Genomic DNA, 144179 nt, shown 5'->3' with positions numbered 1-144179 from the left:
TTGCTGGGTCATATGGTAGTGCTATTTTTAGTTTTTTAAGGAACCTCCAAACTGTTCTCCATAGTGGCTGTATCAATTTACATTCCCACCAACAGTACAAGGGGGTTCCCTTTTCTCCACACCCTCTCCAGCATTTATTGTTTGTAGATTTTTTGATGATGGCCATTCTGACCATATATTATAAATATATAATTTTTTATCCATTCATCTGTTGATGGGCACTTGGCAATTGTAAACAGTGCTGCTATGAACACTAGGGTGCATGTATCTTTTTGAGTTAGTGTTTTTGTTTTTTCCAGATATATATCCAGGAGGGGAATTCCTGGATCATATGGTAGCTCTATTTTTAGTTTTTTGAGGAACCTCTATACTGTTTTCCATAATGGCTGCACCAATTTACATTCCCACCAGCAATGGACAAGGATTCCCTTTTATCTAGATCCTCTCCAACATTTGTCATTTGTAGACTTCTTGATGATAGCCATTCTGACGGGTATGAGGTGATATCTCATTGTTGTCTTAATTTGCATTTCTCTAATAATTAGTGATGATGAACATCTTTTCATTAAAATTGTTTCTGATTTTATTTTGTAAAGTAGCTTTAACTTTTAACTATTTGTTTGTTGAAATCTGGTAGTATTTTCTTAAAACAGTTTTATTCTCAATAGTTTAAAAAGTGGTTTTCAAGATAAAATAATTTGAAATTACTATTAATAATAATTTTGCGAAAGAAATAATGTTTTTACGTTACCATTATCTTACATTCTGAACATCGACTTTTACTGAAAATCATAGAATAAGAAAGCTGACTTCACAAATGGATTTCAAAATGTCCTCAAAATTCAAAAATCAGAGAATATAACTGAAAATAGAATACATTTTAGATTGTGGCAACTTAATACTGGAATCGATAACATAGGCATGTTATCCAAATCCATACTAATTTATCTTTCTTTCTGGTAAAAATAAATGGCAGGATCTAATCCCAAATATCAAATATTAGTTATATGACATTGGGTTGTTCAAGTCATGCTTACCTTCATCCATTCTGGGAAAATAAAGTTTAAAAGTATTATTGAAGAGTTTTTCTGGAATTTAAAAAATATAATTAACATACTGGTAAAGAGAATATGCATTTTATTGTTCAATATACATTTGTACAGTGAAAGACTTTTCACTTTTAATCAAAATTCCAATATTCCACTTCTTGAGTTATTAAATTTCAATTGTGAACTTAATTTTTTTGAGAAACTATAGATCTTTATAATTAGCAGAAACCTTGAGGATTTGCTCTTCTATTTGTCCACATAATTAAGAGAGGAAGATGTGCCTGCAAATATATTTATGAGGTCACCACCTGTTCTTTGCATGGAAATTGTCCAAATTTATTTTTCATATAATACAAATATACTGAAACCTGTTCATTCAAATATTTTAAATCAATTTAGAGTAACATCATATTGTAGAGGGAAAAATATAGTGCTAAAATAAAAGTTGCAACATTAGCTCTGCCATTTACTAACCAAAAATATTGGTATTTATATTTCTGAATCTCAATTTTCTCCATTTCTTTCTTATCCTTAAAATATCAGAGTGAAGATGTGGGAAAGATAAAATTGTCTTCATCACATGAAATAACACAGGTTAGGGATGTAGAAGTCTGCCTAGAAATCAGTCAGTGTTAGCTACTCTTGTTTCTTTTGCCATCCCCCTTACATCAATTTTTATGATGCCTTTGTAGCCCAGGGTAATTCTATAACTTTCACATATACTATCTTGTGCACAGAGAGAATATAGGACCTTAAATAATATAATTAACAGCAGCACTCTAAATGATGAAAGAAAGAAATATAACCATGTTAAGCTACTCTAAAATATTTATGGAAAGGTCATTTCTTTTTGTATCAGTAAACATAATTCAAAAATATTTCACCAGCTATTTCTTTGAAAGAGTGGAGAGTCAACTACAAATTTATCATTTTGGGGGCAGGGATTTTTTACCTGTTAGTTAATGATGATAAAGCTATAACTATTTTTAATTTCCATGCAAGTTTTCTATCAATTGAATAAGTTTACTTCTTTGGAAATCTAATGTGACATAAGATTAAATAATGCTAGAAACATACATTCCTTTGAAAACAAAAGGAATAATTGATTATTCCCTGTACACCTTTTATCAAAAAACCCTGCTATAAAATTAGATAGGGAGTTGATGGGGCACCTGGGAGGCTTTATCAGTGCTATTTAAGTAGCTAATTACTAGGAGAAGGAAGAAGAATGTGCTTTAGACTACAGACTTCCTGAAAATGTGAGGGAGTTTAGAGTTCATTCCATAAAAGGGCTATTTTCCTGTCAATCATATTTTACAACTAGAATCTATAAGGTCCCATAAACATCAGCAAATTTGCTCAATGAAAAATAGGTCCGTAAATGTTCTTATCTTTACAGATTAAAACACCTCAAAGTCATTGTGAGTTCTAAGAGAAAAGAATTCTTCTAAGGTGCTCTATTGACACAGTAAGCTTATTGGATATTTCTCCAGGATACTTAATATAATGACTATAAGTACAAGCTGTTATGCTAATTACAGTATTGTATCTGCACCTCAATGGGAGGATCATAAAATTGGTAAGATCCTTAGACTGATGATATTGCATATTTGGGAGAGAGTTATGAGCAAATTAATGCAGCAATGGTGGCACCGAATAAAGGTTGTTGTACAAACTGCTATGACTTTTTGATTAACTCAACCTTCAATGGCCATTGCTTTCACACATGCCGATCATATTTTAAACAGCTGACTTAAATAACCAGTTACTGTTATTTAATTACTGAATGAACAATTAGATTAGACGTCCCCAAACTTTTTCTATAAGGACCAGATACTGAGTATTTTTAGGTTTGTGGGTCATAAGGTCTCTGTCCCAAATAGTTGACTCTGCCGTTGTAGCATGAAAACAGTCAGAGACAATATGTAAATTAATGGGAGTGGCTGTGTTCAGTAAAACTTATTTACCAAAAAAACAGTTAGCAGGTAGGATTTGGAATGTGAGCTATAGTTTACCTATCCTTGAATTAGACCAATCACAGCGTTTTAGCTTAAGCGTTTAAGTTAAGTGTCATGCAAACAGAGACCACATCTGTCCTGCTTACCCTCTGATCTGCGGAGTTTTGCATAGCACCTGGAAGATAGGAGGAGTTAATAAAATTTGTTAAATTAAAAATTAAATGTGTATACACTATAAAATAATTTCTAATAATTCTCCAAATTGTTGCTTCATACTAAGCTTGATTTGTATCAACAGCTATACTTTAGAACATACTAATAAATTTTGGTGAGTTTTATTATAGTTCTCAGGATACATATACTAACATTTGACATAATTTCTAGGCTATTATATACCTTAGATAATCCCATCTTTCTTATCAACATTTTTAAAGAGTAGTTCCAGGATAGAAAACCACAACAATCCTTTTCAGTTATGTACTACTCACCAAAGATCTTTAATAGACAAGAGCTCCCTCCTTAGTACATAAGCCACAGAGAATGTTCATGTACATTCTGCTCATCTATTGTCTTAAAACACAATGTACATAATAAAGACAGTCCCAAATGACAAATTGAAAAATATGGCCATATATGCAGATGATCAGAGTCACACAGAGATAATTTCAAAGGGAAATGAGAACACAGGTGACAATTACACAGGAAAGAAACAACAATATGGAAAAATAAAAACCAAGATTATAAAGGGTAGAAATAAAGCATAAGGAAATAAAAATTTTTTAAATTATGAATAATTCTTTGATTAGGATAAAGCATACATTGAGATGCTAAACAAATCAAATGCATATGTGAGGTATTATACTAAATTAATAGAATAAGAAAGGGATGGATAACAAAGCATAGGAAATTCGCAGCCATCTGTTCCTTGAGGAAACAGATATAGTATTTGACAAACATGTAAATAAAATAGTAATTCCCTAATGAAGTTCTTTGATAAAATAATTAGAAATTCTAACATGAATATTGAATGAAAGAAAAATATGACAAATAATATAAGAGCAACTAACAGAATGAAGACAGACACTCTAGAGAGATAAAAAAGCTATTACCTTAGTGAAAGCATAAAAAATTGTGTGTATATGCTTAGATTTTAAGTTTTCTAAAGAATCTATCAATACCTAATATGTTGCTTGTACACAGAACATGAACTACTTCTGCTTGAAAAATATGACAACAAATATACCAGTTAGGTTTGCTTAGGCTGCAAACATCAGAAATAGAAAATATAGAAACCACTTGTAAGTGTAATTTTCATAGAAGAAGTCCAGACTGTAGGCAGTCCAGGACTGGAGAGCCGTCCAAGAGGAGACACTGAGATAGAGACTCCACCTCACTCCCTGCTCATGGGTGCAAGGTGGCTGCTTTATCTCCAAACATCGATTCCACACCCCAGATGGAAAGTGGATTGCAAAGGAGACATTTCCTAGCTATATCTGTCACTTTTTAATATAAAAAATAATTTGCTTTCAAAACAATCCATTTGGCTGACTTCAACTTAAATCTTGTGGCTCAGAATCATGTCATACAGCTATCCTTAGGAACAAGGAGGCTTTGGGAACTAAGAATTTTAATAGGACACATCGCAAACCTGAATAAAGTCATGTGTCTCATTAAAGAAAAAAGAGAGAATAGATATTTAATAGAAACCTAGCGGGGAAAAGGCAAAACAACACAGGTATCTATATCGTCTATATCTGTATCTGTATCTATATCTATATCTATATGTATCTATATGTAAAGCTTGGCTAAGGCAGGGCCAAATCCTGTTCATCTTTGAATTCTCTAACTCATGATAATGCTGTGTAAATAAAGATATTTGTTGAATTAATGATATCCAGCATGCTAGATTTGGAAAAGACTTTAGAGACCGTATTTTCCTCTTCCTTATTTTACATATAAGTCATGTAAGATTCATGTAAGGAAATTGACTTGCTTACAGCATGCAGCAAATAAGGCTCCTGATTTCCTGTTCCTCCAACCACATACTCTTTCTTTTTTTAAATTAATTAATTAATTTATTTATTTATTTATTTTTGGTTACATTGGGTCTTCGTTGCTGTGCACGGGCTTTCCCTAGTTGCAGTGAGTGGGGGCTACTCTTCGTTGCAGTGCACGGGCTTCTCATTGCAGTGGCTTCTCTTGTTGTGGAGCATGGGCTCTATGTGCGCAGGCTTCAGTAGTTGTGGCATGTGGGCTCAGTAGTTGTGGCTTGTGGGCTCTAGAGCACGGGCGCAGTAGTTGTGGAGCATGGGCTTAGTTGCTCCGTGGCATGTGGGATCTTCTGGGAACAGGGATCGAACCCGTGTCCCCTGCATTGGCAGGTGGATTCTTAACCACTGTACCACCAGGGAAGTCCCTCTTTCATTTTATTTTATTTGAAATATCACTCTTCCGTTAAAGCAAGGGACACAGCACAGCAGAGTTTGGGAATCTAGATTCAGCGTTTCTGAATATTTCTTATTCTGGATATTTTTAGCATTCCTGTATTTGATAGGTAGATGGCTGGAAAAAAGGCCACATAGAGAGTTAAAAAATGCTTATTTTGCTTCAACAGAAATCTTTCTTGGTAGAGGTGGAAGTACACAGGTACAATCTAACATTGAAATGTAACTATTATCAGACATGCCTAGAATGGGGGTGGGGGGTGGAAGCACAAGAAATGCATGTAAGTAATGTCCATAAACATGTGGAAATGGTAATGATGGTGCTTGGAAATCTCTGTGTAACAGCAGAAGGACAGAAAATGAAGTAGATCTCTTCTCCTAAGGGCCCAGGACACACACTGAACAAAAACAAAACAATGTTTATGTAGAAATCTTTTTCAGTAATGCTTTCATTTAAATTAATGCCTATTTTAAAGTTTTAAAAGTTTGATATTTTAAACTATATTTATTATTTTTTAGTATGTTTAATCTGTCTTACAGCAATAAGTCTTTTGTACAACAAACACACTACACATACTGTTGGACATGAGTAATCCCTAAAACGAACCTAATTCTTGAACAGTTATTGATAAGAACTCCTATTGTAATACCAAAGAGTGCAGTAAATACTTTTTCTCCCTTTTTGTTGTTTGTCATTATAACTTTCCACCTTTGTATGAGGCTAGGATGATTTTCTCATATAACTGTTCCTCTTTTAAACTGTTAACTAATGCTCAAAGAATGGTATTTAAAGAGATGCAATTAAAATAATAATAAAAATGCTTTCTAAACAATGTTCCTGCTTTGTATTCAGGGCTCTCTCTATATGTGGTTTCTTAACTTAGTTCAGATCAGTTTGCAGAAAAGATGCTTACTTATAGGTTTCGTGCTGTAATGTCCAGTCTCAATTTTATTAATATTGTAAATAGGAATTTTGACTGAGTTTCTCAGCAAACAAATGTGTATTAGTTTCAATCTTGTAATTCCTCTATCAGTTGTCTGCTTCAACATAGTCATTCTGAGGAGAAAAAAATTGTAGCTACCATACTTAACTCCACTCCTAGGAATTCCCAGATGTTATCAAGAAGTATCAGCAGACAGGAGTCTGGCATGACTTACCGAAACCTTATAGCCCACCTGGGTCATGGTTACTTTTGTAGCACTTAAACTTGAATCCTCTCCAGCACTACAATGCATGATCTGGCAATAATCTGGAATCAGTCACTTCTGTTTTTTTGTGGTGAGATTGTTTCTCAACCATATTGATGCCTAGCAGCTGTGAATATCAAATTTTGCATGAGCTTCTGAAAACAAAAGAAATAATTGTAGCACACGCTTCTAAAACCATATAGCCAGTCAGCAGGGGTTCCTGTCATATAGTTACAGAGACTTTTAGGTCAAATTGATAAGGTCTGTTTGCTAAATTATCAACAGCTAAATTCCATCCTTAAAAGAATAGAAGTTGCACTCCTCCAGCTATCCCTTTGGTGGTGACTGTGTGTGAAACTGTGGACTAGATAGAAAAGTAGAATGAATGAAGTAGTTAGTTTGGATCATTCTTAAAGATGGCACTTGTTAAACTACTCTACAAATATTAGAAAAATTGCTTAAGTCAAACTAATTAAACAAAGATGTTTATTAGCTACCTTCCATGATACAAAAAAAATTACTATGCCAAATAGCAAAGAAAGTAACAACACAGCTCAAGCGTGGACTTTTAGGAGGGGCTTGACTGCTTTCTCCATCTCCTCCTTAAAGTTCATCAGTGAGGCATTGAATAGCATGCTGGTGTGTGTGAGCACAATTCCTTAAGCTCGAATGCCCTGCTACCTCCCAAAGCCAGACCCTCAGTTTTGTAAATGTGGACAATGGTGCATTATTTGTTCAAGACCCTGACATGTGACCCTCGGAGATGGAGCCAGTGGAGGGGAGCAGCTGTTGCTTGCTCAGCCATTCTGTCTGAAACCCCTTCCCTCCAGACCTCGGTGCAGCGCTGAGTGACCCCATTCAGTCATAGAAAAATGGATCTCTGAGTTTTCGGTAAAAGGAGATGGAAAGGAAATGTTCCACATAACCTGCAAATACACTGCCAAAGCAACACTAGGGATTATTTTTAGTATCTAATTAACAGCCAGTTTATGAGATTCTGTATTTTCATAAATAATATCTAATACTTTAAATAAGTGAAGGCTTATTTTTTTTGCATTTATATATTATAGTTTCATGAAATGTGCTACACAATAAATTATTTTGCTTGGAAAAATTCCACATATCAATACAATAAAATGTCCAGGGAAACATTGTAACACCCAAGAGTATGGTCTAACTTCATTTTAACTCCTAAAATGTTCACTTTTTATGAAATCAAAACTAGAATCCTATTTTTAAAAGATCTGTTTGATTCCTAAAAACAATAAAAGTACTGTTTCTCTGTGAGTAATGTGCATTAGCATTTTTTCAGTATAGCACTGAGCTATGTTGATAAGTAGGCTGCTTAAGCATGAAAAGATACTTTAACTGAATTTGAACAATGCAAGGAGGAAGAAAGGATATGAATCTAAAGCAGGCACCACCTGAACAGAATGTCCTTGAACAGAGGAAGAAATAGGATTTCTCATAATGATTCAACCAGAAAACAAAATACAAAAACATACCGCAACAAAACAAAACAAGAGCCTTTAGGAATGTGTCTTCCTTAGCCTTTTGCAGTAACTTTCATTGCATCTCCAACTAAAATTTCCTGCCAATTTATATGGTTGGTATGGGATTACGCTTGTTCTAAGACTCCACAATAAAAGGGAGGAGGCTAGGGGTCTACGTCCCTTTCCCTTCGATGATTCCCAACTAATTAGCTGCTTGTCACCTTGAGTATTTTGCTAAATCTTTCAGACCTTCACAAGTTCTAGCTAGTTGATCTTTTGTGGTCCTTTTCAACTTTAGGGTCAATAATTTTATGCTGATTACCCATAATTTTATAAAACATGCTCTAAGTAAGTCATTTTTTTGTAGTGTGAACTCAGTGGTACACAAAAAGTCACTGCTTCCCTTCACAATATAGTGGTTCCTATGTGTACACAAATGTGGTAGGTTTAAAATTAATTCACTACTCACTTTATATAGCAATGCTATATAAGTCAATCATTTGAAAAACATGAATAATATTTTTTGTAATATTCCTTAATCACCACTTTTAACTTTTATTCATGTAAATTTGGATTTTTATCCATGAGGTCAACAGAAAATGAGTTATTCTGGCATATGCCTTAAGGTAGGATGGCGCTCTTAAATCAAATCCTTATGTTTTGGACTCAGTTACAAAAAGTAAAAAACGATTAACTGGGTGACATGGGTTACAGGTACTGCTTTGGCAGTTTAGTTACAATTATACAGGACCATCTCCCATCACTTCTCCGACCACCCCATTTGTAATGGCACACCCTTCATTGCCCTGGTTTAACATATGACTTCGTGGCGTTTTATGTTATACATATTTATCTGCCTATTGCTTATGCAAATGCCACAGGACAGGAACTTTGTCTTATTCTCCACTGCGTGCTTGCTCCCTAAGCACTAGAAGAACTAGAAAGACATCTTTAGAAGGATGTAGTAGTTGCTCCAAAAATAACCTGGGAAGCATGGCTTGTAGTCCAAAGGCAACTTGGAGAAGTCAAACAAGCTACTTAACTTCTCTATGGCTAGTGAGTAAAAAGCGGAGATAATAACACCCAAAGATTTACACCAACTAATATCGTATTGAAGGCTTACTCTGTGCCGGGCCCTGTTCTAATCACTGGGGCTCCAAAAGCAAAAAATGCAGATGAGGACCCTGCCCTTAAGGACTTGCCAGTGAAGCAGAAACGACAAATTATTCAGAAGAAATTCCTGCGTTATCGAGGTAGCACGGTGCCTAAATCAGTAAACAGTCACTTGCTGCTATCATTAATGTTCTCATTCCACAGATTGGGAGGTTTATCAGGAGTCCATAGGGGTTTATTAGGCTGAAACTGGGAGTCCTAAACCAAGACAGCCAACGATGCTGGCATTAGAGCTGTGAGTCAAAGAGACTTGGGAGAAAGATGAAACCAACATGCCAACAGATGTGTCAAGGAGAAAAGCATGTGGAAAACTGATTAAAGACAAACACATTGGGATTAGAGTTCAGATTTGGGGGAAGGAGGAGTGAGTTAAGCAAGCTGGGATGAAATCAGTTGAGAGAGTAAAAAGAATTTCTGAGAGACGTTACAGGGCAGCCTGAGCACAATATTTAGGAGGGATAGTCAGGCTTCAAGGGCCAAGAGGAGGAGCAGATAGGAATTCCCAGGGGCTTAGCATATATTTTGTCATTACTTATAAAAAATAATTTGATACATTCACACAGTATAGTCGTTTTTTAAAAACATGTTTGTGAATCGGAAGATGTAGATTTTAGTTTATTTAGTTTTTTATCTTTTATAAATCACATAGCTTATTTAGATCTTAGGTCCCTTATTTGAAAATGAAGGCTTATAATGTTATATGGAAGCCTATATTTTATTCTAGAAGTCATCCCTTTATCTTATAATGACCATAGGCTATTCATTTTGAAAAGAAATGATTTCCCGTAATTTAAAATATATTTTGAGTAAAATCTTGCATTTATAAAATCATATAATACACTTAATAAATTTTGTAGCTGACATATTTTTTGCACATGACAGCAGAGGCACTCAATAAACTAAATCGGACTGTTTATCTAGGAAAAAATGAAATAGAGAAAGATGTCCTTAGTGAATTAATTTTATGGATTTTATAGAGTCTGCAGATTTTTCTGGCATGAGAGTGTGATCACACAGGATGTTTAATTTTTAAGGTAAAGTTATTTTAACTCATCTCAGCGAAAGCTATCCATTCCAGCTCTTTCTATGTCAATGGTATAATATCAAACATTAACTTTCACACAGCAACAGATGTCAGTCTATTTACAGTGAAATCAGTCTCTGTATCCTGCTTTCATCCATTCTTCATCCCCGCCTGCTCTTTATTTGGAAATGTTAGGAACCAAGTCTTAGTGCTTTCAGGTACCTCATATTTTGTGTCTGAGTCTCCCTTTGTATACCTTTGACAATTTTATAAATCTTAGTCAAGATGACTCAGAGGAAGAACTTTATTTCCTTCAAAAATAAAATGTTCAATTTGGGTTAAGTGGAATCATCCATCAACCTCCACTCTTTAATTAAAATCTCCTTTGTCTATCCTGCAAAGAAAATCAGTATATTTCTACCTGAAATCAAATCCTGTTTCTCAGTGGTTGGTAATGGACAGAGAATTTGCATGTCAGGAGGGTAATTTGAAGCTTGTAGATCCAGTGCTTGATTTCCAGAGCCCAGCTTTCATGTGGCTTTCTCTACTTATTTCTGCCATCACTCACATTACTCCAGGGACGTAAATGACACAAGCCTAATAATTGGAAATAAAATGGCTATTACCAAAGAATAGTAGGGCTAACTACCAAAAAGATGAACATAGAACAAACATATAACTAGATTATTAGCTTAAATATAAAGCTCTATAATCTTAAACTTGATTTCTCCTATAGGATGCTAGCCTCCCTTGTATGATAAAGGTTTTATGAGACATTTAAAACCTGGCCACTTCTTCAAAATCTAGAGCCAAGAGAAAGAGTCTCAGAAAGAGAAATAGGTTCCCTTCAGCACACGTATATAAGACCTGAATTGTATGTTTCAATTTCCCGTCTCAACACTTGACATTGGTTGATTGACAGTAAGATTAATCCCTTTCTTCAAAGTAGACTAATTTATCACTAAGGGATATAGCCCTACTCATGATGTCAAAAGGATAATTCTCTCAAAATAATTTAAAATAAATATAACATCTGTTTAAGAAAGACATATGGAATAAGATGGGGGTAATATCTTTTTTCATATCCTTAATAAGATTTCATTCTTGAAAAAGCAATATTACAAAAGTTAGGCCAATGAAGGCAATTCTGAAAGCCAGAGCTGGTATTCAAAACTATTTTAAGAAATGAAACTATAATGGATGCCTAATTACAATTACCATTTTATAGAACCTTAATTTGATTCCCACTTGAATGATTCTTTTGAAGGAAAACTCTCCTGTCTTCTTGTTTTAATTCTGTATTTTTTGTCTAAGATAATACCGTTTAACATTATCCTGCTAAACTACGAAAATAATGCCCTTGTCTTCAACTTTGTACTGATGATGATATTTTTTGTTGTTGTTGTGAGTAGTTTTCCGGTGCTATATGCTTATATCTAACTTTAATCTACTTTCAGCTTCTACTCATTCAAAAGTGTTTAATATCCATTGGATTGTTTAGTTTCTTCTCATTCAATGTAATAATATAATAATGATGTAATAATTCATGTCTATCACCTGGCAATTTGTTTTCACTTTGTTACTTGTTTCTTTATTTCACCTTTCTTGACTTACTTTGGGTTAAGCAAGTATTTTTATTCTATTTTTCTCCTTGAACTAGCCTTTTAGTAATCTATTCTTGGATCACTCTTAATGATTTCTCTATACTTTAATGTATTCCTCTGGCATAGTACAATCTACCTTAAATGTTTCTTATGGCTTTCTGCAAGAAACTTAACATGATTTAATTCATGCATTGTCTCTTGCCCTTTTTGCTGTTCTTAGTGTAGGGGAGGAAAACTTTTCCCTTCTTCCCTTTTAGGTTCTTTGCTGGTCTAATAATTAAATGGCCATGAGACACATTAACAGGAGAACAACAAATTTAATTTTGTACATATGGAGCTTATAAAAATATGAAACTCAAGGAAGTGACCAAAGCAGGAAGCTTTTATACCTTTTAGACAAACAAATATTTGTGAAGAGTTGACAAAGGGGTTTGGGTTTGTGGTAGCAAATCAATAAAGAAGTAACAAAGTTGTTTATACAGCCTTTTCAGCCTTGAATTCACTATCTCTGGTGATAAGGATGCCTTCTACCCTCCTGGTATAGGAAGGGCACCTTCACATGGGGGATTTATTTCCTGCTTTCAGAAAGACAAAGGAGGGTCAGAGTGTCCTTCTTATACTAGCTGTTTCTTAAGTAAATTTAATTCAAAATAATCAACATGCTAAAGTGACATATTTTTGGGGGTGGGTGGCAAATTTCACTCCCCTTCATTGCTATTTATTTCATCACAGTGTAGGTTATAATTCCATAGGCCATTGTATTTTTATTGAAGGATAAAATACAAAAAGGTGCATAAAGTGCTGTGATCTTAGGTTTTCACCTTGATTTTATACACACACACACAAACATGCACACCCACACATACATATTTATACATATATATAAAGAGAGAGATGTTATTGTGTACATGAATAGTTCATTCTTTGTAATTGCTATGTAGTGTTCCACTTTATGGGTATACTTCAACTTTTATCCATTCTTCTGTTGATGAGCTTTCAGGTTTTGGCTATTGTAAATGACTGATAATATGCATGTTTTTTTGTGGATATATTTACTCATTTTTCTTTGACATATGCTCAGAAATGAAATTACTAAGTTATAACTTGGGTATACTTTAGCTTTAGGAGAAAAATGCCAAACTTCTCAATAGTACATGTGCCATCTTTATACTGGCACCAGCAATGGGACAGTTTTAGTCATACCATGTTCTTGCCAAAACATAGTTTTAGCAGTTCTGGTGGGTGTGTAATAGTATTTTATTGTATTTTCAATTTGCCTTTCTGTATTGGTTTTCTACTGTTGCTCTAACAAATTACTATACAATTAATAGTTTTAAAAAGCAGTCTGATATGATCTCACTGGGCTTAAATCAAGGCATCAGCTGTATTCCTTTCAGGAGTATCTGTTTCTGTGTCTTTGCCTTTTCCAAGTTCTAGAGGCTGCCCAGATTCTTGACTCATGACCCCTTCCTTCCTCTTCAAGGCAAGCAACTTTGCAACTTCAACCAGACTTCTGTAGCACATCCCTTGTTCACCTGCTCACCATAACCATCTTGAAGTTTTGTGTTTCCTTCTGGGTTTATTTACCCTCAGCCTGAATTAACTTCCCTTAATATTTCTTCTGCTGCAGATCTTGGTGATGAATTGCCTAAGTCTTTGTTTGCATACAAACACATTTATTTTACTTTACTTTTTGAACAATATTTTTGCTGGCTATAGAATTTGAGGTTAGTAATTTATGTTTCTTTCTTTTAGCATTTTAACACTAATATTCCACGTTTTTAGCCTTTCATTAAAAATCAATTGTCACTCATTATTATTCTTTGAGGTTAATGTTTCTTTTTTCTCTAGCTGAATTGGTTTTTTCATGTTCAATTGGCTATAGCAACATGACTACAACATACTTAGGGTTTGCTTTCTTTGTAATTATCCTGTTTGAGGTTTGCAGAACTTCTGGATTCATGGATTGACAAATGCCTTGCATCGATTTTGAAAAATTCTCCACATATAGTTCTTCAAATATTGTTTCTGTCCCATTTTCATTATTTTTGTCTTCTGGAACTCCAATTAAATATACATTAGACCATTTGACTGATCATCATATCTCTCAGGCTTGGTTCTTTCCAGCTTTTTCTCTTGTCTCAGTTGAAATATATTCTTATAATCTGTCATATGTTTACTAATTTAATCTTTGTTTTATTTATTCTCCTTTTAAACCCCTCCATTGAGTTCTTAATTTTAGATTCTGGATTTTTCAGTTCTGGGATGTCCATTTGTTTTTGTTTTCTATGTACATTTTGATTCTTTGTTGAAATTCTATTTTCGTCTATTTTGTATCTTTTTTTCTGTATTTTAAAAAATATGTTAGTTATAATTATTTTAAAGCCTTTGACTTTTAAATCCATTCTCTAGATTATCCATGGAGCTGCTTGTATTTTATATTTTTCTCTTAATTAACAGTCACATTTTCCTGTCTCTTCCCCTTTCCACAAATTTTAATGAAAAATACAAAAACTATAGAACTTCAGATAACATGCAATTTATTTCCTAGAATAGTTCCCTTTGCCATCAAATCCCCTCTCTCTGTGTTTTTCCTATGTATGGAAATGATGGGCTACAGATGATAAAATATTCACTGAGTTAAATGAAAAAATTCAAAATTACAAGGTATAAAATCCATATCTCTGTCATTGCTAGAGTCATATTGCCATCTGAAAGCTTTTGAAGAAAATCAGGGCCAGAAGAACTTCAAAATTCTAATCAATGAGGATAGGAATAAAATTAGGATACTTAGAATAATAAAATAGTAGACACCTAGGAAGGAACTTATGATAAGAGCCATTATATATCTGGGAACATCATTAGTGAGTTACCTTAGTTAACTACAAAAATGTAATTAACATCTGTGTAGAAGAATCAAAAATTTCAACCTACTAGTTTCCATAGTTCTCATAATTCCCATTCATAAAGGCTGCAGGGATGCAATAATCATGTAAGATTTCTCTGTTTGGGGTTTTCTTTTTCACTAATCAATTTTTTTTTTAGTTAAGGAATACTTGAACATTTTTAACACTTTTCTTGTTTTGCAAACTTGTTTTCTTAGTCACTGATCTTTAATATGTCTTAGTTATCTGTAAAATGAGAGAAAGGAAACTATAAATGTTTTAAATCTTTGGTTTGGAGAATATGTTATTTCTAATGGTGTGTCAAAATAGATATTTGATACAACTCAGTTTTGAATCTAAAATCACCCACAGCTTACTCCACTTGATAACCTTCATTAGGATACTATTTTTGATGATTAAGTTGGTGTCCAGAGGCAGTGGTCTGGAGTTCTACAGGTAAATTCCCTTTTTTAAAAAAAAATTTTATTTATTTATTTATTTATTTATGGCTGTGTTGGGTCTTCGTTTCTGTGCGAGGGCTTTCTCTAGTTGTGGCAAGCGGGGGCCACTCTTCATCGCGGTGCGCGGGCCTCTCACTATCGCGGCCTCTCTTGTTGCGGAGCACAGGCTCCAGACGCACAGGCTCAGTAATTGTGGCTCACGGGCCCAGTTGCTCCGCAGCATGTGGGATCCTCCCAGACCAGGGCTGGAACCCGTGTCCCCTGCATTGGCAGGCGGATTCTCAACCACTGCGCCACCAGGGAAGCCCGGTAAATCCCATTTTTATAGCAGTGGATCATATTCCAAGTAAGTGTGGCTTTTCATTGCTCTGAGAGTTTCAGTATTCTAGAACACACACACCTAACACCAAAAGCTGAATGCCAGGATGCTTTTAGTCTTTGAATATATCTCAAATACTGGCTTTCTAACTTTTGAGTTGATGAACCCCCTCTAAATATGCTTGCTTAGTTTTAGGCTATACTTTGCTTGCCACACTGCTGTTTTGTTTTTTCTTAAATAATTTATGCCATCACTCAGCCTTAAGACCATCAACTAACTGTGCAAGAGTTCTTGTAATAAGCTATAATTTGCACTCCATTAAAATGAGTTATAAGGAAAGATCACGTGTCTCTCCTCTCCCCTTGAATTTGGCAACGAATTGGCTCTTTGAAGCAAGTTTGACACTGATGCTTCTTGCAGGCTGGGTCACCCTAGAGTAGCAAATCTCTATGATTGTCATGTGACAATCACAAAATTTATTAACTTCTACACATTTACAGGTGTTCCTCCCCTGTAATGGTATGAATTTTGTCTTTGTGCCTCTGCCTCTTCATTCTACTACTCTCCCATTGTCCTCTGAGAAAAGGTCTGTTCTTGTCAGCCTATGTCCCAAGCTTTTGGTGGCCTTAAGTAAAAACATGTTATCAGGGTAAGATAAGATCAAAGAAAGAGTTGGAAAGACTATAATAGTATTATTTGTTGCAATATTGCCCAGGCCTTCCTTTATTGCAGAAAATGGGAATAGAAAACAAAGAACAGGAAAAAGTAAAGTTTTGTTCTTTCAAAACATAAAGTCAACCAAACAAAAACAACAACCACACACACAAAAAAATCAACAAAAATTCAGAGATTTTTAACTTTATCTATTAAAGTAAAAAAAGAACTGAGACGGAGAGTGAGAAAATGAGCAGCCGATGTGAGGATGTGAGAAAGTTCAGGTGTGTGAGAGAGTGAAAATGGAGAGAAAAATGGGGTTTTAAGAACTTTCATTTTAGGTTATACATTGGATCTCCTTTAATATTCTTATATAAATGTGCTTCAAGATTTTTAATTATTGTTGGCAACTTGACAGTGTCTTTAACTGGGTCACTAAAATTAGCCTGAGCCAAACGGGAGTCCATCTGGGGGCCTCTATGACTTGCACCCATCATCACTGGTTTGCCTGTTGTCAAATTCAGTGGGTATATTTCTCTTTCTGTCCTCCTGTCTCTTGATCTCCTGACAGAATTTGGCGGGATATACCACTCCCTCCTTCTGGAACACCGTCCTCTTTCAGATCCTATAACACCATTTTCTTCCAGTTTTTCTTCCACTTCTCTGGTTATTCTTTACCTTTGAGCTCATCCCCTCTCCCTAATACAGCAAGCAGTCCCTCAGGACTCAGTACTAGGTCTCTTCTCCTCTGTATATCCTCTCCTGTGCTGAGCTGCCCTAATCCTGTGGGTTTAGAGATGGTCTGTAGTTTGATGATCCCCAAATTTATATCTGCAGTCCAGACCCAGGTAATTATATATTTGAAAATTTCCTTGGATGTCAGACTAGGGTCTCAAAATTAAAATTCTAAAACCGACTTTCTGCTTTTACTCTTAAAGTCTCATCTATTGTATTTTAGCAAATAGAACTACCATCTCTTTAGTTCCAAAATCAATATACCTGGGAATTGTTCTTCTTTTTACTTTTATCCCCATGTCCAATCTATCAAGTCCTGTCATTTCTTCCTCTAAACTATATCTCACATCTGTACATTTTCCCATCATTCCCAGCATGGCCCTAGTCACCTCTTCATGTCTCTGCACTCTACCTCTATTACTTTTATTTAACTCATTCTTCAAACAATTGTGGAATAATATTTTTTTAAAAAACACAAATTGGACCATATGATATCCTAGTAAAATTTACCAATGGCTTTTTTATTTTCCTTCAGAGAAAATCTGAATTTCTAATATTGGCATTCAGGAACCTGAATGCTCCTCTGGTTCATCTTAACTTATCCAATCTCGTATTATTTTCCCTTTTTCCACATTCCTTCTACATAAACATTGCTTACTTCTTAAAATGTGCTAGCTATTTCTCTTGTTAGAGCCTTTGAAAATACAGTTTTTGCTTTGATAAAAGCTTTTATTTCAATTAACTATTGTTAGGCAACTGTCAGATCACTGAATAAGGTGAAATATCACTTTCTAAGGAAACTTCCTTGATGGCTTTTAGTAAATAGTAATTAAAAAAAAAACCCTCCTTCTATTACTCTCTCAGGACAATCTGCGTCCTTTATAGCATTTGGGCATTTACAGCTGATTTTTTGTTTACTCATTGTTTTCAGCTCCAAAAGGGAAGGGAATTTGTTTTACTTACCAAGTGCACTGCTTGACACAAAGAGGTCATTCAACAAATACTAGACAAATGAATAACATTTTTAAAACGAATTTATTTCCTTTGGTCTACAACTGATGGGTATTTCACAGGTCTTCAACATACAGCTTTCTAAAATAGATATTTCTTTAAGAGCACAGTCTTTTTTTAGAAGAACGAATTAATTAATCCTATAACTGCTACAACCAGTTATTTAGTATAAACTATCTTCTAGTCATTGCATGAAGCTCCTCTACGTGCTCTATGTCATTAACTGCAGTATTATTTCTAGCTCCATTTAATCAAAAAATAAATTAAAAGTTGGAAAGGTTAAGTTTATAACCTTCTTGAGTTGAATTAGGAAAACAGAGTTTCATAATACCATAAAGTTTCACAGTATTCAGCCTTCTCATCTCGGAGGCAAGCCACTAGCCATGCAATTATCCTGGGATCATGGTGACTGAAGTCTTTTATTTTTCTTGGTGGACTCTCATGGTTTTCAACTGTAGAGCTCGTCACTCTCTCCCATGAAAATCTACATCCAAGGATCAAGAAGATGTAGAAACAGTTTCCAAAATTTTCCACCCTTCATAACATGTACATGAACTGAGGCTCACTTGTTTATCATTCAAGTCTCTTTAATTACCTCTGATTTCCTGGAGGAGAAACAATTTTTTGAAAAGGACTACTTCTGCCACTTACTCTGGTTGTTAAAAGTGTAAGTTAATATTCTTACTTCACAATGATTAATGTGTTTAGTGAGCTGTTCAACATTTATTATTCAACACATTTCTGTTATGTAAAAACATTACTTTTTCATTTTAGAAAATGGAATGGCCAACTTGAAGAGTTTAGTTTCACTGTTTGGCACTCTGGCATTTTTCTCTCATCTGATGACCAGAACACAGAATTGAACCTGAAGTGAGTTTAGTTTATCCTGAGCAGGCGGTGGTTAGTCCAGAGCCCTGGGAGAGAGTGAGAATCTCTGTTAACATTTCCATCTTTTCCTGTGCTAAGTAGCATCTGATTGAATCTAGCAGCTGCCCACTCTCATAATAAGATAAACTTCATGGTCAGTAATCCTGAGGAATCCCTGTAAAATAGAAAAAGGTGCACGTAGCCACATGAATACATAAATTAAATTCAAAATATTAACAAACTCTTTTTTAAATTAAAAAAAAAATTAAAGTACACCATACTTTTTTTTTTTTTTTTAATGAATTCAACTAAATCCTTAATGTAGGAGTTGGAAACTGGGTTCTACCTTGATTTCAGTAGATCACTTCATCTTCTTGGCTACAATTTGTCACTGATAAAATAGGGAGAGGTAATGTCTTTTTTCTTTTAATGAGTCAAATTGGATATTATGAAAGTAATTAAGCTATTTTGAGTTTCTTAATGGCTTTTAAGGAGCCGATTTTAATTTTATCATATCCTGTGTAGTAGCTCTTCTCCACCGACGAATCTTACCTTCTGGTACTCATCTGTGTGCTCTCCTCTACTGCCTTAAGTCTGGGCTGACTTTGTAACTTTTTTTTTTACCAATACAATATGGAGAAAATGATACTGAGTGATTTCCAAGGCAAGGACAGAAGAAGCCTTGAATCTTCTGCATTAAGTCTCTTAGAAAGCTAGCTTTGGGAGAATTTAGCTGATGACATGTAATAATTCTCACCACCCTGAAACTGTCATGCTGTGAGGAAGGCCAAGCTAGCCATCTGGAAAGGCCACTTAGAGATATGACTGGCCAGCCCCTGACTCTTCCAGCTATCTCAGTTCTGATCCAGACATTTGAGCGAAGCAGACAACTTGAATCTTTAATGCAGTGCACCTTCAAATAACTCCAGCCCTACCCTCCACCTGCATATAACTCCATGAGAGACCACTAGTGAGAACCATCCAGCTGAGCCCAGTCAACCCTCCAAACTAGGAAAGATAATAATACATTGTTGTGTAAGCTTCTATGTTTGAGATGGTTTATTATACAAAAATAGAGAACTGGAACACCTTCATATTATGAAGGTGATAATAGCTTTTTAGAAACCACTTGTTGCAAGTAGACATAAGTATACAAATAGAGACTGGAAATGTATCTCATCTTATCTCTAAAATTAAACACTTTTTGGTTTCTTGGTATTGAGGTACAGATGGAACATACACACACAGTCTGGGAAAGAAGAAAGACATAAAATTAAATATTATTGCATTAATAATTCAAGAAAAATCAATAAAAATACTAAGATTCAGGAGTTAGAAACGCTATTGAATTTTTCACTCTTCAAGGCTACCAGAGAAAGAAAAATTTTTCTCATGCCTTTCCTTTTCTACTTAAAAGTTTGTGAGAGGCTATGTGATTTACGCTGGGAGATATACTTAAATAAATGAACTTGAATATCAAGAATGAGCAGGTGGCCTTTAGCATTCCCTCTTTCTAAGACCTGCAGGTGACTTTGGTAGCACAGTAGTAGGTTACACATTCCTCTTTGGATGCATTGCACACATAGTCTTAAAAGAATAATTCTCTTCTGTTCACGAGAAATTTTCTTATACAAATTTTCAAGCTTTAGGAGGGATTTCAAGACCCATAATAATAATGTTACATTTCTCCTTCTGCATAATAAATCTGCATGAAGATTTCAGCATAAATAAAAAATTAAGTATGTGATGGGATAAGTTTTAAGAGACATTTTATTGAATTCGATTTAAAAAATATTTAAAGAAAGCTAATCCATCTTTATACTTAAAACAAACTTACCTGTGTCCCAAAGATATATAATTTCTATGTTATTAAAATTATTTCAAAATCTCTCAGTGTCTGTATTACTAGATTTATAGCAGCTGTTAACACATTAATATTGAAAGTGGTGGGTTGGCTTCAAACTGAAGACATATTCCAAATTCCAATGAGTATTTCAATATGTGACAAATATTTTCTTAGAATTTTTACTGATGGGTTGAGAAAATTCTGATTCTGAAATCAAGTATAATTTGTTGATTTTCAACGGTTGTTTCTTCTACTCAACTTGGCTTTCTGCTTCTAACACAGGAACAGATGATGTGAATATAAAATGATTTTTTTTCAAAATGAAAGTTTCACAAATTTATTTTTAAAGGTATGTTCAGAATCTTTAACCTTAAGATACTCACAAAATAGCACTCTCGAAAAGACTAACAATGTTTCTTTATAGATACTATTTGGAATTAACTTCCGAACAAGATCGATTTTGAAGAAAACAATGCTTTGTTGTTACAACTAATACTCTGAAATAAACCACACTTAAAACTCTATAACTTATAAAACAACCGGTAAACCAAACAACAAAGTAACCATGATAAAAAATCAAAAAGAGCTCTAGTTGTGAATCCCTGTACTGTAAACAAGTATTTCTGCTTAGCTAAGCAAACTCTTTAAACATTTACAAAGCCATTTCTTTGTTATAAGTAATAGATATAGAAATCAAGTACCTACATTTTCAGAATTTGCCCCAGAGTTATCAGAGAAGAAATAGTTCTTTTGTAACACTGCAGCATGCATAATCAAAAGCCATTACTAGTGTACTCAGATATATTTCTAAGGGTTTTATATGTATCCAATCATCCTGAAAATCCCTCCCTTACTTAATGACTGACTCAAGTTTACTCTGGTCTTCTATTACAAAGGTTTTGTGTCCCCAGTTATAACTGCAAGAATCCATCTTTATGCAACTCATTATTCTAGTAAAACTACTCCGGCAATAACAATGAAACAAGATAATATGAGGTGGAACCATGGCCTTAATGAATCTTTTTCAATCTTCTAGATGTTCTTGACTCAGTGTAAAAGGGGGTCATATATAACATTGTGATGTGAACACCAAAAAATCGATCTCTCTTTCTGGTTTGGAAGGGGAAGAAGCCTGTGCTGTCTTGCGGACAGTTTGCTTCATGGAGACCTTCACAGTTTCCATAGTTCTTACAGAGGAGTCGGATATCACTGCAAAAGTTTGGATAAGATTCATATTCACAAATTTCTCAAGCTCAGTTGAGGGCAGATAAAGATTCCTTGTAAGACATTGCACTATATTACAAATAACCACTACCGAGCCATGTCTTTTACAGCTTGTATTAGATGTTCTTTGAGTCACATTGAAAAGTTATTATCAAGAAAACCCTCCACTTTGAATATTCTCCTCTGAAGTGATGGATCAACATAGTTTCGAAACTCCAGAAGTGCCAAAAGAGATGGTACAAAACAGATAGTCTTGGGTATGTTTTCAGATATGGTCCAATGAATCAGAATTCCTTACTACCTTTCAAGTTTGTGTGTGGACATGTTTTCTGCTTAAGACTTTGGTATATCTGGAAACAGTTATGTTATTTAGCTTAGAAAAAACCTTACAAAAAAAAGTAAGTTTAGGGATGACTATAGAGATTGCTAAGAAACTAATCAACCCTCATGAAAATATCAAGGAATTTTGCTTGTATATATTTCAGTTTTCTATGTGATGCTTTTATGAGGTAAACCATTAGCACCTTGACAGCTTCTAGCATCTGGTGGCTAATCAGAGCCTTCTATAACAATTTAAATGGAAGCAATGGTGGAAACAGCCATTAGATCTTCTTACCATGCCCTCTTACAGTGACTACTATGGTACAGGATACTTTGCCCTTCAGGGAAACTAAACACAGTCTTCTAGTCAGTGTGAAGGACAGTCTCATTCTCTCCTGAAACAAACAAGACTCAAACCCCAAAGAGAAATGTGGAACAACTTATGACAAATTACAAAACTCACAAATGTGCCACAATAAAACCTCTCAAAGCCCCATTTTATTAGGACAGAAAAATAATCTAATCATATTGTAGGTCTTTTGAAGGTGCATTTATACCAATATATTTAGTCTTCTAATTATAAATTTACAAGTATAATGAGAAAACATTAATTCTATTACAGAGTTATACCATCTGTTTAAACATTACAATTTTTAGAATTATATAGATAATTAGGTCTTTGATGAGAATGTATTGTTCTAAAAACTGTATTAGGTTAAATCCATTCAAACTCCCTGTACTAGCACTGAACAGCACAGTACATGAGGGCACAGGCTTTGGCAAAGACAACCATGTTTCAGTCTCAGTTCTACCATTTTCTAGCTGTGTAATCTTGGGAAACTGCTTCTTAAGTCTCAGTTTCTTCCTTTGTAAAACAAGAATAATAAAATCCTAACTAATTGGCATATAGTGAGAGTGCAACAAGTAATAGCTAATACTACTATACACTCAAAGCAAAACACTAATAATGAATGACACTTATCAGCACTAATGTTTTCCTTAACATTAAATCATTTAAAAATTAATGATATTTTGCTACAGTTATTAAAAGTAACATTGTTAAGTATATGTCCTACCACCAAATCAGCCATATTCAAAGAGTTTATTCAATTGAAAGAGCTCATAAATTGATCAATTTTAATCATGTGTTTTCTTTTTAAATTGTGCAAACATCTCACATATATGTTTATTTTTATGCAAAATTTAACTCTCAACCTACATAGTAAATTAGGTAAGTATAGTATCATATGTATAGTATATATGTTATACTAGCATGTATAATATATATATTGTGTATAGTATAATATAGCATAGTAAATTTAGACCTTTCTCAATATGAAATGGTGAATAAACCTGGATGTTAAAACAATCAATGTTCTTTTTTAAAGTCATAGTTATATTTGATTATATTATATGAACTGAAGCAATAATTAATCCAGCCAGGCCATATATATTCTAACCTCAGGCTACTTTTATATCCACACAAAGTGTATGACCAAGTGTGCCACCCAAAGCTTGGCCTATTGGGGGATTTTCCTTTGCTGTGATCTTTCAAGACCAGGCTGTAGTGTAGTTGCTGTTCATTTTTGGCTTGTACTCACATGCCAAGGTGATCCATCTATAACACAAGCTTGGCCTTTTTCTCCTCTCCCAGCTGCTCGTATATGGTCCATTATACAGCCACAGGCATGAGCTGAGGGAGAGCCATTGAGTTCAGCAATGGTGGTGTGTGTCATGGGGCCCCATCTTCCTCCTCAGACACCTTGCCTGTGTGCTGTAGTCCTATTTGTCCTCAATACTTGATGTTCCACTTCCATCTTCCATTGGATTGTTGCTGGGTCTTCTTGATTATGTTTTGGTGGGTCTGAGAGAGCCCAATATATGGAGAGCAGTTCTGGATTCATGGTCACTTGGTGTCCCTTGGTCAGACATTCCATCGCTATCAGGGCCAAGTAATATGCCAGCAGCTATTGTTCAAAAAATATATAATTTGCTGATCCTTGTGAATTGTGATTCAAGAATTGTGATTCTTGGTATAGAATCACAATGGTCAATCTAATTCTCTCACCTGGGTTTGCCATAAATTCCCCATGGGCACCTTTTCCCAACAACGTAGGGTCTTATGTATCTTATGGCCCAAACCACAGATTGCTTGTACTGTAGCCTAGACTTGCTATAGAGACACTTCCTCCTGGGTCCCACTCAAAGCTATCAGCTTTCATGTCTTCCAATATAGAGGCTGTAGTAACACCCATAGTCTGAATTCTTGGACCATTTCTGGTACCAACTGGTACAAGTTGGGTTCTCCAGAAGTAGATGTTAAGATGGAGTTTGATGTGCAATGTATGGTATGCCCTGCGAAGGAGATGGACTTTGGGAGGGGTGGCTCATTGAAGTTGAGGTAGACTCTGAAGGCATTGATGGTTGGAATAGTCCAACAGGTGGGCAGCTCCTCAAAAGAACATCACTCTGATTGATTGTCACACCTGTCTTAGGCCATTTGATCAATGTATTCCCTAAGCATGGAAGGCTGTTTCCCTGAATTATTGTAGGAATATTTCCTGTTCATACTTCAGGTATTATCTCAAATTTCACTGTTTTAGATAGGCCATTCTAGACCAAACAATTTAAAGGAGATTAACATTCTTTCCCTTTAATCTTTATAATAACACTCCTTTTTTTTTTCATGATACTCACTGTAATTTTTAATTACAGGTTTATTTGTTTACTTCTTTGTTGTCTTTCTCAGGTAGGCTGGAACTTCCTGAGGTCAGAGCTCAGGCAGAACACAGGACCAGATAGGCCCAGTTACATAATTTGCTAGGCCTAGTACAAAATGAAAATGTGAAGCTCCATGTTCAGAAGTCACTAAGAATTTCAAGACAGAAGCAGCATTAAATCATGTGTGAGGTGCTTCTGAGAATGGAGCCCTGTGTGACTGGAAGGGTTGTACACCCTCCAAGCCAGCCCTGGAGCTGGCAGACAGCAGACACTCACCATGTATGTGTTGATACGTTATTAAAGGGATCCATGACCCCAAAAGATTAAGAATCACTGCTTTGTAAATGACTACTTATTCTGTCAGAGCCCTATCAATGATTTTTTAAACACTTTTCTTGATGAATCCATTTTCTGAAAGAAATTTAAATGACACAAACATTTTTCATCTTGAGCCTCACAGATAATTTCAAAACACACTAAAATCATAAGAATTTAAATAACTGAGTGATTATTAAAAATCATTATACTCAGATCCTAAAAGATGAACTTGCTTATAATTTTCATTAGTGTTTAATTACATTAATCAAAAATGGTATTTTCCTATGAAAAAATTAATACTTGTGTTGATATATTAAAAGATCAAGATTTCCATCATTTGTAAAGTGCCTAAGATCAAATGTGTTTGAAATCATTGTGCTTTTGGTATATCTTGAGTCCTCTGACTGACAGAAATTTCATTAAAAATAATTTCTTAAATTTTGTTTGAAATCTCAAGTTGTTAAAGTGATAGAAGTCTCTGAGAAAAGGTTCAGTCATAATGGCATAACTTGTCTGTGAAAAAAACATACATTTTAAAGGAGAGCAATGCAACTAACTCTACTTGAACCATAAAAAGAGGTGTCGTGTAGGATAATTGCCTCTTGAAACATAGTGAGAATTTCTTCTACATTCAGGTAAGTTAATATTATAAACTCAGAAGAGTTTTCAACTTTAATCAAAGGTTTAATAGTCCATGTAAATTAAACTATATTTCAATCCTATAATAGGATTTTGAAGATAAACCCGCTTTCCTTTAGCTGTTTTACAATGCATTATAAGACAGTAGTGTTTGTTTCCATACACTTGAGAGTTCTTTAACATGTCTTAACTATTCCAGAAAATTAGCTACAAGACTTTTGATTATAATATCATGCTTATACAATATTTGATTCAGGATGATATTCTTCCAGCCAAGAAAGTGTTCAAATACTGATTCATCACTATATCATGAAAGGAAGATTATTCATAGTAAATAAAATGTACACTTGAATGAAAGGTTAGAGAAACCAGAAGTTTACAATGTGATAATAAACATCTTACAGAGCATATTGTAGGGGAGTATATCTTTGGAAGTAAATTGGTAAACATTTAATTCTAAAAGACTGTTTTTATAAGCAAGTTTCATAACCAAATTGGTAATTGGTAATAAAAGATTTTGCTGCCCCCCAAAAACAGATACTACAGAGAAAAAAACATGGGATAAAGCAAAATGGGATACACAGAAACCAAACCCATACTAGCCTAATATTATTCTGATGTTTATTTTGATTAGATTATGATCATTTCCTCAGTGAGGAAGTGTTGGAGCAGGGAATCAGAATCTAACCTATATCTTTCATATGTTTTGTATGCAAGATATCTGCTAGTAAATGGTAGGTTTTTGACATAAATGCCTGTCTATGTAAACATATTAAATCCAAGCCTACATTTGCAAGTGAATAACCTTAGAAAATGTTATTTTAACACTCTAAGGTTTAGATTATTTTTTGTAAAATGAGAACAGTACCTACATCATAGCTTTAGAGGATTGTATAAAATAACTCAGGTGCTTTGCATGGTACTTGAAATGTAGTGCACATTTAATCAATCACTAAAACAATGTCTTTGGATGCCAAGAAAATTAGAAATTCCATACACAAGAATTCAAGATATAAAACAAAGAAAGGAAAGGGGGAAGAGTGACAATCATGTTTATTGAGTGTTTACTGTGTGCTTGGTACACAAAACACTCATTTAATCTATGTATATAAGTTTAAGTTTTTCAGGAAATCCTTCATATAGATATCATTATTACCCCTCTTGTGAAGTTGAGGCTCATTAAGCAAATCGACCACCTAGGCAGCTGTCATTGGATCCCCATTCTCTTTAATTAAATAAATGTTCTTACTTTTTAATTCTTTTAATTCTACCTCTTAGTTTCACATACAAGTCACGCTAGTTCTTGAAATTTTAAAACTCTATAAACGATAATGATTTTAACTTCTGTACCCATTTACAGAGAAAATATTGCCTTAGTTTCACTATACAACATCTGAGAACATGTCAATGTTCAGTGATGAAAAACTTCCATCCTTTACTTCAAAAAGTTGGAAAGACAGTAGGGCTCAATGATTAAACGCTTGGACTCTGAAGTATGAGTGTGACAGACTGAGACCCAAATCCTGTATCTTCACCTGCTACTTCACAAAAGTGTCCACTTCCTCATCTGTGAAATGGGCTCTGAGTTGTACTTTTCTCAGATGAAACAAGGCAAGTGTAGAACTGCTAGCATAGTGCTCAATAGACATTTTTTAATTTTATAAAAATTTTAAGTTAGTGTAAAGAGCATCTCACATATGTCTGTGTTCTTTTGTACTCAAGTGGAGACTCATTTGAAATAGCTTAAGCAACAAAAACAAAACCTCAGAGTAAATCTGAAAGAGTTTAGGGTATCTCACCTAAGACCATGAAAAGCCATAAAATATTATAAGCTCAGGAGAACACTGCCGTCAGAAAACTTTCTTAGTTCATTTATTTAGCTATGTCTATGACAACCCTGCAACATTATCTTTAAATCTTATGAACAGCAAGCAACAGTCTGCAGAAACCATGTTAAAAATGCTATGGAAATAAGATGAAATTATTAGGTTCTACCTGTTTGCTCTATTGAGAAGAGAGGAAAAAAAAAGAGCTCCTGTGTTATCCAGGTATGTGTGCTAAATATTGATTTTGGAGTCTGTATAATAGTTAATAAATTTTTTAGTTTATTAAAATTTTATGGAGTTCTAAGAAGATTAGTCGTACTCAGTAGGAAGCCTATAGCCTTTTTTTTTTTTTGGTAAAGTCTTTTTTTGTCACTAGAAGAAAATACAGACTTTTTTTGTAAGAGTCAATGTTTTGTGTAATATTTTATGGTCACTTAAAAAACTGGATACACCTAGGCAGAATAGGAACAACATGGTTAATATCGCTGACTCTCAAGCCCCACTCTCTGGGTTTGTACCAGACTTTACCCAATAAGTGTGTGAAGTTGTTTAGCCTCTGGGTAACTTGATTTCCTCATCTCTTAAAGTTTTAAAAAGATTTTATATTTCAATGTGTGTAAAGGACTGAGGACAGTGTAGTAAATGCTCGATAAATATTAATTAACAGTAATATTAAAATACCAAAAATGCACTCTAGTCTCATAAAAAGAACTATGAAATTAATATCCCAGGAGCAAAGTATTGTCATAAAACTTTCTTAACTCATTCTATGATGCTATTCTGACCATTTGTTTCATTACCTACTCTTTAGTAAGCTAAATATCTGGCCTACTTGGACTTTTAAGATGAGAAATGAAAGCAAAAAATTTCAACAGAAGCCTAGGATTCCTTTCCATGAATGATGTAACTGGAGGCTACGATTTACCTGTTCATGCAGTCATTCAACAAATACTTTTTTGAACATCTGTGGGCTAGCTCTAAGTGCCCTTTCAAATCATATTGGAAAATAAGGCAAAAGGAAAAATATATATTCTTATATCAGTGTTTACATGCATTTTCATGATTAATTTTTTTCAGAACATTATAGCAATTCAAAAATGTTGAAAAAGCCTCAAGCTTATTAAAACTAACAACATTAAGTTTAAATATTTTATTTATGCCCCCAAATGAATTTATTATAATTTTACTTTTCTTTTAATGGAAGTAAATTCATAATAATATTTTCAAAATTTATTTCTTTGAGAGAGCATGTTGGCTAAGTCACAGGATTGAAACATGTAAAGGCCAGTTATATTGTTCTCTATCAAAGGCAAGTTAGCGACCACAGATAGTTTTTTACAAATAACTCACTAATGATGAAGATAATTCATAATACAATTTTTATTATATGGGCTCTCATATTAAATTCTGTCTCAGACATATACATACATACTTAGGGGAATATATGTGTCTGTGTGTATACACGTGCAGAAAAATCTATATAAATTACTGCAAATCACAGGTATTCAAACATTTCTTTTAGGCTTAGTAGAAATATATTTATACTTTAGAATTATGTCATTTTAATTTACAACTGAAAAATAGTAGTAGACCCTACATTTAACATTGTTGTGAATTCTTCTCTGAATACTGTTTAACAGCCACTTTATTGAACATAATGTGGTCTGTTGCTCTCTAGTCTCTTACTTTTCTTCATGCCCCTTAACCTCATCTATTATATTGTTATCTGAGTACTTGCTTACTGTCCATCCTCTTACACAAATGAAAGTGTCTGGAGAACCCGGGCTTTCTCGTTCTAGTCACTGCTTTGTTCCCAGTGCCAAGACTTGTGTCTTGCTCATCACAGACATACAATAAATGTTAATTAAATAAATGAGTGAATGAACAGCAATTCTCTCCTTCCTACCAACCATCTTTCTTTCCTCTTGTAATAGGACTCCAAATTTCTTTGGGAACACTATTTTCTAACTCTGAGTCTGTGACTTACCCTGTTTGCAGGGACTTCTGTGCCATACGTAGGGTATCTCCAGTTACAGTGATCACTGTGTGGGCACGAGGGCCAAGACAGGCCAATAAAAGCCAGTGAGAAATATGGAGTTTTTGTTGGAAAGAGGCCATTTCTACTGGACGTATGGTCAGAGCTAAACACCTAGAAAGCTAATGTAGTACTGATGACATTGTTTAAGTCTGCATGTCTAGACAGGCTAAAGGCCATCCGACCAGGCATGCCAAGGAATAAATTGGTTATTTTTTCTTGTTCATATATATATATATATATATATATACACACACATATATATATATATATATATTTTGCTTAAGTAGTTTTGAGTTTGTTGCTCTCCCTTGCTATTATTTTGACTGTTGTTTTATGTATATATAATATGATCAGGGAACCTTTCATACCAATTACAATGCTTTTGCGTAATTACTAAGGTTAAATCCATATTAACTTAATATTTCTCAAGGTGAAAACTGAAGCAAATTTATATATGGAAGTTACATTAAAGTACTGTTATATATATTTTTTAAAACTCTCAGTCCCCAGATTTTATTTTATTTTATTTTTAAAATTTTTATTGGAGTATAGTTGATTTACAATACTGTGTTCGTTTCAGGTGTACAGCAAAGTGAATCAGTTACACATATACATATATCCAATCTTTTTTAGTTCCCTGTGTTATACAGTAGGTCCATATTAGTTATATATTTCATATATAGTAGTGTGTATATGTCAATCCCAATCTCCCAATTTATCCCCCCTCTTACCCCCTGGTAACCATAAGTTTGTTTTTTACATTGGTAACTCTATTTCTCTTTTGTAGCTAAGTTCATTTGTACCCTTTTTTTTAGATTCCACATATAAGCGATATCATATGATATTTGTCTTTCTCTGTCTGACTTACTTCACTCAGTATGACAAATGTCTGGGTTCATCCATGTTGCTGCAAATGGTATTATTTTGTTCTTTTTTAATGGCTCAGTAATATTCCATTGTATATATGTACCACATCTTCTGAATCCATTCCTCTGTTGATGGACATTTAGGTTGCTTCCATGCATAATTACTAAGGTTAAACCCATATTAACTTAAAATTTCTCAAGGTAAAAACTGGAGCAAATTTATACATGGAAATTACCTTAAGGTACTGTTATATTTTCTTTCATATGAACCTTGAGAGTATTTTGGGATTTTAAGAGAAATATTGTATTTGAGAACCAGAAAATTATCCTTTGTATGCTTATTGAACAACATGTGTGATGGTATTCAGAATCCAAATTACAGCTGGTGGTACTGCTGCTACCTTGTCCTGGGGCTGTGAAGGCAGTGAAACTTCAAGGCACATCATTTAGTGTCATTATTCGTAAAGACAATAAAAACACTGAGACCTCTCTTAGTCACTTTTACGTGGATAATATGGTCTTTCTAATAAGGACACACACATCTTTAACCATTTTTCAGCCTCTAATTAGAACAATACACTAGGTACTTGTTTCACTAACTATCTAAGAAATTATGTGAGAATGTTCATACCTATGTCACATGCATAAGCAGGAAAGTACACAATTTAATACGTAACAGTAAAAAAAAAATCTGTTTAACGTGGTCCATGTTTAAGTCTGTGCTTGAAAACTATTTATTTCTTTGTGGAGGGTTGAATTAAGACATCTGCAACCCCCATCATTCTATTAGGGGAACTATCTTGGAATTTAAAAGAGCTTCTTCTTTTAGTCCAGGGAAGGGTAATCATTCCTAATGAAAGTAAGATACTAGATAGAAGAGGTGTGGAAGGGCTAGGAAGAGAGTAGAGGAGGAAGGAAGTGGAGACAATAGTGGAAAGAGAATGTTTGGGAGAGGAAACTTCCCTATGGGACACTCTCCCAGTTATCAATACTAACAAAGCCCGTTATACTGCCTGCCCCACGCAGTTTAAGGAAACGAGGGATATAAAGTGTCTTCCTCTGCTTCATCTCTACCGGGAGCTTTGCAGAGATCAGCTTAACCGTTCAAAGAACCATGCCTACCAGTGTATTTGGGCTATTTCAGAGCAGATTTCTCCTGTCATCAGAAGCCACCAGTAGTGATGATAGAATTTCCCAGGCATCGCCAGAGGTGAGTAAGGCTCATCCTTCTAAACAGAAAGTTCTAACTTGGGTTGGACTTGGAAATTATGTTTCATGAACTTGTTGGATGGACAGTGTGCTGGAAAGGACACAGACAGGTGGTCAGGAGACACCAGATGTGGCTCTAACTCTTCCGATAGCTAAGTAGTTGAGTGGCCTACAGAACCAGCCTCCTCCTCTTATGACTTCAGTTTTTAAAAAAATACCTGCAAATCCAGCACTAACTCATCACAGAGAAGCTGAATGGGGATGAGGGTACATTTTCATACTTAGCAAAAGCACTTTCCAAGACACAAAGGAAGTCTTAAAATAGCTCGAAACAGATTATTGGTTTGTGTAAAAGGAACCTGAATTTACCTGAAATGTGAACAAAGAAAAGCTACAAAAATGAAGTAGCTTTGTGGCTGTAATTATTGAATTCTCTGAAATACAGTACTGTCCCTCATTCACACTCTTCCCAATAAGATTACAACGCAATGTATTCACATTGTGATTATTTTCTTCTGTGTGAAGTTCTGTATTTCTAAATTTTTTACAATGGAAATATATTAATTTGGCTTTCAGAGACTTTTTCAAAACAGTTTTTTCAAATAACTTTAAAAAGCCTCTTACTTTATCTTCCACCATCTGCACAGATTTCCAAACTTTTCGTATATATTATGTATATGTGAGATCACAAATTTATATCCACTATCATTTAGGTGAGAAAAGAAAGTTAGCTCCAATCATTCCTACAACTTATTTAGCATTTCTCATGATTCCTACATCATTGAGTGGTGATTGAGGCGGGAAAGAGACTTTTAAAATGTGTCAGTATTTTAGCGTCTTTCACTTCACATGTTTCTTTTAGTTACAATCTCCTTTATGGAATGTCTTGGACTTGAGTGAAATTGTCAGGATAAAAAATGATCCAAATATATACATGAAAATATATATTAAATTTTTTGTCATATTTTATTTCATTTGAACCTTCAGAGCATTGTGTTAAACATAAAAGTAAAGATTGACAGTCTCAGCTTCCCCGTGTTCTTCTGTAAGATGGTGTACAGGTAGATGGAGTTTTCATAGTTTTATGGAGGAAAGAGACCCACATGCAATCTGATTTTCAATATGATGTTTTTCTATCTAAGATCCTCTTTGACTCTGGGGCCCCCTTTGGACATACCCTGCTGCACTGCATAATCCTACAAGCATATTGGCTTTGGGGAAGTCCTTGTCCCTTATATTGTCTTTGTGGAAACCCGAGGCCTTCATGGTTACATCGATCCTCCAGTGGTCCACTGATCATTTCAGCATTTCCTTATTTCCCCACCAAAGAAGTAGGAACCTCAACCACCAATAATCCTCACCCCACTACAGACTATGGGAACCAAGAACATGGCTTCCGATTCATCTGTCCACCTCCACCTGGGCTTGTTGGACTTCTTCAAGGAGTCTGTAACACAAAGTGTGTTTGAGAAACAGGCCTGTCGCTTTGATGTCCACAGATGTCTCATAATTTTTATCGAGGTGTTTCCTAGCTCCATACATGCTACCCAAGGTTGATTCACAAGACCGCGAGAAAAGACTGCAGCATCTTATCTCCTAGCTCTGCTTCTGTCTTCCTCTCCTTTCCGAAGTCCACTTGAAGTGGACCGGTACACTTTCCATTGCTTCCCACTGGAAGGAAGTGACCTTTCAGCCTGTCTTTCTCTGTTCCAATATGTTAGCCCTGTCCCTGTCTGGGAGCCATAATGGGCAAAGGGAGTAAAAACAAAAGAAACAGGCTAACTATAGATTAGTTATGGATAGATATTATGATAGATATATTATGGATAAATATTTCAGAATCAGCTTTGATAGACATAAGTAGATGGCTGCATATTGATAGATACAAACTAATAAAGATACGGCTATGGATAGATAAATGACATTCTTTTATAACTGAATGTCTCAATAATTAGGAGGTATGCCCCTCATCTTTGGAAGAATCAAGCTCAATCAATCTTAATAACCTAGAAGTAGTTTTTGAGGACTCATGAATATGAATTAAATTCTCAGTGGTCAAAAGAACATTTTTTGATTTCCTCTTCTAGGAAACAGCATTCATAGGGAATGGTATTTAAATGACAAGTCACAAGATTGTGACAGTCAGAATACCACATTGTTTTTCATAGCTAACCCAGCAGAGGGAGGGAAATGTATATATAATGCATTTATAATCCCATCTTTCTAGTCTCTGACTTAGTTCAACAACAATGGGAAATTGGCCCTCTTATGTGGAAAAATTATTTTGTAACAACAGCAACACAAGGGCCAAAGAAATAACAAAGATTTAGTTATAAGAAAACAATCACTGATAGTTTTGTGAATATTGTCCAAAGATAATTTAACAGGGGATTTTCCCACAAAGTTAATTGCTACAAAAAATAAGGCTGAATTCAAACAGCTAATTGCTATAAACCAAAAATGAGATTCCAAGAATTTCTTGCTTAATGAGCTTTCTGCAACCTTATAATAAAGTCTCAGCATTGCTTAGAAAAAGCAATTTTCCAGCAACCATAGGAGAACATGTAAACCTCTAAGTCTAATTTATTTAACCTAGTTTATTTCACTTCTTCTTATTTTTGATTTTTATAAAACCTTCAAAGAGCAATTTGTTATGAATCAAACATAGAGTTTTCTTTCCAGCCCAGCCCACCCCCTCTCCATCTTTCTTGGCATTCCACCAGGGCAGAAGAGCCTGACTAATACCTTCCCTTCTCCTATCTCCTCCCTCATCTAAATTGGTGAATACTGGCCAATATACAGCTCAAAGCAAATTTCCCATTATTCTCAAGAAGTAAGCATGGGAGTGTCTAACCTGAAATGCAAACAAGTATATAAAAATAATTAGGAAATTGATAGGCAAAATTCCCTTACTTTTACTTGACTTACAGTTTATTCAATTCTCATAAAAAGAATAAGAAAAAAGAATAAGAAGAATAAAAGGATAATAGTGCAAATATAGAAATCACCTTCAAAAAATGGTTAGTTATTTATGGAAGCACATTCCTCTATGTGTGTAAGTTTGAGATAAGAAAAAACAATTGCTTTTTTTTTTTAACATCTTTATTGGAGTATAATTGCTTTACATTGTGTTAGTTGCTGCTGTATAACAAAGTGAATCAGCTATACGTATACATATATCCCCATATCTCCTCCCTCTTGCGTCTCCCTCCCACCCTCCTTATCCCACCCTTCTAGGTGGTCACAAAGCACCGAGCTGATCTCCCTGTGCTATGCGGCTGCTTCCCACTAGCTATCTATTTTACATTTGGTAGTATATATATATGTCAATGCCACTCTCTCACTTCGTCCCAGCTTACCCTTCCCCCTCCCCGTATCCTCAAGTCCATTCTCTAGTAGGTCTGCATCTTTATTCCCATCTTGCCCCTAGGTTCTTCAGAACCTTTTTTTTTTTTTTGATTCTATATATATGTGTTAGCATATGGTATTTGTTTTTCTCTTTCTGACTAACTTCACTCTGTATGACAGACTCTAGGTCCATCCACCTCACTACAAATAACTCAATTTCGTTTCTTTTCATGGTTGAGTAATATTCCATTGTATATATGTGCCACATCTTCTTTATCCATTCATACGTTGATGGACACTTAGGTTGCTTCCGTGTCCTGCCTATTGTAAATAGTGCTGCAGTGAACATTGTGGTACATGACCCTTTTTGAATTATGGTTTTCTCAAGGTATATGCCCAGTAGTGGGATTGCTGGGTCATATGGTAGTTCCATTTTTAGTTTTTTAAGGAACCTCCATACTGTTCTCCATAGTGGCTGTATCAATTTACATTCCCACCAACAGTGCAAGAGGGTTCACTTTTCTCCACACACTCTCCAGCATTTATTAAAACAATTGCTTTTTAAAATAGAAATAAAGATTAGTATTCCTTCTCTGTATGCTCTTTTAGTCTCAGAATCTATTCCCTTCAAAGAGGTGGGAGATTTTCTTCAAGTTTCCATTGTTTTAGAATAATGCTCTTGACAAAGTAATGAAACTGTTATATGAAACATGTCAAGTGTTCATTACGGATGGTACTTCCAGGGATTATCTCTTTCTCTGTTTCTTAAACACACTAGACATAAATGACAGAAACAGATACCCAACTCCATATGTTGTCAAGGAGAGGAGGGACGTCACCTTTGCAAAGTAAGTTTTGTGAACATATTGTGTTTTAATAGTTGAAAATTCTTGGCTACTTTCGATTTACAATATTTTGAATGAAAGAAAACGACAAAAGTGAAGGTTAGTGTTAAACATCTAATAAGAGTATTAAATAATGGTATGAACCCCCTAAGTTTATGTATATATAAATATACTAAATCTATATACTAAATTTATGTAAATACACAAAATGTATAATATATAAATATATATAACTATACTAAACACCTAAATTTATATATTAAAATACTACTTTACATGTATACATGACATATGTATATATCTACTTATATATCTATGTAAAGTGTGTGTATGATGTCAATACCAGAATTTTTGATATATATGCATATATGTAGATAACATTGATATATATCTACATATATATCAAAAATTCTGGCAGACTGTGTGTGTATATCAAATTGTGTGATCACTAAATTTTGTTTTTATGGGTTTTACAGTAACTACTTTTCATTCCCCAAGAAGGACACATTGATGTCCTTTGAATTAGAAAAGTATGATAATTCAAATTGAATTAAATTTCAATCAATTTTTGTCCCAAATTCTTGAGCTTTTTAATGATTAGTGTATAAGATGAAATCTTGAACAATGAGACAATGAAAGTAATAATTTCAGAACATAAAAATGAACATATTGAGACACATATTCCAATTTTAGTCGGGTTTAAAAAGAATCTCTATTACATATTATTTAAAAAATAAAATATGCAAATGACCACTAACTAGAAAGACTGAATTTTCTAGTGTTTAGAAAAGTTACCAAAAATTTGGAAATAAGACAACAGAGTATGTACCATACTGAGGCATTTTTTTGAAAGGAAGATTGGAAGATTATTTAATTGTCTAGGTGAATACACCCGTGTTCTAATACTCAGAGCCCACACACTGAGAAGTTACATGTCAACGTGTACACTTCTGTCCAGTTGGAAAGAGAATTCCAAAGGCTATAGTTTTATTGTTCTGTATGGCATTGATTTGTTTTATTTTTAACTTAACAATCTTATTCTAATCTTTTTATTTAAAAATAATACTTGTAAATGCTCAGTTCCTCAAGATGCTGAAATTCTCCAAGTGGATTTACCTGATGGAGACAGTTAAAGTGCATTGACTGAGTGCACCTCATGGGCAATTGATGCTCAGGTTTGTTTTCTTGGCTTTCAGTGTGATTCCCAAGTAGGACTAGCACTTTACTTTTTTTGACATTCCATTTCTTTAGTTGTTGTTGTTGTTACTAATATTCTAATGTTTTCTTTTTGTTTTTGTTTCTGGTTAAGTCTATTATTCCTTCCCTCTCTTGTCTAAGTCAAGGTAATTGCTGTGTCTCTTTCTACAACAGAGACTTAGTGACTCTGTCTTGTCTCAGAACACTGAGTTGGTCTCAACTATATACAGAGAAAGCTTTCTCTGTATATATCTGATCTGTGCAAGACGAGGAAGTTATTCCCCATGAGTGGCAACAAGGTTTGAAAATCTGGATTTATCATCTGACAATTTGGTGATTTCTATAAGGAAAATAGATGCCTATTTTCTGTTGGATGAGGGACAAGAGAGAATATCATTTGTTAATCTATTTTTGGTTATTTTGTCTATTTTCCGTATTTGTAAGCTCAAATTGATTAAGAAAATATTTCGTGTCACCTGGAAATGAGAACAGAGTTTTGCACCCTGATCCAGTTAGTTTTGCATTTAGTGTTTACTTTTGACCCATGTTGGAGGTTGGACAAATGGAACTCTAAGAATTCTTTGTCTATATAAGTCAGAAAAGGCTTGACTTCTTTTGTGTGTTTCTGTGAAATATTTTTCCACTTCCATACCTATTATTAGACATTGTTATTATTACTAAAAAAAAAAGCTATGTTCTTACTAGTATAGAGAGTTTGTTACCTACCTACATAAATCTAATAATCCGATATAAAGCTTCAAGATGGCGGAAGAGTAAGACGCGGAGATCACCTTCCTCCCCACAGATACATCAGAAATACATCTACATGTGGAACAACTCCTACTGAACGCTGGCAGAAGACCTCAGACCTCCCAAAAGGCAAGAAACTCCCCACGTACCTGGGTAGGGCAAAAGAAAAAAGAAAAAACAGAGACAAAAGAATAGGGACGGGACCTGCACCAGTGGGAGTGAGCTGTGAAGGAGGAAAGCTTTCCACACACTAGGAAGTCCTTTCGCGGGCAGAGACTGCGGGTGGCGGAGGGGGGAAGCTTCGGAGCCATGGAGGAGAGCGCAGCCACAGGGTTGCGGAGGGCAAAGTGGAGAGACTCCCGCACAGAGGATCGGCGCCGAGCAGCACTCACCAGCCCCAGAGGCGTGTCTGCTCACCCGCCGGGGCGGGCGGGGCTGGGAGCTGAGGCTCGGGCTTCGGTCGGATGGCAGGGAGAGGACTGGTGTTGGCGGCGTGAACACAGCCTGAAGGGGGCTAGTGCACTACGGCTAGCCGGGAGGGAGTCTGGGAAAAGGTCTGGAGCTGCCGAAGAGGCAAGAGACTTTTTCTCGCCTCTTTGTTTCCTGGTGCACAAGGAGAGGGGATTAAGATCGCTGCTTAAAGGAGCTCCAGAGACGGGCGCGAGCCGCGGCTATCAGCGCGGACCCCAGGGACAGGCAGGAGATGCTAAGGCTGCTGCTGCTGCCACCAAGAAGCCTGTGTGCGAGCACAGGTCACTCTCCACACCGCCCCTCCCGGGAGCCTGTGTAGCCCGCCACTGCCAGGCTCCCGTGATCCGGGGACAACTTCCCCGGGAGAACGCACGGTGTGCCTCAGGCTGGTGCAACGTCACGCTGGCCTCTGCCGCCGCAGGCTCGCCCCGCATCCATACCCCTCCCTCCCCCGCAGGCCTGTGTGAGCCAGAGGCCCTGAATCAGCTGCTCCTTTAACCCCGTCCTGTCTGGGTAGGAACTGATGCCCTCAGGCGACCTACATGCAGAGGTGGGTCCAAATCCAAAGCTGAACCCCAGCAGCCGTGGGAACAAAGAAGAGAAAGGGAAATCTCTCCCAGCAGCCTCAGGAGCAGCGGATTAAACCTCCACAATCAACTTGATGTGCCTGCATCTCTAGAACACCTGAATAGACAACGAATCATCCCAAATTGAGGAGATGGACTTTGGGAGCAAAGACATATATATATTTTTTCCCTTTTTCTCTTTTTGTGACTGTGTATGTATATGCATCTGTGTGTGATTTTGTCTGTATAACTTTGCTTTTACCATTTGTCCTAGGGTTCTGTCTGTCCATTTTTGGTTTTCTTTTTCTTTTTCCTTTTTTTTTTTTTATACTTTTAAAAGCTTGTTATCATTGGTGAATTTTTTTGGTTTGATTGCTCTCTTCTTTCTTTCCTTCTTTTTTTTTTATTACTTCAAAAAATTTTTTTAAATAATTATTTTTTATTTTAATAACTTTATTTTATTTTATTTTGTCTTCTTTCTTTCTATTTTTTCTCCCTTTTATTCTGAGCCGTGTGGATGAAAGGCTCTTGGTGCTCCAGCCAGGAGTCAGTGCTGTGCCTCTGAGGTGGGAGAGCCAAGTTCAGGACATTGGTCAACCAGAGACCTCTCAGCTCCATGTAATATCAAGCGGTGAAAATCTCCCAGAGATCTCCATCTCAATGCCAAGACCCAGTTCCACTCAATGACCAGCGAGCTCCAGTGCGGGACACCATATGCCAAACAACTAGCAAGACAGGAACACAACCCCACCCATTAGCAGAGAGGCTGCCTAAAATCATAATAAGGCCACAGACACCCCAAAACACACCACCAGACGTGGGCCTGCCCACCAGAAAGACAAAACCCAGCTTCATCCACCGGAACATAGGCACTAGTCCCTTCCACCAGGAAGCCTACACAACCCAGCGCACCAACCTTAGCCACTGTGGGCAGACACCTAAAACAACTGGAACTGCGAACCTGCAGCCTGTGAAAAGGAGACCCCAAACACAGTAAGTTAAGCAAAATTAGAAGACAGAGAAACACACAGCAGATGAAGGAGTAAGGTAAAAACCCACCAGACCTAACAAATGAAGAGGAAATATGCAGTCTACCTGAAAAAGAATTCAGAATAATGATAGTAAAGATGATCCAAAATCTTGGAAATAGAATGGAGAAAATACAAGAAACGTTTAACAGGACCTAAAAGAACTAAAGAGCAAACAGTGATGAACAACACAATAAATGAAATTTAAAATTCTCTAGAAAGGATCAATAGCAGAATAACTGAGGCAGAAGAATGGAGAAGTGACCTGGAAGATAAAACAGTGGAAATAACTGCCGCAGAGCAGAATAAAGAAAAAAGAATGACAAGAATTGAGGACAGTCTCAGAGACTTCTGGGACAACATTAAATGCACCAACATTCGAATTATAGGGGTGCCAGAAGAAGAAGAGAAAAAGAAAGGGACTGAGAAAATATTTGAAGAGGTTATAGTTGAAAACTTCCATAATATGGGAAAGGAAATAGTTAATCACGTCCAGGAAGCACAGAGAGACAGGATAAATCCAAGGAGAAACACAAGACACATATTAATCAAACTATCAAAAATTAAATCCAAAAAAAAATATTAAAAGCAACAAGGGAAGAGCAACAAATAACATACAAGGGAATCCCCATAAGGTTAACAGCTGATCTTTCAACAGAAACTCTGCAAGCCAGAAGGGAGGGGCAGGACATATTTAAAGTGATGAAGGGGAAAAACCTACAACCAAGATTACTCTACCCAGCAAGGATCTCATTCAGATATGGCAGAGAAATTAAAACCTTTACAGACAAGCAAAAACTAAGAGAATTAAACACCACCAAACCAGCTTTACAAGAAATGCTAAAGGAACTTCTCTAGGCAGGAAACACAAGAGAAGGAAAAGACCTACAATAACAAACCCAAAACAATTAAGAAAATGGGAATAAGAACATACATATCGATAATTACCTTAAATGTGAATGGATTAAATGCTCCAACCAAAAGACATAGACTGGCTGAATGGGTACAAAAACAAGACCCGTATATATACTGTCTACAAGAGACCCACTTGAGACCTAGGGACACATACAGACTGAAAGTGAGGGGATGGAAAAAGATACTCCATGCGAATGGAAATCAAAAGAAAGCTGGAGTAGCAATTCTCATATCAGACAAAATAGACTTTAAAACAAAGACTTTTAGAAGAGACAAAGAAGGACACTGCATAATGATCAAGGGATCAATCCAAGAAGAAGACGTAACAATTGTAAACAATTATGCACCCAACATAGGAGCACCTCAATACATAAGGAAAATACTAACAGCCATAAAAGGGGAAATCGGCAGTAACACACTCATAGTAGGGAACTTTAACACCCCACTTTCACCAATGGACAGATCATCCAAAATGAAAATAAATAAGGAAACACAAGCATTAAATGATACATTAAACAAGATGGACTTAATTGATATTTATAGGACATTCCATCCAAAAACAACAGAATACACTTTCTTCTCAAGTGCTCATGGAACATTCTCCAGGATAGATCATATCTTGGGTCACAAATCAAGCCTTCGTAAATTTAAGAAAATTGAAATCATATCAAGTATCTTTTCCGACCACAATGCTATGAGACTAGATATCAATTACAGGAAAAGATCTGTAAAAAATACAAACACAAGGAGGCTAAACAATACACTACTTAATAACCAAGAGATCACTGACGAAATCAAAGAGGAAATCAAAAAGTACCTAGAAATAAATGACAGTGAAAACATGACGACCCAAAACCTATGGGATGCAGCAAAAGCAGTTCTAAGAGGGAAGTTTATAGCAATACAATCCTACCTCAAAAAAAAGAAACATCTCAAATAAACAACCTAACCTTACACCTAAAGCAATTAGAGAAAGAAGAACAAAAAAAAACCCAAACTTAGCAGAAGGAAAGAAATCATAAAGGTCAGATCAGAAATAAATGAAAAAGAAATGAAGGAAAATATAGCAAAGATCAATAAAACTAAAAGATTGTTCTTTGAGTTGATAAACCATTAGCCAGACTCATCAAGAAAAAAAGGGAGAAGACTCAAATCAATAGAATTAGAAATGAAAAAGGAGAAGTAACAACTGACACTGCAGAAATACAAAGGATCATGAGAGATTACTAAAAGCAACTATATGCCAATAAATTGGACAACCTGGAAGAAATGGACAAATTCTTAGAAATGCGCAACCTTCTGAGACTGAACCAGGAAGAAGTAGAAAATATGAACAGACCAGTCACAAGCACTGAAATTGAAACTGTGATTAAAAACATTCCAACAAACAGAAGCCCAGGACCAGATGGCTTCACAGGCAAATTCTATCAAACATTTAGAGAAGAGCTAACACGTATCCTTCTAAAGCTCTTCCAAAATATAGCAGAGGGAGGAACACACCCAAACTCATTCTATGAGGCCACCATCACCCTGATACCAAAACCAGACAAAGATGTCACAAAGAAAGAAAACTACAGGCCAATATCACTGATGAACATAGATGCAAAAATCCTCAACAAAATACTAGCAAACAGAATCCAACAGCACATTAAAAGGATCATACACCATGATCAAGTGGGGTTCATCCCAGGAATGCAAGGATTCTTCAATATATGCAAATCAATCAATGTGATACACCATATTAATAAATTGAAGGAGACAAACCATATGATCATCTCAATAGATGCAGAGAAAGCTTTCGACAAAATTCAACACCCATGTATGATAAAAACCCTCCAGAACGTAGGCATAGAGGGAACTTACCTCAACATAATAAGGCCATATATGACAAACCCACAGCCAACATTGTCCTCAATGGAGAAAAACTGAAACCATTTCCACTAAGATCAGGAACAAGACAAGGTTGCCCACTCTCACCACTATTATTCAACATAGTTTTGGAAGTTTTAGCCACAGCAATCAGAGAAGAAAAAGAAATAAAAGGAATCCAAATCAGAAAAGATGTAAAGCTGTCACTGTTTGCAGATGACATGATACTATACATAGAGAATCCTAAAGATGCTACCAGAATACTACTAGAGCTAATCAATGAATTCGGTAAAGTAGCAGGATCCAAAATTAATGCACAGAAATCTCTTGCATTCCTATACACTAATGATGAAAAATCTGAAAGTGAAATTAAGAAAACACTCCCATTTACCACTGCAACAAAAAGAATAAAATATCTAGGAATAAACCTACCTAAGGAGACAAAAGACCTGTATGCAGAAAATTATAAGACACTGATGAAAGAAATTAAAGATGATACAAATAGATGGAAAGATATACCATGTTCTTGGATTGCAAGAATCAACATTGTGAAAATGATTATACTACCCAAAGGAATCTACAGATTCAATGCAATCCCTAGCAAACTACCACTGACATTTTTCACAGAACTAGAACAAAAAATTTCACAATTTGTATGGAAACACAAAAGACCCTGAATAGCCAAAGCAATCTTGAGAAAGAAAAACGGAGCTGGAGGAATCAGGCTCCCTGACTTCAGATATAGTACAAAGCTCGAGTAATCAAGACAGTATGGTACTGGCACAAAAACAGAAATATAGATCAATGGAACAGGATAGAAAGCCCAGAGATAAACCCATGCACCTATGGTCAACTAATCTATGACAAAGTAGGCAAGGACATACAATGGAGAAAAGAGAGCCTCTTCAATAAGTGGTGCTGGGAAAACTGGACAGCTGCCTGTAAAAGAATGAAATGAGAACACTCCCTAACACCATACACAAAAAATAAACTCAAAATGGATTAGAGACCTAAATGTAAGCCTGGACACTATAAAACTCTTGGAGGAAAACATAGGAAGAACACTCTTTGACATAAATCACAGCAAGATCTTTTTTGATCCACCTCCTAGAGTAATGGAAATAAAAACAAAAATAAACAAATGGGACCTAATGAAACTTAAAAGCTTTTGCAAAGCAAAGGAAACTACAAACAAGATGAAAAGACAACCCTCAGAATGGGAGAAAATGTTTGCAAATGAATCAACGCACAAAGGATTAACCTCCAAAATATATAAACAGCTCATGCAGCTCAATATTAAAAAAACAAACAACCCAATCCAAAAATGGGCAGAAGACCTAAATAGACATTTCTCCATAGAAGATATACAGATGGCCAACAGACACATGAAAGAATGCTCAACATCATTAATCATTAGAGAAATGCAAATCAAAACTACAATGAGATATCATCTCACACTGGTCAGATGGCCGTCATTAAAAAATCTACAAGCAATAAATGCTAGAGAGGGTCTGGAGATAAGGGAACACTCTTGCACTGTTGGTGGGAATGTAAATTGATACAGCCACTATGGAGAACAGTATGGAGGTTCCTTAGAAAACTAAAAATAGAACTGCCATACGAGCCAGCAATCCCACTACTGGGCATATACCCTGAGAAAACCATAATTCAAAAAGAGTCATGTACCACAATGTTCATTGCAGCTCTATTTACAATAGCCAGGACACGGAAGCAACCTAAGTGTCCATCGACAGATGAATGGATAAAGAAGATGTGGCACATATATACAATGGAATTTTACTCAGCCATAAGAAGAAACGAAATTTAGTTATTTGTAGTGAGGTGGATGGACCTAGAGTCTGTCATACAGAGTGAAGTAAGTCAGAAAGAAAAAAAAACAAATACCGTATTCTAACACATATATAAGGAATCTAAAAAAAAAAAAAAGTCATGAAGAACCTAGGGGCAAGATGGGAATAAAGACGCAGACCTACTAGAGAATGGACTTGAGGATACGGGGAGGGGGAAGGGTAAGCTGGCACAAAGTGAGAGAGTGGCATGGACATATATACACTACCAAACGTAAAATAGATAGCTAGTGGGAAGCAGCCGCATAGCACATGGAGATCAGCTGGGTGCTTTGTGACCACCTAGAGAGGTGGGATAGGGAGGGTGGGAGAGAGAGAGATGCAAGAGGGAAGAGATATGGGAATATATGTATATGTATAACTGATTCACTTTGTTGTAAAGCAGAAACTAACACACCATTGTAAAGCAATTATACTCCAATAAAGATGTTAAAAAATCAATTAGCACTAACAAGAATGAAAGACATTAAAAATGTAAAATGAAATATTAAAAAAATAATAATAAATAAATAAATCTAACATTCCCAACAAATACCTAGAAAATCAACTTCTAATTCTTTAAATGTGGTAGTCTTTTAAAAAGAGCTTATTTTTTATAGAATCTGCTAGCTCAGAAGTTTTATGTAAGAATCCAAATACATGTAAGAAAGGCTAAAAGTTTGAACAATTCAGACTGATTTAATGTTTTTTTCTTTCAAGAGAATAACTATGTTTTTTCTTTGATTTTCTGTGTATACAATACAGAATTTTTTGCAAATAAGATTTGTATTTTCACTAAGAGACTAGTTAACCTGCTGAGTCATTACATTTAGTATATTGGTTTATTATCAGTTAATGTAAGACAATTTCTACACAATGCTTATGATTTTGAAAAGTGTTACATTTTTGAAGTAAATTTATTTGTAATTACAAAAACATTTTATATGAAAGGTGGTTCAGAAGCATATGGACTTAAATGTAATTTCCAAGACCCTTAATTTAAGATCCCAAACTAATATTAAATGAAGGTAATTCTTGGGCGTTGTTTTGATAACCAGATACTTTCCAAGTTAGATAGAATACTGAAGCTTTGGTCACCAAGTAATTAGTTGATCATGTTCCATGTGTGTGTGTTTGTGTGTGTGTGTGTGTGTGTATTTGCTTTTTATCAATACTTTGTGATGTTACAGAGTGCTTATTCTTATGGTTCATGTTAATGGGTATGTTCATGTTTTACCACTTAAAAATATGTAGGAGGAACGTGAGTGGACTTAGGTCAACATATTGTGCATGCTTATGAGTCCTACTGGTTTGCTAAGATGCTTTGTATGACAATTACTGAACACCTACCTCCCAGTTTTCTCTGTAAAGTAGATGTAGTTCTTTGTAATACAAATTATAGTTAATATGGGTGATTAAGATTCTACTGGAAGTATAGTAGCAGAAATGTTTGAATGTGGATGCAAGACAATAGTACATACTTTATTTATTAAATACGACTGAGTCTAGTAAATTAGTAAATGGTCTGGCTGCATGAGAGGGAAAATAGTTAAAATCAAAACTTTAATATATATACAAAGTTGCAAGTAGCAGAAAGTAACTTTTATTTGTCTAAATTTATTATATTTGTAATGAACCTGAAAAGAAACAATGAAATTTATTAAATTTTGATTAAATTTGTTCAATTTTAATAGATGCATCAATTTATCAATAAGAGAATTTTAAAAAGGAACTTGCAGATATTTTACTGACAAATATTATGTTAGGACAAGCTTCGGTATATTTAAGATCAGGTTCTGTTTCTCACTGCAAGCATTTGTCTTTCTCCAGACTGCAGATTAACTGGTTCCCTGAAATTTCATTTCTCTAATAGGTGCAAGAAAAATTCTTAACATTTGCAGGTTTTTTTCAGGTTTTTTCTTTATGCAAGTGTAGAAGTGATGTTCTTTCAAGCTCTATATCACTGCCCTGAAACTGGAATTCTCAAGTCTGAGTCTTTTAAGTACTGAATTTATACATATTTTATAAGCATAGCTGAGAAAAAGGAATTATATCGCCTATGAATGATCAGATATGTCATAGGTCATCCTTGAGTTTTCATCCACAGACAAAAAACCTAAGCCCACTAAAAAAATCAAATGAACAGTTGGAGACAAAAAAAAAAGGTGCTTTATTGTTGCATCCCTCAAGTTGCTCTTATTTATTGAATAGGTATATTTGTTAATCCATGCCATAATTTAATAAATTTCATTTATTCACTCAGTACTTTGAAGGTGAGGGAAGAATCTGATAAGATTCCGGTTCACTAATATATTTACCCAGGGAGTGTTCATTAAAGTGTAAAATTGGTGTATTAACAATGGTTCAATAGAAAATATTCAAAGAATTAAATTGAAAAAAAAAAAAAAGCCCAGTCAGAAAATGGAGCTATTGGAATCTCTGCTTTGATTAGCTTCTTGGAGGGAGTGAAGCTGAGTCGGAGTCAAAGTAGTGCCATGGCAACAGAAGGTGACACTGGTGGTAACAATGGACTTGCAAGGCTACTGTTTGGCTCACATCTGATTCCACATCCCTCCTCCGAGGCAGCTTTGCCTATAGATAGACTACGAGGGGCTGCTAATGTCTATGAGAACTTTCCCTTCTGTATACATGAGGGGGATTTGTGTCTGTCTCCTTCCGGTTTTTTCTTTTATTTGTCTTTCTTGTTTCCATGTGCTTGCTTTTGGTCCAGCTCTGTATGTTAGAGGATTTCTTCCTTAAGAAATAAAGCCTGTTTCTTCTTTTACTGCAGTGTCAGGAACAAACTGACAAGTGGCCTCCAGTGCAGATATGATGACTCTTCCTGCACTAATTACACAAAACTTTTCCCATATTTTCTCTATTACCTGTGTGGCCAGCTCAGATCCAGCTCAGAAAAGCTGTCATCACCACGATTATCCATTTCTCCCAAGAGAATATGGTATGGGAAAGATCTTCTAAAGGGAACTTTGCTGAAGGGAACTTTAGCAATTCTGAAGGAATTGCTAAACTGTTCTCCAGATGGTTGAATTGGCTTTTTTTTTTTTTTTTTTTTTTTTTGATGTGTGATGTGAGGGGTGTGTATGATTCTCCCAGCTTCACTAAGATGCTGGCTGATTATTCTCTCCAAGTTTCCATTGTGTTCTTGGATATCCTGGACACTTGAGATACAAAAACTTTGGACAAATTTTATGGCTTACCTCAGGTCTGGAAGACTTAAGGTGACTCCTCAGATATGCTGCTATAATGTAGTAGAGAAATCATGGGCTTTAGATTCAGAAACACCTATGTAAAATCCCAGCTCTTTTACCTACTGTGTCCATTATCTGGAGAAGTTACATCTCCTTCACGAACCTCTTTCTCCTCATGGATAAAGCTGGAGTAATAATAACTATTTAAAAAAAAAACATTAGAAACCTGATATAAAAATGCTTATATAATGCCTATTACAAAGCTTGGTATACTGAATGCATGCAATATGCTAAGTATTATTATTAATCGCACGGATATTACATTACTATTTTTTATTCAGGAATTATTTTCAGGCCTATCCTCAGTGTGCAAGTTGTGACATTTTAGTTCTACCACAAAACATTTATGTGTAGGATGTGCCTCTATCCCAGCCCCTTAAGTAAGTTGAATTCTATATACACACATGTGTGTACACACCCCTTGTCAGAAAGGTCGTTTAAATGCTCAGGGGAATTTTCTTCCTGTCTCTAAAAATTTTTCACAATATTTTAATCTGGACATCTTCATATCCTCTTGATGATCCCACCAACGATAAAAAAAAAAAAAAAATCAAGACAAAGTGGTAAATGTCAAATGTTGTGCGTCATTGCTAAGATGTCATTAAGCCAAAACCATTGCATGCATGAGTAGACTATGAAAATTAGCTCTGGATGAGAGAGAAAATTAACAGAATTATATAGGTTTTATCCCAATGTTTTTCTCTCTCTGGTTAAATTTTCCTTGGTTCTTAGCTACATCTTCAGACCTGTATTTGACATTTTTCTCCACTCAGTTTCTAGGCTCTCCCTCCAAATCTTTAATATTCCTCTTGACTCTGCCTCATGATTTGCCTTTGGCTTGGAGTGGAACCTGACACCCACCTAGCGCACATCCAACCTGCATGTTCCTTGCTGGGATCTAAGCGTTTCTAAGTAGGTCAGTCTTCTGTGTAATCTCACCTCTACGGGTACTGTAGAGGAATTCTCTGGAAAACTGGGACACATTTTTGTCTGTCTTTGTGTGGAAGAGCTCAGTGTCTGACTGATGAAGCCCTTATGCTGCCAGCCTCCCCTCTATTGGTCACCCCAGGCTCACGGAAGGGTGTCCTGTGTAATTTACTTCAGGTTTGACAATGTCCTTTCATCTCCTGCAGGTACCATGGCTTTTAAACTATTCAATATGTGCTTCCTCATCTTCTCCCAAAGGCAGCTTTTGTTCCCTCCTTCCAGCTAGATCTTCAAATGTAATCTTTGTTTTTCTGGGGTCTACACTCTTGGTTTTTTTGATGTAGTTTCTGGAGGAAGGGATCCAAAGTATTAGCTAGGAGATACACATTTTCTGCATACTTTACCTCTGGAAAGAAAGATGGAAGAATGAGTGGACCTGGCAGGAACACTTGCTCCTGGCTTTTCATTTCATTTTATTTGTAAATAAAACAGTCATTATTCTATCTGGAAATGAAAGACAGATTAATATCTTTGCAATGAGAAGCAAGAAGTGAGCATATTTCAGATTTATCTGCATATTTATGCAGATAAGTTAGAATTAAAAATCATCCCTCTATTACTTCTTTGACATTTTTCTTGACCAAAATATACTAGGAATAATCATTACCAGCTTCCCCTGGCCGTCTGTGCGTTGGCCTCTGCCCATGAAAGTCTGCACAACTAATTCTCCAGGCTTGTGACCTTAACTGCCTCTGGCTAACACTGACAGAGGAAGTCACATAGTGAAAAATCTCCAGTACTTTATGCTTTTTTGCCTTTAAGCCTTTTAGTCACAGCTACAAGCCCTGTAAGGTATATACCTGGGAGCGGCATCAATAACCTCTGGTCTACTTCTCGTTGTTCTCTGAACCATGACTATAGATCTATAGAAATTTATTTTTCACCTATTTTTGAGTAGGTTGTTGTATGTATTGAACAATTTGAAAAGGCACGCAGAGTTACTAAGGAAATTAACATTCACTAAATGCCACGATGTGGGCACCAGTGTGCTACCTGCATTACATGATGCTCTGTTCTCTGGTTTCAAGTCAACTGGGGGCTTCTGCCAGCATCCAGGAAACTACTGTGGAATGAGTATTGAAAACCCACATCCTTACTTTCCCCCAACACCGGGCATGAATCATTCCCTTCTTTTGCAATAAGATCCAGGGGAAAGAAATGAAAATAAGATGCATCAGCCTTCCTCATGACATGAACAAATATTACCAAATCAAGTTCTAACAGGAGTTAATAGAAAATGTCAACTGGTATATAAGAAGGCATTATGAGATACAGAGAAAGAAAAGTAAAATGGTAATGACTCAGAGGAAAATCCTTCCCTGAAATGAATTCATGACACAAAAGGAAATGCAGAACACATTTGTTCCTTATTCTTAGTAATATAAAAGAAAGCTTTAGTTCTGTTAAACAAGGACAGGTCCGGATAAGAAAAGTACAAAATTCAATGAGAAATAATTGCCCAATAGAACATTCGCTGGAAGCCTAAAAAGCAGATTTACACTGAAGAAATTCAAATTAACAATAATAAAGTAGACTTTTAAAGCATTTCCAGAATCTAAAAAAGAAAAAAATAGAAATGAAAATTTTGAGTGAAGTGAGTGTACATAGAAAATTAACCATAGCAATTTAAGATATGATTGAAGAACAAGAAAATTTAAATATAAGTTATCAGAACTAATAATCAAAGATATAAGTGAAGAAGCCTTTTATGATCAGATTGGAACTTGGGCCAGCTCTCACGGCCTGAAAACTATACACTGTACAACTCTGAAGAGTGCCATTAACATCGAGTTTGAGGTGGACAGCCATTACTTGGAACTGTGAAAGGCATGGGAACATGCAAGAAAACAAATCAGTTGTCAAAAATGAGTAAGAGAGATAATAATAAATACTTTAAAAGTTTTTTAGAAATGATTGCCTACAGATCACTAAAATCAAGTTAGATTCAGATCTTTCCTTGGGTAAAATAAATTTTTGAAGAAAAACATATAAAATCCATAAAATTTTCACTGAAAGAGTTGAGTAATGATCATTTCAAATACTGCCAAGCATTTGAAAATACAGGTGTTCAGGAATGAAAGCCTCTGGTGAATGTTCAGTGACACACTTGAGATCACTGTAAGAGAAATCAGAAAATATAGTTCTCTCTGAGATAGCTGGTGTTAAAATAGGATGAAAAGATACAGAAATATACAACAAACTTTTTATGTAACTAATAATTATAAGAATTAAAGGTCAGTGGTGGTAAACCTTCACGTTTTTAAACCATAGAAACAGAAATAGTTTAAAGTATAAAGCAGTCAGGGAAAAGATTCTGAAACTGAAAAGACCACACAGATGGGTTTGCAAGTGAAGGTTTTATTTAATTTTTATTTTTATTTGATTGAGGGGGCCCTAAGTCAAACTCAGAGATGCTACTCTTGCTCTGGTAGGAATCCACTGAGGACGACTCACCTGCACACATTTTTGAGAAACACAAATACTTATTTGGGGTTGTTTATTCCCATCTTTATTCGCAGGGTTTGATTTCCAATGATCTCCCCTGGCTTAGGTTTATGTCTACCTAAGACATTGGGTGTCCACAACTGAAGGAAGAATATATTGTTATTAAAAATAACATGAAAAAGAGAGAAATTTTAAAAAATTGGATTTATGACCTTAGATGATTGTAAAACAATTTGCAAAGTTGAAAGAGTTGAGGATGGAAAGAGCAAAAGCAGAAATACAATGTCTTTTGTCAGAAGGATTAAAAATTATTGTTGTCTTTTACATTGAGATGATTAAATGAATACAAACTTAGGAATGTTTGTGAAAACTTTGATTATTAAATTAAAAGCACATTATCTAATTTCCAGATTGTTATAACATACATGTAGTCATGTGTGACAGGCTGTTTGCTCATTATTTCTTAATCTCTTCCTCTTTTGTCCTCAGTAACTGCACTCAAAATTATAGCTGGGAATATGACTGCCAAGTGAAAAGCTGCACCCCACCCCCGTCCTCTTTACATCTAAGTGAGAGAAAATAACCAAATTTTGGACAATGGGGTATAGATGAAAGAAGTGACTGAAATTTAGGGGAAGTATTCTAAAAAGAAGGACCATGCTTCTTTCCTTCCTGTTTCTCTTTTTTGGCTGACGGGAATAAATAAAGTACATAAGTGACATAATGACTACTGCTAGGGAAAAAATAATTATAAGTGAAAAGAAACCATATGCACGTATGTGTGCATGAACACACACACACACTCCCCTATGCACACACACACTTACTGGCCTTACACATGCCCCAAACCAGAAAAAAATCTATGTGGCAAAAGATATAAGACAAAGCATTAAAGGCAGAAAAAATAATACAGTGACAAAAGTGAGGTCAAATATCATCACTATTAATTTATAAACTAATTATAAAATAAAAGGATTAGAAAATATATAAAATTGAACTATTGTAAAACTACTTAATAAATATTTATTTAGGAAAATACTATAAACTATTTTATTTTTCACCCACCATTATTAAGTATAGCCCAATCTGTTTATTTAACTTCAGCCATTTACCCTGTCCCCTACTACTGCTTGGTTTTTACTGGTTTTGTTCTTATTGTAGACTCTTCTGCAGATTTTCCTATTGACTCTTCACATCAACCCTCATCCCTTTAGATTCCTATTTATATTATTTTTTAATGATTTTATATCATTGAGCTTCTGTAACCATTGCCTCTCCTGAAAAAAATTACCTATTTTTAAGGGATTAAACCTCACATTAAGAACATACCATAATCCAAACATGCACATGGGAAACTGACCTTATTTTCTACATTTTCAGTCTTTTATATTAAGAACCTCTGAAATGTAGTGGCAATGGCAACTGCAGCACGAAAATGAGTCTAGGCAGGTGTACAGGGAGGTTGGAAAGAGTTGAGAGCATGAATTCAGAAAAGGAAATGAGCTTAGTTTGGAAGAGTGATCATTAAATGATGAGAAAAGTAAAGGCTGAGCTCTAAGAAAGAAACAGAAAATCAGTGTATCATATTTTTTCATGGTAGCAATATATAGGACCAATTCTACATTTGGGATATGGAGAGAATATGATAATAAATAATTTATCAATACCAGATATTGCATACAAGAAATCCAAAGGAAAAAATAACATCATAGCATAATGAAAAATTTAAACCTTCCAAGTGCGCGATGAATTTTCAAAACACACACACCCACACACACACACACAACACACACCCATATCACACCCACACACAGACTGTCATATCATAAAATTTCATGTACCAAACAAGGTTTTTTAAACATCCACCAAAGAGAATAAAATATTAAAACAGATTTTATTTATTTTTATTTAATATCATTTTCTAATTTTGTCTATATTTAGCTTTAATATAGTAATTATGCTACTTTATCTTTTGATCCTTACTTTCTGTAGCTGTTTATGTATAATAAATAACTTTATTCTAAGTGATGAGTTTTGTCATTTATAAAATTAAGGATCTTGCTAATAAAAATCGTTCAATAATTATATTTAAAATTATTTGACTACTGCCTAAGATTGAGAGATATAACTAATGAAAGTTTAATATTAGCATTTCTTAATAGTAAGCTGTACTACTGGCTTATAAATGAAAATAGAGTTTTAAATTTATTATAAGATATCTATATCATAATTTTAAAATACACTTATTACTAAAGAGAGATTTCTTCACAGAGTAAAAGCTTCAAATAGTATCTTAAACAATATGTTGTATTTCATTAACAATTAAGTTGTTTGTAAAATAAAATAAAATTTTAATTACTCTTAGGGAAGTCTAAATCATTTTCTCAAAATTACCACATGAAATTTTTTTGATGTGAGAAAACTGACCTTGGCATATTAAAACACTCTCAATGTATCGCAATTTTATCGTACCTAAAAAAATAGAAAAGCTACATAGTTTGAAGCATTCGTGAATTTCAAAACACCTCCTGTAAACCCCTTTTCTCCCATGTGAGAGCGGCATTTTTCTGTGGCCTTTCCCATAAGACCTACTTACCATCGCTCTCCAAGGCTCCAACAGGAAGCACTGAGCTAGTTATCTAAGTACAGAAAACTAGTCTGACATTTTATCAGATAACTATGATATGTTCACCTGATTCTTTTGGTCTGCACTTTGAGCATGAAACATAAATACAGAAACCCAGGTGGGCCATGCAGCCAATTCAGTTCACAGCAGAAGAGCTAGGTGAAAGCTGTGTCCTGAGAGATCTTAGATGTTGCCTCCACCATTTTCTCTGTGATGAATCAGTTAATGCAATATTATTATTCCTCTCCTAACTCATGCACTAGTTTCTTCCACATTCACACCAGCCTCTTCTGCACAGTGAGTTTCGGGGTTACAGTTCCATTCTAGGTAATTTCTGGATAGCAGGCCTAAGGGTAAGAGTGACTGAACTCCAACATGATTGTACTTTCCTTATATATCAGAGGAAGAATGGGGATGACTTTGATATAGAAAGGAAAGGACTTGGCATCCTTCCTTAATCATAAGGGCCAGAAATGTAGACCCTAAGTAACCCTAATTCTGAAAGATGTACTTTATACTGGATTAACAATAGGTTTTATTTTCCATGCCAATCCTGATTATGTGATATTGGTTTTTTGAGGCTATTTCTGACATTAGTAGGGTAGAATAGATTTAATAATTCAATTTCCACAAAGGGGGAGGAATCTTCATCCAGACCTTAGTAACTGGAATCTCTGATATAAAAACAGTTCTATGTTCATTGTATTATAGCATAATTTTTAATAATGATGTTGCTAATAAAATGTTAAGTGAATCTATATGATTAATAACATGACAATATAAGCCATGTTTACAAAGTATCATAATGTCTCTTTCGGCTCTTTATTTTAGCCATTTAAATAATAAATTTGGGTCTATATATCCCTAAGTCTCATAAACTTTATGTGTTGGGTTTTACATTTAATGTTATCATTTTAAAAATAATGAAACATTTTAGTATTTAATGATATTTTTAAATGTAGAGGTAAATCTAAATTGTCCTTTCTGGTGATTAGTGTCCTGAAATATGGGATGCCCTTCCTCTAAAACACATTCTGATTTTCTTAATTTTTTCCATGATTTCAAACTATAGATGTAGTTTGGAAAGGTGATTTTTATATGATAACTTAGGAACATGTGCCCCTCACTCTGGTTTATTTGCCAGAATTACTGGCAAATGATTACAGAAAATTACAGAATGATTAAAAATAATTACAGAAAAATATTTGCCTGGCTGCATATAAATACTTTGAATGATAAATAAATAATTTTTTTAAGAGTATGAAGTAACCTAAATAAAGAGTACATATTTTGAAAAGAGAACATCCTGCTTTGGCACTGACAGAATAAAGAATATGATACACTTTCAAGTATATCTCATAGCTTTCAATAGAATGTAATGAAAAAAGTATTAGATATTTGGTTATTTCCTATGTATTAAAAACAAAATAAAACAAAACTAGGCTTTGAGCAAGGTTTCAAGAGTGAAATAATTACAAAGATTTCAAAGGAAAAACAGCTAAAGGTAGTAATTGAGAATGGTATATTCTTTAGTGGTAATACATGAATATATCTTGCGGATGGTTTTTTCAGTGTGCTGAAAATGGTTAGATGATATAATAATAATGGATAATAATGGATGTGATGATAAATGGTTAGATTTGAGAGCTGAACTCTATTTTTGTCATGTTGCTTGCTTTTTCCTGCTTTCTCTCATGAAAGCACTCTCATGTATACCTGTAAGCATCAGTGGAATTTTTTTCATTGGCATACAATGCCAATGACTTCTCAAGGGCATCAGTTTACCAAGTCATCAATGCTTTTGTTACTAGTTCTTTAAGCAGAGCCTGGGGGACACACTGCAGTCAATGAATGTTTGTTAAATAAATGGTTTAGTGCAGAGGTAGCTTAAGTAGAGCTTATATCTTCTGGAATGGTGTATATTTTGGTACTCATACATTGCTGACCAGAGAATTTTTTAAATTCTAATTTACTTCATTAATATGACATGGAAAGACCTCTATACTGTGGCAGAAGCATCCTGATTCTATCCTTTTGATAATGTATTTTTGGAAAACGCCATATTTGGAGTTCTATACTTTATAAGCTATAATTAAGCACAAGTAACATGTATGTTAAGGAGGCTGGCCATCTTAATAGAAGTATAATTTCTCATAGTCAGATAGAGAAATGAACACAATGAAAATAAGACAGACAATTTTGCAACTATTCAGTAACATCAGCTTTCATCATCTAAATAACTATTGTTATTACAACATGAAAGTAATATATTTTGTGTGTCAAAAATTCTTTGTAACTGTTTTGGTAAACATTTAAGTAAGATTAGTGTTTTAACATTAAAAAAGTTTTCTGTTCTTATTGTGACTAAGTCTGTTGTTTTTATTCAGATCGGTTATTACCAGGGAAAACAAAAAAGAAAATCAAACAAAATATTGCAGAAGCAACCACCAACAACTGATTTGACATTGCCAAATTTGTGTTATGTTTATGATTCCAAGTTTTGCTTTCTCTTATGTGTAGCAAGAACTATAGACATCTGTATAGAAATCTAAACTGAGACTCCTTGGAGATTTTTATAATTTTCCTGCCAATATTTTATGGTTGTCTCACCCATGCCTATTTCATCTGCAATTTATTTTCAAGAAAATTTCTATTAGTTATTATTTTCTTAGTTTAAATTTAATTTTTGTGAAAGTAATTCTCTTCTGACAATCATATATCACAGTTTTATTGAATTACATTGCATAATTGCAATATTAAGCAACTCTGGCACACACAGTTTGGAGAATAAACCCATGTTTAGCAAACTCTAGTAAGCAAACATTTCCAGTGGCTTGGGGCCTACTAACCTTGAGTGTTCAGCACTTTATAGAGGCAGTGGAGACTTGGTTATTGTGATATTATGATTTATAAGAAAAACATTTATTTATTAAAAAATAAAAAATTTATTTTTATTAAAATTTATTTTATGTCCACAGTTCCTGAATCACAGTCCAAAACTGGAAGCAGTGGCAGCATTTCTGTCATAATATTTGGTCTCTTGTCTTCAGTTTCTGAAAAGCTTCAGAGTCATAAAGGTAAAATGTTGTCTTGTTATTCAAAACAAACCCCTTTCTACCACAACTGGGTTTATGATAATGAGGGACTTTTGGCCAGCACTAAGGATGGGGGCTGGTTGTTAGGGAAAACCACCAAGAACAGAGGCTTGGAATTTTCAATCCCACCTCCTGATTTCTAGGGAGGGGAGAGGGGCTGGAGGTTGAATTAATTCAACCAATGATTTAACCAATTGTGCCTGTGTAGTGAAGCCTCCATAAAACCCCCAAAGCACTGAGTTTGGAGAGCTTCTGGGTTGGTGATCATGTGGGAACCTGGGGATAGTGATGTGCCTGAAGATGACGTGGAGGCTCTGAGATCTTTCCCACAGACCTTATCCTATATACTCCTTGATCTGGCTCTTCCTGAGCTACATCCTTTCATAATAAACCAGCAATCTAGTAAGTAAATTATTTCTCTGAGTTCTTTGACCTGCTCTGGCAAATTAATTGAACCCAAGGAGGGGGTCTTGGGAACCTCTGGTTTATAGCCAGTTGGTCAGAAGCATAGGTAACAACCTGGGCTTGCGATAGGCGTCTGAAGGGGCAGGAGACAGTCTTGTAGGACTGAACCCTTAACCTGTGGAATCTGATGCTGTCTCTTGGTGTAGGAGAGTTGCTTGGTGGTGTGGGGAGCCCTCTCCCCACTCACATTGGGAGATTGGTCTCAGAACACGAAAAGTTATACTTGGTAATCAGTTAAGCAAAAGTCAGTAAGAGTTTGTGTAATGTTTTTCAAATTCTTCACAACTAATATGTGTCATTTTGGTAATAAGAAACTGGCAGAAGAACTTGCCTGTCATTAATGATGAATAATATTTCCTTTAATAACTGTTAGAATGAAACATATAAGAGTCACAGATTAAATGTTTGATGAACATCAAATAACCTGTATCCATACTATTTGAGGCATGTGTTAAATTTATGAGATATCCATGTTAAAAATGATGATAAAAATAACATTCACACAAGCATATAATAAACTAGACTTCTTATGAGTATTTTATATACAATCAGTGCAAATTACTATTTTCAGCAACTCTGTGATATTTATAAAAATGAGAATTATCTTACATCACATGATATACTGAAATATGAGTTAAGAAGAAAGTTAACAATAAGATATACATGTAAATATATCAATGACAGAATGAAGTTATTAGACTGAATCAGTGTTTTGTGCTCCAACCATTTTTCAGCATTTGAGTAAGTTTATAAAAGTGGCAAATACACTTTAATAATTTGCCTCATCTATTCAAGGTTGTCAAAACTGGCTCAGTATTCATTACTGTGAAATATTCTCAGAGTCCTTTTTAAGGAGTTATAAAAATTCTAACAAACTATTAAGTGCTAGAATGCAAGATAAAAGTCTGGGAGGAAAACAGTCTAAGGTCGGTAAAAAGGATCTGACAAGGTGGTCCGACTCTGCAAAAATGAGGGCAGGATCAAATAAAACCATTCTACAGTTCTGTTCACATAGCTAACCAATAGATGCATTTGATTTTTGTTTAATTTTTTTGGATAGGATTTAGGCGATCTTTACAAAAGAATTTTAAATGTTTATGTTGTTCTCTTCTAAAACTGGCTTGGTGCACCTAATATTAATTCTACACACATTATTAAGATTATCGCTAGATTTTATCTTTTATGAGAAACACCCATGAGAAGAAATAGATAATAAAGAAATGTCCCCTTGAAATGCAGCAGGACCCTGTGGTCCTTGCCCCCCATGTCCTCAGCCTACTTTTTGTCTGTCGAAAAACTTCAGCTAAAGAAAAAGTTTAATGAGAGGAGTGAAAAAAAAAAAAGCAAAAACAAAGGAAAACAGTCCAACAAGACTAAATAATAACAGTTTAGTCATTAAACATAGTCAAGGACCTTTAGTTCCTCTTCAAGGGCTATAGATAATATTCCGAGACATATCCTGTGAGCTGTCTTATAGATACTGAAAGCCCCACCAGGTGGAAGAAGTTAACTACATGATGACCAGACCGTAGCCATGACATAAGCTGCCACAGTTCCAAGAACTGGCCTAAAGAAATGGGAACAAACTGACCCTGGAACTAAAGGCTAACTGTACTTAAAACAATCAAGGTGACACTGATCAGACAACTGCATGACCCGTTTCAAGAAGACTGTCAGAGCTGACCGTGTTGTTCCTGAAGGTAGAGCCCCCTCCCTCCATCTATAAAAGCTCTTGCCCACTGATTGTCAGTGGGGAGAGTCAGCAGTTGGACAGGAATCCCATGGTTGCCAGCCTCCAAAACAAAACAAACTTTCCTTTCCACCAACCTTGCCTCTTTATTGGCTTCAGAGTAGCAAGCAGCCGGGCTCCACTTTCGGTAACAGTTTTTTGCCACCCAACGTGGGGCTGCTGCGCTCTCATGACGTCTGGCTCCCCGGGGTTTCCCGAGTAGAGCTGCAGCCATGACAACTCGCCCTAAAGGCTGCGAGGGTCCCGCTGCTGGGGGCTAGCTGGCCCCGAGAGGGAAATTTGGGGGGGGGGGTGTTCCTAGCAGCTGCCAAAACCATTTGTTTCGGGGATCCTCCCTCTTACTCCCCTTCTTGCCACTGTCTGCCAACTTAACACTTTTCCTTGGTGGAACGGAAACATGCATCTGGATAAGCTGATGAGCTCCAAGACCGAGTAAGTCCCCCAGTTGTGCACCTGGACAAACTTCTTTTTTGAGCACGAAGTGCTAATTTTTCCAATTAGTTCTGGCATAAGTCTGACTTTTTGGGGAAGTATTTGTTTGGGACTCTGTATTGGTCATTGGTCATCCTATCAGAGGTTATGTGACAGTTCTGTCTTCTGGTGCATGAGTGTGTATTCCATTTGTATGACTTGTTGCCTTTTGTAAAATGGGAAATTCAGGTTCAATTCATTAGAAAATTTAAGCTATGAAACTATGACTAAAAAAACAGAAAGATGATTTTTTTTTTATCACTGTGTTGCCAACAGTATTCTTCAGACTCCAGAGAAAATTGGTTAAGATGAAATTCTTTTGAAATTCCAAAACTGCTTCTTTTTGCATATGCAGTTAGAGAAAGCTAGCTTGATAAATACTGTTTTTGGAATTCTGACCCTGAGAGAACAAAAATATGCCTATGAGAAAGCTTGAAGTTAACTCTTATCCTGTCCTTGAAATACAAACAGCCCACTTTGCCTGAGACTTCAGTCTTCGGTTAACTAGTAGAACTTCAAGCCAAGGTTAAAAAAAAAGGGGGGTGGGAGAAGCCTTTTAAAATCAAGTGAATAAATTGAACTTATTCCAACTGTTATTTATAAGCTGATAAGTTCTGTATTGAAATATCTGGTTTGAGATCTCTGTCTGAATATCATATGTCTATATGTGATATTGTCATAAATGGATCAAAAGCTTTTGGATAAACTCTTTGAAAATAATTATGCTTCAGGGATGTCTATCTAAAAATAGTTATTCCAGATTTTTGGTAACTTGAAACTTTAGAGTTTTGCTAAATTAAGTTAAATGAAGAAAATTAATTGAATGTCTAAATCATTTTTAAGATAAAATACTGGAACATTGCTGAACAAATCTAAGTTTACATACTTTTGCCTTCTTTTGAGAGAAAAAACACTAAAGATGTTTTGGTTTATTAACGCATCTTGTACCACTTTGAAGAGAAATTATGCTATGAGAAAAATGTATGTTTTTAGAGGTTATGGAATATATTCTTAAGTTTGCCAATCAGTAAATGCTGGTATAACAGTTCAATTACTTGTTTCTTGGTTTTGTTAAGGTTTTTAAGGATTAAAAACTGTAATATGTAATTAAAGCTACTAAAAATGATAAGGGAAGCATTTCAGTGTGTAAAGCAAGTAGGATATGTGTTGTTGGTGACAGAGGTATAAAAAATGAAGATATTTTTGTTGAGGAAAATGATGATAATAATTTTGTCCTAGAGCTGTTTTTTTCTGGATGGGGAAAAATATGGGACAAATCATATGGATACAAAAAGTAATAAAAGGTTTGTGAGAAAAGGGAACTTTGAAAAAAGAATTTTGTATGTTGTTAGGAGTGATTAAGATCAGATTGGATTTAATTAGGTAAATGAATTTTGTTATTAATAGTAAGCTGGTACAAGACTGGAATTTGGTTTTCTTTCTCCCTGTTAAGAGAAAAAAAATTTTCCTGGAATATTGAACTGCTTTTGATAACAGATTGTAAGTTTCTTTCTCTAGCTAACTTGATTATTCCAAAGGGCCCCTAGGCATCTCAGAAGAAATATTGAAGTAACTAGGATTATTTGGTATGTTAAATTATATGGAAAACATTTGATAACTTTCAGATCATACTGCTGAACAGGGTAAGAAATTTAAAGAATTCTAATGGAAAGCTACTGTTTTGCTTCAAACCATATTTTGACCCCAATATTTAGGATGGAAAAAGTTGTCTAGTGAAGTTATCACAGAGTATAATTACTTATGGTGTGTAGCACTACCTCTTGAGAGGGAATTCCTCACTAGGTCAGATGACTGTTGCCTGCATGTTGCTTAACTAATGCATATTCACATTTCAATTACTGTCTATGCTGAATTATTTTAAAATAAATGACAGGCATTGTAATATATATATATATATATATATATATATATATATATATATATATATATATATATATATATATATATATATATATATATTTTGCTTTGGTGGTTGGGGGGTGAAATTTCCGAATTTTCCAAATTGAATTCAATCTCCATTGCATTTGTTTCAATAATGGAGGGGGGGGTGTGTGTGGTGTCATTAAAAACCCACACCGTGACTAGAATTTTAGCTTCACCAACTGTCTCAACTTCTTTCAGACAGAACTTCATTATCTTTTGCATAGTTTTCCACCACTGAATCTTATTTAGTTTCTAGCCTATAGTCTTTCCTTCTTCCAGCCCATTAATTATTAATATTTACCAGAATAATTTGTTTTTAAATGTCAATTCCTGGAAGACCAATACCCTTTTAAAATATCTTTCAGACTTCCCTGGTGGTGCAATTGTTAAGAATCCTCCTGCCAATGCAGGGGACATGGATTTGAACCCTGGTGTGGGAAAGATCCCACATGCCACAGAGCAACTAAGCCCATGCACCACAACTACTGAGCCTGCACTCTAGAGCCCACAAGCCACAACTACTGAGCCCATGTGCCACAACTACTGAAGCCTGTGTGCCTAAAGCCCATGCTCTGCAACAAGAGAAGCCACTGCAATGAGAAGCCTACGCACTGCAATGAAGAGTAGCCCCCACTCGCTGCAACTAGAGAAAGCCCAGGCACAGCAACAAAGACCCAATGCAGCCATAAATAAATAAATAAATACATACATACATACATACATACATACATTTATTAAAAAAATCTTTCCACAACTTCTCATTGCTTCCTCATAACAACTAAGTCCTAAACATATTCAATGCTAATCAAAATCTAACCTCCACTTCTCTCTTGATTCTCGCTGCTTGACGTTCTCTGCCTGTTTTTTCCTATATTCCATCTCTGCCAAATTGCCTATGTTTCACCAACAACATACTGTGTTGTTTTAAAATGACCACATTTTTACATGCCTGCTCTTTCTGCCTGGATTCACTTATCTTTCTTCTTCACCCAGTTAATATCAGTTCCTCTTTTAAATTCGAATATTCCTTTCCCCAAATATTTTTTTTTTCTGCTGGCTGGGTCACAGTGGGTCTGATGCCCCACACATAAACCTCTGAAACATCATTGGTTCTTTAAAATAGAAAGCTTAACCACTTTTGTTATAATTATCTTTTTTTTCTCTTCTCTTTTCCAATTGGCCATGAGCTCTCCAAGGTCATGAATTGATCATATCTGAGAACTTTGAATCCTCAAACCTTAGAACGCTGCTTAGCAAAATGGAAACACGATAATTGTATTTAAATTTACTTCAACTAAATGTGTACACATGTGATCTTGGACTTTTTTTCACATTTCCGTTAGCTTGGCTTCTTCATCTATATAGTGATAACTGCATATACTTAGTGAGTTGTATTGAGTATTAAAAGAGACTATCCATGTAGTGCTTGGTGAATATTAAGTGCTGACAAATGTTAGTTCACATTATGCTTCCACCGAATGGTATAGTGGAAACTTATTGGGTGGTTTCGCCTTAACACTTCTGTGGGATTTTCTGTTTATGTGAGTGGAGCTGCCTCCAGCATTTATTACATGGCTCCCCTGGCCATGTAATGGCCATGTTATGGGTCCAGGGTGACTTCTGATATAAGGGCATCAAGGGCTTCCTTCCCTAGTACCTGGGCCTGAGAACCAAAAAGATTGCTGGTTGTGATGACATGTAAATGGATACCCAGGCAGAAGCAGAAATGAAAGATACAGAAGGACCTAGAAGACATTTAATTCTCTGCTTTCAGATATTTCTTACAATCCAGATGCATTCCTGTTTTCAGGCCCTATCTTTCTTTTTTATATAAGTTCCTGTTCTGCTTGTCACTAGGTTTCTGTTTTACAAACAAAACATTCTAACCAAAACAAATGAGATTATGGTCTCTTTAGAAGACAGTGTAATTATGGTCTTTGTAACAATACACCTTAATCAAATAATCAATTGCTGATGGCTTTGGCCGTTACACTGTGTTTATATTAAAAATATGAGCTGGCAGTATGTGACCCAAAATAATGAGTCATGGTTTTCATGGTGTTCAACTTTCAACTTCTACAAAGAGAATTACAGAGGCAATCTATAAATATGTATTCCATAAGCAGGTGAAGAACATAATAATCATCCATTTAGTAGCTATCATACAAATATTTTATCATTTCACTGATCAGACACTTCAGAAATTGTAAAATATGTCCTTGCAGTCCTGGACGTGGGTATCAAGGAACATTTCTTTAATGAGTAGCAGCTCTCTTTACCTTCACCAGGTGTCTTGTCTTATCCATTAATTCTCTCCATCAAGATCAATGCACCAAACAAATCTGTTTATTTACTTTATAATGCAATATAAAATATTAATGCTTTGAAATGTTAAAGCCCAAAGGATTATTTCATTTGCGATAAGAAAAAAGGACACAAATCCCTGGCTGCCTTTCAAAAAGTACTGCTATTTCTGAAAGTGTGGCAGTAAGATTAGTCTCATAGAAAATGGGCTTGGGAGAAAACAATGCTAAACATATTTTAAAATAGCAAATAAAAGTTGTAGATTACATTTCTTCCGAACAACTAAGATTCATTGTCTTTAAAATCTACTTCTGATGTGAAACTCTTCAGAACTCCACTGCTCAGAGAACATTAATGCTGAGCTTTGATGTCTTGAGAGATTTCCGCACAAGCTTTCAACTGTGCAGACCATGCCTCCCTTACATTTTCAGCGCCCTCTCACCTAGATTGAATTGTTGTTCCCTTGCACTTGTGTTCTCTCTTATTGATTTTTTTGCCTGTCTCATCTGAGTGCTTGCATATCATGTTTTCATATCTGCCTGCCTTTCACACACACAACAAAATGATGGTACATAAATGCTGGCTTTGGGGGGCCTAATCATCAATTTATATATAGAGAGATCTCCTTTCTTCATATCAGCTTATAGACTTCCTACATGACTTATAAAGGGAGTATACTGTCTTGTAAGTTGAGGGGAATACCCTGACCCATCAAACCAGATCATAGATACAGATATAGACACAAAATATGCACACACATATATACGGTAATCGATTTAACCTTTATAATACATATTACTAAATATTATATATTATATAATTATACATGAGTAATATATTTATATTACATATGAAAGGTATATAGAATATACCCTTTTTTTCTGATTTAGGAAATTACAGGGTTTCTTCAGGGCAGACTATGATTCTAAATCCTCCAATTATATATAATATGTGGTCTGAGGTCATAAGATACTTAAACATAATCAATGACAGGGAAAACAGAAACGTGAATACTTCAGACACTGGACTTCTTTTAATTTCTCAAAGAAGTCATTTTTTTCCCCACTTAATGGCCTTTGAACATGATAATTTCTCCACCTGAAAGTCTCTTACATTTGCTCTTCCTCCGGTTTCAGCTGAACTGTTAATTCTCAGGGGGGTCGTCTCTGACCTTTCAGTCTAAATTACATCTCTCTTTTACCTCCTCTCTTAGTTCTGTAAGTTTTCTTTATATAAAGTACATCAACGTATCTGATCATGGTGGTGTACCCAGTGTCTCGCACAGCATTATAGCTCATCATAAATATCCTCTATCTCTCCATCTATCTATTGCCTAGAGTGAATATGTGAATCAATTAATGAATGAAAAAGATAAAGAAAGAAAAACTGAAGAATGGTGGGAATTCCTGAAGTACAGCCATATAGTGGTTTTCAACTTTTCCTTGAGACCAGCTCATATACAGCCTGAAATGCTGAGATCATTTGGGGGCAGAATGATGGGATAAGTAAGGGCAGACAACCATGCACACAACTCCCATAGCTGCAATCCTTCCTCTCCGAACAAAGGTGCTTCCATTCCTGTGGAATCACTCATTCTTTTCTTTTTTTTTTTTTTTTTGAATTTTATTTTATTTTTTCATACAGCAGGTTCTTATTAGTTATCCATTTTATACATATTAGTGTATATATGTCAATCCCAATCTCCCAATTCATCCCACCACCACCCCACCCCCCTGCCACTTTCCCACCTGGGTGTCCATATGTTTGTTCTCTAATCTGTGTCTCTATTTCTGCACTGCAAACTGGTTCATCTGTACCATTTTTCTAGGTTCCACATATATGCATTAATATATGATATTTGTTCTTCTCTTTCTGACTTACTTCATTCTGTATGACAGTCTCTAGATCCATCCACATCTCTACAAATGACCCAATTTCATTCCTTTTTATGGCCGAGTAATATTCCATTGTGTATATGTGCCGCTTCTGGAAGCACTCATTCTTGTCTGAGGTTCCTGCCCTGGGACTTTAGCAGTCCCTACTTTTCCCTGTTGTCACTCATCCACCTGAAATCAGTACCCCTCATTCACTGAAGCCTTTGAGAACCGGCAGTGTCTTCCATTTTGCATTCTGACATCTTATCACAAAGTTGAGAGATTTCGAAGTCCACAGGGAAAATTCATCTAACAAGCTAGTATTAAAGTGTGCAACGCTATTTAGTGTGATGACTTTACCTCCATTAATTTTGGCAAACAACCTCCAGGGCCAAACCTGAGATCTGGTCATCATCTGGACTAGATCTACCTTATATACCTTAAACTCGAATAATTCACTCTGTTGACAGCATGCTTTTTTCCTTGTTCTCTCACAACCTCTCTCCCTCTCTAACTTCTCTTTAACCTCATGGATAGTCCTTTGAGCTCCCCATTTGCTCCTCCCCTCACTTCTTTGCCATCCTAGCCAGCTGGAATTACCTATGCAGCTGACACTTGCCTTTTTGTTTCATTTTGTTTCTCTTTGGCTGCTAAGACCCTTGGACATGTTCTTATGGCCACTTGCCTAGAAGCTAGACACTTGCTTTCCCAGACACTATTGTATAGATAGGGTTGTTTCCTAGCCTGGTTTAGAAATTTCTAATTTCCAAATTGGAAATTAGTGATTTAAAAATTGATGAGAAAAACTGGCACCACATAGAAACTATGCTGGCAAAGGTAGCCTGAACTGCATCCAGTTTCAATGGAGCCTGTGAGTGATAGAAACTGATAGAGCCTGATAGAAACTGATATCCAGTGTTGGTTATCACTGTGATGTCATCTGTGTAGTTCTGTGTTATCACAGATGTTACCCGTGATTGTGATTTTATCTGTGTGTTATCTGTGCTGGAGTGTTTGTACCCTGGAAAGTTGTGTACCTTCCTCTGCCACTTCGCAGGGTGGCTCTGGTTGCTTTTCTGTTTTGCACAGCTTCTAAGTCCTGCATTCTGGCCCTTTTTTTTTTTTTTAAAGTACTTGTTTTTATTTATTTATTTATGGCTGTGTTGGGTCCTTGTTTCTGCACGAGGGCCCTCTCCAGCCGTGGCAAGCGGGGGCCACTCCTCATCGCGGTGTGCGGGCCTCTCACCATCGCGGCCTGTCTTGTTGCGGAGCACAGGCTCCAGAAGCGCAGGCTCAGTAATTGTGGCTCACGGGCCCAGCTGCTCCGCGGCACGTGGGATCTTCCCAGACCAGGGTTCGAACCCGTGTCCTCTGCATTGGCAGGCAGATTCTCAACCACTGCGCCACCAGGGAAGCCCCCATTCTTAACAAATTCTGTTTCTGACTAAACTAGCCAAAATTTATTGCAACTAATTATACCCACTATGAAGGCATTCATCTGCTGGTTTTTAAGAGTACAGAGTCTAGATTGGGACTCTTTGGTTCAAATCCTGGCTGTAGTACTTAGTAGCCATTTGACCTTGGACAAGTTATTTCCCTTCCTTGTGCCTTGGCTTCCTCACTTGATACGTGAGGATAAGAGCTAGTAGCTACCTGTAGAGGATACTGTGAGGACTGCTGGGCACACTGTAGACGCTATGTGAATATATGCTATTATTACAATTAGTAATAGCATTTGGTTGAGCATATAACCTACTTTCTCGTCAGGAACTTTAACTTTATTATGTCTTCATTTTAATACTTTATTTATTGTGTTTCTTTACTATATGTTTCTAATATAGTCACCCAGGAAAACCCAACTGTAAATCTACATTACAAAATACCTTCTCTAGTCCAGTACCCCATTTAACTTCGATAAGAAAGTTTCGTGAAGGCCAAGCTCATGAAGGTCTAATGAAGACTTGTTACTGTATCAGATGAGAACTCATTTGAATCTTTATTACCAGATTTCACTGGTCCTTGGTCGAAACCCTGTTCTGTTCCCTGAAATGACTATTTCAGAGTATTATCTGCATGCTTATTCTAGTATTTTGAAATAATTTAGGCCATTTGATATCATTTGCTTCATAATCTCGCCACTCAAATTTCTTAAATGTGTGATCTGCACACTTTGTCTTCACTTCCTTAACTCACCACTGTAACATGTCCTGTAACTTCACTCTACTAAGATCATTCTTATCAGAGTCACCAAAAATCTCCCAGTGCCACATTCCAAGGATAATTTGAGTCCTTATCACGCTGTAAACTCACTGTTCCTTCGGACAACACTGCCCACTTCATCTTCCTTAAAACTCCGTATTCCTTTAGTTTCCATTATCACAAAATTTCCAAGTTATTTTCACATCTTTGCATCTCTTGTGAACACCTGTTCCGTTGTTTATGCTTGCATTTTTGGTGTGCCTTGTGATTCACCAAAAAAACACACGCTCCTTCGCCATTCTCCTAGTTTTAATTACCAACACACTGATGTTTCCCAAATTGACATCTTGAGTCCGGACCTTTGCCTGAGCTTCGTCATATATTCTAGACATAGTACACATGTACTTGCTTGAAAGCTTTTGTATGTATGGTTATTTTGGGGTACCTGAGATAGGTCCAGGTTTTATACTCAGAGACACAGAGTTGAGAGTCTAAAGGTGATGTGCACAATGATTGAAGAAATGCTGTGAATGTCTTCAGTAGAAGAGGGTCAGGAAGTTGAGAAATATGAAAAGAGAAATGTCTGGTAATGGGCAATCTAACTTCTTTGTAAATGACTCTCCTGCTTTAATGTCTTACCGTGAAATAAGTATGTACCTTTGATGGTCGGGATTTGTCAGCATAAGAAAACTGATAGTTAGGATAAAATGATAAAACAGAAAGATCTCCGGAAGCCAGAAGGACATTTTTTAATGATATTGAACATAAAGTGTTGAATTATATTATTTCTGTCCAGTGAAGGATCTGATTTTTAACTCAGACCCCAGTAGGAAGTTACTTCCTCTACCATAAAAAATGAAATACAGTAACATTCTCTATCACTGCAGTGTGACAAAGAATGTAAAAGGCACCAATTATATTAGAACATCAAAAGTCTGAAAGAGACCAAAAGACAACCATCAGAATGGGAGAAAATATTTGCAAATGAAGCAACTGACAAAGGATTAATCTCCAAGATTTACAAGCAGCTCATGCAGCTCAATAACAAAAAAACCAACAACCCAATCCAAAAATGGGCAGAAGACCTAAATAGACATTTCTCCAAAGAAGATATACAGATGGCCTACAGACACATGAAAGAATGCTCAACATCATTAATCATTAGAGAAATGCAAATCAAAACTACAATGAGATATCATCTCACACCGGTCAGAATGGCCATCATCAAAAAATCTAGAAACAATAAATGCTGGAGAGGGTGTGGAGGAAAGGGAACACTCTTGCACTGTTGGTGGGAATGTAAATTGATACAGCCACTATGGAGAACAGTATGGAGGTTCCTGAAAAAACTACAGATAGAACTACCATACGACCCAGCAATCCCAATACTGGGCATATACCCTGAGAAAACCATAGGTCAAAAAGAGTCATGTACCAAAATGTTCATTGCAGCTCTATTTACAATAGCCAGGACATGGAAGCAACCTAAATGTCCATCGACAGATGAATGGATAAAGAAGATGTGGCACATATATACAATGGAATATTACTCAGCCATAAAAAGAAATGAAATGGAGGTATTTGTAATGAGGTGGATGGAGTTAGAGTCTGTCATACAGAGTGAAGTAAGTCAGAAAGAGAAAAACAAATACAGTATGCTAACACATATATACGGAATCTAAGGAAAAAAAAAAAAAAAAAGGCCATGAAGAACCTAGTGGCAAGACGGGAATAAAGACACAGACCTACTAGAGAATGGACTTGAGGATATGGGGAGGGGGTGGGGTGAGATGTGACAGGGTAAGAGAGTGTCATGGACATATATACACTACCAAATGTAAAATAGATAACTAGTGGGAAGCAGCCGCATAGCACAGGGAGATCAGCTCGGTGCTTTGTGACCACCTAGAGGGGTGGGATGGGGAGGGTGGGAGGGAGGGAGATGCAAGAGGGAAGAGAAATGGGAACATATTGTATATGTATAACTGATTCACTTTGTTATAAAGCAGAAGCTAACACACCATTGTAAGGCAATTATACTTCAATAAAGATGTTTAAAAAAAAAAAAAAAAGTCTGAAAGAAACATCATTTCCTGGTACCTGAAATTAAGGATAGGCATTTTTCACAGCATATTGGAGAGATGCAGTTTTTTGAACAATACAATTGTTACTCTTTTATTTAAAATCTGACAGCAGAGTAAGTGAAGTAGTATAGCTTGAGCAATCACTGTCCTGATACAAGAAAGTGACACCCAGGGCAGACCAAACTGAAATGAGAACATTATTGTGTCATCAAAAACGGAGGAGCAGAACTTGTATAAAGAGAGAAGAGGAGGAATTTGGACTTCAACAGACAGAGATATTACATCAGCCTCTGATTATAAGCTTTACCGGATGTTCAGTTAAGAAAAAAATACTGTATATAGTTTTCAATTGTTGTGACTAAGATTCTATAGAGTATATATTTTCTACTTCAGAATTTGGGTCAAATATTAAAAGAGAATCTTTTATTGGTTTCATAAAAGATGAATTAAATGATCACTTCAAGGACTGAGATACGTTCTATGTAAGACATTTTCTTAGTAATGCAATAAAGTTTCACATACACAGAGCAGACAAAGTTAGGCCAGGCAAGCAACAAAATCCACAGGCTGCTGTGTTAATCGGTTGACTTTTATCTGGAAGTTCTCTTCTGTGTGCTTGAGGACACCAGTAAGAATATTCATTGAATTCAATACTGCCTCCCATAATGCTATTTTATCATAATTTATATGTTTAAAATTTTATGAATATATTTTATACTAAATTTAAAAGAATGATTCACAACTACACAATTTATATATAAAATTTTATTTTTGATGTTAATAAAAATGTATTGAAATCCTACTAATTGTATAACCTATTTTTGGTGATGTGGATATATTAATAATTAAAAGAGATGAAGATTTTGCTTTCTTGGAGTTTTTCTTCTAGTTGAGAGGAGAGTAAATTAATACATCAGTCAAAATCAAAATCAATATATGTTGTAAAGCCAATAGTCAAAGAAGTAGGTAGCAGTAGTCAGGCAAGTCTTTTCCGAGCAGGTGAGATCTGAGCAGAGACCTAAATGAAGTGAGGGAGTGAGTTATGAGAACATTGAGGAGAAAGTGCTAGAGATAGGAAGGAGAGTGCCTTACAAATGCCCTTTGGTAAGAAAACACTGAACTCAGGGGACAGCAAGAAGGCTGTGTGGGAGGAATGGTGGGAAATACCGCTGGGGTCAAGAACGTCTGTAAGACGTTTGACTTGAACTATTGGATAAATGAAGGTTTTATTACAGAGCCTAAGAAAACATGTAGAGAGTAAAGCTCTGGGTTAAATTAGTCAGAGTTCAGCCAAAAAAAAACCAGAAATCATTTTACAACTCATAAGAAAGCATCAGGTTGGGATTTAATACAGAGAATTAGAAGATAAGACTGCTGGAAGGGCCCAGGGAACAAAGATCACAGAAAGGTGCTACCAGCTTCAAGATACGAGAGAGTGCAGAAATCAGACGAAATTGCTACCAATGATCTCAATTTCCTGGAGCACAAAAATGAGTGATTCAGAGGAAGCTATTCATACACTGTCTCCAAGAAAATCTCACTTCTGTTGCCTGCTGAAGTCCATGATCTTTATTTCTCTGCCTGAACAACATTGACTTTGGATCAAGTGTCACATATCAGGGTAAAAGCATTCTGTGGGTTGCTTCAGTAAAGGAACCACATCTGGTACAACAGCTGATATTGGGGTCATCAATTAATTGTATTTATGATAATCCCCATCATTCTTCATCATATTTAAACATACGAAATAGATGACTTAAAAGAAGACCTACCACGAATCAATGTTCATTCACCTTTCAAGTCTTTCATGGTGGCACTAAATTCTGTCATTCCTCCAGGGATGTATTACTGGTTTCTGTTTTTCAATTTACTAAAATACAAATTAATGGTAGAGGGGAGACCAGTTCCAGGAACTTACACTTGGTTCTTTCTAATATTATAAATGTTGATTCAAGGGACAACTAGCCAAAGGAAGAATTCTGTGAGTTTCCAAATAAGGAGAAAAACTTGTGGATAAATCCACAAACACACTGAGCTCATTTTAACATACACTCCATCCAAAACGCCATTTATCACCAGACTGCCACAATACCCTCTCTGATTTATGGCCCAGAGAGTGATTTTTTTTTTTGATCTTTAAAGATTATTTTCACTTCAAACCCAGTGTTTATTAATTCTTCAAAATCTTGGAAATTTTCTTTTTCTCAGACCACAACCACCCTCTTAAATAGCCACAGGGATATTTTAGGAGAAATAGAAGGAAGATTTAGAGTACGTGTGCATGGCAGTGTCTCCGCTCCTTCTTTAAGCAGACCCATCATCCTCTTCTTTCAAGGCACATGGGACCATAATTTGTCTCAAGTCTGGAACTGGGTGAAAATTCATGATCGTCCCTTATAGTGACTCAGTGAGTTATATTCACCAACCAAGATTTTTTTTTTCTATTACCGAATTAAGGAAGAATTTAATAGAGTGTCCATCTATTTCATTTCCACGAACCTCATGATCAATTAGCCATGGCCAAATTGCAGCTTGCCCAATTTACTGATTATACCTCAGGCCCCGCTTTCCATTACAGCTATCATGCTTATTGTGTCATTTGCAATTAAGCTCTGGCACAGGGCCTCTGCCACTTTAGAATCTTAACTTTAACATAAATATCAGTAAGGCTATATCCATGGTGACAGTTCTCACCTTTGTTCCTGCTTGCTGAGTTCATTCTCAGAAGTTTTAAAGGATGTTCTATCACCAATGTTCTTAATGCTATATTACAGTTCTTCAGGCCCTCCCAGGGAAATAATTGGGTAAGCAATTCACCGTCATTAATGCACATTAACACACCTATCTCTCTAGTCTTTGTATTCCTTGCTTTAAATAATACCAAAGGATTTCTGGCATCTCACCTTTTTCTAATGTAGGTGACTATGGTGTCCAGGTTTTAGCTAACAACTGAGTGAGCTATTACTGCCACTCCTAGATGCTTGAATTAATATGAAATTCTGACTTTATGGTGAGTGTTGTTCCTATGTTGCTAAGCGTGGCTTGATCTGATGTTATATTCCTTCCTCCCTGATCTTAAACCTTTAGAATCCATTCATATTTATATTTTCTAGATTTCTACTGTTATACATTTGTAAAATTTTGCAACTTTTTTCATGTATAATCTACCTTGACCTAGGGAGGATCTCATTCACTCTACTGGTTTCTAAGTCTGGGAGTAAAAAGAGGTCATATATGTGGGACTTAAAAAGGAACAATAACACTAGAATTTATGACCACCTGGTGAATCTTAGGCAAATCTTCACTTATCTAGGAAAAATTTTGAAGATGATGAACAACATATTTTCAACAAAAAGTCTCCCAGGTCTGTGAAAACATACAAAGAGATGAACAAAGCATCATAAATGTAGAGCAAAAAGCCGGTGAGTGAAGAAAACTGAAAATTATGGATAATGATACCAATAAAAGATTCCAATGACATTCTGAATATTTACAAATAACTTCATTGTGTGAAACTTATTTAAAAAGCAAAATGTCTGCATTCTTAACTCATTTAGAAAAGGAGACGTAAGCAGTTGCTGTTTTTTTTTTTTTTTTTTTTTTTTTTTTTTTTTTTTTAAATGTTTTTTTTTTTAATATAGACCATTGAGAGGGAGGTCTTCTAAAAGGTCAATAGGCTTAGCAGTCTGAAATGTCAAATTAAAAACTTATTTTATAATTAGCCATACTGTGAAAACTGTTGATCTGCTAGCTAAAGAACTAAAATTTTTAGATAAGGTGATATCGCTAACTTTTAGTAGATTTTCTTTGATTCTCAAAAATAATTACACAAAATTTCAGATATGTGTTATTTCAAATAAGAAATATAAGATTATAAAATGATGACCTGATTTCTATCATCTCAGAAATTTTAAATAGCTCGCATTGAATATTGGTCCTTAAATTTTGGCATGAAGTCAAAAGGTGTTTTATTTCTAGTTATTCAGCTAAAATCAAGATTATTTTGCTCAGAATGTATTAATTATTTTAAATACAAGGGTATTTAGGTAAAAAGAAAAGACTTGACAAATTTAAAGTCAGTATTTAATTTGCTTATACAAGTTTTCTATGTCTCACTTCTCTCTCTCACCTTATCTTGAATCTTATATCTGTTTTTAAATTTATATATTAAATGTTTAGTTCAAAACAGAATGGCAATAAATATAGATCAAAAAGCTAACATCATAAAACCTGTTTGTAATTTAAAAACTTTAATACTATATTTTATGCATGTGTCAATGGTTCTTTTATAAAATAACAAATAAAAATCTATGAAAAAGTATTTTAGTTTTAAACCACATGTCTCCAATAAAACACTTGCATAATTAGAAACACAGCAACAATTCAGTGGAGTTAAAACTAAACATAACCAGGAACAGAACTATTAAATTATAATAAAGAATATGGGGCCCATCTGTGTTATAATATAGATGATAGAAGTACATTCGAAATATTGATGATGGATTTTACATAAGATGGGAAAATATTGGCTTCCCTGTATTCATTTTCCTATACATTCACCAAATTTGTTATTACAAATCCTCCAGCTTTGCTTGTTATGTTTTTCCAATCGTCAGCGTTAAAAGTTAAGGCACCATACTGAGACTGGGTTTAAAACAGTCATCACAAAGGATGATTCAGAACTCTTCTAAGTAAATATTTACAGCAAGTCTTTTAGCAGAACTCATAGGAGTTTAGTCACACTACTTGAATTGTATGGTCTAAGCCATGGAAAAGGGAAATAAAAGCAATCCTCCGAATATGTTAAGAATTAGCATCAAATTATTTAAACGATCCAGAATATTTAAAGAACTAGAGAGAAGCAAATTCTGACTGGTAACCTCCTCACTAAGGCAAGTATAAAATATGAGTGCATTTATGGCCAGACTTGGAGGATTTTTTTTTCCTTTTATGGTTTCATTATATTTCTTTCTGTATGTGAACTGCCACATAACATAAAACCAGAAGACACATTAAGAACATTTGGGGAGACATAGCATCCTTCACATGTAAATCTTTGCACCTCTTTGTCTTCACAGCTAGTATATGTATTTTGGTGGTAACGGTAATTTGTATTAAACTTACCCCTTCATCTTAATTCCTCTCAGAGTCCATAATCCACTGAAGCAGTAAGTGCTGCAGAGCATTATAATTGCATCTAGTTCTAGAGACACTGATCACTTGGCATGATTAGATGTGAGCAAATTTCAATTATGAAGTTGCTCTGCATCTCTTAAAGAACCCTTCCTTATCACAAGCAAACAAAGGAAACAGTGAAAGTATTTTGAAAAAATTATAGGGCCAGAGGAAGAAAAAAGAGCATATAGTAAAGGACATATTGTTACCATGATTATTTTAAACTGTTTATCAAAAAACTCTTCATTATTGTTGACCTAGTATTAAGCAAAATTACCTATATTTCCACATATAATATGGACTATCAATATGATATGTAATATCAATATAATTTTCACATGTATAATATGTTATATTAATATAATAAACTCCAAGCCTGGCAGGTAAAAAGATATTTCAGAGGAATGATGCCTAACTAAGAAGAGGGATTATTTCTAAACCAGGGTACCTCATTTGAGAATTCATGGCAACCTCTAGACCTAATTCTTTTTAACTCAAATCAGAAAGGATGTGGAAATTTGACCTCTGCTTGACAGTATTTCAGAAGGAATACTTTTTTGGAAAAATTAATAAGTTGTAAACTGTATCTCTGCAGTTTTTTCCCACTAGCAAATACAAAATTAATTGTAAAAAAAAAAGTCTGTTTCTCACAGATTAGTTTTATTTTTCTTTTAATTTTCCTGAACACTGGGTTTTGACATAACAGTGAAAATAAACTTATCAGCCATCATTATTTGGTACTAAAGAGCACTTCACACTGCATTAGTAGCAATTTCCTAGTGATTTTATAAGATAATCCATCTTTTAAAATGGCAATCTGTATTTTATAAGAAGTATGTATCAACTGGAATTATCTGCTATGGTTATGATTATTTCAATATGTAGCTCCCCTTAACAGGCTAAGATAGCGTTTAAAAGTAAATATGTCCCTTCTACTCAGATATGTTCTGACATCTAGTCATTCCCTCAAATTTGCATAGATTTCCTATACAAACAGTACCATTGAATATAAATTTCTTAATTTCCCTTGAGCAGATATAATGTTAAAATACTTTTCCCTCTGGAAAACAGACACCAGCTAGAGTCAGAGTGAGTTTCAATCCTGACTCAGCCACTTAAATTGTTATGTTATTAAACTCTCCAGCCTCAGTTTTCTATAAAATGAAGATGTGTATAATAGTCTACCGAATAAGGTTATCATATGGTTGGAGACGGTTTATGTTCTTAACACACACAGTGTCTACTACTTAGTCATCACCCATTAAATGGCAACAATATTATTTTCAAATATTTTCCAAAGAAGAGGAAAAAAGTATTTGAAGATTGCCATCTATCTATTCATTTAATGCCGAAAAACACGGCAGTTGAGTACAGTGTCTTTGGTGTCAGTTTCCTCTATTTTCCTATTCTTACTTTGCCTTCTCCTCACTCATTATAATTCATTCAAACATTGGCTTTTTCTTGGCTCCAACCCCATGCAAAGCCTTGCATTTATCTAAGTGCTTGTAGAGTCTTGGGACATCAGAAATCACAGACAGAAGCGACAGCAGTGAGGGGTCCCTGGTGTCTCACCATCCCACAGAGAGGCACGCTTGGCAGGACCCGAAGGGGTTCCCTTGGGCTCTCTCTAGGAGAGGGATTCCAGTTTTCTGTGGATTTCCCTTTTATGCACAAGCACAAGAATGGATGTGTAAAGGAGATGGTAAATGTTCGGGGGAGAAGAACCAAGTAGACTGAATTTTGGTGCCAACACTCCAGGAGAATGCTGGGAAATAAATGCCAGCTGCCTAGCACCTGGGGAACGTGTGGTGCTCCAGCCTCATGAGGTGTTGAGTTTAGGTGCAGCCCCTCCTGCCAGGGGTGCTTAGACAACCCATAGACAGTCTCCAGGGTGATCCGCCAGACAGAGCTACTAGTCTCCACAATAGAGTGGGTGGCAATATTGTCCTCTTGAGGTCTCTGTCTTAGTTTCCTTGTTCACTACTACTAGTCATTTAGTTTAGTGAGAAGAAATCCTACCATCCTTGAATGTGTATAAGAATGCCCTGTGAAACATACATCCTCCAACAACCTTGGTGGGATAAAAATTATAAAAACCACTGGCCACAAGCCAGCGGTATGAAACTAGTGGTATGCCGTAGTGTCTGTATTAAGGTGAAATTCCCATGCGATCCACATATTATGACAAATAAGATTGGACTGTTGAAATCATGAGCAGTTAACATTACTAGAAGCTGCTCTATTTTCTTGGTAAAGAGCTGTCACAACACAAAAGCTGCAAGACTTTATGCTAGGCTTGGGCTTGGTAAGGACCCTGTAGATAACATTTAAATGTCACAGGTGTCATTGAGATTATATATGAGAAATACATTTTTGAAAGTGCTTTGTGAACTCTAAAGGGCTATAAAATATTCATCCATCTTAATAGTACTTCTGCAGATTTTGAAATAGAGACATTAACCCCAGTGTTTGAGTTAATGTTTTCAAGGTCTTGAAAAAGACAAATGCGATTAAAAACAAATAAAAATAATTGCAGGAAATTTAGATTTGTCTCTGTCATAAGTTTTGCTTTAAGCTTTTCCAACAACATAAGTAATAAATATTATTTTGTTTGCTCTGTTAGATTGTTTCTGTAATGTTGAGTAACATGCACATAAGTTAAGTAAAAAACAGAACAAAATTCTCACAACCAAAAATACTAACAGTGGCTTTCTCTGGTAGGAGTTGTTACAGAGATTTTATTTACTCCTTTTACATTAAAAAAAATTTTTTTTTAATTTATTTTATTTATTTTTGGCTGCGTTGGGTCTCCGTTGCTGCCTGCAGGCTTTCTCTAGTTGCAGCGAGCAGGGGCTACTCTTTGTTGCGGTGCGTGGGCTTCTCATTTCAGTGGCTTGTCTTCTTGCAGAGCACGGGCTCTAGGCACGTGGGCTTCAGTAATTGTGGCATGCGGGCTCAGTAGTTGTGGCTCGCGGGCTCTAGAGCGCAGGCTCAGTAGTTGTGGCGCACGGGCTTAGTTGCTCCACGGCATGTGAGATCTTCCCAGACCAGGGATCAAACCCGTGTCCCCTGCATTGGCAGGTGGATTCTTAACCACTACACCACCAGGGAAGTCCCCCTTTTACATTTTTAATATTTATCAATTTTCTTTAAGTTCTACTTGTTATTTTTATAAGACATCTTTCTAAAATATAATTTTTCCCATAGTAATACTTTTATATTCTCAGATATTCAGACATTAAATGTTGTGATTTTAGGTTGTACAGCCTTTCTTAGACCAAAACACCCTGTATTATAACTTTATGTCTCCATTTCATCCTATTTAAAATGAGTATTTAGTAGTACTTAAATTCTATTTATTGATGCAAAAATTGTAATATTATGAAATTCACATAAGTAAATGTCAAATGTTTACAAAAGACTTCAGCATTACTGTAGCATTGGGTAATAGCATGTCATGATACTTGCGTGTTTACTCTTACATTGTTTAATGATTTTTTCTTTTTCCTTTTCAAGATATTAGGCTATAAAGAACTGAAAAGCAATGGAACACAAATAATAGGAAACGAGACACCAACTTTAGAATTTTAAAAGCTTTAACTCATAATTTATCCTTTTAATTCTCTGGCCTTCACTGGATGGCTCAATGACTTTGCTCTCCTAAGTCTGAAATGATAGCTTCTTTGTAAACTTAGAACTTCCTATCACTCATATTTTTTTCTAAGATGCCTTTATATAATAGTATCATTTCTTATAATGGAAACCTGCAACTATGTTGCAAGGCAACATTGTAATAGAGACTTACAGCTATCACTTGATCCCATTTCAGTGTTCCCAGCTGAAAGCCTTCAATCACTGACGCTCTGATTCAAAACTAATTTCATCCAAGTGGGTATTAGGACTGAAGATGGTAAGATCATCAAAAGAAGTTTCACTCCAAGTGAAGACCGAGCCTGTAACAAAGTCCATCAGCATATTCTAGGTAAGGAAAATCTGGTCATCCTACTTAAGTATTGTGCTAATTAGGAATTCTCTAATTGCAAAACATAGGGAAAAAGCTTTGAAATTAGAGAAGTAATTTCTATATTCAATTCATATTTTTTGTCCCTGTTTTAATTAGTAGTGAGTGGACTGAGGCAATAAAATTAAGTAATTTAATTTGGCTGTAGTAGTCAGTAATATATGGGCCACTTGAAGGTGGGATTCTCCCTTCTGTGGGAGAGGCTGAATAAGGCCCCACTCTTCCGCCTCAAAGCTAGCCATATCCTAATTTCTGGAACCTGTGGTTGTTACCCTACGTAGGAGAGGGGTGTTGCAGGTGTGATTAAATTAAGGCTCCTGCATGAGTAGCCTGGATTATCCATGTGAGCCCAATGTAATCACGAGTCCTTATAAGAGGGAGGCAAGACAGTCAAAGGAAGGAGGTAATAGTGATGCGATAACAAAAGCTGGAGGGGAAGATGTGATGTGATCCTGGGCCACAAACTAAGGGATGTAGGCAGCCTCTAGGAGCTGAAAAAGGTAAGGAAATGGATTCTCCTCTACAGCCTTCAAAATGAACTAGCCCTTCTGATGCCAACACCATGACTTTAGCCCCATGACACACATTTCAGGAACTATAAGAGAATAAATTTGAATTGTTTCGAGACACATAGTTTGTGGTAATTCGTTACAGCAGCAGTAGAAAACCAATACATATTTCTTTGGTACCTACTACTTCTAAACCCTAGAAATTAGGGTTCAGTGGCCATGTGTTCATACCTCCTTCCTCACAAGTGGTCTTTCCACCTCTGAGGCTCTGAGAAGACAGAGTCTTTTCTTCTTCCATATTTATAATAAACCCAGCTCAGTGGTGGGCAGAAGATAGATAATCTATCATATATTATCTATATTCATATTGTAATTAGTAACTGGATAAGCATTAATATTACTGCACTTTAGGTTTTAACCGGTCACAATTTCATTGCATTTAAACATACAAAAATGCTTAGAAATTATCTCATTTTTTTTCTGAATACTCTCGTTTGTGTAGCACAAAATTTCAAAGTGTTTAGAAGTACAGGGTCTCATTTGCTCCTCACAATAACTTTTTAGTAGGCTACCCAGGCACTGGTATTCCCACTTAACAGATAAAGAAGCTATGAAATAAAATGTCAGTTAACCACCTTATACTGCAAACAAGAACCCAAATCCACAGCCTCTAATTAAAAGCTACTCCTCTCTGCATAATCTGATTAAAAATCCACTTCCTTTATCTCACTCTGATATATTTGACTTATATCTTCCTGTTTATTCTCACAATTTACAGCACATAGGAAACGTTTATCAAAAGAATTAACCTCCCTTGATCACACAGCTAATTATGATTTAACAAAACTGAGTTAAGACTGAACAGCCACCACGTAAGATAAATCTTATATTCTGGTCTTGGGTTATTTTCAAAGACAAGATATCCCTCAGCAAGAGTCTTCAATAAGGTAAAATGTCACATTGCAGGTAGTGCAAACAATGCATAGCAGTGGCACAAGGTTTCTGAGGTGATGAAATAGTATTTTTCATCCATAAATCCAGGAAGAGAGGGAGCATCTTAATGAGTAAGCCAAGAAATATTATGTAGTCTTAAAAGTGCATATTGTAAGCTCTAGTCCTGCTGTGATGCACAAAATTAATGGATGAGTAGTTTCAGTACCATTGAAGGGTCTATTCACACTCATGTGCACATCCTTATAATAACCTTATCTGTATAACACACTAATTCAAGCTATAGGACTTGGTTAAATATTCATGGGGGAGATGAAGTATCAACATTGTAAGCAAAGAGAAAGGTCAGGACAGCCAATCATTGAAGGAAAATTTCAGGGTCATTTCAGAAAATGGGCAATTCAACTTAATTTATATGAAAGATGAGAGAAAGGGAGCAGTTGAAAACAAGATGGTAAAATTAGGTTGGGAGAGGCCCTAAATGCCAGGCTAAGAACTATATACATATTTGGGGACAGTAGACATTTTTAGTGTGTAGGTCTGACATGAACAAGACCATGATTTAGAAAGATTTTTCTGAATGGAATGTATGTAGGATGACTTAGAAAGGAAAAGATTGGAGAGGGGGAGATACTATAGTAGTTCTGGCAAGATAACATAAGGGTATGATGTTATTTCCATTTCTTATGGTATAAGAAGTAATAATAGCTAACATGAATATAGCACTGATGATCTGCCAAGCACTTTTCTAAGCACTTACATGAGATAATTCATTTAATTCTCACAATTAATGAGTAGCTATTATTTTTGTCGCCATTTTACAGGTAAGGAAATTAAGGCATATAGAAGTTAATAGGTTTGCCCAATGTCACAACTAGTATTTGGTAAGGCTACCAGTTTTGAACAGTGGTAGTCTGACTTTAGAAATCATAACTCCACCTATAACTCTAGGTAATAAACTACAATTTTGTAAACACAAACGTAGGCCCTTTTGATAACTATTTAGCAAATCATCCCATTCTATATATGCATGTGTATTATATACTATATTTATGTTCATTAATGCCCTGAAAGAATGCATCTAGGCTCATTTAGAAATAAGTAAAATACTTTAGAAACAGTGTTTATGAACCACTGGTCATTGTGATCACTCTTTTACTTCTCCTCACTATTTCAGTGGTATTTATTGAGCACTTACTATGGCACTGTGCCCTTCACTGAGAGACACAGTTCTTGCTCTCCTGGAGCACGAGCCGTTTTTAGGGTTTAGATTCTCTGTCCCATTACTGTTGGTGGCTTGCCATATTCTTGTAGAACAATTGTTAACTCCATGTGTCTGAATGTTCAAACTGGTATCCTTTTTTTCCATTATATTTAAAACATTAACATACTGTACTATAGACAAGACATGGTCAAGGATAGAAGATGCCAGGTCTCAGCCATCTCAATGTGTCAGTGACATTCTGAAGCCAGCTGGAACTCTGCCACCTCTTGCTTCTGTCCACCTCACATTTAGAGTGCCCTGACGCTAATGCAGCAGATTCTGTGAAGTACATATAAAGATCACAGATTGTATTCAACTGAAAATTATTTTTCTAACATTATTTATCGTTATTAATATTATTTAATCCTACATACTGAAAAAACTCTAATTCTTAGCAACATAAGGTAAGGGTTTTTGTGTTAAATGTTTTATGATTTTGAAATTGAACTACGTAAACTTGTTTTGTTTTTATATTATTCTTTGGCTACTGTGTACTTTGTACTTTCATTTGATGGGTAATTGTTTCCTTAGAGTTGTTTTTGCTTAAAACTAACATACATTTAGGGACATTGAATGTAGATGACTTACTGAGCATTGTTTGCTTTGAGCATTTTTGCATGCATCAAAAACTGTATGTTCACTCCATACACTCTCCTCACTTTTAAACTTTTTTGTAATTGAATATCTTTCTTATATCTGTAAAGATATTTATACTTATATATTCTTCATGTTCATTCTTTCAACTTAGCACACACAGGAAGTATTTTAGGAAAAAGATTTCAAAAAATTGAAATGACAAATGCTTCAGAAAATGTTTTGAAGAAACATATAAACATCTGAAGCTCGATTATGCACAGATCCAAATCCTGAAGACTTCATTTTTTCATAAATATTTAATACATCACATTGCTACACCATGCGAATTCAGTAATAGAAGTCTTATAGTTCAAAAGTAGAAAAGAACATTATTCTTGTCAGAGCTAGACAGTCCCTGAGCCTTAATATACAAATAACTTTTCCCAGTGACTTTATAGGTTCCTGGAACTACTCAATTATGAGAGAAACCATGATTATTTTTGTCTTCCAGAATCGCTTCTTCTGGAATAGAAAGTAAGGCATAAATAATTTTACCTCATTATCTCTCTTTACAGAGTCTTGATTTGCATTTGGCTAGTGCACTATTTAACAATCTTAATTGGATCATTCTTTTATTAACCTAAAAATAGCTATTGAAACATTATGCACAATCATGTTGTACCAGACCAGGCAAGTCGTTTGCAAAAGAACAAATCCTTCTATAAGCAATGTCATGTAGTCCAGCATATACTAGGAAAAAAATGACTAGTTTTGAATCACAGGTCTCTGGAGAAAACTATACTTTTTTCTTTTTATAAGTCTAGAAAGGAGAGAAAAAAGAATTTTAGGTATCTGGTACATTAATCTTCAAGAAAATACTGAAATATATATTTTTTTGCTTTAAGGATAATTTTTACCCTTTGAATATTTCACATCACTTTTTTATATAAGAGGAAAAGAAATTACTTTCATTCAACTCATTACTGCTGACAGCATATTATATGAGAAGACATTATATCGTGAAACAACGAAATGTTTCCCATCTCAAAGCAGTTTCAAAGACAGAAAGAAATTACATTTTTTTCAGTTTATATCCTCATTTCTAATCACTAATTTCTGCAATCAGGTATAGGGTGATGGACTGCGGAATTGGGAAATTTCATTTTCCAGCAACCTGCTCATAAAAAGCACACAAAAGAAATCCATTAACCTCTCTTTAGAAGTAACAGAAAGAAACTAACTTCTGTCTGAATGGCAGTTGCATAGGCTCAAGAAGAACAAATGCAAGGGTTTCTTTGCCTAATCAGCTATCTAAGGGAGTAGAAGTTTTGCTTTTTACAACGTTTTCCACAAGAGCAAACTTTCTACAGGAAATGACTCACATTGGAAATTCTCAAGTTTGAGTTGGCTTACCTTAAAGGACTGAATATTATGAATAATCAGCATGTGGTTTTATTCTATTGTATACTAAAATGAGTTTCTCATTAGGCTGTATACTTTCTTATTTACTATTCATTTCTTCAGGACTCCAGTGGGATGTCAATTCCTCCACACTACTGGTCCTGATTCATCCAGCTTCTTGTAGGAACTTAAGTATATTACTCTTGTTTCTCTCCCAGCATCTTGTTCTTAATTCTGTTATAATTCTCTACCATACTATATTCATTTTCTTATGTCTTAGTATTGAATTCCACAATATAAATTTCTCCAGGCATGTGTACTATCTTCTATTCATTTATCTCCATATCTAGTGTACTATTTGGGATTTTCCCAAAAGTCGACTCAGAGTCAGGATTCAAGTGCAAGTAGTTTATTTGGGAAGCACAGAGAACTCTGGTTTTAAAAAAAATGGGGCAAGCGACACAGAATAGGGTAAATTATTAAGTGGAGAACTATTAAATGTACCACTATATGTTAAATGTTGGGGGAAACTTGAGAAAATGGTCCAAACCCTGTCCCTCAGAATTCTCTTTCCTGAGGAGGGAGGAAGTTGGGTAACTGAACACCAACTGAGAGGAACTGATACAGGATTGCTAGTCCCTTGGCATTTCCAGACGGCTGCCTCGCAACTGTGGGCACCACAGTTTTTGATTTTTAAAGGAAAAGATCCCTCAGGCACATATCTTCAGATACAGGCACTTGGAAGCCTACTGGAACACACAAAAAGATTCAAAGAATATGAAATACATAATGGATGTTAAGAATCTGAATTTTGTGCTGTTCACATCCATTAATGCTTCATGTTAAATTCACTCTTTCCTATTACTGCTTCTTCAATATAGTTGGCAGTCACAATTTCAGGGGAGGGAGAGATATAAGAAAAAGAGTGTTAGCTGGACAAATTATGGTTTCCATTACTGCAGCTGATATTCATCTTCCTCCTTTACCACCCATTCCAGATTCCCCTTACTCTCAGCAGGCTCGTATGTTCTAGTATGCTTGCCTGTTGGTATAAAGCAGACCTCATGCCTGAGGAGTCATGCTATCATGTGATTATATAGGTTCCTGGAACTACTCAATTATGAGAAACCATGATTCTTTTTGTCTTCCAGAATTGCTTCTTTTATAATAGAAAGTAAGGCATAAATACTTTTCCCTCATTATCTCTCTTTACAGAGTCTTGATTTGCATTTGGTTAGTGCACGGTTTAACAATCTTAATTGGATCATTCCAATTAAGCAAGGACATTGCTATCATGTCCTTGTTAGGCTGAAGTCGCTACAGGTGCCCATTTACGATTATTACTAGACATAGAAGCACAGAAGTGTTGTCCAAATGAATCTCCTTTCCCACATTATACAGCAGCAATCTTACCTAATCCTAATAATCAGGGTCAATTTCCTGGTGTGACATAAGAACTCCTTCTTTGCCTGCTGGTATACTGACCAGTCAGGTGTAGCCATAGCTTTCACTTCAGTGTGCTATATTTAGTGGTGCTGTGATCTCTACTAGACAATTCACCTTCTCTGTTTTGTTCTATAATGCCTCCTCTGCTGTGGATGCTCTTTGGTGAATACCAGCGAGAGACACAGAGATTCACCATCTCTGTGCCTAATCCTAATCCTGTAGGTACATCCACATGTTTTTCTCTAAGAACAGATTGTTTCATATTTAAATGTTATTTCAGGTCCTTGGCCAACCAGCTAAACTATTTGCTGCTGCTCAGGATTTAGTGAACATATTCATCTGAGGTCAGTTCTCCGTCTGCACAAATGTATCTGAAGCTCTGCCCATTGAGATGCATTTCTCTGCTCACTGACATTCAGAGATACACTTTAGTGGGACTCTCATGCAGCAGCAGTGCATCGTAAGCTTGTGCCAATATATCTACCCAGCCATTATAAATCAAACCTTAGTTTTTCTCTTTTCCAATAGCTGGCCATGGGGAGCCCCTACGAGACCTTGGTTAGAAGCTGTGGGAGAGGCATCCGTGAGACTGGAATATGCGGTACTGTCACCTGCATTGTAAGTTACTTGTATCCTCTAATCTAATTGGGTCTGATTCATAACATGTCATTTCAAATGTGTGATGGATTGCTTTGCATCTGATTACCTCTGTGACTTGGTGGGTTTTTATAAAACCTGGCTCAGGATGGGCAGCTCTGGTTACAAAGTCACTTGATTCCTCATGCTTAGTTGCCCAGCATGTAGTAGGGCTGAACAGCAAGTCAGGAGCTTCTTTTAAAACGGTGAATACGTCTTTGCTGCAGTTGGCATGTCCTTGCACTAACCCTCCATGCCCAGGGTCTTTGCTACGACACTTTTATTTGGGCTTGCCAGATATGTTAGCACAGCATTTTAATGTGCCGGGTAACTTTAAATTGGCAGCTTTCCAAATCATCTAATAAATGGGGATGGAGCTGTATTTTCAAGTGTAATATGTGCTGTCTTCCAAATATGAAGAAGCCTACCAACTCTGAGCCTTTTTCTTAGTGGCAGGGGGTGCAAGCTGCCATAGCTTGTCCTTTATGTTGGAGGAGATATCTTGACATACCTCTAATGTCTGGACACTTATAAACTATACTTGTGTGACATATTCTGGACCTTTTTATGATTCTTCTTATACCCTATGATACACATGGTTTTACCAGGGGACCCAGGGCACTTGCCACTTACTGTTTTCTAGGCCAGATGAACATGGTGCCCTCAATATAGTAGATCAGTGTGATATAATGTGAAATGTCCAGATGATCAAGGTCCCTTCTGGCTTTGTGACCAAGAGTGAGAGTTAACATTATCCTGTGACAAAACAATCTATGCTGCTCTTTATTCCAGGTGAATGTAAATGATTCTGATTCTCCATGACAGGGACTGAAAGAATATATTTGCTACATCAATAGCCAGGTACCAACTCCCAGAGTTTATATAAAATCTTCTAGTACAGATACCACATACAACACAATAGTTGTGATTAGGACCATCACTTGAATAATTTATGGTAGTATGTCATTGTTGTAATCTATGTGACCTTTTTTAGGGACTAGACTAGTAAAATAAACAGAGACATTAAGTGGAACTATGACCCCTAAATCCTTGTAGTTATTAAGAGTGGCACTAATCTTTACCATTCTACCCAGAGCATAGCATTACTTCCAATTTACTACATTGGCCAGAGAAAAGAGAGTAGTATGGCTTCCTCTTGGCCATTCTTACCATTATGACTTTAACTCCAGAGGACAAGAAAACAGTGCATGAATCAAGCCAGCTATTGCAGTATATACATACTGGGGAAGCACTTGGTAGACCTGGAGAACCAATCGACACGCTGTGAGATAGGCTTTGGCCAGGATCCCATTTATCACCTGGCTTCTATATGTCCCCACTCTTACAGTTGGGCCATAATGGTGTTTTGAGTCTCCAAGTATGATTGTCATCTTAGATTGTGTATTCAAATATCCTAAAAAGTTTAGTATGCTCATTTTCCCGTGCACAAATATTCTGATAAATGACTGAAGTTTCCTCGGGGGATTATTGGGGTAAAATACTACTCAATATACTTGCTGTGGCGTTTTGGGTTCTTTTGCAAGATGAACTGTCCTCCACTTTAAACAATGAGCTAGGGGTCATAGGGCTGCTCCATATGTGGAAGCTGGTTTTCCATTGTGGCCACTGATGTTAGCCTTCAATTCTCTCATTCTTGATCTTTGCTGGTTGTATAAGTCAAGGAAAAAACTTGTCACCTTTTACTCTATCTCACCTCTTGGGACATCATGGTATATTAGCTATTACCATAGATTATTGCAAGTTGGGTTCCCTCAGATGACATCTACTTTGCTTCTGACAGTTAAATGCTGCTACATGACCCATACGATTCCAGAATTGTATTATCTCCATTGACCCTAGAGAGTCCAATACCATAGAGGTTTACCCTACTGTCATTCCTGACCTACAAAAAAAAATAGCCAACTGTGAGCTTTTTAATAATGCTATCATCCTCCTCACCATTGTTATTGTTATAGTAAAGTAGGTGTTTCTGGTCACTATTAGGGAATAGAGTTAGCTGGTATGTCATAGGGTCTTTGGGAATAAACCCTTTCACTCTTCCCCTTTTGTGCCCTCCTCAGTACTCAATCAAGGCATCCTAGTCAAGCACTCTTATGATCCATTCCCAGGAAGCTTCTAATGTTTCCCTGTGGTAGAAAGAAGTTAGCCATTGCCCTGTTTTCCTCCTGAAGGAGAAAAAATACTTCCCCTGGGCCATGCTGAAACATGATCCTAGTTATTTGCCTAGAATATACAAAGGGAGATGGGGTCAAATCTCAAAGAGGGCAGTTAAAGTTGTTTGAAGCATCTGCCTCCTGTGAGGTCTCTGCATGGTCTCCAGACAAGGCTAATTTTCCATCCTTGTGGGACAGTGAGACACTTCTACCATCTCAGGACATTCATGGAGTCTGGAGGTTCAAGGTTGTTAACCGCATTCACACAGATGTTCTTATCTAAATTGCAAGGTCCCAGGACTTCTGTATCATAGTCCTTACTTTAGCAACAAAGGCTCCTGGGACTAGGAAAGAAAAAAAAAAAACAAAACAAACACTGCAATTTTGCTTCACTCACAATCTGATCCTGGGCCTTGTTTTCAGCCCTGTAGCCCACCAGCTACAGGTAATGAGGGTCTTTGGCTCTGACATAAAGAACTTCTGGCTCTTAAATTGTGACCTGAATTGGTGGTTGGCTAAACTAAATCTGTCCTTTCCTTTCTTTACTGTATCATTGGCACTTAATGAGAGCCAACCGACTCCATAATGCTGGAAATTCTCATTATTATCATATGGTCAAAAGTCTTGAAAAATTACATAATCTATGCATCCTCCTTTATCTCTATCTTATCCCAGTTCACTACAGATGAGGCTTAAAAATCATGATACTATAGCATTCCAGGGGTTATATTCCCTGGAGTGGGCTTCTTGTCATTTGACTACAGTGATTCAGGAACTGCATTTGGGAACCACTTCCGATAAACTGTCCTAGTATGGGTTCTTTCAATAGCAGATTCAAAGACAAAAATTTGAGGTCAAATAATTACTTGGAAGTGCAGAGAACTTAATACTTGGAAGTGGGGGACTTAATACAAGAAAGGGAAGCTTGTCAATAGTGGTGAAGTATCAAATTGTGCATCAGAGCTCCTAAGTGTTGGTCTAGAGCGTCATACAATTCTGCAGAAAGATGAAAACCATATATCTAAAAATTGTCCTACCCAAAGAATAAAGGAATTAGACAGTTCATGTACCAATTCCTGAAAGTCACTCATTGAGAGCTGCTGGTAGTGGTGATGATGGTGGGTCCCAAGCGTGGTATTACATCTTTCAGCAGTTTCAAGGGAAAACAAAAAACAAAGCAAAACAAAACAAACCTCTCAGGCACAAAGATAAACATGTTGGCACTTAATGCATTTGAAAGAGGGGTAATGAGTAGGGCATAGAGAGCATCTACTATAAATTGCATGTGGAATATTTTAAGTGCAGAAAAATACATTGCTACTGTTATTAACAACTGTGGGGTACTGGGCTCCTTGGATGTTAATTTTCATAGGAAGGCAATTAAATATTTCTAAAGACATTTTATTCAAATGTAAACATTATCAAAGTACAAAGAGTTTAACGTTGAATACATACAACATGTAATGCAAAAATATAGCTTCCAGAATGATAGCATGGGTTTTGACACATGGAATCCAAGACATTCTATGTCTGAGAACTGGCATGAATAAAGGCAGGAGAACAAGAAAAGCTAAGCACATTTGGTGAAACGTTCACCAAAAGTTTGGCAGGTGATTGTTTAGAGCCCTGGGCATTTGCACTTGTGACACAGGAAATGAAGGGTCACAGAAAGGTTTTAAACCAATATATGAAACTACTTAATGAACTCGTGGGAGAATACAACCCCTAAAATCTCAAGGATCATCGCAGAATGCAGACATACAAAAGTGTTAACTTTGTTAAATTGCAGAAAATCACATATTATATTATTTATCAATAATAAAAATATAAACATAATTAAATATAATCAATACAAATATTATATATAAATTCTAGATTTCTTATCTTTAATAGTAATTTTATCTGTAGTGAATATTAAACTGCGCTTCATCTGACACATCTGAAGAATGTTGCTTCTTCCAGAAACTATGAAGCTGTGGCTGGCTAACTTGTTAGCTAAGGAGTAGGGTAAAATCTCAGAGCCTCATAATTTGAGGCAAAGGGAATGCAAGGCTCAAATATATAAAGATTTATGCCCTGAATCTGGGAAGATTTTAAACCACTCATGTTCACTTAGAGTAGGACAAAGGAAATTACAATTCTATTTGTAAGGAAGTAGTATTTGGAGATGGCTATTGGATGAATAACAACAAGAACACACACATAAACTCAGATAATTTTCTGTAAGTCTAATAAATACCTTGTAAGATCATTTTGATTATTAGATGTGTATTTAATAATTCCAGCTATTTAATAGATATTTAATGAGTGTACAACTCCTTTTATAAAAGTAGATTATGGCATGATTATTTGCTTTTCAAAATAATTTAAAATTTTTCATATAACACTTAATATATTCATAAAGTCCAAATGTAAATATAAATTAAATATCCATTTTTGTTTCACAATGAGTAAACAAATGCAAGGTTTTTTTAATCTCCTTTTTTCAAAATCATACTGCGTGAGAGAAGAAACATAAGAATTAAATAAATCTTTACCAATATTGGAAAATTAGAAGGAAGCCATTAGCTGATGAAAAAGAAGAAGAATTTCTGAGAATGTAAATAATAATGAGAGTAGGTTAGATTGACAGTCAATTCTAATGGAACTAAGATACTTTCAAGATTGGATTGAGAGTATCATTTTTAATTATATGGAATTATGTGGACTAGAAAGTTCAGAGCCGTTCTTATGTATAAATGAAAACTTGCCATAAAATTTGTTTTGGTACTTGGAACAAAATTAATGTACATTTCTAATTCATACCCATGCATAACAACAAATTCTGGGTAAATCTAAGATTTCAATGAAAAATATCCTAATGACATAAATAGCAATACAATAAAAAAGATGACTTCATACTTTGTGTGGTAAAAATTTTTCAAAAGAAAAAATAAATCTGTGTCTTTAAAAAATATACTTTGTATGTGGAGGGCCTTCCAAAAAGGGGAAAAAAGACCTCTTAAGAAAAACTTAGCTGAATAAAAACAGTCTTGTGCATGTCAAAATTCATCATAATCAATGTCCAAATAAAGCCATAGAATGAAAGAACATTTGAAACTCCCACAAATCAATTTGAAAAAGACAAATGACTTAAGAGATAAATTTGCAAAGGAATGAAAAAGTAATTACAAAGGACGTTGAAAATAGAAAAAAGATTCTTAAATATGTTGGCAATAAAAAATGATAAAACAAAACTGGGATCAATTTTGAACTAATTAGTTAGGCCAAAATATGCAAAATTGACAATACTGAGTGTTAACAATGGGAAAAGTCGTTTTTTTCATTTAATATTTGTGGAAGAATGATTGTTATAACCCTTTTTGAGGGCAATTTGGCAGAACATATAAATTGTGAAAATTTGTCTTCATGTTGCCACAATGATTCCATGTTAAGAATCTGTCCTAAAGATTTTATGATTCAGACACATGCAAAGAAATTTCTCGATAAGAATATTCATTACAGCTCTGCTAATAATAGCAAACAATTAGAAACTAGGTATTCAATAAAGAGGAGGGGTTAATTAGATAATACATTTGTACATGGACTATTTTGTAACTAATAGATTAGCCAATCCCATCAAACTGCTGGATGTTTGGATGAGACCCACTGAGACCAGGAAAGTCTGCCAGCAAGCCTAGCCTAGGTTGACAACTCTTAAACTGAGGGGGTAAATACATGTTTATTTTGTATGCCACTAAGGAATGATTTTTGTTTTTTATGCAGCATTATCGTGGCAAGAATTACTGATAACACATATAACTGACAAAATTAGTAATCAGAGATTTTGGAGAAGTTTTATATATCTATTACAAAGAAAAAAGTATAACAACCCAAAAGAAGTCAGTCTAATGGCCAGTAAACCAAAAAGGATGTGTAATATTATTAGCAATCAGGGGAATGCCAATTAAAATTACAAAGAGATACCGTTATGCATCTACCAGGTTGGCAAAAATTTAAAAGTCTGACACTATTGTGTATTAGCAAGAAAGTTCCAAGCAGTTAGAACTTTCTTTACTATTGGTGAATATGTAAATTACAACAACTTTGATAAAGAATTATCTTTTATTACCTAATAAAGTTGAAAATCCATAGACCTAATATTTAATCAATTTCATTTCTAAGTATATGCCCTAGAGAAACTCTTGTATATATACAGAAGGAAACATATAGAAGAATGTTCATAGTAGCGTTGTTCATAGTAACAAACACTGGAATCCAACAGAAGACCTGTTGATAATATATTAGATTAATACCTTGTAGTTTATCTATTTATCAGAATACTATACAACAGTGAAAATGACCAATCTACAGAAATATGAGTCATCAGAGTTAAATCTCACAAAGAAAATGTTGAGTGCAAAAGCAGTCACAGAAGAATTTAAAAAGTGTGTGTCAATTTAAATAAAATTTTAAAGTATGAAAATTTAATGTACTTGATGGATCCATACATAGGTTTAAAAACTATAAGCAAAAAGAATAAGAATATTCATCTAAAAAGTCACAATAGTGGCAGTAGGTAGGAAAATGCTGTAGAACAGGCCATGTTGAGTGGTTCTAAGTCATGCAATGCTGATTTCTTAACCTGAGTTATATATGATTTGTAGAACCAAAAGGAAAAAAAAAGAGGTAGTCATGACATTCTTCTACTAGACAGAATCAGAGAGAAAAATTGCATTTCAGGAAAGGGATAAAGTTATAGTTATTATATAATATAAATATATAGATATTTTATATAGATCTAGTTTATATTAATATATATTTATACTTATATACACATATATATTTATATATAGTTATAATGTAGCAATTATAGTGGAAAGTTTTTATCACGGAAAGTATCTTATTTATTCCACATCTCATTTGTATCCCTAAATGGAAATATACGTGTGTGCATGTGTGTATATACATATATATGTATGTGTCTATGCATATATGTATAAATGTCATTTTATGACTCATTATTATTTTAAACAGGTCAATCAACACATTTTTATTCAACTCCCTAGCTCATATCTTGATAATGTATATACTATTCCATAAAATGGACATATATTTTCCTTAAAGGAAAAAGATATGCCATTAGCTACCTTGACAACATAATGATGGCACGATCAAAAATTTCCAGGTAAAAGTAATAAAACCCTAAATATTCAGTTGTTTATTTTAGATTAAAACAGGGAGTATACTGATAGAAGAAGAAAGATCTCAGGAAAGAATACAATGCTACAAAAGAACAAAAATAAATAGAACCTCTTAATAGGGTGATATACATTTCTCTTTTCCAGTTCAGAAAATGTATTACTGTGAACACTTATCTGAAAAAATAATTCTTATCTATAGTGTACTTGAAATAAGGTTTTAAATGCATACAGATTTCCTTCTAGTAAGTACTTTTCTCTGATAAGACAATAAAGAAATCATTGTGATTCCTATTTGAAGTTGATTAAATATATACATGAGGCATTTTTCAAGCAATAAAATGCTATATATTGCATTTGTAGACGAAATACTTATCACTGGATACTACTTAAAGGATCACATTGATGTCTAGGAGATTTATTCATTCATTAAAGCATGAAGTAGAAAACCAAAGCTTGGAAACTAGTCTAAAGTAACCACTGTGATATGTGACAATAAGCGTAATGACATTCGATGACAAATGTGGCACTTAAAATGTGGGTTTATCTCTATTTTTGACTGACCTGTTCCATGTTTATTTTGAGCTTCATAGAGTCTTGCCATTTCAGGTCTGCCAAGGCTTGCTTCTGTTCCTCAATTAACAGATGCACAGCTGATATTTGATAATGCCTTTCATTTTTCCTTGAATTTGTTCCTTCTTTATGTCAGTAAGAGAAGTCAACATGTGCCTGTAGAAAATACCTTTAACAAGTTTCTACCAAATAAAGATTCCTGAGGATAGAAAGGAAAGGTAGTGTTATATAATCTTGATTTCTATAAAAACTTACTTATTGGTTAAAATTACTTCAAATTTGGAGATTGAAATAATATAACCTGCAATGATAACAACATTAATTGGCATTTCCTTTAACTGCCTTAAGTAAATAATAGGTTTTTCAGAGAGAATGCATGGAAATAACTTCAAGGAAATATATTTTTGGAATGTCTCCACTTAAATAAACTGAATTCTAAGCTACATCCTATGACTTACAATTTTTGTAACCTTTCTAAGCTTTGGTTTCCTCATCTGTAAAGAGGGAGAATATACTCTTTTTCATACATACATACATTACATATATTATTTTCCATGAAGATCTAGGTATTAAATGAGATAATTGAATAAAAGTATGTAGTGTGGTTTCAGGCCAATAGCAAATAATCAAAGACTTCTACCCAATTACATTAGCTTGGAAGTGGCAAAGTAGATGAAGGCCTTCTCGAATGCCTTTGAAAACTGTCGTTTGTTTTTCACGTTTTTAATCTTGGAAATTCTTTTCAGCTTCAGTGTATTGGCAGTGCTATAAGTTAGAAGTGCGTTCACCACATTTAATGTTGCCAATTATATTTCAGTAACAGAAGATTCCTTTTAATCCAAATAGTTTTCCTTTTAACTACCTATAATGGCAAAATAATAATTGATCAAATTGAATTTCTATTAAACTAAGTTTTCAACATTGAAGTGACCATCAGAATTGTATCTAGGATTTTTCTAGAATTTCATAAAGTTCTAAAAATAAAATAATGGTCATGTCTAAAAGGAAATCTAAAAGGATATTAAAAGAAGTATTATTTTTCCTTCTACTTCTCTTGTCCTTCTCCTAAGAGCTTCCAAAAAGTGTTGAAATGACAGGGTTAATGTTTGAAAAAAATAAACATCCCTACTTCACATCAAAATCTAAAATAATTTAATCCTCAAAGGAATTAATTTTTTAACATATTTAAGAAATAGAAGAAAATATTGGCAAATAATTATATGACTTATGGTTGCGACAGTCCTTTCTTAGTGCCGTGGCTACTCTGCAGAAGCAGAATGGACCCTCCACCATGATTTAGTTCAGATGTCAGGACACATGATGCCACACACATACCAAGAGGATGTGAAAATGCTTATTACTTACATAATGAGGCTTTGGGGAAGGGTGGGGCAAGCTTCCCAAGCTGGTCTGAAAATAACTCAAGAGAGTAAGGAAAGGAGACTGACTTGGGGTTTTGATTGTGGTTAGGAGTGGCTCTTAGTTGAGGTTTCCCATGTGCAAGGAGGAGTTTGCTTGGTTTGAGTCTCCCCTGCCTGACACCAAAAGAGGGAGAACCCAGGCTTTCTTATCAGCTTGCTCAGATGTGGAGCAGACGGAGAGAAGTGAGATCTGAAACTTGAAAGTTGTCAGAAGTCAAACACCAAAAAGTGGAGAATTTTTATTACATTAAGTGTTCATTCAAACATAGATGTCACAGGGAGGAAATCATTGATACATAATTTTATAATATTCAACAACCATCAAAACCCTCCATAATTAAAATGAATGGTATTAAAGTATAGGCATATTTTCATTGTTTATAGAAATGTTAATAACTACAAAACTTCTGAAAAATGAATATGATAAAGATGAAAATTACTAAGGAAAAATAGTCAAAGACCATATACAGCTAATTTACAGAAGAAGAAAGGCAAATGGCTAAACACTTATGAAAAATAAACATCTTCAAAGCATCAAAGAAATATTTTTTAAAGACTACAAATAAGATATGATATTTTTCCTCTGGCAAATGGCACAGGTTAACAAAAAAAATAATTAGATTAGCTGGTCATTCTGAGAAATGGCACTTTTGTGAACCATTGATGGAAATTGTGATGGAACAGTGTTGGAATTGTGTCAAAATCTTTAAAAGTGTGGAAATTCTTTGATCTGGCAATTCCATTAAAAAAATTTTTATTCAGGGGAATAAAATAGACGTGCATAATTATTTACCTTGAATAATGACCACATAGAGTATAAATAATAAAAACAAAATCCAGGAACATAGAAACAATTACGTGTCCAGCATTTCACAAATGCTTACATATAAATTATGTTACTTTTACATAATGTACGTCTATGTAGTCATTAAAGTGATACTTTGAAAAAGTATTAACTTATATAAATAATAATGATTAAATACAAAAATGTTATAAAACATGATATATACATATATGGTGTGTATATGTGTATATACATACATATATATGTACCTCTCTCCGAACTTATAGATCTACTTGATATCTCCATTTGAATATCTAACAAACACCTTTTGAATGTGGTGCTTTAAACAAAGAAACTTTTGGACAGAGTTCTTCCCCTCCTAACATTTTCTTCATTTTACCCTTTATCTGAAAATAGCACCACCATCTACTTACCCTTGGTGGTGTTCTAGATTCCGTACTCTTTTCTTAACCTCCTCACGTCATCCATCCTATCTCTAAAAATATATTTTTACCTCCTTTTCTTCATTTTAACCAATATTCTCCCAGTCCAAGCCACCTTCTTTCATCTGGACTAAAGAGTAGCCCACACTTCAACTCAGCCTCTGCTCCTCTCCCAGCCCACCACATTCCATTCTCCACCCAGAAGTTACTTGTTTTCAAAGAAAATCATACATAGCACTCTTCTGCTTAATAGTTATTTAATTAGCTTTTATTTAAGTTAAAAAATTGTTGAGGTTGGATTTTATTTTAACTTGAATGAAAAGTAAACCATATGATCCAGCAATCCCACTTCTGGGTATATATCCAAAACAATTGAAATCAGGATCTCCAGTTCTCCAAGAGAACTCCCATGTTCATTGTAGCACTATCACAGTAGCCAAGATATGAAAACAGCCTAAATGTCCATCAACAGAAGAATGGCTAAATAAAATTTGGTATATACATACAATGGAATATTATTTATCCATAAAAAGAAGGAACTCCTGCCACATACAATGACATGGGTGAACCTGGCGGACGTTATGCTGAGTGAAATAAGCCAGACACAGAAAACAAATACTGCATGATTCCACTTATATAATGTATCTAAAATAGTCAAATTCATAGAAACAGAATAGAATGGTGCTTGCCAGGTGTTAGGCACAGAAGGAAATGGAGAATTGCTGGCTGTTCAATGGGGATAAAGTTTTAGTGATGCAAAATGAATACGTCCTAGAGATCTACTGTACAACATTGTACTGTATTGTACACTTGAAATTTTAAGTGGATAGGGCCCATGTTAAGCACTCTTTCCACAATTAAAAAAATTAATAAAATGAAATCCAAACTTCTAACCATGACTTACACAATCTAGCACAACTGCTTTTCCGTTTTCACCTCATTATCAAACTTCCCTTTGCTCAATATTTCCCACAACTTCTGACATGTCTTTTCTTTTTCTTTTCCATTATATTGAAGTTTATTCCCCCCATTAGGTGGTTTGCATTTTTTTTAATGCTGCCTAGAAACTTTCTCCCATGGATGGCTCCATCTCATTACTCAGTCTCTATTTCAATCAGATCCTCCTCTCCTGACCATTCAACTGAATTACACATCCATCAGCCTTCCCCTGCCACACTTCATGTTACCCTATTGTGTTTTTTTCTTGCCAGTACATTATCATTACCAGACTTCTTGTTGTTCTTATTTTATTTTTAGTTTCCTTCCTACCACAATGTAGGCTTCAAAAGCGGAAGCTTGACTGTCTAGAATAGTTTTTGCACACATCAGGTGCTCAGTAAATAGCTGCTGATTAAATGAATATATAAACAGCAGAAGTATTGGACAACAGTATATTTTCAGAACCATGTGTGGATAGTGAAAGAATAAATAATTTCCCTTTATCCTCTCCTGAATCTTCAAGATTTCCCCTATAATGATGTGTCATATTTATATAAACTATAAAAAGTGAGTAATTTAAAACCTTTAAAATGCCATAATTTATTCTCCTACCTTAAAATCCTGTATACTAAATTTAATTTAATTTCTCTTGCTTTGTCAGTACTTTGTAGTGTCTCAACAAAAGAAAATAGCAATTTGATGTACTTGATGACTTCTAAGACATTTTCCAGATACTACGGTCAAACTCTATGCGAGGTGGTAAATCTAGAAGGTGAAAAAGGCAAAATTAATCTGCAAAAATCATATAATCTGGATTTGTCTTTTAAAAGTTCCTATTATAAATGTGGTTGCTGTGATTTCTCTCTTAATTCTTGTTCTTACGAATTAAGGGAAAAAAACAAATCATTTGAGCATTTCCATTTCTTTGCTTCAAATAATCACAAATTGATTTTACAGGAAAAATAAAGTAGTGCTAATAATACAAAAGTATTATTAAAATGAAATTAAAACACTTTTTCTTTTCTTCTTTTCTTGGATCTGGGAATTATGCATTTTGCTTTACACTGCATATTTTCCAACTTTCATGAAGAGAAATAAAATTAATGGGAAAAAGTTGTAATAGCAGAGCCCAAGCTAAAGTCTGTAAAAATCATTATTGGTGTTCTCATTATTGACACATGCCATATTCCTTATCCAAATGTGTAATATTATTAAGATTGTTCTATATAATGAACCATTAATTTCATAGAAACACAAATTGAGTCCCTAAAGGCCATAAATATCAAAAAAGTGAGTCATTTTCCATGCTTAACAGCAATTTGAGAAACGGAGATTTCAGAAATAATCTAGGTAAAATATATTGCTATGTTTCTGGTTATTTTTGGTCAGTAAAGTGGATTTTTCTGGTATGGAAAATTACAGCCTTACATCTTGTTCAGACAGAATGTCCACATCCACAGGAAGATAAAATAATTTAAAAATAAGAAGCACTGTATTCTTATAAAGGCTTCTTATTCACAGGAATACTTTACACTCTTGGTTATAAATTACCTTGCTTCTCATTTGAATATTTGTTGATTTGGCCTGATGATTGCATAACTTCCTATTTATGCTATATAATATGGAATGGAAGATTAATAAAAATCTATAATGTATATAGCAGAGGAAAGAATAAAAAATGCGTCTCAGCAAGATTGTTCATGGATGTCAAAACAAATCATCAAGAGTACAGAAGGCTCTCTTTCAATTATATTTTGAGTGAGGGTATGAGAATGGAGAATTAGTTTCCTCTCTTTTATTGCTTAAACTATAAAACTATGAAGCATTAAATGTCTTCTGGGAGCTCACCCAATTTTTGGAAAAATAAGGCTTGATTCTGTGGAATTTGATGCATTCCTTTCCAGGGTATAAGCTCATCCAGAGTTAGTGTGCTAAATAAATGCTGGAAACAGGGCAAAAGAGAAAGGGGAGAAAAAGCCAATAAAATAATGATGAAAAGACAAGGCACAAGTGCCATACACATTAATAACACTCATTTTGAAGGGTAATACTTAAATAAGCATGAAAAGTGAACCACTGGAAAGTTGAGATTAAAATTAAATCACATGCTTGTTCAATAATTATTTGACTAGAAGCTAAACACATTCATTAGCAAATGCAAATGATTCTTTTAATTAGACATCAACAAATGAGGTTCAAATAGCAGAAGCCATGCTATTTGATCTTGATAGATTTTCATTATAGAGCTTCAACATCTCCACAATATTTCCCTGAGTTTCCTCTACAGTCACTCACAAAGAATATGAGTTTAAAACTGTTTTAATATCTTAATATGTCTATAAATGTGTTTAATATCTACCACGATCAAGGTCAAAAGGAAAAGTTCATTCCTTTGTATTTCTAATTGATATTCCATTGTGCAGATATAGATATACCTGAGTTTGTTGATCCATTCACCCAACAAAAGATATTTGGGTTGTTTCCAGTTCTTGGAAGTTATAAATAGATCTACAATAAATATTCATGGACAGGTCTTTTTGGGATTGCTGGGCCATATGGAAAGTATATGTTTAACTGTGTAAGAAATTGCCAACCTTTTTTCCAGAATACCTGGACGATTTTGCACTCCCACCAGCAATGTCCAAGAGTTCTAGCTGCTGCTACAAATCCTAGCCATCACTTGGTATTATCATTCCTGATACTCCAAATTTGCTTCTGCTATCATTTCCCTCTGTCTGAAAAACTTCCTTTAGTAGTTCTTTTAGAGAAAATCAAATACCAAGAAATTATCTCAGTTTTTCTTCATGAAAATGCCTTAATTTCACCTTTATCCTTGAAGGATAATTTCTCTGAATATAGAATTCTAATTCTATGCTAGCACTTGAAATATATATTATTTGACGTGAAGAATCCTTAAAGGAAGATGGAGTCATAATTGTATAATATTAGGCAGTTGTGATTTAATTATTGAAATGGAACTTCAAAGCCTTAATCAGAAAACAAGATATTATAGAATAGAAGGTTGGGAACAAATTATTTCATACATAATTTTCAGCATTCAGTAAAAATTCTATTCAATAAAAAAGAATAGCCAAGAGAAAAACCAGATCTTTTTAAAAGACCCACAGGTTATCTGGATATTAAAATTTCCAGACATTGAAATAGCTGGGAATAATATATTCAAGACAATATATGACAAAATGAAATCTAAAACAGAAATGCACAGAAATAGAGCAGATTCAACAACGAATGAAGAATGCAACAAATAGATTAAAGCAGATTAGACTCAACGAGTAAGAGTATAAGTGAGTTTCATGTTGGATCAGAATACGTACAGACTAAAAGATATATTAAGAAGCAAAATAAGAAAATAAGGTAAGAGATCCATGAGTCACAATGTAAAAAGTCTAAGAAATGTGACTGGATCCCCAGAAAGCAACCTAGCCAAAGAATTACAAGTTTAGAGAACCAATATTTTATAATATGCTGAAAGCAAACTTGTTGAAACTTTTCCCTGAAAGGAGATGTTATCTTTATTATACTGTTGCAAATCAATATGGGTATACTGGAGCTTTCTCAAAAAACTAAAATTAGAACTACCATATGACCCAATAATTCCACTCCTGGATATATATCTGAAGAAAATGAAAACACTAATTTGAAAAGATACATGCACCCCAATGTTCATAGCAGCATTATTTACAATAGCCAAGATATGGAAGCAACCCAAGTGTCCATCAACAGATGAATGGATAAAAAGACCTGGCATACACACACACACACACACACACACACACACACACTGGAATACTACTCAGCCATTTAAAAAGAATGAAATTTTACCATTTGCAACAACATGGATGGACCTGGAGGGTATTATGCTTAGTGAAATAAGTCAGAGAAAGACAAAAACTCTATGTTATAATCACTTATATGTGCAATCTAAAAAAATAAAACAAACTAGTGATGATATATCACTACACAGTCTCCAGAATGGCTAAAATTAAAACGAAAAAAATAGGTTTTATAGGTGAATTGCAAAGCAAATCTTATCTCAAAGTGCTAGTGGGGGTGTAATTTGATACAACAACTTGGACTCTCTATTTGACATCATCTACAAAACTTAGCGTATGCATACCAACACTTCTACCCCTAAGATATTTTCCCAAAAGAAATGTGTCTGTACATGCACCAATAGATATGTACAGGAATGTTTGTAGCCACATTATTTGTAGTGTCACATTATTTGTAGTATTCAAACACCAGAAAAATCTAAATGTCTATCAATAATACTAAGGAGAAATAAACTGCATATTTATGCAATAGAATACTGTACTGTAAAAAATAAACTAGTGCTACATGCAACTACATGGAAAGAATTCTGTTCCATTTAAAATATTTATTCTCTCTTTGCTTAGAAAAAGAACATAGTAAATTTGACATTTGCTTTTGATTATCATATACTTCACATCAAGCATGTTAGAGATCAGTTAGGACATCATTGCAATGAATCCTTCACAACTCACAATCCCCAGAATCAGCATTTCCACACAGCTCTTATTTCAGGATTTTTAGACATGACTTGGAAGATTTATTTCAAGTCATTCTTGGGAGGAAAATCCTTAAATGACTTTATCCCTTAAGGAGGAATATCCCTGATGCTATATCCTGGAGGTGACAGACAAACGGGTAAAGAAACTTTATTTCTGTTACTTGTCTCTTGTTTTTGAGCTCTTGAAACTCTATTTTTATAAGAAAGAGTTTGAAATTATTATTCTATTTTGTTTATTCATTGATGCAATTTCATTTATTCATTTATTTACTGCTACTTTTACTTAAACAATTAGTAATACAAGAATATGGGTTTTGTTGTGTGCACTTTTAATTTATAGAATACTAAATTATACAGTATTATAGGTGTACTTAATAACTCCAATTACAGGAAATGACCTGTGCTTATTCACTGTATTTCTTACTATGTTTCTTACTGTGATCATAGCATGTAAGTTGCTAATATGTTCTACTGAAAACACTGGATTACTTAAGATTGCCTGGTTAGTGTCTCAGGTAGAATGGCAATACATTTTTACATATTACTCCCACATACAATCTTAGAATATCTTTTTCAAAGCAGAGTTTGAACTATAAAATTAGATTATTTTATTCCAAACTAGGAGTGTGTTAAAAAAAACATTTTGATTAAACAAATATAATGGAAGTATTAATTGCGGGTTTGAAATGATTGACCAAAGATCAAAGTATAACTTCCTGCTTTAGCAACTAAAGTAAAAAGGAACACTAGTTGTAGGTAGAGTGGAAAATAAAATGCAAGCAAATCAACTTGGTAAGAGTTGGTGTTAGCTTTCTCAAAGTAAATCTATGAGATGAGGTATGTATTGAATCTCTTAAAGATTCATTTAAAATAATTATATCGATACTTAATTTGGGAGTTTACAGGAAGATAAACTGTAGTGAACTCAGATAATTAAATTTAGCAAGGATCAGATTTTAAAAAATAACCACAATGGTGAAAATGCATATAACATGTAGACATATATATGTATATATAATATATAGATATAAATACTGATCGAGATATATAGACATACCATTGTACGTATGTAAATGTGTAACTATCCATCTACATATCTTCTTGTTGTTGCATCTGAGATGGTAGAATCATTGTTTTGTCTAAAGGACTTCACATATTTGATAAAAATAAATAGACCCTTCTGAAAGAAATAATATTTGAGCATGTTTTCCATAATAATTTTTACTAGGTGTAATGAATCCCTCCTTATCTCTTCTTGAGATTAAGATTCTTAAGTAAACTTTCATCAGCAAAAGGGGGGGGAGTCACAAACAGCTGACACTAATAATTGCTAATATTTATTGAGGTCTTGCTATTTATCTTTGTCTCTGCTCCTAAGGCTCCTTCCGTGAGACTTCAACTGAACTACTGTATTAACTTCTCCCAAAATGTGGAATAGTTGCTAACTTATTTACTCAGTTGTTATTTATTGAATGTCAATTATATGCCATGCACAATTAGTCTAGACTCTGGGGATGTATCAGTGAAACAAACAAACAAAATCCCAGCCTGTATGAAGCTTGCATTCTTGTTGGGAGTGGGACAGATTCAGATAGTGATGAGTGCAATCAGCGGGGAGAAAGAAAAATTGTAAAAGAAAAAGATTAATCTTACTAGCTTATGTATTAAGAAGAAAAATCTCCTCTTTTTCATTCATAGGGTAACATACGTACATACATACATAGCAGAAATATAGAATTTTTCTAAAAGACATGGTACTTCAAGAAATCCAGGTAATTATAATTCATTCAGTTTAGTGTAGGACCCTTAAAAAGACACTGAGCATGTAAACAAATTTAAAACACAGTTCCCTTGACCTTAAGGAGCTTCTGTCCATGTTGTATGGCATCATTTAATAATCTCAGGAGTCCAGCCCTTCCGTTGCTTTGAGGTATACAAACTGAGAAGCAAATATAGTGATGACCACCCACCATCTGCACCCAGGGTGGGCCACTGACTCAAAACAAATGCTTCATTTGTATGACTTTAGATATTTGAGAAACGTTTATTCTGACCAAAGAGACTTTTTCTTTTTTACAGCATTGGATGGGTATCCCAACTGAAACTGATTTTCAGTAGCATTTGACTTTCAGCTAAATAAAACGAGTTCTGCAAAATATGAAGAATAACAGTCATTTTGACTGAAGCCAGTTGTGGTAGGAAATCAGAAACCCTGGAGGTCTTTCAGTTTGCTTGTTATCAAAGTAGCTGTTGAGGACTGATGCTTAAAGATCTCTATCTAAAACAGATGTAACTTTACTAAATCTCCATGTGGAAAGCTTTGTCTAAAAAGAGCTCATTTTAAAACCTAGCCATAATTCCTTTTATTTTGTTATATACCCCAGAATGCCTCAGAAAAATTTTTTTCCATAAAGAAACTGTTACGGGACCATTAAGCCATACATGAAGTATATCATAAAAGTCAGCTATGAGAAGTGACTTTAATTAGTTTACCACCAAAAAAAATCCCTATTTGGTCATTCTTACCCTGCATTCAAATCATTCTACCAGAAAACATGACAAAGAATATATTCCTCTTTTTACTTCATGCAGAAGTTTTTGCCTTCATTGTGAATTCATCTTAAAGTATAATTTTGAGTCACTTTTTAGTCGATGTTCAAATTCTGTGAGTTACTTCTGAGTGGGAGTAATGAAATCAAAAGAACACTAGTAGTATCAAGTATCCTCCTATTTTGCATGCTGGTGTTCGAGAGTGTTCACTCTGGGAGCATTTGACTGAAAACTAAATCTTTTGAGAAATTGACTTCTCAGCATCAGCTAGCTGAATAGTAAATGCTTCCATGTGTTATAAAAGCGAAGACTTATTTTTCTCCCCAGCTGATTAGGAAAAGCAAGTCTTTCTTACACTTACAATTTTAGTGGAAAGACTGAAAGCATCAATAGTTCTGTCAGAAAGACCATAGGGAAAAACATGAGAAAATAGAGAAGATTAAATTACTTGAAGCTTGGATCCAGTTGATTCACAGAGGAAAGTCACATTTTCTCTCATTCTCCCACATTCTTCTCACAGTGCTAGAGCATTGTTCTGGAAATCATGGTTTGGCTATGTGGCTATAAAATCTGTAAATAAGACACTGAATATTTTTAGTGCTCTTTATCTTGAAATTCTAATATATAGATAAGAATACCTGATAATGTTATATTCATCAATATTGTATTTTTTTTCACACAACTTTATAATGGAGTTGAAATTGCTTAGAATTTTACATGCATAACTAAAAAAACAATTACCCTTTATGATTTGAAGGAAAGTTTACTGTTATATGTAAAAAGTTTCACTCATAGAGAAAGAAGAATAAAATAAGCCATCTTTCCTTAGTGGTTCATAGTCTATTGCAAATCATAGTAACTATTGAGTCAGTACTGCTGCCAAAAGAGGATTCATGTTGATTACAGCATTTGGTAGAGTCAGTCACTTCACAGGTAAAAGAAACATGTGAGCCTCTGTTCAGTGTCCTCCAAGCAGAAATGTCACCTGTGGAGAGTAACAAAGGAAAGTCTGCAGTTTGAAAGGATTTTTTACCAAACACTGATCATTATCTCTACTAAGTTTTCTTAAAATGCTTTATTCATAAATTGTTATGAAAAACTGAGCCAAGAATATCATGGCATTACAACATTATAATGCACATGACACAGTAGTAAACAATTGTTTATCAAAAGGTGTTTAATAAACTGAAAAATATGTTTATGTTAGCTAAAAGTGAAAAAATATCTGAAAATTTTACTAAAAGTTTATATTACAATAAAAAATTTTAAACTCTCCATATGTTTGCCTCTTTTTATGTCTCCCCTTACAATACCTTTACAAAAAACAAAATTGTTCACACTTCTAGTGAAGATTGCATTATATATTCACACTTTGAAAGTGTCGTTCCTCCACCTGAACAAATAAGAATGATACACAAAGTACAAAAGAGGAAACATTAAAAACCTCTCTCATGCTCAAAACGCTATTAGTTCCATGAAGCAAAGATGAAAAATAAATGCTTAGAACTGAGAAGAACTGAAACTGCAGACCTGCTAGATAGAGTCCAAAAAAGCAAAACAAAATAAGATAAAACATACATTTAAAATATATTTTTAAATATAATCACTGAAATTGAAAATAATCTATAAAGGGAATTAACTCTGTAATGAAGGAGAGTTTCCACAGAATAAAAAAAGCAGTTAACTGAAAGATCCAGTAGAGAAATGAACCTAGCAAAGAGTACTCAGAGGCAAAGAGATATGAAATATGGAAGAATTTGTAAAGATGTAAAGAGTAGTTTGAAGTACTTCAAAAATACATTGGAGAGATGGCAGTAAAGTAAAACTCAAGGGGTAATAGCTAAAAAATGTCCAGAACTGTGTTTTCATATTGAAAATACATCATGATTTTTGAGCAGGATTTTTGTTTTTAATTATTATCTAGATTCATCCTAGTGAAGCTGTAGAAAATCAAGTGTAAGGGAAAACTCATTAAATCTACTTGAGGGTAAAGATCACTAGACGGACAATTAGATTGACAATAGATTTCTCCATAGTAACAATAATGCCAATATAGTTTCAATCTGCAAAGGAAAGATTTCAAACTATATTTCTATACTCAGCTCAGAATTATTTAAAAGGAGATAAGGACATTTTAAGACAAGCAACTAAAAGTTTACTACCCAATTTGGATGCCTTTTATTTCTTTTTCTTGTGTGATTGCTTTGGTTTGAACTTCCAGTATAATGTTGAATAGTAGTGGTAAAAGTGGGCATTTGTTTTTTGTTTGTTTTAAATGTGTTTTTAATAAATATTGAAAGTAAATATGTTAATCATTAGGAAGTTAGAAAATAAAGCAACAGATACAAATAAAACTAATAGAATAAAACTGAAAAAAATATAATAAAGATAAGAATAGAATTTATTAAAATCGAAAATAAATAATAGAAAGATAAGAAGTAGCTATATCTTTAAAAGTACTATCATGTAGAATGCAAACCAACAACAGATTCTTGATTATTTCTGTGGAGTTATATAGGAGAATTGTATTAGAACATGATATTAAGTAGGCTTTAATTACATCTGTAATTTTTTTTTGAAGGACTAAAGAAAATATGGTGTGTTCATGAGTATTTGTTATATAATACCCTGTACTTTTCTACATGGTTTAAATAGGTATAACAAAAATTATGTACATATATTTTCAAAGAAAATACAATAGAATGTGTCATTTTTACAATGTCCCTATATACCCTATTTATTTTTAAAACATATTTGTCCTTTAGTTCTGTCACATGAAAAAAGATTCTAAGTTAGAAAGTAGAAATGAAAGCCTAAATAATACCCTTTCAGAGATATTGAGTAAAGAGATGAGGGTATTCTAACATCATAACAGACTTCAAAATTATTGTTATTTTTAAAGTTTGGAGTATTTATAAAAAATTAATTTTTATTTCCAAACTGTGCTGTTTTAAAATTTTAGCAATAATTATTATTTTTACTGGTGAACTGTGAGGTTGGGCTGTAGAAAATAAGAAACAGAAGATGCTAGAGATTGCCAAAGGAATGAATGGATGTATTAAAATAGCATATACCTCAAGATATCAAAACAATGCAACTTTTTAAAAATAAGTATTTCTCTCTGAACAGACAGCTTTAAAGCTCCATTGAACAAAACTCTCCTCAGATTTACAGAACAAACATCTTATTTGTTTCTCTTGGAATAACTCAAAATTTAATATTTTATCCACAAAAATCTCATTTCATATTTCTTTTTTCAGAAGCATACATTTTTATTATTATCAAAAAGCAAAATGCTGAATCTTCTAAGGAGTGACCCTGCACTTTTTTTCTCTTTGAAAGTTTAATAATTTTCCTATTTTCAGTCAAATATATAAACCAGTTTTGGCTGACTCCCTCATAGCAGAGTTAGACAGCAGTCCTGTGCAACAAAGCGACCTGCACTTGTAATGATGACATCTTACTTTATGGAGACCTGGCCACATTTCAATGAATAAATTCATGGAGTCTCACCGCTCTGTGACCTCATATCTACAGTCTTTTTGACCTAAGTCTCATTCTAGCTCATTACTGTCATAGCAAAAGCAGCCGTTCTATCTCACTTCTGATCTTATCTGCCCTTTAAAAGTGAAGAAGCACAACAGCATCCAAGAAAATAGGCACCTCACTTTTTCTTTCTTTAAATGGCTAGCAAATTCCTTTTTCTTTTTTAGTCAAATAAATTTACTCAAAATAACTATACTTGCTTTTTCAATAGGTGTTTCTTAGATTATAAAACTAAACTGAAAATATAATTGTCCCTATCTTCCGCTCATTTTTTGAAGATGCCTTTCTAGTAGATGAAATCTCATTAGCGTGCAGAAATTATCCCAATGATGCTCTACAGATAGGAAGTAAATAGATGAGTGTATGACCTGAGTGCCTGTAAGGTATTCACAAGGTCAGAGACAGATCATTAAAATGCCTCTGAACGTCTCTTAATAACAAGGAGCACAGTGTACCATTCTTCATCTCTCTCCTCCAAGTCTTGGTTCTAGAATCTTGCTAATTCACGTTTATATTCAGGTTCAAAGATATTACTAAATGTTTAGGATCTGAGAAGCATGAAGTGATTTGCAGTGAAATTAGTTACTCCAAAGTACTAATAGAAATTGGGTAAGTGTGGCAGATTTACTACAGAGAATTATCACGTCTGCTCCTCAAAAGCTCATAAAGGGAGAGTGATGAAATAAAGAGGTGTAAACCCACAAGGACAAAGAGAAAATGAGATGACACAAGAAATTTTAATAAAGCTTTGAAATACAGGTTGTGGGGGAAGAATTGGTAAATTGAAAAATGGAAAGAGTTGTTACCTAAGAGCCTTCAGAGTGGAAGAGGAGAAAGTAGCAAGAAAATTTACTTTTGAATCACAAGGATGGCCCAGGACTTGGAAGCATGAGGAAATAGTGGAAAGTAGATTGTAAATAGAGGGGTTCAATACTCAGATTCCTTTTCCCTCCTAAGGTAGCTTAGTGTATCTCTCTGCACCTGCCGTATACTTCCAGCAGCTGTTTATTTTTAATTTCTCCTAGAGACACTCTGGATTTAGAGATGCAAAGGATAACAGAAGATGGAGATGAAAGATGAGACTAGAAACATGGAGATTAAATTTGGATTCTCAGTCCCTTACTTCCGTCTTGCTGTTAAAATACCTGTAGCAGGCATATATATCCCAGGGAAGGACAGAGGGAAAGCAACTAGTAGAGAAAGGACACATAAACTGGAACAAAATGAAAGAACAATCAGGTGGGATAATCTGAATGCAGTAAGACAAAGGTACTCAAAACAATTATTACCATCATTTTTATTTACTTTTAATATTGTAGTAAGTGAAAAGTAAGCACTTTACAAGCAAAAAGCAAATCTGTGCTATATAAAAAATCACATATAGCCCTAATAATGAATAATATGTATTCCATTGCAATGGTCTAATGATATAAATTTAAATGTCTCTTTTTAGTAATTTCACATGGTAACTTAATAATGACCTAAGAGTCTATTAAGAGTACAAGCTATTGTATCGTCTGTCTCATTACAAAGAAATTTTGGGTTATGATTGACTCTTTTTTTAGAAAACCTTAAGCTGAACTAAAGTAAAAAGTAAGCTTTTCATTTGTCATGTTTATTTTATAACACATGACAAATATTAGAAAAATATGTTGACATTTATTGTTACATTCTATTTCATCTCTGAAATTCCCTTTGTTTGAAGGCATTCAGTAATGATAATATGCCTCTATTAATCATCTTCCTTGAAATGAGGCCACAATTTTAAAAATATAATAGCTCTGCCATTAAAGACAACTGCTTTTCTTTCTTTTTTTTTTTTTTTTTTCTTTTTTTAGATGCCATTTCTCAATAATGACTGCTCAATGATTAGATGGAGGAAAGGAAACCTGGAGCAAAGGGTCATAAAGTATTATTATTAAAAGCTTATGTTTTTGTATTTTATTTAAATTTATACTTCAATAGGTACTTCTGGTTACACAACTGTTACTTTGTAAAATCACGTTTTCAACGTTATAGCCTATGCATCTTTTTTGTTTGTCATACAATAACAGTTCCTTGAACTACTGTCATAATAACATCAGTGGAACAGAAATGCTTTGACCTCAGTATTATAGACAAGGTGAAAAAAATTTTTTTTAATCTATGGTAACAAAGTCACATGGCAGAAAACAACTTGTAAACCGTTCCTACATGGATCAAGTCTTCAGGGCAGAGCATTGTTTAAATCTCTTTTTCAACCAGCCTGAGGAAAAGACTGCATTTACTTAGCTGCTGAATCAAATAGCAAATAAACTTTTGGCAGATTCGGGGATGGAGGTAATGGGAGGGGGAGGGGTGGTGGTAGTAAAAACTATGGAAGTTATCAGTTTGATTTCATAATTTTTAATAATGATTAATCCATTTCTACCAGCATACTACACACTGTAAAATCATTTATAAGGGTTAGTCCCTGTTCTTTGCAATTTACACAGCTACTAAATGATACAATAAGTCAAGGATGATATAATTAGTATCACTATGCGCAGAATGCCACAAAATGCTGAAAAGTGCTTTTGCCTCATTTCTTATTTCCCCTGAGACTCAAAGGAGGAGTAGATGATACCATTCACAAGAGTGAGAATTGATCTGCCAGCATTGCCTTGGTGTAGATTATGGTAACTGCATCATTTAACACTAACCCTTAGGCAAGTGGATGCCTAACTTTTGCTGGGGCATTTTGATGAATACTTTGTACTACTCCATAAAAATCTAATGTAAACTGTGTTACAATATGAAGCATTATAGATAAACATTTCTCATAATACTATATTTTCCAGAATGTTGTCATAAGAGTATAAATTTAGAAAGTTGTCTTCAGGGTTGACTTTTAGATATCACAGTTCTGGCTGTATTTTAGCTACATAAGTGAGTAACAGTTAATGACTTTCTCAAGGGCAGATCTTAATTTTCTAGTTTCTGAAGTTATTCTGAGGTTGGCAAAATTCCTAAAAATGAGGAATGATATGTTTATATTTGTGTTTTACTTATATTTTAAGAAGTACTTCATATTTCACCATCATGGATATACTGGGAATATAAATTTTACTTAGGTGACAATGGATAACTTAAAATATTAACTATCAAGTTCAAACAGCTTCTTAACTCAGGGAAAAAATTATTGCTTCAGATTAGCTAATGAGAACATTTCAATATCTTTCTATTATATCCAACCTATTGATATATACTGGTAAACTGCAAAAAGGATATTCTTTCCTTCACTTTCAAGAATAATACTGCCAATTTCCAAGTGTTTTGCTATGGGCCAGGAAATGGTCTGCACAATTTACATATTTTACTGTATAATTTACAACAAATGCATAAAGGTAGATATCATCACCTTCATTTTTCAGGTGAATAAACTGAGATTTGGAAAGGTCAAGTAACTTGTCCCAATTCAGGTAGAAAAGGAGAAACCAGGATTCAATTCCACATCAAATTCACCCCCAAAACTCTACCTACTGACTATTCTATACTACTCCTTTGTAATGGGGAAATACCAGAGTTTCACTAGTAAGATTTGTAATCCTGCTAAAAAATGGTCATAATGCTGAAAAAATCTTCAAACTATTTTTAAAAGCTTACCAAGCATATCAATACAAAAACACAATGTGTATGGTTTGCTTAAGGAAGGGCACACCTAATACCATAGATAAAATACTTTCATTTTAAATACCATATTTGCTTCTTCATAGCCTGTCCTTTTTAAGAAGAATTAACTTAATCCAGACTGCTCTAATTTGAATAGTTGATCTTTTCATAAATACTCTGCATAAAAATATAGATTTTTTTAAAAAGTAAAATTATATTAAGTGATTAAGAAATAATTCTTTTGATTTCTATATTACAAAAGAGGAAATAAAACCTGAGGTCAAAAGTTATGAAGTGCTTCCTTCAAATCTTTAAAGTCATCATTTAACAAAGAGAAGTTGCTTATTTTGGAAAGATTTTGAAAAATTAAAATCATACAGTCCTTGGCATTTTCTTTGTTTTATGACAATTTAGTCTTCCAGGGTCTCATTCTTTTCCCACATATGCCATCTGTTAATACGTTGAAGTAGTCTTTAGTTTTCATCTTTTTTACAAAGTCTCCAAATCTATTAAATATATCAACATAAATGTAAGTACATAAAAACATAAACATATATATATACCAGCATAAGAACTTCATGCATCGGGACATATTATCACTATCCATGTAACTCATTTTATTAGAAAACAAATCATGTATATTTGTAACTGAATATTGAAATTAGAAGCACAAATCAAAACACCTGCCTGCATACCTTAACAAATGATCCAATGTCAAAGACAAAAAAACCTTTCTTTCCAAAACATGATATTAATGATAAAGTATCAATAATAACAAGAAATCTTTCATGAATAGCTTTAAACATGTTCTCACATTATTTCATTTGATTTTACAAATATCCCTAGAAGTAGAAAGAGCTTGTGTTTTTACCTTCAGTTTATGGATGAGGAAACAAGGACTCAAGCAAACTGATTTATCTTGCATTGTGAAGCCAGGTTTTCTGACTGTTGGCCCTGAGCTCTTTCCACGCACATGTGAAGTGTCTTTTAGCTACACTGAATGTTGACCAGTTTCTCTATCATCTTTAACTTGAGTTTTCAAGAGGCAAAGTTACCTAACCTACTGAGAAGGTTATTAAACCTTGCAAATCATTCCATTTAAAACATAGAAGAGGGATCTGAATAGATGTCCTTCATGTTGGTAGGGAACACAGTTAATCATATTGGACTTAAGATTCCATAGAGCATCTTGCAGAAATTAGTACAGATAAGTTCTAAAATAGGCTCCCAGGTCATTACAGACTTTGTACATTTGTGTGTCTAAAGTACTTCATATTATTATTTATAGTGAGTGTTTTGTTTTAGGACTCAGCAACACTAAGTTCTCTTTGGTTTGTAATTCTATTAAAGAAATGTCAAGAACTATTATATACCACTCTTCTAAAAATATTGTTTGTGATCGTGACATTGGGAGGCAGAAATAACACCTGTCTCTCACTTATTTATGAGTGAAAGAGATATAGCATATGTCACTTGGTCCATGTGATCATAAATTGAAGAAATAGAAATGAATCTGAGGCATGTAGGAAGCTCCATCAATATGCCTATATCTATTTAACGTTGTAGGCACTGTTTTTTGCCCAATAAGCATTTTCATGACTGAAGATTTTCTTCATCTTAATTTTACATTTAGAAATTGATAGGACTTTAAAAAGTACCTCGTATCTTACTATATACACTACTTCTGCATAAAGAGCTTCGGTGAATAAAATCTGCATGTTCATCAGAGTTTTTGATTTTAAATTGGGACCACCTAATGTACACGTATCCATCTATGACAAACACCTGTAGGTTGAATTGCTAGATCAAAGAGTAGGATCCACCTTTACCAAACTGTTTTCCAAGCTTATACCTAGTCATGCTGCCACTAACAGTACATGAGAGTTATTTTTGATCTACATCCTTGCCAACATTTTGTGCCAGTGTAGTGAATGTAGATTAGCATCTCTTGCGTCCTCTTATTCCTACTGAAGGTACATCATGTTTTGTATCTTTTTGGTCACATATTTCCTCTTTTTGTGAAGTGCTTATTCAGCCTTCTGATTTTTCTACAGTTGGTATTTTTTTTTTAATGGGATAAGGAGCCTTTAAATATTCTGGATATGAGTCCACCGTTGAGAGAATTTATATTTTTATACAGTAGAAATTACCTTTTTAAATTTGTTTAAGACTTTTTTATGTCTTAAGAAAAATTTCCTATCATGAGATCATGAAGACATTCAACCAGATAATTTTCTAAAGGATAACTTGGAATTGCACATTTGGGTCAATAATTAGGATGACCATCTTTGTTTCCCTTGAACATTCCTATTTTATGTCCAGGATACTCAACTGTACATTTTTCTTTCTTATCAACATCCCAATTTGTATGACAAATTATAATTATAATAATTATAATCCACAGTAGATGATTTTTTGTTTGTTGTGAGGGAGGGGTCTTTATTAATAAGATTTTCTGAGTAACACAGAACATTAAAATTTCAACCCCAGATATCCATTGATTTGCTTCAAGTTATTAGAATTTTAACTTTTTAGAGTTTCATATAAATGGAACCATACAGAATGTTGTATTTCATGTTATACTTCCTTCACATAGCTTAATGTTTTTCAAATTTGTCCAAATAGTTGTGGATATTAATACTTCATTCTTTACATGGTTTATATTATAAGGATATAGCATGATATGTTTAATCATTTACCAGTTAATTGACACTTGGGTTGTGTATTAGTTTGCTAGGGCTGCCATGACAAAATGTCACAACTGGGTTGCTTAAACAACAGAAATTTATTGTTTTATTGTTCTGGAGGCTGGAAGTCCAAAATCAATGTGTTGGCTAGGTTGGCTCCTTCTGAAGCTGTGAAGGAGAATCCGTTCTATGCCTGGGTTGCTGGCAATCTTTGTCATTCCTTGGCTTGTAAACACATCCCCCCATTTTCTGTCTTCATGTTTGCATGGCATTCTTTATGTAGGTATATTTGTGTCCAAAATTCCCTTTTTTTGTAAGGACACCTGTTTTATTGATCAGGGGACCCACGCTACTTCAACATGATTTCATCTTAACTAATTACCACTGCAATGACCTTATTTTCAAGTAAGGTCATATTCTTAGGTACTTGGGGTTGGGATTACAACATACTTATTTAGAGGGAATACAATTCAACCTACAACAGGTTGATTTCAAATTTTAGCTATTATAAATATTGTTTTCATGAAAATTTGTACAAAAGCCTTTCTGTGGCTATCTGCTTTCATTTCTCTTGGGAATACACCAAGGCATGTTATCTGGAGGAACAAGTATTCCAACACTTTCTTGTTTTCTTTAAGCATACCCTATTATATTTTTAAGGTTTACATTTGCAAAGTAATTTTAGGATCAGCCTTTCAAGTTCTAAAAAATAAGAAAGAAAGAAAAAAAGAAAAAAATTCGATTGAATTATGTAAAAACTTTAGATCAACTTATGTTATTTTTATATTTTTACAATATTGAGTGTTTCAATCCATGAACTTTGTGTATCTCTCCATTTATTTGTCACATTTAATTTCCTCCACTAACTGTTTATATTTATTCACAAAGAAATTGCACATATTTGTTTGATTTTTCTTATAAAATATTTTTTGATGATTTGTATATATATCTTTTGTGAAACTTGATTTTTAATTGTAAATTTCTAGCATGTAAATGCAAAAGATTTTTCAGAGAGATAACAATTTTTCTGTTCAAAATCTTCCTAAATTCTCATCTTGTACTAAAAATTTATTCATAAATTCTTTCAAATTTCTATCTACATGGACAAAAATGGTAAAGAGCGCTTATTTCTTCATAATCTTTATACGTATCAATTTTTTCTTATATTAACACACTGGCTTAGACAGTTAATAAAAACTTAATTAAATTGAAGTGGCAATGATGAACATATTTGTTTTATTCCCTATCTGAAAGATAAGGTTTTCAATGTATCATTATTAAGTATGGTTTTTAAAGTGTAGATGCCTTTTATAAAAGTTAAAAAGCTTTCCTTATAAATACTTCCTACTTTGATATTTTTTAGCTGTCACTTTTTCTGCATCTCTTACAACAATCATGAAACTTTTTTTCTAATTACACCTGTTAATGTCATGACTCACACTGACTGATTTTTGAATATTAAACCAACTATGTATACCTAGTATAAATCCTACTTGATCATCATTTGTTAGTATTTTGTTGAGATTTGTAATGCTAATAAGAAGACTGCTTGGTAATTTTGTTTTATCATATTACTCTACCATGTCTTTTGTTCAAGGTTAAACTAGCCTCAAAAAATGAATCTGTGAATGTACCCTCTTTTTATTTTCCATAAATACTATGCTTAACATGAGGAATTATATTATTCTTTGGCAATGGCAAATAATGAATCAATGCAACTACTGCACTAACTAAAGCACTGAAACTGAATCTTAAAAGTTCCTAACCTGGACACAGCAGAAACCTCACACTCCACATATTTTGGAGGGCTTCAAATGCCAGGACTTCCCCATTCCTCAAGATTACTGGCCATGCACCAAAACATTGGAGAGTTGTGGGGAACATAAATAGCACTCCTCTTTTAACAATTGTTTATTGTGCTGTAACAAATTACCACAAGTTTACTATCCTACAGTTCTGGAGGACAGAAGTCTGAAATCAGCTTCACTACTTATGGTGTCAGCAAGTTCTAGGGAAGAATATGCTCCTTGCTTCTTCCAGCTTCTATATAGCAGCTACTTGAATTCCTTGGCTTGTGGCCATATCACTTCCATCTTTGCTTCTATCATCACATTTCCTTTTCTCACTCTGACCTTCCTCTTACAAGGACCCTTGTGATTACACTAGGTCCATCTGGATAACCTAAGATAATCTTCCCATAAGGCAACATATTCACAGATTCTGCAGAACAGGATATGGACATCTTTAGGCAGCCATTACTTACTCTACCAAAATCTGCTCTCTGGTACCCAAAGATTCACATCTGTCCCACATGCAAAATACATTCATTTTATCCCAAACTCCACCAAAGTTTTAACCCAAGTTCATTAACTTAATATCATTAACTCAAGTTCAAATCTCACCTAAATCTTATCAGCTTAAAAACCCCAAATCGTATCATCTAAATCATCTACATTAGATATGAGTGAGGCTCTTAGTATATTGCATATCCTGAGGCAAATTTCCTTTCCCTATGTGGACCTATGAAACTAGAATACAAGTTACCTGTTTTCAAAATACAATGATGGGGCAAGCATAAGATACCAGATATAGATGTTACTATTCTAAGTGGGAGAAAATGGAAGGAAAAGAGTAGTCATTGGTCCCAAATGATTTCAAAATCCAGCAGGACAAACTCCTTTAGGTAAGTCGGTAAGTCTGACTTAAGTCTCCATCACCTGAGCCCTGTCTCTGACCTTGGATTTAATTTCCCTTTTTCTTGAAGGATAGCACATTTTTGCAGCTGAGTAGTATTATTAGCCTGTTTCCTTCAAGTAGAATTTGGGGAATCTGATAGCCTTGTTTTATTATGTCCTCTCTTTTTCCCTTTCAGTCCAAGCTGGCAGGGTTTCTGCTGAGAAAACATTCTCAGGAGCCTTGTAGATCTCCAGTGTATGTGTCCTGGATTCACTCCGTTAGACAAAAGGCTCCTCCATAGATCTTTCCTGTATAACCCCATCTCTATTTTTGACTTCTGCTAAAATGAATTAGGGGAATCTATGAGCCATGCACCTAATCTTTCAAAAGGCTCTCTGTGTGAAGGAATACTCTGACCTTTTAATCTTTCTGAGATACTAGCAAAAGGTTGTCCAGCATACCCTTGGCTTTTTCTCTGGAGCATGCTTTCCTGGCAATGAATCTCCTAATTTTAGCAATCTGGATAGGCTGAGAATTTCCCAATCGTCAAGTCCTAGGTCATCTTTGCTTAACAGTTTTTTTCCTCAATCCATTTCTTTCCTCTCATATTTTACTCTAAGCAGCAAGAAGAAACCAGTCATATCTTCAACCCTATTTTTTGAAATCTCTGCTAAATATCTAAGTTCAGCATTTCCATGTTTTGCTTACCATATAACTGCAGAATACAAGTCAGTTAAGCTTTCTGCCACTCTAGGGACTTCCCTGGTGGTCCAGTGGGTAAGGCTCCGTGCTCCCAATGCAGAGGGCCCGGGTTTGATCCCTGGTCAGGGGGAACTAGATCCCACATGCATGCCACAACTAAGAGTTCGCATGCCATAACTAAGAAGCCCGCATGCTGCAACCTAAAAAAAAAAAAAAAAGATCCTGCATGCCGCAACTAAGACCCGGTGCAGCAAAAAAAAAAAGTTAAAGGAAAAGCTTTCTGCCACTCTACAGCACTGGATAATATTACCTCAAGTTCCCAATAATGTGTTCCTTATTTCCATCTTAGCTCTCACTGGCATCACCTTTATGGTCCATATTTCTACCAACAGTATGTTTATGATAACTTAAGTGTTTTCTAATACGATATATCACTTCTACCTTGCTTCTCATTTCCTTCTGAGTACTTACTGGCAGCGTTGTTAAAGCAAATTTCTGGATAGAATAAAAAAAATGGAGGTGAAAAATTATTAGAAGAATAATGTAAGATATAAGCTTTAAGATATAGAAATATTAGGTATACTAATTTAAGAAAGCTCCATTATCTCTATTTGTTTTTACAGGCTACCTCATTTTATAACACTATTTATGCCTTAAAATCTGCCTTGTCTTATCATATTCTTTTATTCAGAACTAAATTACACAAATAGAGTTAATATTACTGAACAAACTTTTGTCAACAGAACCTCCTTTAACTGAAGGGCTATAATTAATTCTCTTATTAATATCTGAATTCCTATTTTAAAGTTTCCCAAAAGAAAAGAGCTATCAAAAAAAAGCATTAAAAGTTTGACAGCTTAATCTTCTCAATATGTCACTGCAAGAACTGTAAACTGCTGTCAGACTTTGCTGCTTAGAACTGGAATTACAAAGATCAAGTGCTATGAGAAAGTATCACGTTTCAAGGTACCTTGGAAATGAATATTGAGAGAAAGAATAAACAGAATTGCACTTAAGAGATTACATCAGTTAAACATTGTAAAAATTTAGCACCACATAGACAGAATCACAAGCATAACTTTCAAAAGCTGACTGTTTTGCAATGTATACAGTCTACTATTACTTGAATTCATATCAAAAGTGCTCCTCCAGATTATGAAGTAACACTCAGGATAGAAGTAACTGACTTCCCTTTAATGTTCTCTTCCTCAATTGTTCTAATGGTACATTCATTTTTGGCAGAACAAAAAGAAGGTAACAAAACATGTGTATGAATCCTTCTTTCAGGCGAAAGATCATAATGCCTATTGTTTCACTGTCCATCATGTCAGAGGTGATGCCATTAACTGATGGTTCCATTAGTAGGTTCAAGTGGGGTTGAACAGTCTGGAGTGAGTACCTTGTCTTCCATCAGTTTCCTCTGGATTCTGCCTCAAAGACCGCACAAGATCTTCGGTTGAATAGATTAGTTTCATTACTGCTATGCGAGTTGTTTGCTGCTGTGTTTCTTCCCGGAATCCCGTCATGCTACCTCATTGCATCCTTGATTCTGTCATTAGAACATACGTCTGCCCTTTAACTCTCTCTCTCTCTCTCTCCCCTCCTCAACTTAGTTTCTAAGCAGCTTTGATTTTCTGTCAACAAATGTGGATTAAGGAGTGGATCAGTAAAGCAGATGCCTGAGGCAGCAATCTTGAAGGATGTATTCTGAGAAACAAAATCGCATTTACCAGAACTCCTCCCCAGAAGAGTACAGCAGCACAGAATTGGAAGGAAAAGCTTGCCAAGCCCCTCCAGTTAGAGGATCAGATCCCCCAAAGACTTGCTTAACACTGGTAGTTGATCAATAACTTGATTTCTACCAAGGTCGATCCTGTTACAGACACGGCTTTTCTTTTGCTGCTCTAAAAATTTTTTTGCATCCTTTTTTTGTTTTTCACCTTTATTCCCTTCCACAAGCTTCATTGGAATAGTGCACCCATAAATTGCAGAGGAAAAACCTAGAGCTTCATTTCTAAAATCTCTTGCCAATAGGATCCCCATTTTTCCAATGAGCAGCACTAGTGTAAGATTTGCAAATTGGGGTTAGGGATGCATTGCCCAGGGCCATCAGAAGACAGCAGCCGAGTCTTCCTTCACTGTCCTCAGGTGCACTCAAATTCCTTAAAAATGTATTCACAGGCTGTCAGTATGATGGGATATCAAATTATAATCGATCCCCCCCCACCTGCCGCCGCCCTCTTCCATGAGTGTCTTTCCATTCCTGGTGCTATTGCCTGTTCTCCTGTTATATTCAGCCTGGCAGGAGAGTGATGCAGTGAATATTAGACTCCCCAGAACCAACCACAAAGAAACTCCTTCAAATGGATCCCATCCTGTAATTCAAGTAGCTAGTGCTCTACGTAACAACTTTAAGAGAGAAGAGACCACACAAATCAAAGGCCTTCTTTTTATAGAGGACTTAAGTGTCTAGCACTTAAACCCACTAAAAATTAGTGGTGGATATAGGATAAAAGCCTTTTCCCAATAAAATGTTCTTTAATTTAATAGGATCTTTAATTTTATCAGGAGATCTTCTTAAACATCTGTGATATATTCAGTATAATCCATGTAGATACCTGGACAATACTACGGCCAACTATATATTCTTTGGAGTTTGATGCTATATTTTGTTGTATTCACCAAAATTATCTCCTGCTAAAACAAAACTAAACTAAACTAAACCAACTTCATGAACATGTTTTTCATTTATTTTAAGTACAAATGATATTTGTGCTTAAAATAAAGGAATATAAGAACGTTTACGAAGTATTTGGTGACACCATCAATTCCTAGAATGTCAACACATTCTAGATGCCTTTCAATGTTTACTTAGGTCTTTAGCTATAGCACTTTCACCAATACAAAATAGTCTGTATTCTTTCTACTTCCGAATTACCTTCCAAGAGTACTATTTCCACACAAAAAGCTTAGGATAATAGCCTCTATACTCTGAATCACTCTGGGTGTGTGTGTACGCCTTTGTATAGTGTTTTGGGGGTGAAAGTGCAAATTTCAGATTAACTGTATCATTGAAGATAGAAATATAAATTCAGCTTAATACAGCCCTGTTTATAAATTTATGCCATTTCTTGATGTTAAGAAATTGACCAGATTAGATGACATTGACACTCCATATAAATAAAAATTAATTATAGACTAATCCTAGAATCTTTAAGTTTGAAACTTTAAATCTACATAAAAGATAAGTTATTATTCATCAAAGTATTTCTCTAAGATGACCATGGGTTATTAGGATGTGTTTTGGTTGCTAAAAATTGGGGGCAATATTTGTTACAATGCTTATATTTTTTAATTTTATTTTACAACATATATTTATACACTAAAAAGACTCTTTTAACGTTAATATAATAGTTTGTAACAGTGTCTGCCATATGACAAACCTGTGTAATGATGAACTTCTAGGGAAAAAAATGCTACTTAAAGAATGAATGAATGAATGAATGAATGAATAAATAAATGAGTAGAAATGGTCATTTGCCAAAGTAATGCTAAGTATTTTATTTTGTAAGCATTTTATGGTCACTTGCAAATGTTGAAGAAAACTGATTTTGGGTTTTTTTTTTTCACATAGATAATGCAAAAATGTATCAGTGACTGAAATACATATCTGCTTTGGACTGAATAGGTAAAGCAGTGTCTTCCCACTTACTCTTAGAATGAATCAGGGAAATTTTCTTTTTTGAAATTGTTAAGATATATATATTTTTTTACTTATTTTCTACCAGTGTGTGAAAATATGTGTGTAGAGCGGACATTGCTATCCACTGCACATAGTTTATTTTTAAGTCATTTTTCACACCTTGAATGTAGCAGATGTATACAAAACCAAAATTTTAATAACACTTTGAACTATTTTTTCTAGTCTAGTTAGTACTAAAATTAAGCACTTGAAAAAAAAAATCTCAAAGATGTCTCCCAGTACTTTCTTTACCTCAAGTCAGTGAGCTATATGAAAGGGTTTGACAGCCTAATCTCAATGTGTCATGGCATGAAGTGTAAACTGCTATCATGTGTCAGTCTGCTTTGTGACAGATAGAAATGGTATTACAAAAGTCAAATGCATGAAAATTAAACATTGAAGAACGGTTAACTCTATTTCTATTGCTAAAAATTATAATTCAATACTTGATAAAATGTCTTATTTCAAAAATTAATTTATTTAAAATTCAATAATTAATTTTAATAGGATAACTGTAAATATAGAATCACTGTCAGTCTCGGGGAAATTATGAAGTAAGTGACATTTTCTTCAACATCTGTCTGATTCTTAATTCTCTTTTGTTTTTCACTTACTGTTATCTTATTCTCCTGCTTACATGAACTAGTGTCCTCTTGCAGGCCAAAGTTTCCCAAAGGACAGATCATTCATATAGAAATTTCTTTCTTAAGTACAAACCAATTAATGTATATGTCCTTATTCTTAGAGAAAGCTCTTAGGTAACTGAGTGCTTTTTTGATACTCTCTTTTTGCCATGAAAAAAAAAAAAACTCTTACTAGAATATCATATATTAGTTGCTGTTAACTAATATTTCTAGACTTTGTGGAGTTTTTGACATTCTAAAGGCTTATTTCTGAAAACATGGGAAATGTGTATAAATGGCATTTCAGAAGCTATATAGTTGGAAGGGCGTCTTTTAGGAGAGAGCTAACCCTTCCCTGGAGATCCATCTGTATGCAGTACAGATCATTACGTTATCACTTATGTATCATTTTTGCCAAGAGATTTCTTCATCTCTTTCTATATATAAATCTCTTCTTTCCTCATTGTTAAATTTTCACCATTAATGTAACATATTATATATGTAACATATACATAATATGTAAGTTAACATATACATGTCAATTACCCTTGATACTTCTATCTCTCTTTATCTCTCACTCACCATTTTCAATCAATTAATAAGACCTTTAAGTTTTCAGTTTACACAAATCTTTCTACTCCTTTCCATCAACACTGCCACCAATATTGTCCAAGTCTCATTTTCTCTCAACGTGATCTACTAAGATAAGCCCTTAAATAGACTTCTTGTAGCCAATTTTGTTCTGTTCCATTTATTCCTATGCAGTAACAAGATTGCAAAAAACTAAAACCCTTTAGAAGCTTTCCAAGCTACAAAGCAAAAAGAGTACTTTACATGTGGAGTAAATAATTTGGTAACGAAACCCCTCCTCTGTATGAACAGTTATTTTCTGTAATAATCATGTAATAGTCAACAATTATTTTTTTCATGATTCCTTCTTCAGCTTAAAATTTAAAAAGAAGAATAAATTTTATTATTAAACATTTTTTAATTCATGTAAAATATTTCAAGTATGAACTAATATTTGCACTTTAATCTTGTTAATCTATAGTTCTAATTTCTTTTCATTTTCAAAAAAGGTACAATTCTATATTATGTCTTAGACAAAATAAATTCCAGATGATATTTAAATGGTAAATATGTAAATGTTAAAAATATTTAGCAGTTCTAAACAAAAGCAAGTATTTATAATATGGGAGACAGTTTTTTCTAAGCAAAATAAAAACTCATGAAGAAAACAACTCACTATAAATGAAAAAATTAAATTTTCTATGGAAGAAATATGATGGAGAGTAAGAAAAATAAGCTGAGAAGAGAAAAGATTACAACATACATCACAGACAGAAAAATTGAAAAACCGTGATTCCTATTTTAAAAAATGGGCAAATGGATGATTACCAAAAACAAGAAATAAAAATACCAATGACCAATAAGCACATGAAAATCTCATTCATTTAAAAAAATGTAACTCAAACCAACAAGATACCATTTTCTCCTGCCAAATTGAATATTTTATAAATTCTGATAATGCCTAATATATTGACTATAGTTTGTAGGAACCTGAAGTTGTGAGAATTTTCACTTATCTACATTATAAGTAGAAAATTTTGCAGTATATATGAAAAATTTTTAATGAAAGTTTATGATCAAGATATCCCACTGTATGCAGTGCCAAATGAGGTGGCAGAATGTGTAACTTGTTTTCAACATGCAAAAGTGGACATAGGACTAATAGGGTTAGAAAATTCTGGAACATATTAATTATTCATGATTTTAAATATATGATTTTTTTCAACTAAATTTTAAAAATGCTTGTAATAAAATGAAAAAATATTGAAAAGTTTAAATATTCAAACTGAGATGGCTATTTAGTAAATCTAATGTGGCACTTAAGTACACTCTAAAACATCGCATAAACTACCTGTTTTTACTTCACGGTTTAAGTCACTATATTTTTATTCTTCAGTTTTTCTTTTGAAAGAAAAATCTTATACCCTTGCCCCAAAAAAGAGATGAAAAAGAGAGAACATAAGTTCTTTAAGGGCATATATGTAATTATCGTCTTTGTTTTTAATTGTCTTTCCTCTAGTACCTGGAAGACTGTCTGGCACATAACAAGAGCTCTGTAACTTTGTTGAAAGAATGAATTAATGAATAAACTAAAACTAAAACAAATTCCATTGACCAGATATATTTTATTAGCAATAACACAGGGGAATAGATTTAATTATATCTTTGAGTCTTTCCAGCTCTCACATTTTATGTCTACTGTCAATTTTTTGCTTCTACCTCTAATAAGGTGAATTTAAAGATGGTAATAATAATAATATATATATATATATATATATATATATATATATAAATTGAGGCTAAGGATTTTATATAGAGATTTAAATTATCTTAAATATAACTTTAAAAGAATAAATTTCAAAAAACTGTAAATAACATAAAATTGGCAAGCAGATTTAAATTTGACAATGCAGAATACATGATTAGTCTAACCTTGCTGTCACCAGGCCCCAGAGCATCCTCTCTCCAAATCTGTAGTCATTTGACTCACACTTGCGAACCGATCTACCTTAGGTTTGGGGACCAATTGTGTCCTTAATCAGAAGAAATTAAAGAAGTATTAATTTTTAAAGTCAGACTTCTCAGAATTGAGTTAAATTTTATCCTATTCCTCTTCTGCCTTTGTTTCTAGTTCTAGCGACAGGGTTTCTGTTTTTGTTCTTTCTTGTTTTTCCCATGGTATTCCAGATCCAGTAATTGGATATCTTCCTGTCCCATTTCAAACCATACATTCTAATTAAAAAACAAACAAATATTTCATATCTCTTTCTGTGAAGATATCCCAGCTCGAATCCTAAGTTCAAATAAATTATTTAGTATGAGAGTGTTATTTTTGAAAAGGTTAATACTGAGTGTAAAAACCATTTAGCAAATGAAAAAAATATATTTTGTTAAGCAATGACATCTATACAAGAGATAAAAATTCTGTGGGTACACATATCTAATGTGTGTGTGTATATATACATGTACATGCATAGACATACACACATATATATATGCATATTTATTTTAATCAGAAATTTTAAATAATGTATGATAACCACTTATCTTTTTTTTTCACTATTCTTCAATTCCTGGGTATTTAATATGCAATAATCTTTGGATTATTCTGTATTTTACTATAGTTTCTTTTTAGAAAGGAAGGATAAATAGAAGTTAGCTAGGAGGTAAAATAGTAAATTCTGTATTTTTGTATAGTTTCTTTTTAGAAAGGAAGGATAAATGGAAGCTGGCTAGGAGGTAAAATGGATAAATATTATGCTTGAAATAAGAAAGATTGGATCTAAAATGATTTAAAATAGAATGTCATCCATCTTATACCTATGGCACCAACAGTTTTGTAATTATTAATAGTGTAATTATTAATAGTTTTTAATTGTTAATAATGCCTATCTTTTAACCCTTGAAAGTGTCCTGTCTTGGATATTAAATTATATGCTCACTTTATTCGTGTAGTATACAGTGTTGGACAAGGCCCATTGCAAGTGGTCCAGAGCAAGGGGGAAAGAGTACTCAGATTAGCTGTGGGAAGAAATTAGTCTCTCTCTTTTTTTAATTGAAGTATAGTTGATTTACAATATTGCGTTAGTTTCAGGTATACAGCAAAGTGATTCGGTTATACGTATATCTATATTCTTATTCTTTTTTTTTATATATATTCTTTTCCATAGCCTCTTTTCTTCATTCCATCTCTACTGCTCTTCAAATGATTGGGCAAAATTCATCAGTCTTGTATCTTACCCAGCAACGTCTACAGGTTCCCCTGTGAACGGGGTATAACTGAGTCTGCTCTTGCCCAGTTGGTGAACCATTAATCCTGGGACCACAAGATACATTATTTTGGTCTGCTCTAGCTCAATGCTATAATCTATGGCATATTGCCTGTGCTTTAATTTTATCCTCCATAAACTAGGGTGGGGGGGGGAGCTTCTTTAAAGATGAGCGATGAAGAACAGCTATGCCAAAATTGTTTGTGTAAAGGTCATAGGCCCCATATAAACATAGAATATAGCAAATGATCATCCACAAACTCTTGCTGGCTTCTCACTAGGATAGAAATCACATTCAGGGAAAATTCAGAGATCATAAATTGAGAGTATAGCCTGTCTGAACATAGAGGATTTGCATTTGTTATGTGAATTCATTTAACATTTTTCTAATTCCTCTGAGTTTTGTATGTCATAGACAGCCGGCTCAGTGGGAAAGCTATGAAACTGTTCCAGAATCATCTAAATGAAGTATTTAGTAACAGATGGCAATAAACACACTGTAATGGGCCCTATTTTGTTTTATTTTATTAGACCAAGGTTATGGCCACAGTTGTGAACTTAATCTGTCTCATTTTATAACCATGATAGTGGTTAACATTGCATTCATATCACCAGCTGCCTTAGCTGAATCAAATGTTCTATACTGCGTAGTGCAGCTAAGCAATGGAGCAAATAACCTGTTTGGTGTAGCATGCTGTCAGCCTGCAAATAAGGTATTGCTAATAGGGCAGCTTGGGCATGGATAACACACACGCTTGGTTTTGTTAGATGTATTTCTAGACCAAAAGAGTAAAAATCAGCATCACTTTTTAATAATGAAGGTGTTTTAGCAATATTCATGATTAAATCAAATCCAGCTAGAAACAAAGGGGAAAATTTGTACGACAATAGGAAACAACGGAAAGGGTAAGAGCAATGAAGAGAACCTGATCATGTAATGTGGTCTGAATTAAATAAGATGATCTCATTTTTTAAAGAAAAATCAGTAGAACAAATTCTTCTTTAGTTTATTTTAGATTTGGGTGATTTTGTTTCATTATTAAAATAAACAAGACACAGGATTCAAAGTAGGCAAAGGAAAACAGAAGTTCTCATGAGCCAGAGTCCACAATGTATAAACTTGTTGTATTCATTGCTTAGTTAGATCCAAAAACATTTTCTCAACTATAAGACAAAAAAAGCTAATTAGAGATATTAATAGTAGTCTAGGAAATTCTATTTAATCGGTAATACAGCAGAATTTATATAATTAGTACCATTGATTGCAATGATAACTTGAACTTTCTTAAACACCTTAGCTTTGCCACACTTATGCCCATTACATTTCTATTTCTTATGCTGGATAGTTCAACTCTCTTCTTTTCTCACTGCCACTGCCCAGGCTATGTTTTGATTATTAGTTCTCTTTCCAGATAGCCTGACCCCAAAATGAGAATGGCATGAGAACTGTACGTGAGTATTTAACCCTTGTCAGGGAATCAAAGTACACATTTTATTGGCATTTTGATGCATGCATCGGTCATGATTTAGGACTTAAAATGCAGGTAAATTCTGATTACCCTGACAGATTTTAGTTTCTCAACCCAGAAAACTGAGGATCAGATCCTGTGAACTTGAGTGCCACCAAGTCTCCTTCCTTAATTGTAATCCTCAGCATCAGAAATAAAGAGATATAATAAATGCACCTACTACAGAGCAGTACCCAAATTCTGCCTGTTAGTTACCACATACTTGCACATTACACAAAGTTATTTTTTAAATTATTAAAAATTCCTGAGTTTGTAGTTTATACCTACAAATTTATTTTACAACAATCAGCTGCTATAATGAGATTGAAAAGAAAGCCTAGGCACCTCTTGATTATATGGGCCTACGTGTTGAGGGTTTCTAAAAATAGTGAAAAATTTCACAGTTAAAATTAAAATGCAAAATAGTTCCTAACTTATGGTATTTTTAAAATAATTGTTTCAAACATGTTTTATTATAGGTAATAGAATTCACAAGTTGCATTAAAGAAACTCATTTTAGTGGCAATAGAAGACTGGATTCAAGAATAGTACTGAATTTTGTGAAAAATTAAAATTTGTATAGTAAAGATTTACAGTCAGAAATGGAAATAATGTGAATTTTTTCCACTTAGTCTCAAAATGCATGTGACTATGGTTTATCTCAGCTTCAATTAAGTAAACCCCCAAGTTGTTTATGTTACATAAAATAATGCTGAGAATTTGGCTATCTATTCCCTTGTCTGGTCTCCTAACTTCAGAGATCAGATCTGGGCAGACTGGTGTGCTTTGAAGGAGAGACAAAGGAATGTTTCTAACCATCTTCCTCATGCACCCTGCTTTACTCTTCAGCTGAATTCAAGCCTCCTTAAATAGAAGCACAAGACTCAGACAGATCAGCAAAACTCTGATTTTGCCTTAGAAGCTAAAACTGAGCCTGTAAGGAAATTAAGTTTTCACAGTTGTCCTGACTATGCACTTTTTACTAAAGCTGTTACAGACCTGAAATACTCCGTAACTGGAGGAAAGTCATTCTAAGTAGCCAGAAGAGTTAATTCCTCAAGCTTGTGCACCCAGGGACCCACATCAGTTCTAGAAAGCTAGTATTTGCTAAGGGATGTGCACACTACTTGGCGAAGGGGATAAGACAGCTAGATTTAAATCCTTCCCCTGTGATTCCCTGGCTCTGTGAGCTTTGCTAGGTTATCTGATTTCTCCATCTGTCAATTTAATCATCAGTTAATTGGAGAAATGAGCCTCCCCGAGCTATTTCAAAGGTTGAAATAATCTCTGTTATAGTATCTTGGACAGATTAGAGGACTAATAAGTGTTTCAAGGGAGGTGGCTTTCTCCCTAGGACTGATAAGTAACTTGATCGCCAAATTCTCCTTATTTTTGAGGCTTCTTATGTGACTAAGCCCGAACATACTCTCTGGACTCCTTCCCTTAACATAAAAGCGTGACATACAGCACATCCAGCTAGAATAAACATTTTAGTCACTTCTGAGATAGTGATATTGCTTAAAATACTAATTACAATTTCAGCCAAGATGTACACATTTTTAAATATTCTGATTAACTAAATACCTGGTTTTATTGTTTAAATTCTAGATTCACTATAGTTTGAAGTGGCTGACTATGGCTTTTAGGGAGAAGCTCCTGAGCTAGGCCTTGAGCAGTGAATAGCGTTTTGATAAGATGGTGCACTCACCTGGGCTAGAGATGTCACAAAATCCAGAGTTGGATGGATCAATAAAACTAACATAAGCACAGGTGAGAAATCTCTGCAACAGCAGAAAACGGTGGGCAAAGGTGAAGTCGCTGGGCCCCTGAATGCACTATTGGGTGGAAAATGATAATTTTAAGTGTACTCTTTCTCTTGTTCACATTACTCTGGATGGATCTTTGCCAACTTGAAGGCTCTTTAAATAAAAACTCTGCAAGCAGCCTTGGTCAATGAGGAAACTTCATAGAGGCTGGGATAGAAATAGTCTAAAATAGGTGCAGGTAGACCAGCCAACCCTGAGAAAGTTTTCCTTTCAGCATGCCTTTCCACACCCTAGGGAGTAAATGATTATAATTCAAGGAGAAGCTCTTGGGGAAAAAAAAAATTGAATCTCAGCTGCAGTATATATTAAAAGACATGAGTTTTCTGCACTGAAACATATTTCCTCCTTCTAATAGATATTCTAAATTTATCACAGGGGGCTTATGGTAGGGTGTAGGCTTTATAAACTTCATCCAAATACACACTATCAGTTGAGATACTAACACCTCCAGGGGTCTCTGAGTTCACAAGGAAAATAACAACCCATTTGGAGTGTGGACTCTGCCATGGAGATATCACAACTTAATACCTGCTTCAACATGGAAGAATTAATGAATCAGATAGAAGTGAAGGATATTATAGGCATACATAAATCTTCAAAAATTTAAGGATGGAAAATTAAAATGTGAAGCAGAAACAACAAATTATGAAGAACAGTTTTCAAGGTATAAAAGTTAAAATAAAAACTTAGTAGACGGAGTGAATTGCAGAGTGATGCTGACAAATAAAACTGACAAATAAAAGAAAACAAAACAAAACCTGAAAAAGACTCCATTGCACCTTTTTCAAAATAGAAGATAATAGATATGGGATATAAAAGTAAGTTTATCAAAATGTATATTATATGTGTCTCAGAAGGTGACAAAAATATAAATAAATGTAAAGGAAATCTGAAAAATGACTACAAAGAGCTTCCTAGAATTAGAGAAATATCTAACTTTTCAGGCTAAAAAGTTAATTGGAGAAATGCAAGTCTAACAAGGTTAATCATTTTTTGAATCATGCATCATAGTGAAATTCAAACCATTAAACAGACAAAATTATTATAATACGTGTTAGAAATAACCTACAAAGGAATAAGAAAAGCATATTCTCAACATCATTATCGGATGAAAGAAGACAGAGAAGTAATATTTTCCATTTGTGGAAGAAAAAAAACTTCAAATTTGCAAGTTTATAACAAGCTAAACCATCATATCAATCTGGAAACTCAATGAATCTATTATCAGGAACACACTATATGTCTCAGAAAGTTTATCAAAAACAGATCCCCTTTGATAAGAGTTTTCAAAGACATACTACATCAAGAAAAATAAAAAGTTTAAAATGTTGCTATGAGACCTGGGAAGTAAGGGTGTGTAAAGAACTTAGAACAGGTAACATATCTAGATTAGAAGAAAGGGTACTGGGAGTAGGGATGTGATATGAAGAAAAAAATAGGATCAAGCAATAGTAAAACATGTATGGACCAAATACGCTTTGATATAATGAAATAAGATGTATGGTTAATTGTCTGAGAAAAGAGGGAAGATGTCAAGGAGGAGGAAGACCAAGCAGAGAAAGAGGAAGAAGGGAAGGAGATGAGGTGGATCATGACGGAAATTCTATTTAGAAAGACTGAGTCGCTCAGATTAGCAAAGAATGGAACTTTGATCTCATATCACAATAAAAAATAAAGCTAGGAAAATCAGGGGCCAACTGGTGGAAAATATAGAATCTCAAACTGAAAAGCAAAGATTTAGTCTTGAGGATGATGAGATTCACTGAATGCTTTTGAGTAGGCAAGTATCACCATCAAGCTATCTTTTAAAAAGATAACTTGAACAACAATTTTCAAATTGGTTGATGGGAAAGAAGCCAGGAAGGTCTTAAAAAGGTATTAAAACAATTCCATCAAAAGTTTATAATGCCTGGAAATAAGATGATGGTATAGATTATATGACAAGGACAAGAGATAGTTAAATAGGAGTGTCCCCTAAATAACCGCAACTAGGTTAATGCTGAATTGTATTACACAGTAATGTCACTCTGATATGCAATGGGGAAATCCATTGTTTTCTCACATCCCAATAAGAAATTTTTCCTTTGGGAAATGGTGCAGAATATATATCTTAACCATCACCAAAATGTAAAATAAAATGCAGAGCATAAAAGCAGAAATTAGAGAACACACTTCAGAAGGAGACTGGCAGAACAAAAGACAGAGAAGCCAATCTTAGATCCACCAGTGGGATAAGATAAACCAGACTCCAAACACCCTTCTATCAGAGGAGTTAACTGAAATGAGGAAGAAATAATTAGGGTTGACATTATTTACAGCTATCATGGCCGAGAAAAAAGTCAAATACTTCTAGAAATCAATTCTTCTTCAAGTGCATGGTCAAAACCACACTAACGGGAATAATTTGTTTCTTCATCTGAGACTCGCCCAGGCAAGATGGGCTTCCTTCTTGGGTAACTGTGAGACCATAGCTCTAACTGGTCAGGTGATTGAACTGGAATCTGGACACTAACAATCACCCCCATTCAGAGGACTGGTGCCCACTGTCAGCTCCCTGTAAGGTCAGCCTGAGTCTGAGCAAAGGAGAGCCTCCTTGGCACAGGGATAAAGCCCACGATGTTTGAACTGAAAAATTCTGTCCAGATCTGCTAAGGAATATTTCTTCCTGTCTGGAGTGTAAACACTTACAAGATAGAGGCCTGGACAAAGGTGCTTGAAAAAAGAGATGATGCAAAAGGAGGAGGCATTGGAGAAAGGGAAGAAACCTCGATGGGAATCCTTTATTTCCTAGATTTGAAAGTGAGATAAACGTATACATGTTTATCTTACATAGCATTGTCTTTTGAGATCAGTCAGTTCCTTTAACAGAAAAATGTCAGATAATCTCACCCCAATCCACTGTGGGCTTTGTTTGGAGAAGATGAAAATGGATAAAAAGGGAGGTACTTAGGAAAAAGAAGGTGGTATGGACTGAATGGTGCTGCTTCCTCCCATTCTACCCCCTGTCAAATTCGTATGCTGAAGCTCTAAACCCCAATATAACTGTATTGGCTGATAGGGCTTTTAGGAGGTAATTAAATGAGGCCGTAAGGATGGGGTCCTGATCCAATAGGATTGGTGGTCTCATAAGAAGTGGAAGAGGGATATTTCTCTTTTGTTCTGTGAAAACACAGCAAAAAGGCAGCAGTCTACAAGCCAGGAAGAGACCTCTCACCAGGAACTGACCATATTGGCATCCCGATCACAGGTTTCCTGCCTCCAGAACTGTGAGAAAACAAATTTTTGTTGTTGAACTCACCCAGTCTATGGTACTTTGCCATGGCAGCCAGAGCAAACCAATACAGGAAGTAAACCCAATGCTTACTCTATAAGACCCTCATCCTTGATCTTAGAGAGTTTCTGCTGATAATAAAAATATATGACCATTAATCAACTACACTCCCTAATAAGCACACAGTGTATCTGAGGATTGCATTCCTGTATGAAGCCTGGGGAATATTATGCTTGCTTTGTACACTAAGTTGTACTTTAGTCCCCCCTTTTCCATGGTTTCTTTCTTTTTCCTTTTTTTAATTTATATATTTATTTATTTTTGGCTGTATTGGGTGTTCATTGCTGTGCGCAGGCTTTCTAGTTATGGTGAGTCGGGGCTACTCTTCGTTGCAGTGCACAGGCTTCTCATTGCAGTGGCTTCTCTTGTTGAGGAGCACAGGCTCTAGGCACGCGGGCTTCAGTAGTTGTGGCTCGCGGGTTCTAGAGCACAGGCTCACTAGTTGTGGCACATGGGCTTAGTTGCTCCATGGCATGTGGGATCTTCCCAGACTAGGGATCAAGCCCGTGTCCCCTGCATTGGCAGACGGATTCTTAACCACTGCACCACCAGGGAAGTCCCTGTCCGTGGTTTCATTTACAAGATTTCACGGTCTGAAAGAGTAAGTGGAAAATTCCAGACATAAACAATTCATATGTTTTAAATTGTGTGCCGTTCTGAGTAGTATGCTGCAATCTCAAGCCCTGTCCCGCCTAGGTCATGAATCACCTCTTTGTCCAGTGTATCCTGCCATCCTACTTAGTCACTAAGTAGCCATTTCAGTTATGAGATCAACTGTCATGGTACCTCAGTGCTTGTGTTCAAGCAACCATTACTTTACTTAATAATGGCCCCAAAGTGCAAGAATAGCGATGCTGACAATTCAGATATGCCCAAGAGAAGCCTTAAAGGGAAAATGTGAAAGTCCTTGACTTAATAAGGGAAGAAAAATGTCATACGCTGAGGTTGCTAAGGTCTACGGTCAGAACGAATCTTCTATCCATGAAATTGTGAAGAAGGAGAAAGAAATTCATGCTAGTTTTGCTGTCCCACTTCAAACTGTAAAAGTTAAGGCCACAGTGAATGACCAGTGCTTAGTTAAGAAAGAAAAAGCATTGAATATGTACAGCAAGATATTTTGAGAGAGAGAGAGAGACCACATTCACATAACTTTTATTACAGTATATTGTTACGATTGTTCTATTTTATTATTGTTGTTGTTAATCTCTTATTGTGTCTAATTTGTAGGTATGTACATATAGAAAAAAAACATAGTATTTATACAGGGTTCAGTACTACCCGTGGGTTTAGGTATCCACTGGGGGCCTTGGAATGTATCCTCCTAAATAAGGGGGTGACTACTGTATTAATGCAGAGTGAAATGCGTTTAGAATTTTGTCTACATCAATTCTTGATATAAAATTTAAGATGTTTGACTAACTCAGTTGGCCACCATTTACAAAAAATGCTTAGCACCAAAAAGTTTGAAAATTTTAATTCAAACAAGGTGTATATTTAACAAGTAAAATAAAAGCAGGTCATTTTTCTGACTTGCTAGAACTTAGTGGATATATTATATTACAACATGCTGTCCTTGTGGGAATGGCAGCACATCTGTCTGCCTACAGCTAAGGCCACATGCTGTTTTACTTCAAACATTTTTACTATCTTCTATGAAAGTTATGGTTAGTATTTTATTTCCTTCATAATTATTAATCACTAGCAGCATGATAAGCACTATAAATATTTTTTTGAATCTTAATTATTTATTTATTTTTATACAGCAGGTTCTTATTATCTATTTTATACTTATTAGTGTGCATATGTCAATCCCAAGCTTCCAATTCATCCCACCACCACCATCCCCACCCACTTTCCCCCCATGGTGTCCATACATTTGTTCTCTAACACTATAAATATTCTTACATAAAGTTCTATGTGTAATGTCAGCACATACTTTATTTTTACTTCCTTTGGCAGTACTTAAAATAGATATGTTTTGCTGTTTTGCTTTCCTGATATCACTCCCCTTAAAATTCATCTTTTACAGTGAAATAAAATACTGGCAATATAAACAAATTTTAAAGATAGTCTTTTTTTCTCTGGTTCAGGCAATTTGTGTTGACTTTTGCACACTTTTAAGAGAGGAAGATGGATCCTTCTAATCCCTGATCAAAATTTATAATTGACACAGAATAAATCAACATATGGGAACTTAGTATCTGTTTACTATACATCACATCACAGAAATGCATTCTCTTTAGTGGCACTAGTCCATATGATAAAGCAGCTTGCAAAATGTTATATTATCTATAAAAGCCACATACAGTTGGAGGAGTTCAATATTAGCACATTAAATATCCTTATGAAATGAAAACAATTATATAGATTTGTAACTGTATTCTCCACTTATTTTTCATCTTAATCAATGATCATGGATGAATTTCTTAACTTTTCTTTGAAGTTCAGATTGTAATAAAATTGTAATAGTTTATATAAAACTCTATTTAGATGCCACACATCCCCAGTAGATTAACATTCCTTGCTTTATACTTTTTGTGAATATATCTAAAATAAAACCTGTACCATTTTTTTAATACTTATTTTGCCTCCCTTCATTAGACAACAAATTCTTTGAAAGGAGGAATCATGTTTTATTCACTCTTTTGCCCCCAAACCTAGCACAGTAATTGACAAGAAACATACCCTCTGTAATTGCCCGTTGAATGAACAAATACTCAGTAGAAATTGGGAGCAGGGTCTCTGGAGCCTTACTACGTGGGTTTGAATCCTTGTTTTGTACTTACTTTGTTACCTTGGCAAATCAGCCTTTTTGTGTGGATAATAATAAAATTAAATTCATAGGGTTTTATTGTTAATTGAGTTAATACTTGTAAAGCCTTTAGACTAGTGTTTGGATCTTAGTAAGAACTCAATCAACATCTATTATTATTATTCAATATAGGAAACATAAGGAACTATTAAAGTATATTTTCTGCATGAAGCTGTGCTAAATAAGGTAATATGTTCTTGTTTATCTATGCACAGTGCAAAATGATTTTCACATTTTGCAACTCTCTATAGATGTTATAAACTCTTGTCAACTTAGTTAACTTGTCCCAAATTGAGTTCAATTCATCCATTCAACAACCTTTATTTGGCAAAATATGAAGTAAAAGGCCTTCAAGAAGTTGCATTTTAGAGGAGGGTTTGATACTCACAGAGCAATAGTAGTTCATGAAAATCTCCATTAGCATTTACTCTGATATTATTAATTTTGTTTATACTTGTCTCTTTGATAGAATCTGAATTCATATAAGAAAGAGATTTTTATTGTTCTGATATTCCCAGCTCTTGAACATTTACAAAATAAAGTATGCCAAAATAACATATAAGTAATAATATAATTTCTGGTGATTCATCTGAGTGATTAGTACAGGAAGTTGATTAATCTTTTTAAACCAAGGACTTTTATTTAAAAATACACATTCACCTTACATATTTAAATTCAATTTTAAACAGGGAAAGGAAAACTAATTTGCTCACATTTTATCAGAGAGTACAGGACTTTCCTCTGAGTAGAGCTGTCCTACTTCTGTTTTACAAGGTCTTTCTTGTATAAACAGTAGTCATAAGCCACTAACTAGAATTTTTATTGCTAGTTCTATAATAATTTTTAAAATACTAATGAAACAATTTGAGTGCAGAATACCTCTAGATTTTGTTTTGTTTTGTTTTCCTGGTTTCTTAAATTTCATCCTCAACATCTAATTCAATAGTAGTGTTTTCAGTTATTTACTTTTATGTTTCAAAAAAAAATCAACTTAGCTTTTTTGGATATAATGCTCTATTTTTACATGTAAATTTAATCAATTAGAAAGAAATTTAAATCTCATAATTACAATAATAAATGTAATTGCCATATTTTGGGGAACAAAGACAATGAACTCTGTAAACACATGAGCCAACTCTGCAAACTTCTGGGTTTGGGTGTTGGGTGCTACACAGGCAGTAGTTGAGTGTTTGAGAGAGAATGGAGAGTATTAGTAATTAAGTTCTGTCATTAAAGGTCTATTAAAATAATTTCTAGTGTACATATAGTTGTCAGAAATCTGGAAATTCTTTACAGAATAGGTGTTATTTAAGGTAGACCTAGAGAAAGGGTAAAGATAGAAAAAGAGACATATGAAAAACAGGAAACAATCTGAGAAATGACCTGGAGTTCAGAAAATGTGTGACTCTGGGAAACAACAGTTAGTCTAACTTGAACATATGAAGGTGGAGGTTTTCTAAAACGCCTTGAATACTAGATGGTTGTTGGAGGACAGAGGGAACAAAAAGTGCCCACTGAACTGAGAAGAAATCTCTAGACTGACGGATGAGACAGGCAGCTCCATATAATCAGTGGATCCGTTTATCATAGAGTAACATACTCACAGAGTAGGATCCGGTGGACAACAGTTTGGAAGCATTCACAACTGGGCTCCTCACCATCGAGGAGCCATTGGGACAATTTTATGGTTAATCTAGGGTATGGGGGTATACCCACAGGAAGTGCATTCCAGAGTCAAGATTAATGAATGAGTAACTAGTCTCATAGGTGCCGGGAATACATCAGGGAAGGTCTTCATCACTCTTTGGAGACTAACAGAGCATAGAGGCCACCTGGACCTAACGATCGTTAAACAATATCTATTAACTACAAAGCCTTTGATGACAGAGAAGAGATTTACTACACAGTACAGCCCTAAGTAGGGTCAGTGGAAGGACAGGAGGAAGGGAACAGACCCAAGATGGCGTCAGTTATGCTAACACTCATACAAAGGTCAACAAAGTTTAATTCCTAAGCAATACCAGAAATGGAAGATGGGTGAGCAGGAACACAATACATTAAGAAATAATCTTGGGACTTCCCTGGTGGCACAGTGGTTAAGAATCCGCCTGCCAATGCAGGGGACACAGGTTCGAGCCCTTGTCCAGGAAGATCCCACATGCTGCAGAGCAACTAAGCCTGTGCGCCACAACTACTGAGCCTGCACTCTAAAGCCTGCAAGCCACAACTACTGAGCTCACGTGCCACAACTACTGAAGCCCACACACCCTAAAGCCCATGCTCTGCAACAAGAGAAGCCACCGCAATGAGAAGCCCATGCACCGCAACAAAGAGTAGCCCCCTCTTGCTGCAACTAGAGAAAGCCCGCACACAGCTACAAAGACCCAACACAGCCAAAAATAAATAAATAAACAAATAAATTTATTTATTTAATAAAAAAGAAATAATCTTATATCAAAGTAAGATAATTTAGATGGGTTGAGGTACTAAAACAAAGACAAAAGCTTAAACAAAATTATGATAGGGAAAAAGCAAGATTTTTGTTTGAGAGATGCTTTAAAGATTAATTCATATTCTATAATCTGTATTATATATACATACATATATACACATACATATACACTATATGTCAAAATCCTATCTCCTATGGCAACCATTAGGTTTCATTTAATAATAATTATACAGTCAGCATTGTTCTAAATAATTTACATGAATTATCTCATAAAAGCTGCCTAATAATGATAGTAGGTAGCTACACTTATTATATACAATATAAGCTGAAGAAACTGAAGCACAGAGAAATTAAGTAATTTGCCCAAGTTCACGTAGTTAGTAAATGCTGGAGCCAGGCTTTTAACTCATACCAGGGCTTTAGATCAGTTTTTAACCACTGAACTATATAGCCCTTCTATAGGAGGGAAGCAAGCACAACTAAATGAAGTAGGGGCTAAGGATTTAATAGAGGTACACGCTTAGGGAAAAATTTCACTCAGACCCAATCATCTCTTCTATGCTTGGTAGATACCTGCTGTTTATATCACCCCAAATTGTTTCCTCTTCTTCTGCCAAATATTCCCAATATTCCATTGGGTGATGCATCCTTTTCTCATTGTGTAAAGTCCATGAACTTACGTTCAACACCAAAGGTGGGCCCTGATTTGTTTAAGTCATTCAACAAAGTCCATCCTTCTCCCACAGTAATTAATTCAGGGAAGGGAGAATGACTCAGTTGAAGTGATGAAATGTTTAAGAAAGTAGCTTCCTTGTTCTTCAAGAGAACTACCAGAAATTTCTCTCCTTGCTCTCCCTTTTTGGATATCATTGAGGAAGTTTTGGCCAAGGTTATTCAATCTTTTCAGGCAACCTGTGGCCATGAAGGAGCCCTGAATGAGGTTAAAACTTTCATCCCCAAAGGCAAAGTCGAAAGAAACTACATCCTTAACAGCACTGCTGAGTTGCTGAATTTATGAGTCAGTAGAATAGGTCACCTTTTGGTATATAAGCCATTCTAAATTGCATTTTAGATTATTTGCAACCCAAATCATTCTGATGCATTTACAATTTCCTTAGCTTCTTATCTAGATCAATGTCACTTTGTTACCAAATTTGTGACATTCTCCTTTTACTTTCTGATCCATCTATTTATAAAACACTTACAGCATGATAGCCTTGACTCCATACTGATTTATTCTTCTCCTGAAAGTATGTAACAGATTTTCTTGTTTGAACTGTATGGGTTCATCTGTGTTGGCTTGCATCTTAGCCAAGGTGTTTTCCTTAATGTATTCCAGGCTAAACCATTTGACAACTTATTATACATGAAGTTGTTGGTACTAAAAAAAAAAAAATCTGTCAAGGATACTTAATTTACTCATCAGGGTTACAGAAAAAAATGAAATTCTTATTCACTAGTTTTATTTAATTAATCTTTGATTTACACTTCTGTTATGTCTTATAATAAACTGTTAGCTTCTTAGCTTCTTATTTGATAGCTTTTTAGTTTAATTATTCCATTGGTTGCTAAGGTTGAAAGCAATTTTTACGTTGAAAGCAATATTTAATGGAGTTGTCTAAATCCTTCAAAAGAATGCTACTTTAAAAAATTTAACTGATCTAAAACAAAGTCTAAATTATGGTAAAGTGGAGTGCATTTTATTAGGCAACTTTTAGAATGATGAGACCCACTCACTATTCCAAGCCTCCAGACTCAACTATCCAATATGCAGAAATATGAGAATCATGTTTAAAACACAGTGAATGATCAGAATAAGTTCAGAAAGTCATTACTTTCTGACAAAAAATTATTTTCTCTGTGAGCAGAAAGGGACATTTTAGGATGAGTTAGTCTCCATCAGATTCCCAAAGAAATATAATTCAAGTTTGTATGTTTTCAAAGCTCAATAGCCAATGTAAGAGAGTAAATCTGATCAACAGATTTGAGTTATTAGTATGGGAAGTTACAGTAATCTAGTTGCAGAGTTAATAGACACAACAGGAGAATAAAACAGCTTGTGAAAGAAAATTAGTTTAGAAATAATTTTTAAAATATTTTTCAAAATATATTTTTAGTTTCAGACAAAAAGTATACGAAAATGTCACAGAAGAAATCGGAACTCTGCATCTGGATATAAGAAGCAATTTCTCAATCAGATATACATATTAAAAACACACAGACAATGAAATAGTTCCAGACTGTACTTTCCTTTCTGACATTATGGTGGTTTAGATGGCGTAAGAAGCCTCCTGCTTCAAGAAAACTAGATCCTAAATAGAAAAGAAAAAAAAAAAAAAATTCTAGACTTGCAAAACGTAGAGGAGTTCAAAAAAATAATAAAAAACAAGCAAAAAAAAACCCCTGCCACTTTGCCACTTTATCTCTGCATCTCCCTCCTTCCCCCCAAACACTTCCTCTGGAATTGGAGCTGGGACATAAAACTATGGATAGATAGACAGGAGAGGAAGAATTTCCCCTAAGGCAGGTGCTCAGAGTAGCCCAGCCCAGTAGGTACTCTAAGCCTTGGGCCACTGCTTAGGTAAGTGTTTGAATTTGGGACTTCCCATCGATTTGGGCCCCACTGCTGGGAAAGGGAGTAAAGTTTTCCTGGGTCTTTGGCAAACCCTAGCTGTTTGCAGAAGTGGACCGAAGTCTACTGCCGATGAAAGAATCCCAAAGGAGACCTGGTGGAGATAAACAGATTAGCATCGAGCAATAAGCATGCACACAAACCAATGGGTAAAGGAAACAGATTTCTACCCCAATCCAAAGATCATGTAAAATATACATAACACTAAATATGACTGTGCTTAAAGAAGTAAAAGATGGAACCACAAAGGTGAACAGGTAATTAGAGGCTATGACAAATGGCCGTTAACTTTGTTAAAGAATCAAACTGGGTGACCGGGGCCCGAGGTGGAGCCAGAGCAGCGCGCCGGAGGCCGCAGGGCCAGCCTGGGCAGTGTGAGGGCACTCCTGAAGCCGGGGGCCTGGAAGCTGAACCAGAGGCAGGACATCTCTGCCTGGCTGTCCCCATGGTTCCCCAAAGCCCCAGCCGAGTCCGTAGTGACCCTAAAAATACCCATCAAGGTGGAGCTGGCGGCTGGGAAAACCTACAGGTAGTATGTGTGTGGCCACAGCAAGAAGCAGCCCGTCTGTGATGGCTCCCACTTCTTCCAACTCACTGGCCTATCCCCACTCAAGTTCAAGGCACAGGAGACCCGCACGGTGGCGCTTTGTACTTGCGAGACCACCCAGCAGCCCCCGTACTGCGAGGACACCCACGAGAGTGAGCAGGTGTAGAATTTGTGGGTTCCCCACTCGGAGGGGATGGGTGCTGCCCGGCCCAAGAAGGGGTCACCCCAGGAACCCCAGTACCCGTAGCCGGCTTGGGAGGGACTTGCTCCTGTAACCTGAGGGCTCCCATCTAGCGCAGCTGGGAACAGACTGCTGCTTCAATGCCTGCTGCTGAAGATGGCATTAAGTAAGCAGGCCCCACCCCCCGAAAAAAGAATCAAACTGGACTTGAGGAGGTAAATCATTACTGATCGAAATATAAAACCCAATGAACAAATTCGATTAGCAGTTGGCAAATGATTTCTCCAGGTTTGGACAATAAGCGTGTCTAGTTCTGTTGACGGTTCTAGTTCTTGTATGTTCACAGTTATCTACATCATTAGTATGCGTCATAAGTAAGGTATAAGGGTTTAACACATATTCTTGTAATAAATCAAAAGTTACACTAAAATTAAGAAAAACATTTTTATATAATTTAAGATTGTGTAACGGGGAGGCAGTGTCTTGGTTTTGAGAAGGAAAACGAGAATGCTGTGTAAGTGGCATGAGTGAACTTCAAGAGGGCAGGTTGAATAATAGCATAGGCAAATGATCTAAAAAATAATCAGTGGAAGGCAAAGAACATAATATCAATAACTATGAAATTCCTACTGTTTATTGATCACTTTCTAGATGCAGTGCTTCTTTTTTGCAGTCTCCTTTGAAACCTGTCAATGGACTAAGCAGCATCTGAGGAGGGGCAACTCTCTCTTCATTCTAAAAAGGAGTGTTTGTGCGTACAAATGAAACAGAAGGCTTGAAATAAAGTAAATGGTTTATTCTGTCTGTGATTTTCAAACTTTGCTCTTTAGAACCTTCTCGGGGTGCCATAAAATAGGAGAAAAATTCCAAGCCCCTCCATTCTACTTCCAATAGTGCACTCATTCAGCTGCCAAGTCCTTTAGCTGTAGTGCCTGGTGGGCATCAAATAAGTGTTCTTTAAAGGACTCAGGAGCTAAAAAAGAATCTTGATCTCTAAGAATCACTTAGGTTCTATTTATTTATAATGCTATTGTAGCCAAAAGTTAAAAGCACCAGCGATCTGTTAGGTCTTTATCAAGGAAATTTACATTACGGAAGAAAAAGCTGGATTAAATAAAAACAAGTATTATACCTACTTGATGCAAGAACTGAACTGTGTGGTGCAATAAAATGTCAAAACCAAAAAAGACCTTAGAGATCATCTAGGCCAATACTCCTTCCTGATCACAAGCAATTCTACAGAAGTCAGTGAAAATTGAAAATAAATAAATGTATGTGGCAAGGTAAGAGAAAGGGAGAAATAATATTAAAATATTTTGGTTGCTTAATTTTTTAACAGAGAATAAACAACCACAGGTGATAGACTATTTAATCAGATATTTGTGTATATGGCGTTATCACCCTTGAAATTGTCTCAGAACTAACATGAACTGATAAAAAGTAAAATTTGCATGACAATGGGAATGTGTGTTCTTAGTTTAAGAATCAATCAGATAATGTAAATAAATAGTGAAAAAAATATCCTTTTTTAAATGTTAGGTGCTTAAGATAAATAATTAAAGGGAATTCTTTTAGTGGATAAACAAGCAGGAAAACATGACTTACTGTATCAAAGTATAGCAGTCCGCCTTTTGTTCTAAGCTTTGAAAAAGTTAGTTCATCTGTGAAAACTAATTTAAAAGTTTTGATGGGCAAATATATATCTAATATTATGTTACATGTATATCATTATATTTATATTTTATTATATATTGTATATATTATGTGCATTTATATTTTATAGATATCAAAGATTTACAGAGAAAGAGTTGGAACACAGAATGATTTCTATCAGAACTTTACATACCTTGGAGAATGTTTTAACTTCATAAATAATTCATTTCTCCATAGAATGAATGTGACTCTTTTTGTTCTCATTCAATTATAATAGTCTAAGAACATTTCCCAAGAAAATGCTGGCTGGTATAGCATATTTGATTCACTAAATTAATTCATTTACCTTTTCTAAACTGTTAGTCAAAAAAGTTTCCAGTTTTATAGGGATAAGAAATATAAACAAATTAGGTTAAAATATACAGTCGCAAAATACTGTAGATTACAAAACAAATATATCTATGACACAAATATATCTATGAATCTGAAGTATTGCCATGCTTTTCTACATGAAATAATGGCTTTGGTATATATACAAACCTGGAGATATGAGAGTGAACTAATTTCCTCTTTTGTTTTAGAACTTGAATTATTGTATTAAGAGAGATGAATAAAATATGTGGCTGGAATATGAGCCAAAATAAAGATTTCATGCAGAAATCCTACCAAATACAGATAAAACTAGAACTAACTTTCAAAGGCTGCCAAATCGTTTGTCAGATGTAATGGCTTTCCCAAGGTCCTCATCTCACTTTGTCTTTATGAACCATCCATATCTTGGGACATTCTGCTCAATTTGTTTCTATTCCTCTGCACTTCCTGATTCATTTTCTACCTTTTTGAACTCTCCTTCTTCTAGTCTTTAAGACAAACTTGAAGGAGTACCACTATTATGCCCATTGTATTACTAGGGAAAATAAGTCTTTGGAAAGGTAAAAATGTATCCAGTATCCCACAGGTAAGAATCTTGCCCAA

The sequence above is a fragment of the Eschrichtius robustus genome, chromosome 4, assembly GCF_028021215.1.
Source record: "Eschrichtius robustus isolate mEscRob2 chromosome 4, mEscRob2.pri, whole genome shotgun sequence".
Taxonomy (NCBI): Eukaryota; Metazoa; Chordata; class Mammalia; order Artiodactyla; family Eschrichtiidae; genus Eschrichtius; species Eschrichtius robustus.
The sequence above is the reverse complement of the archived record's forward strand: the minus strand, read 5'-3'. Positions refer to the sequence as shown.